Source organism: Argiope bruennichi, chromosome 2, assembly GCF_947563725.1.
Source record: "Argiope bruennichi chromosome 2, qqArgBrue1.1, whole genome shotgun sequence".
NCBI lineage: Eukaryota > Metazoa > Arthropoda > Arachnida > Araneae > Araneidae > Argiope > Argiope bruennichi.
In genome coordinates this window covers 101,844,255-101,987,800 of record NC_079152.1, presented here as the reverse complement: position 1 = coordinate 101,987,800, position 143,546 = coordinate 101,844,255, and the positions used below count along the sequence as shown (strand labels likewise).

Genomic DNA, 143,546 nt, shown 5'->3' with positions numbered 1-143,546 from the left:
TTGAATACGGTATATCCAGAACACGGGAAACAACTGGCAAACTCGCACTATTATGCGGCGATTGACTGCTGGCTTCAACGAGCGAGGTCGCAACATTTTCGATGCTGAAAGACGGGATTTTTTTTTTTTTTTTTTTTTTTTCCGTCTTCTACCTGGAGGAATGCCAAGTTGCCCAGTTTTTTCAAATTTCTGCATCATCTTGCGTAGGGCACCTGGAGACATTGGACACCTTCGTATCTGCTTCATACAACGAAATTCCTTTAGATCTGTAACGGAGTTTTGTTGGTTCTGGTGGAACAATTTCACCAGTATCTATTTTTCTTGCAGCCTAGGCATGACGAACGGAGAAGAAACTAATGTTCGTGCAGAATCCGGCTTCTTTTTATCCAAAGAAGAGTGGTAATAGACATGCGCTGTAACGCAAATTATGTTTCACATTTTAAATATATGCAAATAAATGCCATTTGTGTTGCAGCGCCATCTATTGGAGAATTTTTGTACAAAATATTTTTCATTTATAAATGTAAAGAGCATCATTTGAATAATCTGTAGTTCAAATTTTATTTTATTTAGACTAATAGAACGCATTTTAGAGCCCTCTGAATTGGGAAACTTATTTCTTGCTGACACAGTACATATTTAAGACTTTTCTTAATTTTCAAAACTGTTTTTTTATGATTTGCGGAACACCTTTTTATATGATTGAGTTAATAAATGATATTTATATGAAATATTAAATTTGAAGCAGTTACTCAAAACTATTTTTATGAAATCCTGAAAATGTGTTCTTGAAGTACTTTAAAAGTTAATCTACATTTTTCCAACTTTCTGAACTAGCGTTTGATGAACTAAATAATGTATTGAATTCTTTTATAAAAGAATTTTACAGCAGATGCAGTTATACATCATTGAAATCAGAACAATATTTTAAAGAAAATAAAATTGATTGATAGTTCCATACGGTGACATAACTTGGATGAGGCAGGTAGGAATGAGTACTGAGAAATCGGTTTGTTGCATTTAAGAGAAAAAAATGTGAAGATTTTTATAACTTCTAAATCGATGGATATTTTTAAACATGCGTTTAATAAGAAACTATCAATTCGTATTTTAATAGTATTTGTACTATAAATTTTTTATTTGGAAATGCGATATGACTTTATTAAATATGTAATTTTGAATCATTAAAGAAATTAATAATTGTAATAACCATTTGAATCATATGTCACTTCAATGGTTAGATTTTTTTACAAACTTAGGTATTTTTTTTATTATAATTTTAAAGATTTTAGATGTTTTTCATCTTATAGATGTAAGTTTTTTTTCCTATGTTTGTTATTAAGAATATATGACCCTTAACATTTCTGCATCGTATTTGAATGGGATACATTTTTTTTTTTGTTATTTCTTTATTTTCTAGATATATGCATTTGGGTAGTTGAAAAGATAGTTAATTTTTAGTTCAGGACTGCGGCAATTTATTTGTTATTCAATTGCAATGTAGATTAAACATGTATTTTTTTAAATTAGCTATCCAATATGAAATTATTGTAATTCCATGCTTTGTCCAAATAAGAAGTAATCAAAACTCCTATTTAAAAAAAAAAATCTTTTTTTTTAATTTTTTGTAATTGCTAAATGGATCTGAATTATTAATTTAATTTAGCTGTAAATTATGAAGGACGTTTTTATTTTGTTCATGCATCGGAAATTAATTCAAATAGAATAAATCTTTTGTACACTACTCTTTCTTTTCTTTCTTTTTTTTTTGTATTTTTTACAATATTAATTGTTTGCCGAAATTAATTGTTTCAGAATACCAAAAATTATATAAATTCAGTAAGTAAATTAATTGCGTTTGTATAATATTGGGTTGGTGCATAATTATCGAGCGTGTCTTTGACGTGCTATATTTTAATAAAAAATTACAATATTTTATAAATTTATGAATGAAAATATTCTTCTACTTTTAGGTTATAAAAACGCGTGTCGATAATCATACTCAGATTCGTCATATTATGCTCTTCCACTTTGAAAAAGGATGGAAAGCAACGCAGTCATTTCGAGATCCCAAAGAACTTTTCGGTGACGGCACAATCAACGGGAGTCTATGCAGGGAATGGTTTGCCCGTTTAAAATCTGGCGACACTAGCTTGGAAGAAAAGCCTAAAAGATATTTACCATCGGTTTTCGACGACCAGGCACTTTTGGCAGCCATAGAAGGGGACGAAAGCTTGGAAACTCGAATTCTGGCCGACAACTCCAATGTTGATCATTCAACCAACGTTTGTCATCTCAAAAAGCTTGGAAAGATCTGGAAATTGGTTGGATGGGTCCTTCACAAAATTAGCGACAACAATAAAGCCGAACGTGTCCGAATTTTTACAGATTTGCTTCAACGAAACGAGCGGGGTTCGTTTCTGAAGGATCTTGTCACTGAAGATAAATCATGGCTTATCTACAAAAACCTCAAAAGAAAAAAGGTCTGGGTTTCGTCAGGAGTTTCACCAAAAGGAACAAAGGACGTGCACTGTAAGAAGGCATTGCAGTGTGTTTGGTGGGCCAGAAGCGGAATCGACCATTGGGAAATCATCTTTAACAGGATTAGTTGCTGGTGGAACGGCAACGATGAGCATCAACAGTGGCGGATTCCAGACAAAAACGGCAAGAGGCAATTCAACAATAAAAGCGATGTCTATCTGCCTCAACTCGACCGCTTTCACGCTGCAATCGAGACAAAAAGACCGAAGAAAAATAACCACTTCACGATAATTTTTATGTTTCTTTTTTTTTATAATAAATAGTTTCGCTTGATAGTATCGTTTAAAAACGCCTGATAATTATGCACCAACCCAATATTAAAAAAAATTAAAAAAAATAACGCTATTTGAAGAATGTAAATTACATAAATCCAAAAATATTTATTTTATGAAAGAGGGCTGGGGATTATGGGAATTATATAGATTTTTAACGGGCGAGCCCTAATTTGATATTTGTCCTAGGTGCTATTTGCAGTTACGCCTCAATTTCCATGGCTCAGAGGCGGCGGTAGCAGGAGGGCAATTGCCCCCCTGTCGGCAGCGTTTTGCCCCCCTCCTTTCGGAGTTTCAGAGTTTCGTCGGTAAAAGTGTTTACCACTTCAGGATGGTTGTAGAGAGATGCGCATTATCGAATATGATTATTTAGAAACTGCCATGAAGTTAATATATTGTAAACAGTCGAAATATTCAAGTAACGATTAAAGTGTTTCGACTATATTTGTCAAAATAATCGATAGAGTGGTAGGTAAATAATATGACTTATTTTGTGAACAATCTTTGATATACCAACTAAGAACTGAAAACTCAACGGATGTCGAAGATGTTAAGTTCGCAGATTTTGAGACATCTGATTCAAATGTCATTCATTCAGCTTAAAATTTGTACTATTTTGATATATAACCGACAAGCTAACAATTGAATAAGATATCGACAGTGAGAGGCTCATTTTGTTGGAAATTTTTGATCGGCCGAATATGAACTCAATGCGGTGATTGTCGAAGACGTTAAGTCTGCTGATTTTTCAGACATTTGATTGAAATATCGTTCATTTAAATTATAATTTGCACAAGTTTTGGCAGTGTATCCGACTGAATAAGATATCGACAATTTTAAGATGGCCGACTGCGAGCTGAATGTGATGAATGTCAAAGACTATATTTGCAGATTTTCAGACATTTGATTTAAATGTCATTCATCAAGTTTTTAATTTTCACTACTTTTGACAATATATAACCGACAAGGTGACATGTGAATAAGACATAAAATATGTCGCATTTAGCCAAAAAATTTTGATCGGTCGACTAAGACTTCAATGCGCTGGATGTCGGTAACGTTAAATCCAAATTCTCAGTCATTTGATTTAAATGTTATAATGTTCATTCAGTATATACTTTATATTATATTTAGCAGAATAATCAATAAGCTGATAAGTGAATAAGACGGCACATTTTCCTAGACTAATATTTTACCCTTCGGCTAAGATTTTATCATAGATTATGGGAAACAAATTATTTTCATCGAGCACTTCGATTACCTACCTGCCAGTGGAATTATTAGAGAAATTGAAGCTTTTATATTATTCATGACTAGGACAATAGAGTTGTTTTCCATAATTCATCATTCAAATTCAAGTTCTAAAGTTAATCATCGTCTTATTCATCTAATTTTTACTTCCTCGGTAACGAATTGGTAAATTTATTTTATTCATTTCACTATGAGAATTGCTTGACTAAAATCTAGTTCAAAGTTAAACTAAATTTCATCAAACCCTCTTTTTTTTTTTTTTTTTTTTTTTTTTTGACACGGTTGTGCATATACATGCTAAAAAAAAGTTACTTTGCTGTAGCGAAATTATTTGGCTTCATTATAAATTACTGAAGTAAGTAAATTGTACAATTGCAAATTAAGTTTATTTACAGTAAAATATGTGTTTTCTTTCGCAATCTAATTTATCAAGCTACAATTATTATACTAAAGAGATATTACCGACTACAACTGACAACAAAAAAATTTTTTGTAGTATGGTAGCTGTTTTTTAGCTACACTAAAAGAGTTTAACCAAGTATGCACTAAATTTGTTAAATAAATTACTTTCTAAATTATTCAAACTCTGCATTCAATATTATGACTTTGTAATAGGGGAACGTATCGTTATTATTTTTTTTTCTTTCTAAAAGGATGATTAAAATTGTTATTCATAGACTATTCAATATTCATATATAACACATTAACACCTTCACATACGAATTTACTGAACTTCCTAATTAGATGGCAGATCTTATTTGGGATAATTATTGTTATTTTAATCCCTAGAATAATATAAGGGCATTTGAAGTAATGATGCGTTTTCAAGTGATTTTTGCATTTTAAATTACTTAATACTTTCCTTTAATTGCAGATTTAAAGTTAAAATTTAGTAATTCCATAGCGTATCAGACTTGTCACTGTATACGAAGGGGTTAAGAAAAACCAATACATGCAGTTAAGCGGATAAAACTCACTTTTGGGGAGGAATATTAGCTTGCAATAACTTTGAATTAAAAAAATACTTAACCATAAGAACGCATGCTGAAAATGAAGATAGGGAATTCATATTCAAGATCTAATTGTTTCTTAATAAAATTAACTGGTTTTTAAGCCTAAATATATATTGAAAAATAAATACATGGGGTATCTAATGTTTAAGCAATCCATTTTTCATAAGAATATTTTTCATATCTTACATAAAATAGTAAGTTTGTACATATATTTACAAAATATTTTCTCCAACATTCTTAAGAAACGACATCATTGTATCTTTTCCGCATTCTATATTGATCGTGTCAGAACTATAGTAAATTTTTTGTTGTATTAAATGTAATTTGTTGTATTTTTGTTACGCACTTATTATCCTCGGATTCGAAATACATCTGAATTCCTGCTCGCTGCTGCAATCCTGATTTAACAAATATTTTAGGTAAGGAGAACTACGCTGAAAAATCGATTTTTGGTGAAAACATCGAATATTTTTTATTTATCATTTTAGATTTCTGAAAAAGTTTCTTTTATAAAACTTTTTTTGAACTTTTTATTATATAGCTTCTGATATAAAATAAGAGCATGCATTTGTTCATTTAGCAGGACACGTCATTCTGTGCAATCTGTGTTTCTATCTATATTCAGCAATCTAGAAAGGAATGTAACATATTTTTTCTAATTTTAGATCTCAGAGAAATTAAATCTCAACACTCTCATAAAGAAATAGACTCAAATATTGACAATTTTTTCATGGTCATTAAAAGAAACTGTGAACATTTTTTTACAAATTCCTTTGTAAAGTTTTAACAATGAAAGAAAGGATCGGCATCTGAAAGAAAAAAAAAAAGCTAAATAATACTTGATTTCCTTTAACTAAATGTAAAATTAATTATTATGAGTTATTTTGAAGCCAAATGAGAGATATTGTGCTTGCCCCCCTGTCAGCTTTGACTTGCCTTCCCGTCGGCAAATCTCTACCGCCGCCTCTGCAATGGCTACAAATTATTCCGATTCATTGAACTCTTAACTGCGGACGTGTGGATTGTGAGACCATTAGAGATGGATTTTCAGTCACCCCTATTCTATTTTTAGCTCAATTGAATGGATTGACCCTGTAGCTTCCTGTTTTGTGACCTTCAATACACGTGCACTTTTTCAACCGATTTCAGCGGATGCTTTTTTAAATAATTCAGTTATTTCTTTGAGCGCGGTCTCTAAGACCGCACTCCCTGTTTAGTGTCCCAGTGATAAACAAGGCTTAGCAGATGGCGCTAACACTTGGGCCCCGAAATATCATCCAATTTACCAAATGAGTTTAGATTCTGTTTTACAAACTCTCTTTCTTAAATTGTGGCGAGAATTTCATTTTAAATTTAGTTTAGTCGTAGATTTCTAACAGTGAAAATAGATCATAAGCACCGGCGTCCTGGCATAGGGGTAGCGTGTCTTCCACGTGATCTGGGCGTCCTGGGTTCGAGTCCCGAATTGGGCATGGTTGTTCTTCCATTGTTCTGTCTGAGAGATGTGTGAATGTCCCCTCCTTTAAAAGGGGTTGTTCAAGCGAATGAGTGATGCGTGAGTAGCAAAGTCGTATTTGCCCTAGTTGGCACTACTAAAAATAAATAAAGAAGAGACGCTTCCCTACCGGCTTAAATAGCTGTCTTCGTAACAGCGGGCTTGTCCATGGCAAGTGCCATAAGAAACAACAACAACAGATCATAAGCAGAGATGTTCAAGCATTAAATTGAAATTTAACTTTATAAATAAAGTATAGAAAGAAAGAAAGCGAAAAAATACGGACTCGGTAAATAATTATAAAATTTTTACAAGAATGTTGTTAACAAATTGAAAAAAAAAATCTTAATTCGATTTTTAAAACTTTTGAAAGTGGTGGGGAAAAAAATCGAAGAACCTTACAATTCGATATGGCCAATGACGCACAATTAAAATAAATGAAAATGATACATCACAACATGCCTGCGATCCATCAAGGATAAAGCGATCTAGGATGATGAAAATAAGGGAATTTCAAATCTTGGGTTTGATAAATTCAAAACGTTATATGGCATCCAAGATTATATAACAGTACTTAAGTTTCGGATGAGCAACATTTCTGGAAACATTTGCGAATCCTAAATAGCAAAACATTTCTGAAAACCATTTTAAAAGACTGAAAGCAACCAATGTTCTTTAACAAGGATGAAATTGGAGCTTTTTAAGTATTTGCCTTGTAAAACTATATATATATATATATATATATATATATATATATATATATATATATATATATATATATATATATATATATATATATATATATATATATATACTAGCAGACCTGGCCACTCGTTGCTGTGGCTAAGGTTTTTGTTATATTACATAGTAGTAAATTATTCAAGAGAAACGGTAGGAGAACATCAGTCATGGGGACCACCATGCTTTTTTACACAGATGCCATTTCTAAAAAAACATGGGGACCTCAAATGATTGATTTTCTACTACCGTTGATATTAAGCAAAAATCAATACAAAAAATAATTTAAATTTCTTTATTTTTTTGTATTCAAGTTTGTGACAAATGAGTACATTACAAAGTTGTTAGTAAAAAACACGTAACACTTAAACTTATAAATGAGGTAGGTAGGGCAGATAGTTTTAAATCTTTGACAATAATGTTTATTATTTTGAATTATAAATACTTTTAATTTCAATTTAATTTAGCACTAATCGGTGCACAATATTTTTGGTTAACCTGTCTTTAGCTAACACAAATAGATTTGACGGTTTTCCTACACGTGAACATGCAACATATAGTTGCCCATGAGAAAACCTGGATTTTCCAAATCTAAACCACAAATGGACATAGTTTGGCCTTGAGACTTATTTATAGACATGGCAAAAGCTAAACGAATTGGAAACTGTAACCTTTTGAAGGGTATCGTAGATTCTGATGGTATCATCGGAATACGTGGCAACAGGACCACTTCTCCTTTAAACTTTGTAACTTCTCCTTTACGCAGGAGAATAATAGGTGAACCAATCTTTAATCGAAGGTTATGTGGTGGCATTCCAGGTATATCTAGTGAATTTAAAAATTGAATTGGAAAATTTACACTATCATTTTCATCAACAAGAGTATCTATTGATTTAAAAGACATCAGATCGCCTGGTAACAACTGTTGTATTTGGAAGTTAATTTCGTCAACATCAACATTTTTGGCTGCCAAAATAGCCCGATCACTGAGCCAGTTATGATTCAAGTAATTACTCTGCATATCCGGAAAAATACTCTGAATCAATTCATTTTTTCCCTGAAGAACAGTGCAGAAATTGTCTGGCAGTTTAATGCATTGCGTATTTGGTTGCAGTTCTATTTTACCGTTCCCAATATCTAGTAATTGTTCAGAAAATATTTGTGCTGTTGGATCATTTTGCAATTGTACGCGCATGTTTATGGCCAATCGAAGTGTTTCAACACTTCGCCATAAGAATGATTGTTTTAAACATGCATTTTAATTAAAGATTGTTGAACAATGAAGCACTAATAATTAAAAAACAAGAAGAATTCCACTGTATTACTTTTACTATAATATGAATTCAATTTATACTTCAGTCTAAATAACACGTGGTCGGCTATGCTAATACCAAAAATTGAAAAAGTAAGTACAATTGAATTTCACTATATTGCGTTTATTACGAAATAAATTTAACTTATACTTTAGCCTCAGCAACACGTGGTGGTTATGCCATTAATTTGTAGCTTATGTGAAACGTTGGTACTTTTAACACAGCGCCATCTGTTAGAATACTTACTCAATCCAGTCAACAGATACCGCCATCTGTTAGAATCGCTTGGAGGTAACAGATAATTGTGACTGTCAAATAATGAACAAATAATTTGTTCCTTCTTAATACCTTCCGTCTTAGTATAAACCCTTTATGATATATAATAAATCCTCTAACTTCAGTGATACAGATTCTGGCTTCCTCAGCTTAAAGGAAAGATTTTTTTTAAAAAAGTTCTATATTCCACACATGAAGTTGCCATGAGATTTATTCCGTCATTGATACATTTGTCTGTTGCAATAATTCAAAATTCATTTACAAAATGAAATCAGTTACAGAAACATTTATTAAATAATGATAAGCATTATAGCTGAAGTGAATGATAGCTGAGTTGACGATAGCTGACATAACTTGATAAGTACTGGCAGTTTATTAGTAAAGAAATGAAAAACTGAAACGATTATTGTAACCATTTTTTATTATCATATCTTCAATAATTTATATAAAAAAAGATTAAATTTCATTTAGCATACAAATGAGTTAATATTTTTTTATTATCCGATTAGAGGAACTTATTATTGGCTCGTTCACTTACCTTTTTTACGATATCCTTAACAAAAGAAATAAAATCATTTAATTGAAAATTCAATGAAGGTAACAAATGTTATTGCCGTACAACATTTTTCTTAGTAAACAGTCAGATAAAGAATCGGAATTCATTCAAAACGAAAAGTAATAATTATCCGTGTGCACCTCCAAGTATTTTTCCAAACTTCTTTATAATTAAAAAAAAAGCAGAATTTTAGTATGTTATATTAATCAGTGATCCGTTAAAACGTTTGTAATTAATCATTTTCAAATAAAATATCTTATTTCTGAGAATTGCCACCGCGCACAGTAATACAAAATTCAAACATAAGATCGTGATACTTTATCCGTTGCAACGTATCAAATTTATTGTATGCATTAAAAAATAATTGTGGAAAATGATATCTTATTCCTGAGAAACGTTTTCGGATAGGATCATGAATAATTCGAACATTCGGATGCGAAACGTAACGCAAATGCGTGAGTTTTTCTACGCTAGTTGGGGTAACGCTATGCAGATTATACATTTTTAATTTCCTTTATTCTGTTTTATTTTAATTCAAAAGTACTTAAGAATGAGTCTGAAAGATCCATTAATTAATAATGTTTAATTTTAAATGCATCAAACATTAAGAAAATAAATAGAATCGTTTCAAATAATCAGCCGAAAAATCATAAGCCTAGCCTCATGACTGTTGGGGGGAAAAGATGAAGCCGTACTCATTTGGCGGTGGGGAAAATGAAAAGATTTTTATGGCGGGAAAGTTAGTTTTTAATTAATAATTAAAATTCTAATTAAAAATTCAAAAAAAGGGCTATCCTATCTTTTAAGTTAGATCAAACTGCACACGGTGTGCAAATTTGATTAAAATCGGTTAAGTAGTTTAGGAGTCCATCGCGGAAAAACAACGTGACATGTAATTTATATATATTAAGATATATATATAGAACTCCGGATTTCGACGAATCTTTACGTTTCAGACGTTCCCAATTCCAAAAAACATAATTTTGGAAATGCGTTTGTCTGTTCCTGAACATGATAGTTCAAAAATGCTATGTACTAAATGGATGAATTTTAGTATGTGATCTTTACAAAAACGAATTGAAATCCATTCACATGAAGTCCGTCAGAATACAAATTAATATGATAACTATAAAACATAAAGAGCCAGAAAGATAAAAATTAGTGTACACATTTAGCATCTAAGATGTAGATCTGTAATGAATTTGGAACCAAATCCATGAAGGAGTTGATTGTCAGTCAATGTATACTTTCGCTTGCATGTAAGCGTAATAAAACAAAAAATAAAATGTCTTAACCCTTAAATGCATATTGTTTCCAATTGTCTACATCCAGCTCCACTTAATTTTATTCAAAAACCCGTTGATAACCATAGACAATAAATCATGTATGAAAGAAAAAAATTTGATATTACTTTTGATGGTAAGTTATCTTTAAAAAAAAAAAAAAACATTTGAATGTGGTGGCTGATGAAGTTCAGTGTGTTACTTAAAGAGATAGTTTCTATTGTCGAGTTCCGTATTAAGGAAAAACTTATCTAATCTAATTGTTAAAAAAATGACTTCTCATTTCTTGTCAAGTAAGCTTAAAGTTTAATGTCGTATTTGGAAATTATATTAGGTACAATGTAGATTTTTGGGAAATACTGTATGTTACCAAAAATCTACATACAACTTTTTTTAAAATAAATATGCCATATTATTACCTGAATTTTTTAATTTATTTTTTATGTAACCTATGAATATTTTCCTATAATAATTTTCTTCGATTTTTTTTTAAAAATTCAAAACAAATAATCATGCATTTAAGGGTTAAATATATGAAATCTGGTATGCGATTTTATGACTACAATTGCACTCTGCGCCAACTTTATGGTGTTAAGCGGTCAAAAAGAAAGAAAAAAAAAAAAAGGCACCCAAAGTACACGTTAGTTAATTTTTCAGGTACAGTCAGTCGTAAGGCCTCTATAACTTTGTCATTTATTATCGTATCTTCACAAAGTTGGAGTCGATGGAAATGACTTTGTAGAGATAGACAAATTGATTAATCGAATTAATTAACTATTACCTCGAAATATTTCCATTAGATCGAGATTTTTTACTTCATCGATTTGTTAAAAACTAACCTCTCAATAAAATTTAATGCAAATTCGACTATTCTCTCAGACTATATAAAATTAGATTACAGGACAGAGTGCCTGTTGGATTGTTTATTTAATTTTTACTTTTTACCGATAGTTATTGTTTGCAAGTAAATGAAATGCCATCAAAAACATAACTTGTAAAAAAAACCAAGTCTCGCAACTCAGTTCTTCTATCGTAAGAAGTTGTGAGATCCATGTAATACCAAGTCGGTCAATTTATTCAGTCCCTACTTAAGGGTCCTTCTCTCTTAAGTTATTACGTAATTAGCTAACCTAACAACATCTTATAGTGACAATATAAATATTAAAAATCTTTTATGGTTTAAATAAATAGATTGACTTGGCCATCGCATGAAAACACAATGTATCTTTACATTAAATTAGATTTCATATTACATTACATTAACATATTATATTAAATTAGATTGTTTAGTGCGATTGCCAAATCAATCTATTTATTTAAACCATAAAAGATTTTTAATATCGATATGGTCACTATAAGATATTAGGTTAGCTAATAACGTAATAACTTAAGACAAAAGGACGCTTAAGTAGGGACTGAATAAATTGACCGACTTGGTATTACATGGATCTCACAATTTTTTAAGATAGAAGAACTGAGTTGCGAGACTTGGTTTTTTTTACAAGTTATGTTTTTGATGGCATCTCATTTCTTTTTGTAGATAGTCATTTTCTTATTTTTATATGCAGACTTCTTCTTTTTCTTTTCCGGTACTACTTCTTGAGTTTCAGCTACAGTTTTTCTCAAAGCCCATTCCCTGTCTCTATGGGTTTTTCTCGTAAGCTTTGATGTTACAATTTTTGACAAGTCTGGACGGTAAATGCTTCTTAGTCTGTTGTATTCACAAATTGAGGATTCCTGCGCTTCAATACTTACAAAGTCGACATTAATTATATGTACGCCGTCCAGACTTGAAACTCTAGAAAGTGCCACGTAAGCTTGACCGGATGTGAATACTGCAGAACTGATATTCATCAGTGCATTACTTAGACTTAGGCCCTGACTTTTGTGTTTAGTTACCGCATAGGCTATGCATGTGGGAAACTGTTCGCGATGAACATAAGCTCTATTAATAATTTCAAATTTAGTTTTGACCAGACTAAGCTCATAAACATGCTCTTTATTAAATGTAATGTATATTTTCTTAATTATTTTTGTATTTTTTGGATCAACCTTCACTTTTTGCACTATACCGATAGAACCATTAAATAAACCAAAACTCACGTCAATATTTCGCCTTAACATGACTTTTGCTCCTATTTTTATAATTATGTCCTCTTCCAGGCCTGCAGTCATAGAAGCATCGTCTTCATATTTTTTTATGCATTCACGAGCTTTTTTTGTTAGGTATCTGGGGCAATCTATGCTATCTACAGCTGTAAGTTTTATTTCGGGATGTAGAAGAGATTTAAGCATTGTAGTATTTAATTGTTGACACATGTTTTTTGTAGGTAATAAGCAAACGGTATCATCAGGAAGTTTCGAGAGGTGTTCAATTATTTCAATTAATCTGTTTTCATTTGAATTGGATTTGAGTTATTAATCTAGTTGAGAGTAAGTCGCGGTCTTTTTGTGTAGTCACACCTAATCTTATTCTATTTAGCATTTCAACAAAGTCAGAATCATTGAGCTGTCGCATGTCAATATTAAGTTCATCGTATATAAACAGTTCAATCCACAGATTTGGTATACTGAGGGAACCTAACAACTTGTTAGTTTAGGCAGTTGATAGTTTTTCAAAAGGTGACTTTTCTCTTTCCGGCAGAAGCTGTAAGAGATCTCCGAAAACTACAAAATGTTTTTTTCCCAAACCACCCATTCTGATCGTCGCTTATGTTGAATATTTCAGATAACACTACTTCTTTTGAGTTATTAATCTAGTTGAGAGTAAGTCGCGGTCTTTTTGTGTAGTCACACCTAATCTTATTCTATTTAGCATTTCAACAAAGTCAGAATCATTGAGCTGTCGCATGTCAATTTTAAGTTCATCGTATATAAACAGTTCAATCCACAGATTTGGTATACTGAGGGAACCTAACAACTTGTTAGTTTAGGCAGTTGATAGTTTTTCAAAAGGTGACTTTTCTCTTTCCGGCAGAAGCTGTAAGAGATCTCCGAAAACTACAAAATGTTTTTTTCCCAAACCACCCATTCTGATCGTCGCTTATGTTGAATATTTCAGATAACACTACTTATAAACAACCCTACTTCTTTCAAATCTGATTTCAGAACTTGGAGCACTTCATCAGAAAGTGACTTCTACTTCGGTGTTTGCTTGTGTTCTACAGGCAGCTGCAATAGTCTATGTATTGTCAATCCATTCACATTGAATGCAGCTATTCCTGTTGGAGCACTAACTGCCACTTTTTTGTTTAAATACGTCTTAACCCAAACGTTCAGAGTTTTTATTAAAAAGCTCTTTCCAGTGCCACCAGTTCCACTCACAAAACAGCGTAAAACGTCAGCGTTATTATCAGTTGTGTCCATTTTATTTGTGATCATATCGAATACTCTTTTTTGATCCGCATTAAATTTTGCGATCATACTTTGAAGATCAGTTTGCTCTTCTTCTACCAGATGGATTCTCTGAAAGTCACCTATTGCGTTTGCAGCTTCCACAACTTCAAATTGAATTATTTCAAATTAGATATTGTTACAAACCTGTAATTTTGCTTCCCAGCGTGAATAGTGTCATCATAAGAAAGACTGTTTTACAGTAATCTGTATTGGTTGCTGTCGGATGCCGAGCCAGTGACCCCAGAGCTTGGTGAAAAATTTGGCGAAGAATTTGCCAAAAAAAATGGATAATGCTCGAAACTTCGAGAATTTTTTCGATCCGTCCATTATTACACGCATATTTTAGTTTTTTTCTTGATTTATACACCAAACACTAATTGTATTTTAAATTTGAAGCTTCCATGTCTGCTAGAAGTGCCTTAGAGTTTTGATGATCGGTCAGTCATTCAGTGACAAAATTTACAAACTTTGACTAGTTATAATTCTTAAACTACTGGTTCAAATTTAATGAAATTTGAAATATACCGTGTTTATATAATGCCTGCTAGGTTACTGAAAATTCAGACTTCTAGTTTTATCCACAACGAAGTTATAGGAGGTCGAAAATGGTCTGAACTGCTTCGAGAAAAGGATGGTACGGCCGTGCCGCTTGTTTTTGCTCGACTTGGCGGGGGCACTGCCATGCCCCCAGATAGAGATCAAAGAAAATCCTTATCATTTCTTACCATTCAATAAATTTATTAATTCTAAAATAAGAAGATTGATAAGCACCTATTATATTTTTAATTGCTTAACGTTGAGCGCTTATTCATACATTTCTTTAATTACGAGGAAAATATTGTTACGGATTTTCTCCGCCACCGGGTTCGCTTTGCTATTGGGTATATGGTGTGAGAATATACAATCAGCAGGCCTCAGTAGAAAACGACTTTTATTTACACGAAGACACTAGTACACTAAGACGACGAAAACACAAACAAAAAAATTTTACAGCAGAGACGAATACAGGACAGCACACAGTAGCACACTACAGCAGACAGTAGCCCACAAGTAGTAATCGTCCACAGCACACGAAGCGGCCAGACAGAATCCAGCAGGAGAGGGGATCCTCGGAGCTTCGCTCTACGGTCTCTCCAACGGCTGAACTCCTCGCTGTCTCTTCTCGCTTTAGCTGTCGACTACACAAGATAAGACGCTGTCTCCATTGTAGACAACAGAATTCGGCACGCAGCAGTTCAGCACTCGCTGCACGCAACATTGGCACTCCGCTGTTGCTTTGCTATCCTGTCGAAGACTCGTTACTTGTTGGCGACTCCGACTACAATTCACAACGACGACACCACAGCTTGAGGTGCCGGCCTTTTATAGTTCCCGGGAGAGGGCCTAGAATCTTTTAGACCAATCAGGCGTATTTCGGTTGCTAATGGACGGATCGACAAAATTCTCGAAGTTTCAAGCATTATCCAATTTGTCGCCAAATTCATCACCAAGTTTGTCGCCAAGCTCCGGGATTACTAGCTCGGCATCCAGCAGCATCCAATACGGATGACAGTAAATCAGTCTTTCTTATGATGACACTATTCATGCTGGAAAGCAAAATCACACGTTTGTAACATTGCTCCCCTCTTCAACGGCTGACGTCCTGGTGGTCTCACTCCAAGCCAACAGCTGCCGTAGGCTCCCAATCGATTTAAGCAATTTTTGATCCGGCGTTGGGCAACTTCCGTACTCTCGAAGATAACATCATCCACTAATTTGGCGACAACTAAAGATCCATCTGAACCTTCTTTAAAGATCTCTGAAAACCTGTCCAAACAGAGTTCATCTTCTCCATCCCTAAGCGCCTGCACTTCCGATTTACTTCAAGGGACTTATTCGGAGAAGACTATCTCAGCCCTGCAATTATTTGACACTCTTCCCGTTCGTGCCTCTCCTTAATGAACTCCAGTTCATCCTCAGGATCACTACGCTCCTTTTCACTGCAACCGGTCTTAATTTGATCTTCTGTCTTTTCTTCTTCTACTTGGCTCCCGCCGTTTCCTTCAATTTCGCCTGTGACATCTTGCATGTCTTCTTCCACATTTTGGACATCTCACTTTTTCGACACAACAGTCATCAACATAATCTTTAAATACATCTCATTTTCTTTCGAACTCTTTCATATCTTCTCGCCAAGCTTGAATATCTTCCTGCATTTTCTTTAATTCGCCTAACAAAACGCTCACATCAACCTTTTCCGACATTTCTGCTGGGGATCTTGACAGCACCATACACTGTTAACCACTATCCCACCAAATTGTTACGTGTTTTCTTCGCCGCCGGGTTCGTTTTGCTACTGGGTGTATGGTGTGAGAACACACAATCAGCAGACCTCAGTAGAAAACAAAGGCGTTTATTTAGGCGTAGACACTAGTACACCAAGACGACGAAAACACAAACGAAAAATATTTACAGCAGAGACAAACACAGGACAGCACACAGTAGCACACGCTACAGCAGACAGTAGCCCACAAGTAGTAATCGTCCACAGCACACGAAGCGGCCAGACAGAATCCAGCAGGTGAGGGGATCCTCGGAGCTTCGCTCTACGGTCTCTCCAACGGCTGAACTTCTCGCTGTCTCTTCTCGCTTTAGCTGTCGACTACACAAGATAAGACGCTGTCTCCACTGTAGACAACAGAATTCGGCACACAGCAGTTCAGCACTCGCTCCACACAACGTTGGCACTCCGCTGTTGCTCGCTATCCTCTCGAAGACTCGTTACTTGTTGGCGCCTCCGACTACAAATCACGATGACTCACAACGACGACACCCCAGCTTGAGAGAACCGTCCTTTTATAGTTCCCGGGAGGCAGACCTAGAATCTTTTAGACCAATCAGGCGTATCTCGGTTCCTAATGGACGGATCGACAAAATTCTCGAAGTTTCGAGCATTATCAATTTTGTCGCCAAATTCATCGACAAGCTCTGGGATCACTAGCTAGGTACCCGGAAACATCCAATACGGATGACTGTGAATCAGTCTTATGATGACACTATTCACGCTGGAAAGCAAAATTACACGTTTGGAACAATATTTTAAAAATATCCTAAAAATGATTCTGCTCTTTACAATTGAGTTTATGAAAAAATTGTTTTTGAACCTATAGCAGGACAATGAGGTTGACTCAATTGGACTTGATTACATCATCTATTGAATTACAGAAAGAATGTCCATCACTCTGTCATTCTTAAAGTAGTAAACATAACAAATTTTCTATCAGATTAACAATTGTTTCCACCAAAAAATAAAAACCTGTCTATTTTATATTCACTGGTAATTTTACTGGGTTTTTTTTATGTTAATCACATTACATCTCACCAAACAGCGATTTAAAATGGGCATTTCCACCGTATAATGTATTTCATTCGCCATAAAGTCGTATGTTATTTATTAAGGTGGGATCAAGTAAAAAACACTAAATGATGAATTAATTTTTAAAGTGAATGATTCAATATTTAAATAAAAAGAAAAAATACTTATATTCTGAAAAATCATACACATATTAAGGATAAATCTGTTTGTTTCTCCAAAATTCCTGGAATAAAAACGCGAAAAATATCTTATTTTGCTATTAACAAGTTGAGATTTACTTGATATACAGTCCCCGGTAGGTTGGCTATTTTAGGACGGAGTTTTTAGCAAACAAAATTTATTTCAAGAATTATAGCGAATTTCGAAACGAAATTTGGTACACATATATAAAAAGACCTGCTAGACCGAATTATTAAAAAAATCTCAATTCCCTTAATGGAAAAATTTCCAAATAGGTGTCGATCAATTGTGTTAATCAGTTTATCGATCTCAACTAGGGATTGCAATACCGGACCAAAAGTTCAATACCGGTATGCGGTATTTTTTAGATCTTAATACCGGGATACCGGTATTAGAAATTTTAGAAAAAGAAAGAAAACACAGGAGTTTCTTTGTTTTATTTGCCAGTTTTATTAGAGAGTGTAAATATCAGTAAAAATAATTTGTAAATAAATTATAACAATATATAAAGAATCACAAAAAAGTAAAAAGACATTTTATTTATTTAAATCACAAAAAAGTGTAAATAAAACTAATCAGTCTGTGGTACTATTACAAATTTTTGAAATGTGATCTTAAAAAACATAATGCATCCATTGTACTGTCATTAAGCCTGGAACGTAATTTTGTGCAAAAATGACCAGCTGTAGAAAACGCAGCTGCATCTACGCTAGTTGGTGGTATTGTTAGCAATGCGCGATATGCTTTTTCCAAGTATTTACCTCTAAATCCCTCATCTTCAAATAAATCGATTTCTCATTCTTCTGAATGTGGATAGGTTTGTGGGTAAAACTTTTTAAGAAAATTTACTATAAACTTGATCAGATTTAAATTGGTTAGTCTCTCTCTCTTTTTTTTTTTCATTTTTAAAATGATTATAATTATGTAAATTCAGTAAGATATTTTCTATTTCGGTATGCCTTTCTTCTGTGCGAGTTTTCAATGTAATATATAATTCTTCATATAGTGATGTAAGCCGCTCTTTCAGTGACTGCAACATGAAATGTATTGTTGCATTAGCTGTTAATAAATTAGAATCTTTCCGACATAATGCCTCAACAGCCAGTTTTATTGGAAGTAGAGCTGATATAGTTCTGGATATTAAGTCGAATTCACTATATGAAAAATAAATTTGGAGGTTTAAGTCGATTATTGCTTTTTGGATTGGATTTCTTAGTTTCAAAAATCGTTCCATCATTAGGAGTAAACTGTTCCAACGTGTTTTAGAATCTAATATTAACATATATTCTGTTTTATTTTCAGTTAGTATATATTTTTGTAATATGGCATTTTTTGTAGGGGAACGTTTAAATATTTTAACAATTTTTCGAACTTTATAAATTATAGGAAGCAATTCTTGATGGGTTAATATTTCATCCTCATTAGCAATATCGTCTTCAACAGTTACATTGCCATTATCTTCATTGTCAATATCACTCACAGTCTCTTCAAAGTCGGAATCCGAAGTTTCTATATCCACAGTATTTGGATTCTTCTGTTCTTTATTTTTTTGGTATAATACATCTATTACTTCTAATTGAATTCCATGAGCATAGCACAATTTCTGATTTGCACCAATCAACTTTCCAATTTTATTCATAACTGTTGCTCCATCAGTCGTTATGGATACAATATCTTCTTTCAGGGATAATCCATGTTTCGGCAATTTAGCTTTAAGCACTTCCACACATTTTTCGGCTGGCATACTTCCCGAGACATTTGTAAGTCCTATATTCCAAATTTTTTTTGAATGAATATTTATATTTAAATAGCGTCTATTTCTTACACTTGTCCATTCATCAAATGTAAGACTAAATTTTTCACCATTTACTTTTAATGGGGTCAATTCACGATCACGTGTCAGGTACCAAACAAACCGCTTCTGTTCAATGTTCTACCGTTCTGCGCATGTCGTGATGTCTGCCGATAACGTTGACACTGTTTACATTGTTTAGTAAATATTAAGCTAGCCGTTCAATTATTAAAAACTTCTGATTTTTTTTAAAGACATTATTTTGAATTATTTTCTCCAAATTTTCTTAGTTATATAATTTTATTTCTTATATTAAAATTTTAATTAGTATTTTCAATGGAATTATTGTTTATGCAAAATTAATTAATATCGCTTTTTAATTCGTTTGGTGCCGCTTTATTCTTTCCTTTCCCATATCTCCCCACCCCCTTTTTTTATCCGAAGGATACATTTTGACAAATGACTATGGCAGTGTTTTTGAAAAATTACATATGTTCCTTTAAATAGTGTTGAATGTTGAATTTTATGAATATAGTTCCCCCAGTTAGTTCTTTTTAAAAATAATAATTACTCTTAGATAAGTTAATATTTTAAAGCTTACTAATGAAATTATTGTATTTTTTTTCTTATGTAATTACTTCTATAAATATTGAGACTTTGATGTTTTCAGTTTGCTTAGAAGAAAGAACATGAAACTCAAAGTAGTATATATTGAATAAATTATGTTTACAATTTCAAATTATGAAATATAAAAGGTATGGATACCTTTTTTTAAATCTATGCAACTTATGAATAAATAATTTCATTTTAATTTGTAGAAATCATTAAAGGAAAACAAACAAAATCAAACTTTCATAATTTTTATTTACAAATTACAAATATATATATATATATATATATATATATATATATATAGAGAGAGAGAGAGAGAGAAAGAGAGAGAGAGAGAAAGATAAAATATATGTGATAATTATTTGAAAAAAATATGATCAAATGTATGTTTCAATGTACTCACTAATACAAAAAACTAAAAATAAAACTATTTACTCTTTATCAACATTTATTTTTCTAGACACTTAGAAATAATATAAACACAGTATGACAAGAATTTCAATGTAAATGATGAAATCAATTTTATTCAACAGAAACATCCTAGATACTAAAGAACAGTTTTTTTTTTTATCACTAATAAAAACCTAATGTTGAACAGTATACTTTTAAAGCAGAACATTTATGAATTTTTTTTAAATGCTAAAGTTACATTGATAAAAATTATATTGAATGAATAAACAAGAATAAGGCCATGATTTAAATATATATACAGAGAGAGAGAGAAGTTAAATAGGATATAAAGAGGAGTTGAAAGAAACACTTATATGCTTTCACAGAATTTTATAATTCAAAATTGATATGTTAAAGAAATAGAAAAAAAAAAAAAAAGTGAAACATGCATGTAGCAATGAAGTTGGGAATAAAAATTATATAATAAATGCTGATATGGAAATTTATTTTCAATGAAAAGACCTTTATTTATTAAAACAGAAATCCCTGAGGTGCACAGTGTTATAACAGGATATTATGATAACAGTGAATTTCAGTTTAAATACAATAAACTATTGACATTTCATTTTTAACAATAGAAATAATGTTTGATATAAATTCACTTTGAATCCATCACAAATCTGCAAATGTAATTAGAAAACTAGTAATATTCACTTCCACCTAAGTTTAGCATTATAGCAGTTGTTATTTTTGCAATAGGAGTTTGTTTACTTACGTTAATTAAATTTAGATAAGATTTTGTAAAAAAATGCAATGTAATACTCATGTAAACATTTTAAAACCTTCTAAGCATATTCAAAATTATCAGAAATCTCATCAAAAGTGAATGAAGTATATTAGAAATGCACTCATGATTTTGTTTGATTGTTTTTGGTGGCAAATCGCTTACCGATTTCTTTTTCTTCGAAGAGTTTTTCTAACAAATTACTGGAACAGCTATATTTAATAAATGGACACACACTGCATGAATTTTTCAAAATGATCGAAGCATATCACCGACTTCGAAGGGTTGAAAAAATCTATACCAAAGCTATCAACCCAAGTCAGGATTGTTGAAAGGAAAATAAAAGAACATTTTATCATGACAAACACTCTTGTGTTTCGCATTAAAGCCTGCATCCATCAGCACACCAGTATTTCCTCTGTTAACACATAATAAGAGGAAAGAAAATGACTCAAAAATTATAACTTCAAATGTAAACAAAAAATCCGCTTCATACTTGGCGGTGAACGTTAATGGCAGACTGATCGATGAGAGCGGCGCGGATGAAACTTAAATGCCATGCGCAAGAGGTACATGACATGTGACTTTTACGTCACATGAATTGACCCCATTGTAATAGCTCGTGTTTCAAAGAATTGCGAACACCATTACTGTAGTTTATAACAGTTCTTATAGTGTTTATCGATGTTGGTAGATTTTTAAAACCTCTGGCGGATATTGATTTTCTTAATTCAGTAGAAGTGCAAAACACTCGAAATGGTAAACCATCTAATGCTGTCATTTTACTTATAGTTTCATCCAAATTATCTTTTCGTTTTTCAAAATAATCTAAAATTCCTGATGGCTTGGGCTTAGAAACTGTGCTTGAATTTGTATCTTCATCGCAATCAGATTCTTTCCTCTTTAACAAATTTGTATCATGTTTCGTTTTTAAATGTGTATGGAGTCCGCTTTACTTCCTCCGTTCACTTTAATAACTCTTGAACATTTTTTACATTGTGCCACCATATTCTTTTCATCATATAAATAATGAAACCAAACCGAAGTATTATCAATTGATTTTTTATGTTCTTTAAAGTTATTCTTATTCATTATTATGGGTTATTATTTATGAGCATATATATAATAAATCTGAAAAATATTTTTATCCCTAAAGTATGATATGCAAATACAATGTGAATAACAAACCCACCAATTTAAAAAATATCGAAATATTACGCACTTTCTTCACAACTGAATCCTTGTTTTCATAGACATGAATATCAGACTACGAAACGTGCGCGTGTACAGTATTGCTCGGAGCTGTAATAAGATAATTTTTACCCTTCTTTTTGGATGATTCACGTCGTGTTCATCTATATTTCGACGATTCCATCTCATTAAAAAGAGTGAGACGCGGAACGATAAGCGCTTTTCCGGTATTCTTTCGATAGGCGCATTTCCGGTATACCTTTAACCTTGGATTTCCCCTATTAGATACTTTTTAGCTCATTTTTTTTTTTCACATGTGTGTAAGTGTTATCACGTGAACATGTAGTGAAGACAATCTAAAAGATTTCTAGTAAATACCGAAAAACCGGGATTTAAACTTGTGAATACCGGTATTACAAAATTGTACAAATGGCTCTAAATACCGGTATTCGGTATTGCAATCCCTAATCTCAACAAACCAATTTTCTGTAATTACAATTCATGGCAAATTGTTATTAGAGAAAGCAGAGCACCGGGTAAACATTATGAATAAAAATTTTACCAAATCAATATATTTGATCTATTGCAGATTTCAGGAACACCATTCATACAGAGTAAGTTTCTGCTAGAGTCGAAGGTCAAACTCGCAATATTCGAAATCGGGTCTATCTCATCAATCAAGATTTTTTAAATTTTTTTTTAATTGAACGTTTATAAGTCTAAACAGAATAAAGTATATTTGGAATTGTAAATTTTCTAAAACTGGAATATACTATATAAAACTTAAATTTAAGTATATTTCAACATACTTAGACTTATAAATGTTAAAAGAAAATGATTTATACAACTAGAGTGACTACATAATTCATGTAATCTATCATATGAAATAAATAAATATGCAAAACGATTTAAAAAAAGCTTCATGTTGAAAGAAACTATGGCTTCAACTAAGAAGTATTTCCAATAAGTCGATTTAAATTAATGCTTCGAATTCAGACTGATGCTATTTTTAGTCATAACTATTCAAATATACTCTAAAAATATCTTTCTAAAGCTGGCAAGATTGCTTTTAAAAATTAATTAATGCAGGAAAATCATAGTTAAAAAATTAGCCAATTGGGAAAGCATTTAGAATTTATATATCTTTCATTGCAGCATAAGTAGTAGCAGGAAAGTGATTATCTGTACAACTCAGAAGCCTTTATTCAAATGATTAGAAAATAATTATATTTAAAATGCCAATAATTTGACATTACTACACACACACACACACACACATACATTACCAACATTTTGGTCATATTCTTCGATAAGTAGAATTTGCCCTGGCATTAATAATAAGAGATAATTTTTATACATTTTATGTTGTGAATTTTATTTATTACATATGCTATCCATTGTATTCATATATTTTGTATTTATAATAAAATTTTGAAAATAATTTAATAAACCACTAACTTTTTATTTTTTAAAAGCAAATGTACAATTCTTTATAATGACTGAAAGGAATACGAGAGAATAAAAATACTTTTTTTATCTTCAATTTTAAATAAAACTAATTCATAAATAATTATCTGATGAGCATTTTTTTATTAAAAAATTTTTTCACTGTTAAAAATATTTTAATAATAGTATGTTAAATTATTAAAAATTAAGTTTAAAGTACCAAAGCTGTAAGTAAAAACATTATTGCATTATGAAGAATTTATTTGAATTAACTGAAAATTAATTCAAATTACATTAGATGACTCTTGATTAAAAATATCTGTCTATTTATTAATTTTTCATTTCAATGAATTCCATCAGTTGTCTCTTTTTCAATGTTTATAAATGCAAGATTATTTTTGAAATTTTGTTGCAAATGTTGGGTTCACAAATGGCAAACTGAATTTTAGTTTGGTGAAAAAAAGACATTCTGATCAACCAAAAAAGTTTTAAATGTTCTCAAATGCTTTTTTTTAAAACTTCATATACAGATTTTTTTTTATAATGTTCATTAAAATTTTTTTCTACATCTTTTAAAAACAAAAATTTTAAATTAAATCAATAGGAGGAATGAAAGATCCTTTGATTTTCTGTTAAAGAAACAAGAGAATAAATCTTATAAAGCAACAAATATCTTTTGAAATATTGCACTTTAAATATCCACTGCAAAAAAAGACAAAAATTCATAAGTTCTCAGCATTTTTTTTTCCTTCATAATTTTCTTTGGTTTTAGATACCTACAAAATTTATTTCATTAATCAGATTTGTCTTTTGTCTTGAAATTGAGCTAAATTAGTTACAAATGTGATAGCTGACTTTACTCCAATAATAATAATAATAAAAAGAACTGAAATGAACTAAATTTTATTAGAATTAACAAATATCTGCTATCATTATAATGGTAAATATTTGTATATTATTTACTTACAATAGTTGAAAGAATACAGAGAGAAGTAAAATTTGAGATACACTAGAATCTTTTATGATACACTTTTGAAAGGAAATTAATTTTTTTGCACACTATTTAAAATTATTTCATTGGAATCTCAACTTTCCACACATACAATAAACTTCAGTCAAAGAAAAAAAATGCTTAAATTCGTTTTATATGTATTGTAAATGAAAAAAACAAAACAAAAAAACCCTATAAATCTGGAAGTGAGAAAAACTGTGTGTTTGATGTATGGATCAAGTCATTCTACATGAAATTAACAAGCCTGATCTTCATAAACAATACTAATATGCTTGATCTATATGCCCAATATTTCATTTCAAGCTTTCAGACTGCCATGTGATACTATAAAAGACTAACGAAAACCAAAAAGTAAATAAAAGTGAGAAAATCAAAACAAAAAATTAAAGACAAAATGTAGACAGAAAAGTATGGAATTTTAATTCAATTTCGTTTTTTATTTTTCTTTGCCTTTTTATGCACACGATTAAGTTTAGCTTTGTGTTTCCTTATTTGTCTTTGATTCATCCAAACAGGATAAGTTCCATGCTCATCTGTTAAACGTTTTGGATGATATTTAGAAGATTGTTGATCAACATCCATTGAACCTGAAAAATAGAAAAAAAAAAAAAAAAAAAAAAAAAAAAAAAACATTTAACACAGAAAGACTAGAAAGTATGCTTTTTTTTTTCTTTTTCTTTCAGGTAGGTAGAAATTTAAGAACATTTGAAAAAGTAAAGCTAACAATCAATATTTTACATCATTTCTCTTCTTGTGATTTTGCATATAAAAAAAAATTATTGTTGTTTAGAATATTTCTAATTATTAAAAGAGAAGAAAAGATAGGGGGGGGGGGAATTAAGAAAAATTATGCATAACTGGAAACAATTTTACACATTTTAAATCATGTTTGCAGATCAAAGAGAGGGGAAAAAGGAATTTTTGTAAGAAAACTAGTTCAAGGAAAAGTTAATAAAAAGATTGTAACACACACACACTATTGCACTTTTTTTATACTAAATTTCAATTAAAAATATATTTGCTTAAAAATAAAATACAAAGTAAAAACAAACTAACAAAAATTTAAAAAAACGAATTCAATATTTACAAATGAATAATTTTAATAAAATGTAAAATTAATTAAATTAAATCTTATCTATTGAATAAAACTTATTATAATTTTCTTTTATTTCTTTAATATAAATTTTTCAACAATTTACATATGAGAAATAATAATACACTTTCAGATCAAACTCCATGAAAAATTAAAAAACAACTGCTAAAATTACATTACAAATAAAGAAAATATGAAATACACAATATATGTTGAAATATTTGTGTCCAACTTTTTACTGAAATCATACAATAATGCAAAATACAATTAATTACTTACAAACAAACTAATGTGAAGATTTGTGTAGTGCTAATTTTCAATTTATTGGTATCATGGTCATGAATGAATAACTCTTAATTCATTATAATAAATTTTTTAAACATTTTTTACTGCCAAAATTCATATTTTTTTAATTGTCATTCTAAGCAGCCAAGGGGTTGGTGGCCCCAGCCTAATATATAAATATTCTTATTAAATAAACTTCAAATTAAAACATATCTTCCTATAGTGAGAAATACACATATTAAAACTTACCATAAGATAATACACTATTAAGAATGAAATATAATCGAGATTTGAAAAGTGATTATTGCATGAAAAAAAAAAAAAATTAAAATTAGTATTATCGATAACTTTCAAATTCTGTATTGAAGATGTAAACAAATATAAAAATAGTAACAGAAAACTGAAATAATCAATTATGCACTGGAGTTAAAAATTTAGTATATGTATAAAGCTATATGACCTCATACAATCTGGAGAAAAAATACAACAACCTTTGAAGTCTCTTATTTCTCCCCACAATAATGCACTTAAGGGAGATTGGTATCAGCATTTTTAATGCAAGACCGAATTTCAATATGAAAGCTTAATCATCAGCCATAAAATCCTTTCTACAAATATAATATAAGTCATGCACTTGTTCTAGCAGGGGATTTTACGTAAATATTAATGCCACATGTGAAACTGTATGCAAATGTCTTTTTTTTTTTTTTTGTGAATAGTAATCTATTTCCATCCACTTTAAAGGACAAGGGAATAGACAATGGAAAAGAAATCAATCCCTTCTATAGCACTTAATATTAGCGTCTCTTAGAACTCCCAACTTCTTTCAAAATAGTTTGAGTGCACTATTGGTCTTAATCAACTTTTCGATAATTATTGCACTTTGTTGGGACATGGGATTAAATGGTCACTCATTATTATTACAAAATAATTATCATTTCATCTGCCATAAATACAATTTATTTTGACGTGAAATAAATAAAACATAAGATAGTAGAGATAATATAATTCTCTAAAATTTATTCTTCTTCTGTACATAAAATGATAATCAACATTTGATTAAAGTGAAAACAACTCAATTCAATAATGAAAACAAACCGCTTATCTAATTAGATGAGTTGAACAAAAAGATTTTAAGTCATGACGACAAGACAACAAAAGTTCCCAATTTTCCATGACTTAAACATACAATTTTATTTATTTATGGCATAAAATAACCAACTGCAATAAAATTTCAACTAGTCATGTGATAAAACTTTTACCAAAGTATCTGCAACATCATTTTTCTTTTACAAAAAAAAAAAAAAAAAAAAAGAATATCAATATGTTTAATTTGTTAGTTTTCAATTAAATTCTTAGAATAAGATTTAGCATTTTGACTATAAAAAAATATTTTAGTCTTTATTACAGGTAATTCTAAATACAAGCAATTATTTAATATCCTCTTTAAACAAATAGTTTCTTTCACAACCTCTGATAAATCTATATATTCAGCTGCTCAGCTAGCATCAGCATATGCTGTAAAAACTAAACTTATAGATTTACTTATGTCTAGTGCATAGTTAGAAGTATTTAAAAACATATTCAAATACTTGACACAGAGTCAATGAGTATTTGATGGATTATTATTGAATTGAGATAAAAAGTACATAGCAAGCATATCTAGAAACATTGTTCCAGAAGCTAAAAAAGGAACTTTCTATTAAGTTTCTATAAAGTACATTTAGCACGTTTTTATTATCAGAAATTGCTTTACCTAGAAATAATGGGACCAAACTTTTATAATTTGGAATATTACCAAAAATTTCTCATTTTATTTATACAATTTTTCTGGTGCATTATAGGTTTTCCATCTTTCATTCCAAATAGTACACTTAGAAGTTTAGATTACCTAGAACTTTTAACAATAAATTTAATTAATTCTCCTCCTGTTTGTTTTAAACAGACAAGACGTTCTTAAGTTTAAAAATATAATTCTTTTTATTATGAATTACAAAACCAAAAGAATGTTCCATAAACCTCCTCTTTAGTGATGCATATAGATAAGCACTTTTATTATCCAACCTTTAATAATTATAACAATAAATAATTTAACCAAGGTAAAACTAATAACAGGAAAAAAGGTGTCAAAGTAATTTATGCCTTCAGTTTATTCGAAACCTTGAGCCGCTAATTGAGCCCTATATCTTTTATTTTTCCGTTAGTATTTTTAAATGCAAAAACACATCCATTTTCTAAGATCTTTTTATTTTTGGGTCTTAGAACTATCTCATAAACATCATGGGTTTTTCAAGTTTTAAGCTCTTCTTTCATTGCATTATATGAATTTTATTTTTCTAGTGTGTTAAAATTATTTGGCATTTTAATTTCTACTAAATGAACTTCACTATATGATACATTTTTAATAACCTGTTAGAATACATAATTGATTTTTCAAGACATTACACTTCTGATTTTGACTTTGAGTTTTACTGAAACTATTTAATTTTACCCGTTATAGGTATTAATATCTATTCTTCCATCTTAATGATGAATGAAAGAAACTGGTGTTTTCTAAATCAGTAATAAGCAAGATAAAATTTTAAAAATTATTATATTACAGAAGAAACTGAATATAACTTACTGCAAAATGCAAACATTGCTTTGACACTGACACACTTTATTGAAGGGATTTTAACACAATTATTCTTCAAAAATTGTTTTTAATGGAAAAACAACAACAATGTTTTTATTAAATATAATGAAAATTCCTTTTATTTGGAGTCATTCTTTTTTAGACAGTATGTTAGAAGATGCTATTAATGACTTATAATGGCAATAAATAAATAATGATATATTAAAAAACATTAATATATGTCAGACAATATATTATGATCATGAAATTCAGTCATCGCCAAGCCCTAGAGAATACTCAAAGGTATTTTAAGACTCTTTGAAATATATTTAGACTAAAAGTAAAAAAAGGTGCTCAAAATTTAAAAAATAAAATTTTAATATAATCAGACAAGTTTCATATTGGTCAATTTTAATATAATCTACATCAACTAATAGAATTTTATATAAAAAAAAATCAAAAGAATACAAATCATTGCAAATCAAATTTATAATATTTAAATAATTAAAAATAACTTACTAGATTCAACAGTTGCTTCCACATTCTCTTCATTATTTTCACTTGGGTCCTTTTTTCCTAAGTTCTGTATATCCTTTTTATCTAAAACTGTTAAAGAAAGATTATTAAAAATGAGAAATTTTGCTACAATCAATAATGATACAAAAAAAAAAAAAAGAAGAATGAATAAAAAAATTTATTTTCAAATTCAAAAGATTTTTTTTTCTCCTGAGAGATTATTATTATTTATTTTTTTATATAAATCTTGTCATAAATAGTTTAGCCAAGCAAGTTTTATATTGGTTGCTGGTTTCTGTTTCAAATGAAGAATGTACAGAAAGGATATTCTTGGTAATAACTCGCTTTACATTCTGCACCCCTTGTTTGATATACAAAGAAACCCATCATTAGAGAATTTTCATGGCAAGTTCAGTCAAGTTAATAGTGAGAGGGTTAAATCAAGAAGGAATCTATTAGTCTTAAAAATAACTTGGAACATTATGCTTATTTTAAATTAAAAACAAATTATCTCATTGAGTTTCTAAGCTGTTTATTTCCCTCAAATGTAAATATGTAGCAAATATTATAAAATGCTTATTTTAATAGATAAAATAATGTGAATAACTTTTATGAAAATTTTGGAACAATCAATTTAACTTCATATAAGAATGACAATCTACTTCTGATTCAAGCGGTAATAGCCCCAGTGAATACTCAAAGTTTTTTAAGACTATCTGAAATATATTTGGATATTTAGACAGAAAATAAAATACGATGCTCAGTTCCTTAAAATTTTAAAACACTAAAATAAAATTTTAATATAATCAGGCAAGTTTTATATTGGTCAATTTTAATATAATCTACATTAGGCTAGTAGAATTTCATATAAAAGAAATAAAAATCATTACAAATGCTTTTCATAATAATTGAATAATCAAATTATTCAATTATTAGAAAAGTACATTTTTTATATAAAAAATTTGTTGATGCTTGGAATACCAATGAACACAAAGAATTTTCAACAGCATATAAGCTATTGTTACGGATTTACTTCCACTTCTAAGTCCGTAAAGTCACTGGGTTCGCCTGTAGTGGGTGTATGGCGTAAAAACACAATCAGCAGGCCTCAGTTAAGTTAAAGTATTTTTAATATATATTATTATTTTAGCAAAACAGAAGAAATACATGTTATTTTTAAATTGCAATTTACACATAAAGTCCTCTAACTATAATTGACGAAGGTAATACTTTAGCAAAAAGATTAACAATATATGAATTTATTAGAAAAATTATAATCTAAAAAATGCACAAAAAATAAATGATCATAGATAATGTATGGATAACAAAAGTAAAAGCCTCTAGAATTAGTTATATTTTTCACATAAAATCTTGCAAATTCTTAAGTAAATTTTAATAATTTCTTTAATAAATTGGCAAATCAATGCTATGATTAATTTTTTCTTCAAGAATTAGATGGAAATATATACTTTTAAAAATTCTATATAAAAGAGTTTATATACCAAGGTGGTTTGATTTAATGGATTTAAAAGTGGAAATATTAGATTTGACTATGCTGCATCAAATGTGTTATACAAGAAATTTGAATATTAAAATGATAAAACCAATGAATAGATAAAAAAGAGTAATATCAGGTAGCAAAAACATTATGGCACATTAAATCAGAAATTCTAATCCCCTCCCATAGTTTTATGGGGCGAGGGAATAAAATCCATAAAAAGAATAGATTCAATTCAAAAGTAAAAGTTAGTGTTTTTTCAGTATCTATCATGGGGAACATTAGTACTTATGGTCATAGGATGAAAAGTTTTAAATTAACCTAACAAATCCTATTAAATTTTTGTTTCAAAGTAATTTTATTAGAAGAAACAAGCTTTTATAACAGCATGACAGTTATTGTTTGATAACAGGAAGGGCTTTTTCAATGGATTTGCTCGGGTAATCATTAATTTTGAATTAGCATTAAAATTTAAAGATTTGTTTAATAATTTTGGGCTTATTTGCATCTAGTAAATGGGGTGAATCATCTTCCTGCCCAGCAGTAGAAGATAAAGCTTCCATGAGTGGGTCTGTTCAAAATTTAGAGTCTCCCCCCCCCTAAATCAGAAGAGCAGTGGTTATCAGTTATAGATTAGCTTGTTTTTAATCAATCTGAAATTGAATCTTGTTATTTAGATCACATAACAAATGTATTAGGTGAGTTAGTATAGAAACTGAATTTACATTTTTAGAAGCAGTAATAGGTTTTTCTCTTTTTCATCCTTTCTTTTTTTCTTTTATATCTAATATATCTTAATAATCTAATATATATTAGATTAGATTATAGAATTAATAAATCTTATTTGTAGAATATGACTATTTTTCTGTTGCAAAAGAATATTTTTTTAGTTGCAGGTGCATAGTGAGCTCCTGCTTTAGGTATTTGAACTATTTGTCCAGCTTCAGAATAAGAAACATGTCTTACTTTGATAGTAATAATCTCATTTTCAAATTACCAGGATGGGGAAATGTGAGAAAAGAAGACCTGATTTCCTCTACAGTTCCTGAACTTGTCCTGTGCAGTATATGGCAGATTTTTATTACTTTTGATACGCACTGATATGATAAGCACAAGTGAAGTCCAAAATTCTGGCAATTAAAACAGTGGAAGTTTGGAATATAAAGTAAGTCTATATAAGAATTTATATTTATAAAAGATTTTATATTTAAAGGTTTTTATAATGTAAGGTTTATATAAGATTTTATATTTTAAAGAAGTTTATATAAACTTCTTTAAAAGATTGAGATAGTTTGGGAGAGTCAAATATTAGGAGAAGATGCTTTGAGTCGAGAAATTTTCCATTATTCTGTATTTCCAGACAGATTTAAGGTTTAAATAAAGTTTTATTTGCTATGTTAGGGTGTGACAATGTTTACTACAAGAAATGAATTTTTTAAAGATATTTAAGTGGAATGCAGTAATAATGATTGTTAAGATTATCAGGATTTTAAGTTTTAGAATTGGACTTGAGCACAAAAAGAAATCTTTATAAGCAAGTGCTTAGAATGGAACCTTTCAATGGTTGTTGCATAACCAATTCTATTAATAAAAAATACACTTCCTTTCAAAATGAAAACAAATATACATTTCATTATAAAAATATATCAAAAGTACATGAGCGTCTATGTGGATTCTACACTGAGAATACAGATATTAAAAAAATAAATTTGTACTCATGATATCCAAAAAAATAAAAAAGTTATCTTGATGAAAAATTATCACTTTGGTTATTACACATAAAAAGTAAATAATATTTAAATATCACAAGGGAAACTTAAAATGCCTTTGTTCATAATTTTCCCCCAAAAATTAAAAACTTACCTGTACAGATTTCAGACATATCTGCATCTTTATTTCCAGAATTTTCCAAAATGTTTTTAAGTTGCTTTAATTCTTTTACAGCATATCTTTCCCGTTTGATTGCACGCATTTTTCTGCGCCATTTGCTTCTTAAACTTTTCGCCATTTAATTTATATTGATAAGCTAGAAATAAAAAAATTTAAATGAATATAAAACTTATGAATATTAGCTAAATAATAAAATATTCATTTTTATCATATCAAGTGTATAAAATGCTACAGAAATTTGATTACGAATTCATAGAACCTAATAACAATGGTCATAATTAGACTGAAGCAACAGACTTAAATTTTAAGAGAATATTTTACAGTACTTCTCTATTACTCAGACTTCAATCATTAGCAAATTTGAATTTTGGTGCTATTCTATAAGATAAGCATTAATTATTAAGTTATTATTCAAGATATGGAGAGTTTCTTATTCCTCCTAGGACTCCATTCATTGAGAAGCATCCACAAGAGAAAGAGAGCTATCAGAGAGCTATTATATATGTACATTTATCAAATGCTTCTTTCATCTTTATATACTAATATATCTTCTTTCATTTTTATTACTTTTTGTAAAAAAAAAAAGAAGTTTTTTTTAGAAGTATTTCTGATGCACATTTAAATATGAAACTCGCACCCAATTCAATGAAGCATTGCCTTATGTTTATTTCAATATTCGATGGTTTAAATTACGCATTAAAATTTTTTTAAATATTGTACAAAGACAGAAAGTCATGTATTTTTATTAGAGAATTCAATCACTGAAATACGATCAGCTAATCACAATAAGATGAGCAACCAAAAGTTAAAAAAGTTTATGGATGCATTCTTTTACATGCAAATAATTTATACAGCGGAAGAAAACATATGACTGAAAAAATTTAACTTTATTAAACTCCTGAATACAAATGTTACATATTATTAAATTAATTTACATAAACTTAACAATCTTCAAATTCTTTTTAATAATTGGCCCAAAGAGAAAATAGATTTATTATAAATATACCTACACTGGGAATACTTGAACAATAATTTTTTTATAAGTTGGCAGTTAATTATTTCTATTAAAATTTAAAAGATATTAATTTATCTTGCATATAATAAAAAGCTTATAAATAAGAAAATAATACGCACTTCTGAAGATACGACTAATTACCGCAGCTCAATGCAGGAACACGCGTGTTTACAATCGAGAATCGTTAACCGGAGGACGCTTGAACCCCCAATTTGAAGTTGAAAGGGGGGAGCAGTGGCGGGAAGCAGCACTGGAGGACGGATTTCATTCCGGTAGTGATGGAAATGGGGGAATCGATGTATGGTTGCTTACGGAAAAGCTTTTTTCGCCAAACTTTGAAAATTTTTTTACCCGCCAAGAATGAAGCGCATTTTTGGAATGTATAGGGTGGAGTGTGGACGAATGTCGTTTGGATCTATGATGAAGGCAGACCTTATTTATGCACGATCTTTTTTAATAAAAGAATAATACCGTGTTATAATATATTTATTTTTGCTCATAATTACGTTTTATGAATCTAATTTTTGACTAGAAATTAATATTGACTGTGGCTGAGAACAATGGGAAAGCTGAATTTTCTACAGGCGTCTTCTATTTATAATTAATTAAATGGCAAGAAACTAATATGTTAACTCATAATTAAATTCTAACTTCTATTGGTTTGTTAAAGGAAATTTAAAGTTTTCACAAAGTAATGAAATGAATTTACAAGTTTCATTTAAATTCTTAATGGAAGCTAAAAATGATGCTTTATTCGGAATACAAATTCGATGTAGTTTTAATTTTATTTCTTGCAATTTGGTTGTGTTCATTGGAAAGTATTTTAGTTTTTTTATACTATTAATTTTAATGCTCACATTTTGTTTGTTTGTTGTTGTACAAAACTAAATGTTTTTTTAAAAATTAGCTAAAAATTTTTTTAAATGATGTTTTTAAAAAATTATATATATATTTTTACCTAATTAAGTAATAAATTAGTGTTATAGAACATTTAAAACATTTTTTATAACTGCAGGCATGCTTTGATTTTGTTATTTGTTAGTATTTATAGTAGCAACAAAGCATTTATATTTTGTGGTCTAAAAATTGCAATAATAAAAATCTGTAATCTCTTTCTTGCAGTTTTGTCCATTCTTTTTTTTTTTTTTTTAATGTTGATAATGTGCATGATGAACTCTTTAAAATTGGTTTTCAAATTGAATAATTCGTACTTGTAAAAATATGCATTGTAAAGATATATATAATTTTAGCTAAGTTTTTGATAAAATATGGCTTATTCTCTGTTAAGAAAGTATGATAACCAAAAATCCTTAAAGGAATCATCAAAATATTCAATATTTTCTATTTAATAAAAACTAATTTTTGTTTTGTTAAAATAAGATTTATATTGAATTAAAAATTATATGCATAAGCTGATTAATATTACATGATTTTAAAAAGTACTTTTTCAATACATATATTTCTTATTCTAATTTATTAATTTTTTTTCATAAATGCTTAATACATTTATTTATGCATACAGCAATTTAATTCTTCTTTTAATGCTAAAAATCAGAATTTTGATTGAAAGTAGCCAAACTAAATTTGAAAAGGTAATAGAATCAATTATTTCTAATTATACGATTGGTGTAATAATATTTTTAAAAGAAAATTTGTATTAAAAATTCTAATATTGTGGATAAATTTGTTCTAAATGTTGAATTTTCTACTTTTATAATAATGCACAGAAGTTAAAACTTTTAAAGAAAATTTGGAATGTAATTTTTAATTTCAAAATATAAAAATTGTTTTTTAATTTAATATAAAAATATTAGTGTATTCTAAATTAGTCAATAGAATTTTCAATTAAATTGTAAAATATCATTTGTTAATTTTTGTATAATATTTAAGTCATATTTTATTCAACACTTACATTTTCTCAAGAAATTTTTCTTTTTCTTAGTTTTTTGAAGCTTAATTTGTTCTCATTTTGATTTTCAATAATAATTCATGAAATAAAAATGATTTGCTTCACAAGCATTCATTATTGTAATATACAAATGTATATTAGTTAACCAAACCATTCACAAAATAAAGATTTACTCCACCTTAAAAAATGCTATACTAATATTGTTTTAACTGATTCAAATGAGTGGATAAATACCAAGTGATGAATAGTTCTGAGATATTGTGTAAAAAAAATTATAAAGGATGATGAAAATCCTTAAAACCTATAAAACTTATATAGTTTATATACCTACTTTATCTTTTAGAATTAAGGTTTTGACTAAATTATTAAAAAAGACAATTTCTATGAGGATATAGAAAAAAAATGTTTTAGGAAAATAAAATGGGAAAATAATTTTTTTTGTTTAAAAGTAATGAATAATTACAATGGAATAATGAATTTTAACACTGTTTATGTTAAATTGAAAAAAATTATTTACAATTTAGAATCAATAATAAAAATAATCATAATCTCTGCATCAAATTATCTGCAAATTCATTTGTTCAATAGGAATTTAATAACTTGGAGAATATGACTTTAGTCACTTGGAGACTTTAAATCAACTTCCATTGTCCCCATTACAAAAACGTAAAGAAAGGCTAATTTCCAAAAATAATTTAGTATTGATTCAATTCACCTTCAGTAAAAATTTTAAACTACTGACACAAGTAATTTAAAACTGTCTGAGTGGTTTAACTTACATATATCAATTGGATCAATAAAAGAAAAGAGATGGCAATCAACTGAAGACAGATTTTATTCATTACAGAAAAAAGGATGGACAGAGAATGAATAATATCAGAAGGATCACAAAATATGTTCTGATCATTGTTTTGATGAAGGAGTTTGTATTAAACCAGTATTTTAAAAATCAAAGTAGTTTTGTACATTTTAAATGCAACTGAAAGAACTTCCTGGGCCATTGTTTCACAAAAGAAGAAAAAAATCTTTTAGCATATGAAAGAGCAGTTGAACTTGGATATGTATCATATAATTGGGAACTTCTAAAGAGATAAAGAGAACTTGACAGGAAAAAAAAATAAACTTAATGAACAAAGAGAAAGCACAATCATTTACAACTGGAATATATGATATAATATATTCTCAAGATATTGTATCAAAGCTGAAAATCTATGCAACTCCTCTCAAAATTCAAATTCTACCTCTAAATCATGATTCTTATTAATGCTTAAACCACAGCCTGAAAATTGGAAGGAAAAAAACTGTAAACAGTATCTTTCACTTTTGTTTCCAATATCATTTTAAATAAATAAATAAAAAAAAATCTTTCTTTTTTATTTAGTTAAAATTACTTTTTAAAAAATCGTCTACCTCATTATTATTCATTGTAACTAAAAAGAATTTAAATTAAGTATGTTAAATGTATGATGTGTTATTCTTTGTTTTTTTATTAATTTTTTAAAAATTTTATGAAATAAAAAAATTATATGCTTCCCTCCATTTCTCTCTTTTATCTTTATACTTTTTCTGCCTCTTTATAACATTAGCATATAAGATCATACAGTTTTTTTTTTATATGAATACAATTAATTGAAAAATAGATATCCATTCTGGATATTTATCCTTAAAATTAGATACCTGAATGCCATCACTAATCAACTCACACTTAAATTTCTTTACAGCATTTTTTTAAAAGAAAATTTTACTTTTGAAGAAAAATAATTATTTTGCGAATAAAAGAAACCTTTGTTAATGTTTCAGAAGAAAATTTCATAATTTCCAAATGTATTTTTTGAAGTTTTAAATACTAAATCTGAATGATAAAATGGTATTTTAACAAAATTTCGAATATGGCTGTGTTAATTTACCTAAGCATTTTTATTGAACAAATAAAATATCTTGAAGGGTACGAGAAATTGTGTTGTTTCAAGATGTCATACTGAATTGTTTACCTCGTTTGTAGATTTTTCAGCTACTACTGCAAACATACTATTCCATTTTTTTTCAAAGATTATTGTTATCAAATAATATTATTGCTGTCATACTTTTTTTTTTTTTTTTGTAGTCACTATATTGCATACAAACAAACGCGTAATGTTGAGTGATAGAAAAAACAAGTTTAAATTAATGACAAAAGAATAAATTCATCTTTACTTGATTAGTTAAATTTTGACAGTCTTGGGAATGAAATGAATTTTATTACAATAATAAAAATTATTGTAGAAATACATTCTAAAATATTTTTTTAGTTTATTTATATTAAAAAGACAATTGTATGATAATGAAATTGATATCAATAAAAGGATTTTGATATTAAGTTTGGAAAATGGTGTTAGTATCATTTTTGTACAATAATATATTTGGGAATTATAAGAGGAAAACATCAACATTTTGTTTAGTTAAAATTATAACTGGAAATTTTGATGCATTGCATCAAAGCACACGCTTTCATCTTTTAAAGCATGTTTGATAGATTTTCAGTTTCTGGAGTCGGCAGTCTGTCTTATAACTCATGTTAAAGTATAGATAAATATATGAACAACTATATATTTCTTCAGTAAGATTAAAATTACAATTGCATATCTGTATATTGACCTAATGTTATTCTTTGATTTGATATCCACCGGAATGCAGCATCTTGTAAAATTTTTATTCATCTACTATTCTATTTAAAAATGAAGGGGTTTTTTTATCAATTAATTTTCATAAACATTATTTTGATATTTTTCTTTAGCATTTTAATCATCAAAATAAAATTGCTTAAATGTAGTTTCTCAAAGAAAGCTTATTAGAAGAAAAGTATTTCTTAGATAGCGCAGTAACCGATGCTTTTATGAGCATAAAGAAAGAAAAATAGATACTTATGACAGTTCTGTAATTGATTTTTCCACTTCCATCTACTTATCTATCTCTGCTGCTTTTGAAAAGCTACCCCAATTTGCTTACGGCAACAAAACCACCGGGTGGTGGTAAGCAGATGCGCTCTTGTCTAGTATCATATGTGCTACAGTTGTAGGATTAACGGAATTTAATTACCTTTTAGAGAAAACTTGGTAAACAGAAAAGCTGTAGGGAATGCATATTTCTCATTCTTATAATGTGAGTGATTGATGGATAATGATTCTTTTTTATGGGATAATCAACATTTTTCCGACGCGAAACTTGATAATTACACTTTAACCCATGCCTGGAAATGGGAAAATTCAGTGAACTCACGATCTAATTTCCTTCAAACAAATGCCTTCATTTTATAAAGGCAAACGAATAAATTTTTATTGAATTAAAAAAAAGACAAATTAAGGAATATTTAAACAGACAGTTATTTGTTTACACAAATGATATAACAAAGTATTTGACATTCGCATTGATCTGTGAATATCCATTTTGAACGGATGATTTTTAAGTAAAGTTGATTAAACTGAATCTATTTTTCCCTTGTAGCATATAAATATTACAAACACTTGATAAAGAATATTGGAATTATTATTACGATTTATTTCTTATTTAATACTTTTTTATCGATGTATTTTAGTCAGTTTTTGAGTTCGCTGTTTTGAGCTGCATTTTAATATAGTTAATGTTTGATAGCAATAATGGACAAAACCATTTTTTATGCAACCATGTCGAATGAGTTTTATTTCAATATATAGTATGTATAAATATATATATAGAGAGAGAGAGACAGAGAGAGATTAATTAAAATTATAGTTGTAAATTTTGATAAATTGCCTAAAAGTATCCATTTTTATCCTCTAAATCACGTTTGCTAAATGTTAAGCTTTGGGGCGGCAGTCTGTCTTGTAACTCATGTTAACATATAGATAAACACATTAATAATTATATTATTCTTCAGTAAGACTGAAATTAAGAACGGGTATCAGTATCTTACTCTAACGTTATTCTGTTGATTTAATATTCATTAAAAAGGACCGAGAAGAGCTATTTGGAAGGCAGCATATAGCAAAATTTTTATTATTTTTATTAATCTGCTTAATGATGAAGATTTTTAACCAAAAAATTTTAATAACATGAGTTTTATATTTTCCCCTTTCTTGTTTGGTATTGTATTCATCAAAGAAAGAAATCGCTTAAAAGTAGCTTCTCAAATAAAGGCAATCGTTTGCAAAAATAAATGCAAGTTAAAATATCGATTTTTATTTATTCTTTTATTAATTTTTTTTTATTGGGCTCAATTTTTCATTCGGTTGATATGTCTAATTTTTCTGAAAAGGATGTTGCATTATTTACAAAAATTTTAACATGATTAAATTTATAGATTGGATGTTGTCTCTGCATTAAGTTAGAACATTTATAAGGCAAAAACATATTCGAGATTTCTGAAGGCTAGACCGTTCGACCGAAAGTTGGTTCGTAATTTGAATAATAAATGTTCACTTAAGTTTTTAAAATTGCAAATAGGTTTTTTTTCTTTAAAAATTTATTGACGTTTTAACCCTTTGTCTCAATAACTTCGGAGCGTATTGTTGCATAGAAGTCATTCTTATGCCATTTTAAAATTCAAAATATTAATTATTCAGTGATATCAATTTTATTTCTGTGTAATTTCTTTTCATATTTTAATTAAATATTTGAAAATATTTTAAAGAATATTTTATAATAATACTTTCTAGTACCTTTGTTACAGGGTTGGTCTTAGAAAACACGAGGCCGACTCTGAAATTATTTTCTATAATACTTATTTCTAGACAATTTTTACCAGTTATATAAAATAACTTATGTAAAAAAAAAAAAAAAAAAAAAAAAAAAAAAAAAAAAACTTTTTAAAAGATATTCAAATTAGTGAATTAAAAGTAGATTTTAAAAAATTTTAATTGATTTTTTTAAAATTTTTAAATCATTGTTACTATTTCCCTTTGGCAACTAGCTGGTTTGCCTAGCATTAACATTTGCTTTTCAATTAAGTATTTTATGTAACTTGCTCTCCTAATAGATTCTCAAGCAAAATGTTTTTAAGCTTCAAATTTTTATAAACATATCACCGATACTATTATAGAAGCCTTTCCTTATTCTGATCGTTCTTCGATGCCTTTCTCTAATTTTCTATGAGCTCCCGTAAAATGTAAACTTGAAATTGAAGCCGGAATTGATAAAACTTCAATAAATACATTTTTTAAAAACCAAACACGTCTTTAAAAAATATATGAGTTCAGAATTAATATCTAATTTGTATTACAGAATATTTACATATTTTATGAATTAAATAAAAACATAATTCAATAATATTTTCTTTGGCCTCTTCATAAAATTTTATTTTTCATTTTGCTTTCTAAAAGATTTAAATGACGTAATATTTTATTTTATTTCAATTAAAAAAGTACTTCTGTAAACGATTATGAAGTAAATTTTATACGATCCTTCAGACCTACGAATCCTATTCAGTAAAATAATCTTGACCATCTAACGTTTCCATCTTTGCGGCAAATCTGACCGAGTTATAAAGCCTTGAATATCCTTATTTTAGGACAATCAAAAATGTAATGATTTTAGATTGATCAATCTTGGGGAAACTCGGGGCACTGATTTTGTATCTTCGAGGCAGTCAATGGAGTTCCGCGTTTTTATAAAACAGTGATATTCAAATTGTCATAATTCACTCAGTTTTGGTCACAAAAGGGCGAACTTTTTTTTATATAATATAACAAAATATATATAGAAAAATTATTAAAAGCATGCCTCATATTTAAGTCAACTCAACATGGGAAAATAAACCAAACCTTCATATCTTGGTCATATCAGTGGGAAAAGGCTAAGATGAGGTATTAGGAGAAACAATGTAAATAGTTTCAGTTTCTCTTCAGTAATAAAATACAATGTTGTAAAATAAACTTAAAAACTTTTAAAAAATTAAAAAAAAATTATTTGGCAAAAAATTTTTCATCATTAAAAAGATAATGTTTTGAATTTTAAGATGCTGTACAAATTGTTTTTCTGCTATAATATTTTCAGAAATTATTGCAAAAACACCAAAATTTCACAAATTTTAATTAACTGAAAATTCAAAAAATCCCACAGAAATTTTAAATTTCCGCACTGAATACACGTGCAAAATTTGGTTGTTATAGATTAAACGATTTTCCCTGAACAGTTCCAATACAAACACACACAATTTTATCTTTATAATTAGTGCAGATTATATGCATTATGTAATTTAAAAATAAATTGTTTTTTTCCTCATATTCAGTACCGGATGACACTACTCATGTGAAATTAAAAATTAAGTAAATTGACAAGTTAATTTCTAGCAAAATTATGTATAGTCATAGAGAGTACAAACGTGTAGTGCAATTTTGAACTGTGTCACTTAAGAGGGTGAATAAAAATTCCATAACAAAACTTCATCTTTACAAACATGAAATGCATTATCTACTAATAATAAAGCGCATTATTAGTAGAGCGATCTCTACTAATAATAAAGATGACTATGTGTTTGCGCGTTTGTATATCTGGGTGTTGACGCTATATTAATCAAACCGTAAGACATATAGCTACCAAACTTAGTACGCACTTACTATGTTGGACGGATAAAATGTGCACTTCGGAGCAATTTTTTAAAATTTCATTTAGAATTTTAATTAATTTAAGGACCTACGAGTCCAGGTGCTCCGTTCAAATACCCACCCCGTCGTCAATTAATTTAAAATTAAGCAAGTTCTTGATGTTTTTTCCCCTCGATAACTTTCAAAAATATTACAGTATAAATGTTATTTTTATATATTCAGAAATTTTTTTTTCAATGATTGTAATTTTTTGCAGTATAAATATTTTTTTCATATTTAATCAATTTTCTAAAAATATTTTAGGCACATTTTTCAGCAAAAATCTTAAGAATTCTGAGCAAATATTAAGCGTATCAAGAATAATTATACAAAAGCATAAGAATTCTTGATGAACACCAAAATTATTATTAAATTTGCAAAAAAATGTTCAGTTTCGTTTTACTGTGCGAATTATTATTCTGCCCTTTAAAAAAATTATGACTGGCAAAGCTGATCTCAGGAAAGTAAGCAATATAATTATCTAATTCTGCAAAAAAAAAAAAAAAAAAAAATCTGAAAAATTTATATTTAAAATATTTTTAATATGAAGAAAAATGCCAATTTTTGTTTTGCTCAAGGTTAGAAATTAGATTGTATTGTTAAAAGACTAAAAATATCAAAGTGCATCCACGATGGTTAGTGGCGTTGGCAAAAAATAAGGAAAATGCATTGTAAAATGAATAGAATCATAGAAGTCTTCTAATATAATACTTATTATAGACTATCTATCAAAATTTGAAGCTTATAAATAATTTGCTTAAGAAGCTATTAAGACACAGTTAAAGTATTTAATTGAAAATTTTAGCTGCCATTAACGTTGGCTAGGCAGTTATTCGGTGACTAGTATTAAATAAAATGTTGCTATAGATATAACTCAGCAATAGAATGGAAATCACAAATAAAAATTAACGCTAAATAGAAAATGATTAAAACGTGTTTTTCACACGGATTAATAAACCAAACATACTCGTAAATTTATATATACTTTAAAACATATGCTTTAATTTTTAATTCATGAATGCACATAAGCTAGCCAACAAATGGACAAAAATTTGTATACTATTTGTAATAAGTAAATAGGTCACTATACTATTTATTTCAGTGACTTAACAAAGATTTATGAAAATTCTTAATTTGGTACAAAAAGAAAATTGAAATGCAAGGACATTGTCAGAAATAAATAATTTTTAGGACTTACATAAAAAATAATTGAAAATTCATAGATCATTATTGTCGTTTATTATTAGGGAGCAATTTTTCTTGTTTTTATTTCCTTTTGCGAACTTTTTATATAAATCCGAATTCCAGCTGATTTCAGATCCAATCGATATAACAGCCCAACAATTTAAGCGTCCTTGCTGAATTAATGATAGTAAGTTTGTTTTATAATTAATGATTTAATGAGCGTAAGTATGTTTTATAATTAATGATTTAATGAGCGTAAGTATGTTTTATAATTAATGATTTAATGATCGTAATTAATTTCAAGTTGGAAAACTTTCTTTCTACAAATGCTAAAGAAACTGAAACTGTCAAGAGAATCCGTAGATGAATATATAAATTTGAAATGCGTCTTATCTGTTATCACAAGCCAGAAATTCAAAATTTTCATGGTTTTATTTTTATTTTTAATTTTATTTTATTTCCAAAGGCATTCTTCAATTTCCTCACAAAGCATTCAACTATCATATTTTCATTCAAAAAAGAAATCGGAATGGGATTTTTTCCCCCTTCTGCAAATTATTTCACGGAAAAAAACTATATTATTCCAAATGTTCCCATTAATGACATATGGATAAATGCGTCTTGTTAAAATGGTGATTAATAAATAAAAATGTCGATAGAATATCCATATCTACCATAATGAAAAAAAAAATTTTAATTTAAAAAAAAAATATTTTTGTGAGCTCGCAAAAGTTAAAATAAAATTCTTAAAAATAACCCTTCAGGATTACAGGAGAATTCGAATTAAGAACAAATATCTTGTTTTTGAATAAATTCAGTGCAGAATAATAATTTCATAAATTCACATTTCCTCATTAAAAGGCTTTTATTTAAAAAATTCTTTATTCAAATTCTATAGAAAACACCACTTTTATAATGAACCAGAATCTAATGCATAAAATTCTAATTATTTTTTAAAGAAGAAATGCCTTGAAATTTTTATTTTCTGCTCATGAAAAGTTTCGCCACAGATCCATTAGTAAATAGCATGTTAAGTGGACTAGAAGTTAATAATTTTCGTCGCTGAAGAGTTTTAACTTTCCGAATTCTTCTAAATTGTAAATTGTAAATTCTAAAAAAAGATAGAAACAATGATAGACAAAAAACTGGTAACAATAATGGAAATAGAAAAAAAGAGAGAGAGAGAGAAAAAAAAAAAAAGCTGATACAAATATAGTAGTAACATTGAAAACGGCTTTGAGCTTTTTTTTTCAACAGTGAAATATATATTGTTGCAAAATACTTTAAAATATATTTCAAAAAATTTATTAAATATTGTAAGAAAAATTGTATGATAAACAAATTTGGTATCATTAAAAGGATATATATATATATTTTAATTTTATAATGCTATAAAAACTATTTTTCTACTGTAAACTTTTAAAAAGTTATCCCGAATAAAGACTAATATTTCGCTTAATTTTTAATTAATTAAAAAAAATTTTAATTACTCTGAAAAGCACATTTTTACCCACCAAACTAAATATTTGCCAAATTTGATTGATACATGTCAAAAAGGTTGGTTTGTAAAGTCAGCACATGTACAAACAGACAGAAGCTTTTTCCTTATGTTTAAATATCAAAATTTAGTTAAAATACCAATACATTCTCTCACTAAACATTCTTGCCAGCAGGCTTATGCGTTTTTAGTAAAGACTAATCACTCCCTAGCTCCTTTTTTCAATGAGCTAAGAATGATTTATTGGACGTTTAACTCGTACGGAAATGTCTGGTCCCAATACCCTTCTCGTGCCCCTCCCCTTTTTCCCCCTACTAAATAGAAAAGTAGCTGTAAATTTTATGTTACGGACATACAATACCCTTCGTAAAAAGACTACTAGGATTCTTTTATGTTTGTTGAGGTCCATGGCAAGGAGGAAGAAAAATTAACCCTGTATGCAGGAAATATGAAAGAGACCTTATGAACGTCGCCCAATTGGAAGCAATCGACTAAAGACCGATCCTGCTTAATTCTTGGTCTTATACTCAAGAATGTATTTGATATTGGCGATATTAAACACCATTTTTATTTACTTTATTGCTGTTGTAATCAAGGAAAAAGAACAATATAAAGATAGATTAAAATAAAACCTAAAATATTATTATACTACGATATTTCAAATTAAAGGTTCGAATCACCTTAATATTTATTTTTTGTATAATTTCTGTGATAAATTTGAAAAGAGAATATAAGTAGTCTATAGAAAATATAAGGATCTTTTTGATCTACCGTCAAAGAGATTTTTTTCCTTAATCTGTTCTCTCCTAGCAGATAACAAATGGTCAAGATCAATTACATGATGTTATTGATACCGGATAAGATTAATGTATTAATCATTGGAAGGAGTAATAGGATTTAATTGAACAAAATTAAAACACAGTGCCTGAAAATTTGCCATTGTAGGATGTCCCCTTTCCGAAAACTAAGAGAACTGCTCCACTTCGGACTCCTTCATGTTTTTTTTCTATCATTTTTCCTGATAGGTTTTCCAATATCCTTCTATTGATAGCGTTTGAAAAAGTCATAACAATAGTTTTTGATGCAGATTTAATTGAATTTTTTATTTCTTAAGATTTGAAGTCTGATTGGAAGAATTTACTTGATAAAATCAAATATCATAAATCCCATTATGGGTTTGAAGGGGTTTATACATTCCAGCTTATTTTCATCAAATAATCTACAAACAAGTTCATTACATTTTCAGAGAATAAATGTAGATTATTCAAAGAATAGTAGTTGATTAGAAAAGATATATAGAAATTTATAGAACAATTAAAGGTCCATTCTACACATTCAACATTAATATAACAATATAAGCGCATACCCGGCAGCTGAACATAAATGCTAAATAGAGAATCAGTCAATATATATTAATTTTTGATTTTAAGAGGAGTCGGTGCATAAATAAGCAGGAATTCCATGTATGACATGGCTAGAGCCGAAGAAGAAACATGAGCTCTAATGTTAGCTAACTATTTAATAAATAAACACCGCGTTCCCCAATGATATAAGTAGACGGTTTTGTTTCACATTGAAAACACATTTACATTATAAGGATGATTATTGTTAGATGTATACTTTGGAAACGAAATCGAAATAATTAGGGATGTACCAGCTGCTTTCGGTGACCAGCTGGTCTGTCCATCATTCATTTAGTATTACTTTAATTATGTCAATTAAAGTATTTGCAATAAATTTAATTTTTGTTAAATTAATGCATGAATTGCAAAAAAATAACAAGTTAAATATAATTGTAAGTTATTATAAAAATACTGTTTATGAGAATTTTTTTTGAGAATTTTTTTTTAATACTTAATTTCAGTTTAATTCTTCTTTAATTCTTAGTTTTTTATGTGAATTACTGTTTAAGCAAACTATAATATATAAATAATTAACATAACCTTCGAAAAGAATTATCTTGCAGTTGATAGAGGACTTATTTAATGATTGGGCTAAGAAGTAAATATATTAAAACTAATAGAAAGTTAATTTTTAAAATTACTTTTTATTAAATGATAGAAAAACCCATAAAAAGCTGGTCAAATAAAAAAATCAACTGTATTTTATTAGGAAAAAAAAAAAAAAAAAAAAGAGAGAGAGAGAGAGAGAAAAAGATGATAATCTAGTTATACCTAATTTTTAATTTTATGTTAACCTAAAATAAATGAAATAAAATAAATAATAGAAATGACAATAATAAAGTAGATTTGAATCTTCATCCAAAATATTATAGAAAGCCAAGATTGTAGATTTGAATTGTTTAGTTTTATATTATCTTTAAAAAATTAAAATGACAATAATATGCGCATAAAATTGTATTGAATATCACTGCAATGTGCTCATATAGAAGTATAGTTTACTAAACCAATGAAAAATATGTTTAAAAGTATTTTGAAAAATACTAAGATCAAAGAAGAAAAATATTGAATGGAATTAAAAAAAAAAAAAAAAGATAACTGAAAAATTAATTTTTTTAAAATTTAAAATGTTTTTGGTCAGTGATATATTTCGAAGTTATAAAGAAAATGCTGGAATTTTGTTAATTTTTTATTAAAATTTTAATTTAATTTTTGAAACAAGATTTCTTAATATTGCTATCTAAGAAATAGCTAATTGCCAACCAAATTTGGAAGCTCTAAGTCCAACAACCTGCCTCGAAAGATGCAATTTATTGATAGCATGCCAGCCTATAAATTTTATTATATTAAAAGTATGAATAATTTTATCTCATATTTTTTAACAAAGAAAAATCGTTCAGCTTTGATTGAAAAATGAAAATGATTTGTCTTTCATTTATAATATTGCTGAAAATCAAAATTTAAATATTTGTTAAAATAAAGAATATTATAAGATTTTATAATTAAAAAGATATATGTCTAAATATACTTTTATTTTAAAGATGAATTAAAATATTTTTTTAATTTGGAAACATTTTCGAAAGTTATTGCAGAAAAACTTCAAACTTTTTCGCTGTTTTTAAATAATAAAAATTAAAAAATTGCTCTACCAAACATTACACTTTCCTACCCTCCTTTCCTACATATTTATTCTTCTCTGCATTCACACGCGCACGTTCTCCTTCATTAGAAAAAAAATTTGCATTTAGTAAAAATTTATTTATATATTATATGGAGAGTCCTTGCAGCCAAATGTTATTTCGAATCGCAATAACATAAAAGCATTTATTTATTCAAATTTCGCATGAAAATATTTCTATTATTATCGACTGTTGGAGACGTTTTCTTTCAAATGAAAAATAATTATACAATAATAAAATAAATAAAAAATAATAAATAAATACATTTATATTTTCAATAAGTTATTTAATAAATAATAATTTTTAACAAATGACCTAAAAAATTCTTAATAAATAAATACATTTTAATAATAATAAAGAATTTATTTACATCAAAATCAATTTAAAATAAAAAATTATGAGATGAATTTCTGAAAGAGTGTAAAAGAAACGAGTTAAGTTTTAGAAAGAGTAAAAGAAACGAATCAGTTTGACGATTCCAAGTGTTGGCGGAATAAAATAAAAAACAAAATCGCGTAATAGGAAATGAAAAAGATTGGCATAATTCGCCACAAATGTGCTTATTCGCCAAATCTTATAACCCTATTATAGCTAATCCTGCAATTGGAATAGTTCTTGTTAGCGCCTATAGATGGCTGTAGACTGCTGGCGCCGTCTACAGGCACTAATTGGAACCTAGCTTGATCCTCCAATACGTCCTCCGGTTAACTCTACCCTTTACAATCTTGTAAAATTTGAAGAGAGTTGAGATGAATTTTACTTCAATAAGAACATATATAACAGAGTGAATAAATTGTTCATACATAAAAAATTACTATTTAGATGTATAAAAGGACATTTTTTGTATCAATTTTATCCAAATTTTTGTTTATTTTTTAGAATTTTCAAAAGATAAGCAGAAAACAGATTAGCTAGATTTTTTAAAAAAAATTTAAACACTTGATTTCGCGCGACATCTCGTGTTGATGCATGAACTATAGATGGTATATTTGTCAACAAACGAGCAAGAGCGAAGGAATATAATATACATTATTTAAGAAAACAGAAAAGTTTTTATTTCAAATTAATGATTATCTGCCTGTTTCAAAATTCATTTCATTTGTGTTTTTATTTGTTTACTAACAGCGTCAAATGAAGGATTTTGAAATATTTCAATCTGTCTGAATATTTAGAACATCAGTATAAGGGTAGCTGATTTTCCCACAAAAGGAGAATGCAGTAATTGACCAGCAGAGTAATAAAATGTAAGTTAATATTTTATGTTTCCTTCAAAAATTAACTCTGTTTTTCCGCACAAAAATTTTATCACCTATGCATCAAACCGGTATTAATTGGGAGGCGTGGTTGCTGAATTTGTTTCCGTCATGCTTCATTTTTCGGCTATTTGGAAAATTTGAAGAATATATTTTTAAAAAGTAAGAATATATTCTTAAAGTAAATATTTTATTCCCCACAATTATAAAGAATTTTTTATATGAGAGCTGTGTATGGCATATTTTGATACAAGTATGTCATCTTGAAGGGGATAATTACATGACACTTTCTCCGAGATATTTTTATGTGAACGTTTCCTTAGTTTTACTTACTTGTTTTTGTTGGATAGTTAAGGTTTATGTGGTAAAATGAATGGATAAAACTTATTATTAGAATCTTAGTTTTGTTAAACTGATAGTTTTTAGCATAATGCTGTTTTCTGTATAACATTAAGTGGATGAATATTAAATTGAAAACTTATAATCTTTACTTAATTGTGACTAAGTATATGAAAAGTTGGATAGTATATTTTGATTATAGGATTAAAAGAATTTTTGTATAACATTTTTTAAAAATTATTTTCTATTGTCAACTATTAATATTTGAAAGGCAAAATATGTCTAATGATGGTGTTATAATTTTTAATGTGCAAAAATATTATAATTTTTTTATAACTGTTTACCGTTTTTTAATGTTGTATCAGGTATATATTTTAGCTGTGTAAGCTAAATATATATATCCAGTACAGCATTAAATATATGAGGAACAATTTTTAAATATGTTTTATTATTATTTACCGTATTTTAATTTTTCTTCCAGTCTTAAAAGTCATGGCAGCTGAAAATTTCAAAGTAAGTAAAACATTATGGTAAATGCACCATTATTGGTCTGTAAAATTTGTAATAGTGTTTAAATTTGCAATATTTAAAATAGGTATTTATGATCAAAATGTTTATTGTTGGCAAATTAACAGTAATAGTACTATGTAATTAATACAAACATTTAATTAGTATTTAGTTCTTTTATAGTAACAGAGCTAACTTAATGTTGTCAGTGACACGTTGAATGTTAACTCATTTAAAAGCGTGATCAAATAAAGTTATAAAAAACAAAATCAAGTAAAAAAAAAAAAAAAAAAAAAAAAAATTCAGTATCAATTTTGTACTTTTAATCATTTTTTTCTTCATAAAAAAAAAAAAGTCAAATAACTGAAAGTATTTAAAATGAGAATAGTAATAAAATGTTTGCCATATATGGTACATTTTGAATTTAAAATATGTAAAAATAATTTTCATGATTCTTGGTTTGACCAGTAGATTCAAATCTTATAATGGGTGTAATCCAATTTTAACGGCGAACAAAAAGAGCCAAGAAAAAATGTGACCAAATTATAAAAATATATTCAAAAAGCGAATCGCATGCTATATAATTTGATGATCGAAATCGGCAAATTGGTGAAATTTTCTCTTGGTCACTTTTTGGTTGCCATTACAACCGACAAGTACCTTAATTATTTCTATTATGATCATCTAATGGAGTGATTTCAAATTAAAGTTTTACTACTAAAGTATCATTAAAAAATATTAATAAGAAGGATTTTTATGAAGAAGAAAGCTGAATAAAATTTTAAATGGATCATTTGAATTAAAGCATAATTTCTGTAAAATTTATATATATCTAAGATCATCCTGAAAAAAAAATAGTTAATTTTCAGCTTGATCATTTTAAATTTCATTTGATTCATAATTTAGTTTTCTGTGCTAATTTTAGTGAAATTATGCATATTAATTTAAAAAGGGAAAAAAAGTTTCCCAAATAGTAATTTATGCAGTGTAATGAAATTTGAGTTATAGATTTTTAATTGTATACAAAGATAAATTTATAAGCAGTTTTTTTAATATGAACAATCATAAAATGGCTGCAATATTTGAATTTTAAGGGCAATTTACATTTGTTAATAATTTTTCAATTTTTAATAGCCAGTTATTTAAAATTTTGTTTTAAAGTTGAATTAAATCAGATTACAGATATGCTGAATGCAAAATTGTCTTATGTTTTCAAAATGCGTTTGTATTTTTTTTTTCATTGAAATTTTGAATAATTAAAAAAAAAAAAAATGTAAAACATGAGTGATGGAATATTTTTTGAGCAACATGTATTGGCTATATAAATTGTAGTTTGCTTTCAATTCATATTCTCTGAAGAAAATTGTTTTTTGGTGTAAATTTGGACTATCACATTATCAGTTTAAATTAAAAAGTTTTTGTTAAAATAAATTAAAAATTTTTTGCCAGCTATTATGTTGTTTAGAATTTTTATTTAAAAATGTATAATTAGTTAAAATTGTGATTAATATTTGTTCACTTTGGATAGGTTAAAAGTCTTGAAAATTCCAGTGGGAAACAACAAAATATTTCACTCAAAAAAGTTTTACCTCCAACACCTGCTATTGGAGATGTATCAAACTCAACACTTGGTCTTTTGGACAGAAATACCAATTCAAAGCAGACACAAGCATATAGTGCATTTTTCTTAGAATATTCTTTGATCTCAGAATAGTAAGTGTAAATATATTTGGAATCTAATTTGTTATATGATATTGCCAATTTTTTAAATGCTGAAATTTTACAATACAAAAAAAAAAAAAAAAAAAAATAGAAAACAGGAAACTTACACAGTTTGTATCTAATAAAAGAAATGTTCATCTATATTTTGAAGTATTTCTTATCAGCATTTTCCGTAGGGAATAAGTAAATAAATTAAAGTAGAACTGTAAATATTATCAAGCATTAAAAAAAAAAAAAATTGCTTGGTTTTAATACTAAGTTAATAATCTGTTACCTTTTAATTAATATTATGTTTGATTTTTTTTTTTTTCAGTTTACACTCAATTAATTGGTTTTTTTGTTTTTTTTTCCCTGTCACAAAATATCTGAAATTATTCTTTTAATGTTTTGCCCTTGTTTTGTTTAATCCAAATATGGTTGAAAACTTTCTATCAGTTTAAACAAGGGATACTGTAGTGCATGTTTTAATTGATGAAAATATCAAGTAAAATTTTTGTATGAAGTTTAGTTTTTAGCTTGAATTTCTAATGAATGCCAGCCACCTTTTATAATATTTTTTTAAAAATCATTTTCAATTTGTTTGTATTCAATGTTTAATGGAAGTGATTATCCTTATCATACATTTGTATATCCCTAATGGCTTTGATTTCCTGGAGTTTAGAAAGTTTTTATTTTTTATTATAAAATAATTAAATACCATTCTGTAGCTGATATTTCAAAATTGGACTACGGAAAAAAATTCTCTGAATTAAAAGCCTTTATTGTATTGCTTATATTTAGAGACCAGGAAGTTGCATATTTCCTATTAATAATCTCTTATTTTAGTGTGAGCTCAATATTGTATTTTTCCCCCCTTTAACATCATGCTAGTAATTTTTTTTATTTTATTAATATTTGATTAAACAAATTGTATCCTTTTGGATGTTTCATGAAGGCCCTTTTAGATTCTTATGAGTAAGAAAAGAAATTGGTGAAATCCTGGCTTTATTTTATTTCAAATTTTTATGTGCATTAATATAAAAAAAATTATTTTAAATTTTTTATGCAAATGATAATGATATTTATAACATCATGATGTTTTTTGCATGCTTATTATGTAGGAATATTCACATGTTTTAGGTTCAATTTTTTAAAAAGAACACTTTAAAATTTTTGATAATTTGTCTTCTTTATTAAAGTCATTCTTGCATCAAATTGAATAAATAGTTTTTAATGTAATAATATAATTTTTTGTATTAAGTTTAATTAAATATACAAAATTTAAAACTATCTGGCAAAATTGCTTTTAAAATAAATTTTTCTTCCAAACAATAAATAGTACTTGTTTATTTGAATTTTTAGTCTTCTGCTCCAAAAGCAGTTTCTTTCTGGTGTTTATGTTATTCCATCTGCAGGCTCACCTTTGAGTAAGTTTCAATTTAATTTTTATAACATATATGTATGTATATTAAATATAAAAAGCAGCAGGATTTTGACGCAATTTTATCAGTGCTTTTTCCTCTCTCTCTAGAATGGTTCGGTGTTATTTTTATCCGCCAAGGATTATATCAAGGAGGTGTTTTTAGATTTACACTTTATGTACCTGATAATTATCCAGATTGTGAATGCCCAGTAAGAAAATGTTACTTATTTTTAAAAGTATTATGTTGACAAATTGATTTAAATCCAAAATGTTTAATTTAAGTGATGTAATTTCTATTTTTGAATACATATGCAAGAATGGGAAAGAAACATTTGTTATTCATATATATTTAATTTACCAGTTTTATTGAGCTATATTTTGAAATTCTTTTATTTATATTCTGCTAAATAAGGCTTTTAAGTTATTTTAAAGAACTTATAAGACACATTTGTTAAGAATTTTGAAGTTCTCTTAAAATTTTACTATATTGCTCTTTGATGTTCATATATATGAAAACCTTCCTAGTGAGTATATTTAGTAGCTGTAATGTAAAATTATACTATAGTATTTTTTTTTATTTTTAGAATCTGATTGCCCATTTTTAAAAAATAATAAATGATTATAAATATACTAAAAAGAATTGCAATTTTTTCAGTAATTAATGCTTTTAGAAATATGATAATTCTACTCATAACAGATTGCATAGATGGAAACATTTTCTCTAGAACAATTGTTATATTTAAGTACATTAATTTTAGAAAGCATTTTTAATGTAAACAATTTTTTTTATCTTTTATTTTCAATCAGTTATGGTAATTTCAAAATTATTATGAGATTACTGCATAATATTTTATAAATTTATTTCCTAGATTTTAGTATTTGATCCTCCGGTGTTTAACCCTTTAATAAATATTGAAACTGGTGAATTAGATGTCAAAAGAGCATTTCCAAAATGGAGGTGAGAGGCATTTGTGTTAATTTTCATTCAATTTTTCTGCAAAGTAACTTCTTTTTTTGCTTTTTAATTTAATATCTGTTTAAAAATATTTATACATTTAGGAGAAATGTGAATCATTTGTGGCAAGTTATTCAGTATGCAAAACGAATATTTTTCAAGATTGAAACTGAATCTCCAGTAAATGTGGAAGCAGCTGAGTTGTAAGTTCCATTTTTAGAATAAACTGAACTTAATCCAAGATTTTTTTTTTTTTTGTATATAAAAAGTACTTTTTAAATCATCATAGTTTATATGAATTATTGATAAATTATCATTTTATTAACCTTTAACTTTACTCTATAAGTAAATGCAAAACTAATATTGTTTTGGAGAAGTTTATATAGAAACAGAAGAATGTGTCAATTCAGAAAGATGAGCAGTTCTGTAATATAGTAATTTGAAATTTATTGTATGTAAATATTATTTAACTTTCTAAACTGTTGTATAGATTTTAATGGTGTTACAGTTGGTCAAAAAATATCTTCATTAAAATTATTGCTTTTGATCATTATAGATAGAAAATATTAGTAGGGATTAGTTCTAATAATAAAGAATATCAAGCTTAAAGAAAAATGATTTAAGACACAATCAAATAAAATGCATTCTGTATGGATGTGAATATGGAAATTATAATCTTGTATTTTAAATTAAAAAAAAATTCTATATGGATACAAGAATGGGGATTATAACCTTACTTTCTAACTTTGTTTCATTTTCTTTGTAATCATATATAAACTAATGATAAGAGTAATTTTAACACCTTAATAGCGGTTATATGTTTTGAATATAAATTTTTAATCTTGCATGAGAACTCTAAAATAACATATTTGTATTTACAAATATGGGAGAATCTGAAACAAAACTATTAGGAGTTCTTATTATCATTATAATGTATAAGGTAATTTAAGAAATCTGATTTTATTATGAAGTAAACTGTGAAAAACACATTTTTTTTCTTTTAAATTTTGATTCTTACAAAATTGCAATATTTATATAATTATTTCATCCTTATAAATATATGTTTAATACCTTTATGTATTCTTATAGAAAGTAATAAATGAATTATTTTCTAGGTATGTAAAAGATTTGGAATTGTACAAAGTTAAGGCAGCTGAGAGTATAAGTGCATGTAATGAGAGGTTATATGAAAAGCCAAATACTGATGATCCTCATGCCCTCCATTTCACTCCTTGGGATCCTTCAGTCCATGAAGATTTTAGAAAAAAGTTATTCACATACAAGGTAATCTTTGTTTATTTGAATCTTTTTATTGAGAAAAAGGTACCTAAGTAAATTGTAATAAAATTAACATGCAATTTTATTATAATACATAAGGATTTTGATACTAATTCTCCTTTTAAGTATGAAATCATTATATCTCATTTATATATAAAATCTTATAACTGCTTTGTGTGCCTTTTATATTGAGAATTTTGTCTGGGACTCTGCTCTCAAAGAATCTAATAGTTAAAGTATGAAATTATTTTAAGTTTGATTTTATACTTTTATATATCTTTTAACTTTATATTCTAAATAGCTACAGATTTAATATCTACTAAATCATATATCAACAAGAAAATAATAAATTTTATTAATTATTTATTTAGAAACATGGCTATTCTTACAAAATACTTTTTAACAAACTAAAGATGCCATTTTTAATCCATTTGAAAATTTCATTGCCTGATTGTAGGTTGAGCATTTAGATATTATATTTAAATTTTTCAGATTATGCTTTGATATTCTGAATTTATAATGTGCATTCAACATGCTCATCGGTAGTTCTTAATTTGGATGTAACAAAGAAAAAATTTTGAGGAAATAAACATTTATCATTATTTTAAAAAAATATTTATTATGTGTTTATAATGCAGTACTTTGTATGAATTGAATTATTTAGATATTCTATTTGATTCCTATTATTTCTAAATAATGCTTAGTTTGCAAACTCTTAAGTATAATATTCAATTATCAATCATTGAAATAGATTTAATATGAAATATAAGATATTTTATCTTTTTTATTTTGAAAGTCATTTTAGTAATTGTAATACTGGATTATATGAGATGTAAAAGTATACCCCCTTTTTATTAAACAAATATTATATGTTTTGGTATGATAATACAGCTACTTCAAAAGCAATTTCATTTTGCACTGGCTTTAATTTTTTAAACATAGGCTATAAAAACTATTTCATTCATATTCCTTTTAGTATATCAGTGGATTTCCGTCAATTATAAGTACATCAAGTGATTATTTAGAACTCAATAAATATCTTTGTGCAAAAAATGTTTTACTGAATCGAACATTGACTCTTATTCTGTTTGTGATGCTACATGATGTATCATAATTATATATATTTCATTTAGAATTCTATCTAAAATTAAAGGGAAAAATATATTAAATATTAAATAATCTAGAAGATCATCTTGTTATAAATTTAGATTTATTTATTATTTATTTTAGAAAGAAGAGCAAGATGGTTCTAAGAATTCTCAGAATGGGCTTTCTTGGATGCAACCTGGAAGTCTGCAGATATTTTCAAAGACTCTTGCATGAATATAAAATAACATACTCAGAAACATGAAGGAAAAAAAAATAAAGGTTATGTAAAGTAGTAGTTTACATAGCCATTTTATACTAAAGCTATTAAAATAAACAGTGATGTTGATTCATCTTTTACAATTGCAGTAATACCACACAAGAGTTATTTATTTTATATTAAACTTGGTTTGTAGAAATGTTATATTTATTGACTGTGATATTCAGATATCTGTAATGCACAGAATAAAATATCTTATGTAAATTTTAGTGAATGAATTGTAATTCTACAAATTAATATTGTTAATGTTTATTTTTCAATGGCAGATGTTATTTAAAAAAATGGTACATTATTCCTATTTTATTGAAGTATGTCAATCCATCAATGGGGCATTTCTTTGTAGCTGTCAAGAAAAGACAAAATTCAAATGAATCTAATTTTGGAACAAAAATAAAGAAAAATACATTCATTATTATAAAAATAGAAAGTCACCCTTGAAGTATTTAATGTTTTCATGATCCAAAAATTTTCTTCAAGCGTAAAGCCCTTTCCCTAGTTTTTTTTAACTTTTATTTTTCATTTTAAAGATCTCTACTTGAGGCCTTGATTATGTCAAATATTAATTAATTCATACGAAATGAATTTAGATCATTAGAAAAGTTTACAGCACTATCTGAAGTCTTTTTAAAATCAACAACCATTATTTTTACAACAGAATTGGTAAAGTTGGATTTCAAGTAAGGTCCCAGAAAAAGCTAATGCAGAATTGCTGTATTTCTCAAAATTACAAAATTAAATAAAAATGAAACGACAACCATTCATGATTATGGTATACATACAAAATTCCATTTGGTTTATAGAAAATGTTTTAGAGAAATTTATATAAAGAATAGCTTGGAAAGGATTTTATTTTTCTTCAGTTCAGCAATATGGTTATTAATGTAATTTGACAAAGTAGTTAGAGCATCTTATGTTTTAAATTGGAAAATCAAATATCAGTGAAAAAGTTAGGCATATTTTGTATATCATACTGAAAATTGTGTAACTACAGGACATAAGGAGAAATAGGTCGATGGAATCACATGGTCACACCAACTGTAGATTAAACTATTTGTAGAAAACATGGACCCCCCCCCATCCAATGGTATAATTTTTCAAAAGGAATTGGTATTTCACACTGTTGGGTGTAATTTGCAAAGATAAATTTGAGATCTATAAGATGGTAGTTGGTTACTGAATTGCATTAACAGCATGTCTTTTGAAGTATAGACAAAAAGTACATCATTTAGTTATTCACATATTTATCTACCTTTTAAAGATAATGTTATAAAAAATTTGAAGACTTCAGTTTTTTTTGTCAAATAATATTACCAGTAATTAAATGATACAAAATATGTAGTATTCTTTCTCTGTCATAATATGGTAATATCATTTAATAAAATAAAAAAAAATATTACAAAATTTTTAACAAATCAAATTGATCTATTTTCATTGTATAAATATGCACTTTCTAAGGATTGAAAAAATTCAGTCTCTGCTTTAAAATTTTAAGTTTTTTAAGAGTTTCATCAGTCAGTGGATATTCAGTTCCATTCCACAAGAAAGATATGGGCATCTCATCTGTATTGTTTTTATCCTTATATATAAAGTTTTGACTCAGCTCTATTGTGAAAGATGATTTAATTAAACCAACTCCACCAGTAGATTCTGGGCCTGGATGATAAACACGACCACTCTCAGGTAACATACATAGTTTGTCAGGCTCAAATTTTATTTTCAAAGCATCTCCAGTATAACAATAAGAGAGATATTCTGTATCATTGGCATTCATAGTGTGCAATATGTTAGTAAAAACTATTGGTAAATCATCACATCTTACAAAGTTATTCTCTTTACCACAAGGAGATAAAAAAGGAAATTCTTTCTGATATTTACCAGTATCATTAAGTTTCAATCTTCTGAAAAAAAACTGCAAGAATCTCTTCTCTGAAATGAAAAAATTAAGTATAAATGTTTTTTTGCTTTTTATTCCTTATATCTTTTAATAATATTTACATGTAACTTAATAATAGTAATAATTTTTTTAGAATCGTCATAAATTTCTCAAATCTTTAAAAGTGATATATATATATATATATATATATATATATATATATATATATATATATATATATATATATATATATATATATATTTCTATTCTAAATATTTAGTACATCATAAAAATAGTTTTTGAATTGTAACAATCTTTTAAAACTAATGATTTGAATCCTCCAATATAACAAGTTATATTAAATATATTAGTAAATAATTTTTAATGTGAAGAATTATAAAATGGTTATTTTTATTATTATTAAAATAATGAATATAAATTGAAGGAAAAAATACAGTATTTATAAAATTATATATATATTACCTTTAAAGCATGATGTAAAATTTTTCAGTTTTGAATCGTCCAAAAATAGCTGAAAAATAAAATATAACATTTAGCTTAAATTTTTTCAAAATTGCATAACATTCAGAAAAACTAAATAAAATTGTCATTCTATTAGTCTATCAATATTGATATCCCTAACAACAATAAAATCAAAAATGTTTCAATCTTTGATAGGTGCTCTTAAACTTGCCAAATTTAAAAAATAATTCTGGTCACAAAAGAGTGCACATTCGTGACTTTTAAAAAATTTCAATTAAATTTTAAATAGTTAAAAAAATGATAATTGATGTTTTTATTCAAACTTTTTAGCAAATATTTTTTGATATCTTACAACAGATATTGTATTATTACAAAATACAGATATTGTTTTTAAATGGCAAGAGAAAGTGAAGGACATGTTACAGTGAATTCCATTTTAAATGGTGTAACATTAGCATAACAAAATGAAATGAGGTATACTTTTCCATACAGAACTTGTTTAATTAAAACTTTTCAAATAAGCATATATTTCATAATGTACATTTTATTATTCTTTATAGCTTTGCACTTTTCATTTAAAGATTTTTAATTAGATATGAATGATAAAATAAATAAACTGATTAATTTCTTCAAAAACCTTTACTCCATATTGATTTGCATATCTTTTTATGAGTAGTTTATAATATTTATTTACATTATTGGCAGCCTTTTAATATTTGCTTACATTTTGTTTTAGCTATTTAAACATAAGAAAAGAGAAAAATTTATTATCAGGTGAACATATGAAAGCTACAGAAATTACTGGAATTATATATTATTGGAATCCGTATATTTGGTTCTTCTTGTTTAAATCTATTCTATTAGATATAAATTTGTCAAATACAGTTTTTTTTTAATTTTAAAGCTATTTAATTAACAATTAGGTATCTGTATATTACAATTCAAATAAATTTTAATAAAAGCACTACTTATGACAATTCTATGCAAAACTGTTACATGGAAGTGGGCCACAGTGGCCTTCACAACTAATACCATTAAATGCTGGAAATAAATGTTATTATGTAAATAACAACATGAAATTACTTTAAGAGCATTATTACCTGATGCCACAGTATAATGTGATGAAATTATACAGATGAAAATAAAAAAAATGTGACACTGTGTCCTTTCTTACACTATTAGTTGAATAAGCAGAAATGTTCTATTCATAATATCTACGAATAGAACATTTAGTAATAATATTTATGAATTCCATTTATAATATTTATAAATAGAATATCACTATTAAGTGTTGTTTGCTAAATTTGAAGTTTTGATGATAAATTAATTATAAATAAAGAGAAGAGTAAAAAGAAATAAAGAATGTAATACAGCAGTCAAGTTGCAAGAGCTTATCTTAGGAAGTTAATTCCAAAACTTAAAAACGTTAAGTAGTTTTTTGTAATAAATTTCTTACATAATTATTGAAAATATAATTTTTTTTTTCATGTTTTCAAATTCAGGGAATAAATTTAGAAAGCTTTTTGTCAAATTTTAACAAACTTGCAATCCTATTTGTAATTATGTGCTAAATCTATCTTTCAATGAAACTGATTAGAATGTTAAAATAAAATAGAATAGACACTATGTAATTAAATAAATAAATTAAAAAATGTTTTAGCAAAATTACCTTTTATTTATAGCTATGCTATTATTATTATTATTTTTTTTTCCTTCTTGAGCATGATAAAACTTTTATATACAAGCAGCATTTTTGTTTAAATAGGACACAATGCAAAGACACTCTGTAGTATGCAAATTTTATTTAAGACATATTTGGAATTCTGTAATATGGCATTTTACACTAATAGATATTCAAGCTACGTCAATTCTTATTATTTCAATAATGGACTTAATTTAGCAAGTGAGAAACATAGAATTTGTACTTAATATAGTAGCAGATGAGAATTTCCTCACAGTAAAATGTTGCTGATGTAAATATATAAATGATACACAATATAATATAGAATAAGAAAATAAGTTTCAAGTAAGTTAATTAGAAATAATTTCAATTGTATGAAAGTAATAAAGATATTCAATCAAATAGTCAGTAAATGAACATACTAATGATTTGGAGGATTTACTGAAATCATTTTGGATTTCGTTCTTACCATTCCTTGATGATCAACAAAATAAAAATATTCACGAGAATTTGAATCTGGACTTTGACCTTGTACATACGATATATTACGGTTTGTTGTGCATATTCTCAGTGAAAATCTAGAGAAGGTTAATAGCAATTTTGTATTCATTATTAATTAATTTTTTCTAAAACCTATTTCATATCTTACTTTCACTCGGATCAAACACAAAAGGAAAACTGCTTATGATGTTTTGTTTACTTTTATGCCATTGCCAGTTCTTCTTATTAATTTCTCGAAAACCTTTTAATTATCATTTATTCATCTATTATTCACAAATATGCATTCTTAAGGAACAGTAAATATTATACTAAAATATTATTTATAATGACATGACCAATATTTGAAGAGAGATTTAATGTACCTACAATAAAATTAATTTTAAGTCAAAGTTAACTAATAAAGTTAACTTTGACCGCGATGAGACCTCTCCCCCCTCCGCAGAAAAAAAATTCTATCCGATTTCGAACTGCAACCGTCAATAGGTTTCCTTCTAGTTACCTTCAGTTCAGTTGTTAAAGGTTGTACCAACAATCCGACAGTAATCTTGTTGCTGCTATTTTCATGTAAATAAGCAGTATTATTTTTTGAACGTGCTGATTTCTTTTAACTATCGACTTGAAGTATATTCAATTTGCTTTTTTTTAACTAGAACAGCAGATTACAATTCGTCAAAATTCAGCTAAATTAACTTTGTGTTAAAACTTATTGTTTGTTGTAGACTGGTGTGGATATTTTTCTTGAAACTTGAAATTATTAAGATGATAGTTTTTGTATTTTTCAAGAATCAATACCAGCGATAAAAATGTCGATTGGTAGATTTCTCTATTTCTTTGAAGAAAATTCTATAAACCTTAGTTTGGTCGCCGGATTAATGCAGTGCTTAAAAAATTTGTAATACATTTATTGGATAAAACAATGTCTCTGTCTTCAAAAAAGCACTGGAAATTGCGTAAGTGTATAATTATTAATTCTCAATTTTTTTTATCTATCAAATATTTATAAGTAGTTGAAACCAGAGTATGATACTCCTTTTTAAATCTCAAGGTTTGCATTGAACATTTGCCTGTAGTATCTTAAAGTACCTTTGAGAAATTAAAGATTGTTGTAACTATCTTTAATTTCTATTGTATTAAACTAACAGGGATTGTTGGCTTAAAATATAATTCTGGATATTTTTTTTCTTTATGAGGTTTAATTATGTTTACTATCTCCATTTTAAACTACTCTGTGTAATATGTTGATAATATTATATAAATATTTCAAAGATATATAAAATTAGTATTTATTTTATTGTTATATATAATTTTTTAGTTTTTATTTCGTATGGTAGCTAATATATATAAAAAATTTATATTGTGGTAATTTGTAATGACATTTAACTCTTCATGATGCAAAGAATTATATAATTGATTCTGGATAACATTTTTTTTAAAGTTCAGTTATTTTTATTATTAAAAGTATCAAGTTAATGCTGTAGGTAAATTTTCCTTGCAATTCTCTTTCTGCAATTAAAAAATGAACATTTTTGTATATGGATAAAGTTTATTCATTTTCAACTTTAATTTGCATGCTACACATTAAAAATATCCTTTTTTTATTTGATTTTAAATATCAAAAATTTTATTATTCTAAATATTGTATAAAAAATGAAAAAAAAATCATCTAATTTTGAAATATTAATATATGATTACTGAATTTTAGAATTTGTTCTCATTCTATATTTATAACTAAAAGCCATGTCTATAAATATTGATTCCAATTCCAAGTAAGAAATTAATATTTTAAATAGTTTTGAGTATTTTTTTCTGTATAGATCTCTATGGTAGGAAAATGATATATTTACAAAATAATATCTGCTGAGAAATATTTCTGAAAATGTTTTAGTTAAATAGATATTTTATAATACACTAGGGAGCACATACACATACAAAGTAATTTATAGGAGAGAATGAAACTAAAATACTTTTTTTTTTTTTTTTTTTTTACTAATTACTGGTTATATACATATTTTAAGTATAAACATTTTTTTATATAAATAAATTAAAACTTCTTTAATAAATTTGTGATATTTAAATTAATGATGATAGATTATAAATCTCTTTGCTTTTTATAGTATTTTTTTATAGTATCTATAAGATTATAGTATCTTTTTGCTTGATCATTTTTTTATATATGTATATATTTTTTTTAAATCATTGATTAAAACAGATCTGATAAGAAACAAACTACTAAAGTTTGTCCCATTCATTCATTTATTTATTAAAACTTAACAGCTGTGATTCAAAACTATAGAGACCATGGAAAAACATGTTGACTTAACTGAAAGAAATTGCTGTTCTACATATAAATTGAAATTGCATCAGAGTTATTTGGTATTCTCTTTCTAGAAGAATTTGTTGCACATTCTGCAAATGTTAACTGTCTTGCATTTGGTCATAAATCTGGACGAGTGTTAGTGACAGGAGGAGATGACAAAAATGTTAATTTGTGGGCAGTTGGGAAGCCAAATTGTATTATGGTATGTAATCAAAATATTTTTTGTGTATTATTATTTCAATAGATTTTAATTAAATGCAGTTCATTCTTTAAAATTTAAATAACAAATAATCTACAACAATTTGCTCAAAATATACAAAGTAAAAAAATATTTCATTAGGAAAGTAAATGCTTATAAATATTTGAAATTAATATATTAGTATCGATAAAAAGAAAGTGCATTCTTCATAAACTGTAAGATTTAAAAGTTTAAAAACCCAATTCTGAACACTTACAAATGAATTTGACTCTACTTAAAATTTCAAGGTAGTCTGCATTGTAGTAATAAATTTGGTCTAGATTAGTAAGTTTTTAATATGTTAATGCAACAGTTTTCTACATCGTCAAAATAATTGATTTTTTTTATGTTAATAAGTTTGTTTTTTCTGTAATTCGTACTTTTTGTATTTTATTTATAGAAGTTTTTTATCGATGATTTAATTAAGAAATTGTGATATGAAGAATGCACATTAATAATGTTTTATAAACTTGAATTATTATTCTGGATATGTTAACAAAAGGAACTGAGGACTGTGGGAGTAAATAGTCCCCAATACTTTATTTTTCCTTTGTCAAGATATTTATATTCTTTAGATAAATCAGGAAAATTTTTTCCTCCCTCTATTCCTGAAGATTAAAAGTATTGGATTGCTGATAAATTGATTATTCTCACATGCTGAAAAAGTTGTGGATGTTGCAGTATATCTACATGAGTTGTCTTTGCTACATATATTAATATGATGTTCAACCCATTTTTTTCTTCTTAAAATTTCGATGATTGGGGAAATGCAAATACTTTAAAGACATTTTATCAATGAAATTACTGGTGTTTATTGAAAGGATGAACTTTTATCTTCAAGTGGAAGCAGTTGTAATTCTTATAAAAGATTTATTAAGTTTACTAATGTACACTACTGTAAGAATAAATGAACCACATTCTTTTTACCATGCAGCAGCTGATATAATCAATATAAATAATTGCAAATCCATCCATATTATGGAATTGAGCCATCCGTAATACATAAAATCCACAATATCTTGAACTGGAGGTCTGAAAACAGTGTTTTTTCATAAATGCAATTGTAATGAGGAGATAATTTTATATCTGAGGAAATAATTTAAAAAATATTTTAAAAATATATTCCCCTTAATTAAAGAAAATTATGAATGAGTGCTTTACATTAAGTCTATAAATAATAGGTGCTAATTAATTTCCTTATTTTAGCATTAATTAATTTCCTGACTGGTAAGAGAAATTCTGATCCAAGAATGTGGATTTTCTTAGATCTCTATTTCAATCACTTGCAAATGATAACTGCCATTAAAGAGTAAACATTAAACTTTCCAAAAGCTAATATGTCCTGCAATCTAATTTTATATCATTTGAATGGGGGAAAAAAACATTCATTTTTTTAAAGAAAGCAAAATTTATGTGAAATTAAAATTGTTTGATCTGAAAATAAATATAACATTTAACTAATTGCAATAATATTATGGTTGTTAAAGCTTATACTACATAAAAAGTAGATCTATAAATACAAATATATTTAATACATGATTCCTCAAAAAGTGGGTTTGCAAATTGACTGTAGGAATTTACAATTTTTGTGAATATTTTGAAAACTATTTGGGGTATACACACGGTTTTTGGGATTTCTGTATTTTAGCTTGTCAACTTTACTTCCATGCACAAATTTTACTATGTTACTGTTCACTTTTTCCCTACTTCACCTTTAAAAATTCTTAAAAACATTAAATTTGTGTTATTTATACATTTATTTCAGGACTTTATGAAATATGATAATTTATTTTAGGTGAGTGAGAAATTTAAAAAAAAAAAAAAAAAAAAAAAAAAAATTAATTTCCGAGATATTACTGCAAGTTCATAAGATTAATTCAATACTGAAAGCGTCATTTTTCAAAACTCTAACTCTTGAAATAATCATCAGAATTCTATAACATTTTAATTGAGAGGTTAATTTTATTCTGACAAATAAATTTGATTAAAAAAATGATAGCCGTGATTTGAAAAATTTCAAGATATTGGTTAATTAACTACTATCAGAGTTAACAAAGTTAATTAACCATGTTAATTAATTCTTTTAACCAGTTCGTCTATCTCAAGAAACCTGCTCCCTTTAGTCATTTATATTAACACCAAATTTGTGAAGATGCAATATTAAATAACAAAATTACAGAAGTGTCCCCCCACCCTTTTTTTATGACTATCCCATAACCTGGAAGGTTCAATGAACCTTCCAAATTATTTCTGTTCTTTGAAACCTAATTATAAAATTCAGTTGGAAGTTTGATGCTTTTTAATAGCTGTTATAGAATTTTGGAACAATTATTCTTTAATTCTGTTCTATTTTGATTAAAGATCAAATTGTTGAAGCATAAGCTTGTACATGTTCTTATTAATCCATCTCATTTTATTAATTTAAAAGAAAATTAGCTGATTGCTAATGTAAAACATTACATTTGTTCTTGATGAAGTAGTAATAAAAGACTTGAGTCACTTTATTTTTAAAATTTGAAATTATACTGTCATTGAATAAAAAGGAAACATATTTAAATATAAAGTATGTCGTTTTTATTCGAACGATATTCCAATATATATTTGACTTTTATATTAAGAATGTTGAAAAAATCATTTTTGCTGAGATTAAAATCTTATGGAAAAAGTTAAAAAAAAAAAAAAAAAAAAAAAAAAAAAAAACAGCTATGTTTTATGTTTATTAAGGTAGAATGAAGGAATCTTTTGTGATATATATCGCTAAATAAATTAATTTAAAAAATTCTCTATAGGTATAAAAAACAACAACATGCGTCTAACTTGAAGTGAGGGGGGACTGAGGTGGGATCGATCGTCTTAGAAGGTCTAGAAGCACAGATTCAATGGAGCTAAAAATCTAAATTTCTCAGATTTCTGTGAGAATTGTGACAAATAAGAATTGTATTTCAATAAAAATAAAATCAATATGTATTTAATTACACTAATAAAGGAAAAATATTCATTTTTTCCCCTCTGTATTTACCTAAATCAATATACCACCTGTTTTGAAAGTGTTTGAAAAAAATAGTTTATTGAAGTATTAAGTAGCTTTTATTCAACTCATTTAGTAGCAAAACTTCTTTTCATGAAAAACGTTCAAAATATGCATTATTTCTATTCATTTGCATGGGCAAATTCAACTTTTGTGCCATTAAACCAAAACTAAGCAACTGTCATTTTTATGTGCTAACTATTTAGTAGGTCGTATGCATGTTCACCTGATTTATATTTGGTTCTCCATTTTTGTAATTTATATCCCAAATGGGCGAAATGCCCATTTTTGAAATTGCCTATACTCTTGGTGTTTCATAAATGCTTCAGTATTTTTGTGAATGCTTTATTACTTTCGATGCAGAAGCCCTCTAAATAATAAAAAGTATCATTTTACTTCAGTTGTACTCTAGTGAAAAAAAAATTAGAGATTGCAAGATTTAAAATGACTAGGATAGTTGCTGAAACATCGTACGTTAGTTAAATAAATTTCTGTTTACAATTCCGAAGGCAAATATTAATTTTTTTTGTTTCAAAATACAAGGAAATGACATTCCTCTGCCATTTCCATATTTAATTTCATTTTATTTGAAACTTTAGAATTAACGAATGTAGAGCTGAAGGCAAATTAATAAAAGCTAAAAAAAAAAAAAAAAAAAAATGGAAAATCGCTTTTCAATTCTTAACTTCCAAGGAATATGGAAAAACTTTTGAGTGCAAAAGATGTTCTCTATGATGAAATGATAATTCGTTTGATATAAATTATCTTTCTATCGTAGCAGAAGGGGAGTTATGGCGAAATGAAAAGCTCATTTTTACCATTATTTCTCTTCTTAAGCAGCATGATCCATTTATGAATTCGATTCTCCCGCCTTTTTTAAAAAATCGTATCCTATTTATAACATGTGGAAGAAAACTATTTTTATCTTGGTGACGTTTAACTAAGGTTTTCAGTTGAATCTATTAAGATATAAAGGACACATTTGTCTTTTCCAAAAGCAATTTTTGAACTGTCTTTTTCTTTTGTGATTTTTTAGATTTTCTTCCATTAATGTCGGAAATTGTTGTCCATAAAATGTTCATTTTTGAATAGATAATATTTTAATTTTTTACTAGCTAATTTTGATATTTGATTTCCTCAGTTCTTTTAAAAACTAATTTTTAGTTTCTTATGAACGAAGTATATATAGAGAAAATATTGTAATAATCAAAAAATTGGAACTCGAGATTTTGATGAATCTCCGTGTTTTAGACTCTGAAAAATACATTTTGAACATGCATCTGTTGCTCTGCCCGTCTGTGAATGCGATAATTCAAAAACGATGTGAGCTAGATGGATGATATTTGTGTATGCTCTTAGCCTCACATTTGTAGATTTATGTCAGCTTTGAATGAAATCCATTTTGATGAAGCCTGCTTGTCTGACTGTTCGAGTGCTTGTGAACGCTGCAAAATTTAAAGAGCTAAATGAATGAAATTTAGTACACGAACTTAGCAATTTAAATTATAGATCCGTATCAAATTTATAACCAGATCTTTCAAAAGGTTGACCATCTGTTGGTTTGTATGTTCTCGTATATGTAAATAAACAATGGTTCAAAATACAATTATTAAGATAATGTAATTTGAAACATAATTTTATCATGTAAAGGGTACATTCTTAATAAATTCTTGAATGAAATGTATCAAAGAGTTGACTGTCTATCGGTCTGTATGTTCTCAAGCATGTAAATTTGATGAAATGCAGCGATTTATATAAATGAAAATTGTTTTACTATTCTGCTACCAAAATTGTGACAATATGTCGAATTTTAATTTCAGTGGCGAACAACAAAGAATCCAAAGTGCGTACTCGGTCTGCTTCTTTATACTACGGAACATGTTTATACTACGCTCATGTTTGGAACTCTGAATATAAAAATCTGAACATTCGTGGCATTGCCGCTTTGTCCAAGGTCCAAAATCTTATGCTGGGGTGGGATAATATCTTTCTTTATTAGGGAGTATGCGAGACAAATTTGGGTAGTGCACCCCGACTATATTAATAGGACCATTCGACAGAGTACAACGCGCATATAAAAAGGCAATAGCTAAAAAAATGTATAAAAATTCTGTTCCTTGGAAGTGGGTATTTGTCACGCTTTGCAACAAAATATCTGCGTGTATATGACGCTTTTTAGTTCAGCTTCATAAAATATTAAAGAAAAAAAAATCAAGCATATATTTTGAAAAATTACCTTTTCCAGTGTTCAAATTTTGTAAAGATGTACAATTTTGGGCGAAAGTAGACGTTAATTTCTTCTAGTTGCTCTTTTTTTTTTGGTGAAACGTACGGAAAAATAGATGCCCCCCCCCCCAAAAAAAAAAAAAAAAATCGGAGAATTCTAAAACTTAGAAATTCATCAAAATAATTTTGTCGAATTGTTTGATGATTACAATATTTTCTGTATGGATACTTCATACATGCCAAAGATTTGTAAAAAAAAAATAATAATCACATTTTATGTTAGTTTCTTACACAGTAATAATTGTATTTTTTCTATGAGGGGAGGGTAAGATTTGTTTCTGCTGCCACCTGCATCTTTTGTCATCTCTTTCGTTTACACTTAGCCTTTCATGTCTGCATTAATGAAGTTGAAAATTTCTTATCCAGCTTTGAGCAGGCGGATGTAGGTAGAAATTTTATAGGCTACACATATATGAAGGACGAAATACAATTACGAAATTGGACACATATGGAATAATACATACGTCTTCTACTACAGAAAAAAAAAAAAATATTACCTATCTATTAGGATAAAAATACCCATTTAAAAATTTGTTCATTTAATGTTGAGTCCAGATCAGAGCATTGAATTCGACGCCATTTCGACTTTTATAAGAGAATAATTTTTTCTTTCTTTTTTGTCAGAGTCTACACAAAAAAAATTTTGTACATATTTATTCAACTGTTTGTTTTGTTAAATTTAAAATTATATCTGAGCTTATTAAAACTGAATGAAAAACGATAAAAATTCTATGTCCTTGTACTGTTTCATGATGGATGAAAATTGTATTAAATCTCGACAGTTGAACTAAAACGATTTCTTGTTTCCAATATTTTAAACAATTTTAACTTGTTTTATTTTTACTTTTCTGTTTTATTCACTAGCTATACTTTATAACTTCTGACTGTCGGTCATAGAATAAAATTAGTGTGAATAGTATTACTATGTTGCTTATCTCAGATGTACCAGGTTTAAGCTGCGATTTCTTTAAAAAAAATTAAATTCCTTGCATAACCTGTTTTGAAAAGTATATATTTTTTCTCTTAATGTACGAATTAAATAGATAAAAACTCGTCATACTTCAGAGCTTTCAGGAGTTACCGATATTATCATTTCCGTATCTTAATAGCTACAGAATTTAATTTAGTCAAAAATTCCTTTATATATTTTTAAAAAATTTAAAACTAGGTTGCATAACAACTATGCAGTCAGTTTTTTTTAATATTAAACTGTTTGCAATGCTTTTATTTTTATTAGAATGTGAGAAAGAAAATTTAAATTCTTTTATTTTTCTTAGATTATACCATTGCCTGAATCTCGTAATTGCTGCATTATTAAGATAAATCGAATTGATTATTGAACAACTTTGGGGGAGGGGAAATATGCGGTGACTTTTTTGTATGAACTGACTGATTAGTGTTGTTAATACAGCTCGCAGGTTTTCTTTTCTTTTCTTTATATTTTATGGATATTATTGTATTTTCCTGTAAATTCACTCTTGCTTTTATTTAAACTATTTTTCCTTTTTGACAAATCACCATTATTTCCCCTAGCAATTTTTTTGTCGCAGTTTTAGATTGTATTCTTTTATTTTAAAGTGATTTTTTTTTTTTTTACTCTTAAACGAATTCCTCCCCCCCCCCCCCAAAAAAAAAATAGGGCCTGCTTTCTAAATTTGAAAAGTATGATTTCTTTATTACATTTGTTTTGATTCTTACTTAATACTTTAAATTTTTTGGATTTTTCTTCGGTATTCACTGAATGAATTTGATGTTGCCCTTCATCATTACTAATCCACTAGGTCCAACACATCCAGTTAAGTACAAGCTAGTCCAGTTTATTTAAGTTCGCTTCATAGTCGTTTATTGTGTAACATTCATTGCTTATTCAATTCCAGTTCGCCTACGGATTGACTAATGCCAAAACGATGAAGTGTTTTAACATTTCCTGTTTATACTGAATAATTAAAAGAAAATTATTCAGTGATGTGCCTTAAGGCTAAATTTTTTTATTTCATTCTTGAAGGAAATTGATGAGTTAAAACTCTTTTTTTTTTTTTTCTTTTCTTCTGAAGAATTTTTTTTCGGTACAGTCAGTAAGCGTAAATATGGAGAGTAAATACCTTTAATTTTCAATAATTTTAAAATTCTCTTAAATAGACTTACATTTTATTATTTTTTTTAATTGACGTCGCTTACTTTTTTCAGATTTCATTCTTTCATTTTATTTCATGAAATAAAATGAAATTAGGGAAATGAATGTCAGGGAAAATGAATTCTTTTCCAAGTCATTTATTGAATGAATATTGCATGGAATGACATACATTGGAAACGATAGCATTTTAATTGGACTATATCAAAGAAATTGTTACAAATGCGTATTTTAATTCTTTTGCATGAAGAAGGGTGAGATGTTCAAGCTCTTGATTTTACGATTACGTAAATAGCGGCGAGTTCAATTTTATAAAGGTCATTTTCTTTGCGATTATTTAATTCATGAATATTCGAGAAATACGCGTTAGGAATCCTGTTACTCATTATTCTGTTTTTAAAATAGCTAAACAGTAATGAAATATTTTTAGCTTGAAATTTATTTGTCGAAAAGCATGCATTTAACTATTATGTAAATGGAAATTTCGGTTATATGATATTATATTTCGAGTGAAACAATCTATTCACCCTAACATTTTCATATTGATGAAAAAAGTAATTTTTTGCCCTTGTGCAATAGTATTACCGGATTATAATTGTAAAAATTCCTTTCCCTTTGTTACTACTTTTGTGAATTTTTTATTGGTCATAGCTATTTATAATATTGCCTGTTATTCTAAATATCTTCCCTCCCCAGTTCTGTAAATATATTATTGTTTCCGTTTATCAAATTTACATATTGAATTTTTGTCACCAATTTTGTATACTTTTTTTAAAGCAGTGCTGTTTAAAATACTGACTAAGATCTATGTTTGCTCTCTGAAACAACTTTATGGAGCGAACTAATTTTGTTACTCATTAAAAAGTGAACTTTCAGTTCAAGAACTCTAAACTTTCTTGTCCCTCTTATGCTGCTATTTCGTGCAAAGCCTTGTAAAGTCTGGTTCCAGTTTTTAAGACGCTTTTTATGGAAAAAAAGTATGTTTGCAGTTTAACAAATTCTCTAATCAAATCAACGGATATGATGTTTTTTTTTTTTTATAATATTGTGTGATATTATTTAGTTCTATTAAAATAATTACATTTCGGAACACTTAAAAGAAGTGAGCACTTAGATTATGAAGTAAATATTAGAAAAATTGTAGCCTCTAAGGTTTTAGGTACATGTACCTAGCTCGTTTCTGGCAGATATTAGTCATTCCGTGGTGCTGTTCTTACTGATAGTGCTCATGATTCTTGGTGTCGTGCATTCATTTTTATCATAACAAGAACTGAAAATGCATTTGTGATCCAGGAAATTCACGTGTTCCAACCATTGTTAGAGCTTTGAAAAAAGTTATGAATTTAACAGAAGTTTGGGAGTATTGTTCCTAACAACATATTACTTTTTATATGAGCAGATCCACACTTTTGTGTTTGTTGGACTGAAAATGGATACATTTTGAAACGCTGCATCTTAGAACGTAGGTAGAGTGAAAGTAATCTAGTTCTTAAATACTTTATTCACTGTAAATATTTAAATGTTGTTGTGCAAACTTAAAATTTTCTTTCTAAAATCCTTCAGTTTATATATATATATATACTATCTGCTGAAGAATACCTAAAAAGTATGAAAATATTTTGTATCCCATTTTGAATAGGAATTATAGAAGGAAATACTGTTTGCCCATTTAAGTTTAGATTTTGGATGTTTGAACGCAAAATACGATATGTTATTTAATCAGTCATGATTCGATTTCGATCGTAGATGCATTGAAAAATTTGCATTTCTAAGATTTTATTTCGTAAACGCAAAATTTGTTTATACCACCTTGTCTATAATATTGATTTAAATTGTTGATAATTTTTTGAAGTTTCAGAAAATGTGATAATTTTACGTATTTTGTTCCCTTTAGTATTAATTTGTACTTAAAGTTCTCTTAATCGTTAATGTATTTGATTAATAAATTATACTAAATTATTTATTAATACATAAATATTTCAAGTTTTATATTTATTACATTATTTTTTTGATTCTACTTGATGGGTGCATTAAAAAGCGTTAATTTAACAAATTTTTAGAATTACAAGACAGAAGTTACTTGAATGTTATTTCCCGTTTCTTAGAAACATTACTTTGAATTAATCATATACTTGCAACAGTCCTCTGTTTCCAGTTAAGTTGAATAGTGCTCTCCATAATTTATGTTTCCAGCGCTCTGTAAACGATTTTAAAAACAATGCCGGTATAATTTTTATAGAAACTAAATAACTCTTGGTGTGCTATTTTGGCTTCTTCTGTAAGAGAAAAATTTTATCGCTCAATTTAAAGGTCTGGAAACAAAGGCTTTGTTGATATATGTGTTTATGATGCTACAATAACGAGAGGCCTTTCAGTAATTTATTATACTACGCGTGGATTAGTTCACGTCTGTGATTTGCCACTGTTATCTTGTGGGAAGATAACCAAAAATCACCTTTGTTGGATTAGTCATGTGTGTATTGTTTCTGTTAACCTTTTTTTGCCTGTATTTATATAGCATAATATAACAGTTTTTTTTTTTTTTTTTTAAATCGGTGTGGATGTTCAAATTGGTATTTCTAACTTCTTGTAACTCGTTTATTATACAAATTGGTAACATTCTTTAGAAATTTTTCGAACTTGAGTGAATGACACAATTTCCAAAAGTTAAGATAAATACAATTTATTTATTATGGTGTATAAAAATTTTATAAAACATTGACTAGTAATATCATGATAAAATATTGGTTCCCTTAGCTAAAATTATGGATTTTTAAATTTTTTTCTTATTTATAAGATTCTTTGCTTTCTTATTTATAAGATTCTTTGCTTTCTTATTTATAAGATTGCAATGCATAGTTTTTAGTACATTTTAATGTCTGCAAATAATTTAAAAGAAAATTTAATTTTGATTTCAAAGAAAAAAAATGGAAATAATTTTTACAAATATTTTGATTACAAAAACTAAGTATCATTAAAAATATAATGAATTTATATTTCAAACAACATTTTATAGAAGTATTTAGAAAAATCAGTGCAGTGAGATTTATTATACTTTAAGGTATATTAAATGTCAACGTTCCGATTTTTTTGAAGTAATTCTTAGTCTATATATCAGTGTCAAATGTTAAGCATGTTTTTCACTTTTATGCAAATTTGCTGATTATATATTTCCTCATTTTTATAAAGTTGTAATTTTTTTTAAATATTATCAATCTTAGATATTTTAATTCGTTTATAATTTACATTAAAGTTTATCTGTAAACATTTAATATTTTTCCGACTCTCGGAAGAAAGTGACTTTCGACTTCATGCAGTGCATCTTCTTAGAGGGAGAAAAGTACGAATCGGGGAACAAGGCACGGAAAAATGCATATTTAGTATGTTTTTAAATATCAAAAAATAAACGTAATATTCTTATAGGAGGAGAATATTACCCTTATTATTCTCTTAGAATTCGAATTGAATTAATTTTCAATCCTATATATCAAAATATCGGTTATTTTCTTTTAAGAACAATTTTCATATTCAAGGCATATCTAAAATTTTCCATTTAGGGTTTGAGTGCTTTATTTTTATTTAAAATAAATTTTGATCTTCAAGAGTTTCTTGCGTTTCTTTACTTGTGTGTAGTATTTCATAGCTTCGCTTTTTATTATTATTTTCTGATTTAAAGACATTTTGAAAGAGACATTTGCCTTTAGCTTTATAAATATGTAGATGCAAAAACCGATAGAAAAACCATCAATGTTATATGATTGATTTGGTTCCGATATGAGTTTTAGTCAGAAGCTTTCAACTATCAAATGAAAGTTAGTTTTATAACTTGAGAAGTCCGGTCTTCGATTTTCTCTAAAAAGTTCGTTAAGCTACTTGTAATTCCGATTTTAAATCATTAATTCTGAGTTTGAGACCATATATAAATGAAAAAGAAGATGTCTGTGGTCGTTATCAAGAAATTTCCCCTTTTGCTCCTTCTTTGGAAGAGTGCGGTGTCTGTGTGTTTGCAAAATAACTTCTAGAAGACCTTGGATGAGAACCTCCTGTGGGTTTAGTGTTGCATCATACTTTCTCTTTAACAGCCTCTTTTTTCTAATCTCGTTAATCAATTGGTTGCTCATATTCATAGATATGCCATTTATTATTTAAGACTCAGTGGCAAAATGCCACATTGATTTGAGAGGAAAAATTTAATGAGTGAATGCATCTTCTAGTCGAAGAGCCTGCATTGATTATGAAATATCCTTGTCCTTTCAGTTAAACAGGTGCGGGAAAACTATGCGACGCCTCTTCTATAGCATTGTTGCAAAGCACCTGGTTGATGTTCAGTGACGTAGCCTTGTTTTCTCTAAAAGGAAAGGGCATAACCTTGAATTTCGTAAATGCTCGCATTTTCTTTTGGATTTTTCACTTTAGACGTCAATGTTATCTTGCCCGCAGAAATAAAGGTGAAAACTCGAGGTATTTTTCTTATAGAGGAATTTGTGTGGGGTTTCTTTATTTATATAACTGCTTGGAAAGTCTGATTCTTCTGTTGATTTTAGGGTGTATGTTCTTTGTCTGTAAAATAATTTTCTTTCCTTTTTTTTAAGGTTAAAGAAGGGAATTAAATTCACTTTTTACGGTAATGTGAGATTATACATTTCTAGATTCCGCTTTAATCGAAATAAGTAATATGAACCTTTACATGAGAATCTGATTTAGATTATATTCAGATTTTTTTTTCTTCTGTTTTCTAATAATTGTTTTTGGAATTTTTATATTATGAATGCGACAAACAAAATTGCAATTATATTCATATCCTTAACGGAACTACGAAAATTTTTGAAGTCCAGTGAGATCGCTTTAAATGTCACAGCTGTAAAATAAACTTCTGAGTTATAATTGTAAAATTTGTTAATACCGTAATTGATATTTTAATGATTTATGAAGCTTTACATGAAACTATTTCATTCGGTTCAACTTTTTCTTAAGGTAAATAAAAAAAAAAAAAAAAAAAAAAAAAAAATGATTAGAAAATTTTTTTTTCGCTTCCTGAGTAGATCGTAAGGCAGAATAAAATAGAGTATAAATTTAAATAATAATAATATAATAAAATAGAGCATAATATAAATAATAAAGTAGAATATAATGCAAACTCCATCCTGCAAATTAATTTGCAAGATGGAGTTAATATTGTCTAACCAACAAATTGTTTCATAGAATTATACCCTGTTTAAACATGTTGTCAAAAGATTTGGTGGTTATTTAAAAAATGGTACAAATTTTGTTCAGGAATATTAACTTATTTCAAAAAAGTGCTGCATATGTATTACCATTTTCACTGTTCAAATCGAATACTCGTTTTATGCGAGGAAAAGAATGTTTCTCTAATGAAATGATGTTTGGTCTGTATTTTGTAAATTTAAATGCATATTTTCTTGTTTTTCTCTATTACTTACCATTTCATGCTCGTGTGGCTTACTTGGTATGCATCTTTTCTTTTTTTGAAGCTTGTGCCATCCTACTGAAGAAAACATGAAATTAATCCTTTATCCGGTTCCGTTAAATGAAAACAAAAGATTTCTTTAACCGTTTCGTCACGTTCCAGTAACTTATCATCGTGCCTGATGAAGGTTTTTGTTGTTAAATTTTCACCTTCGTTTTATCGATTACGTAGTTCATTGATCTCAGTTTTTTTTTTTTTTAGAATAACATTAATCAGAGCTTGTAGATTCATTTCATTGTACATCCTTAATTGTAATTAACTACACCAGACGTATGAAAAACTGTGGTCAGATGAGTTGATGTTCATTTTCGCGTCATTTGGCATGTATCGATTTGCCGCTTTGTGTGATAATCTCAATGAATTTTTCAGTGATGGAATTTTAATTGTGCCAAGGAATTGCTAAAGTTATATATGAAATTTGGTATCAGATTTTCAGATTTGTTTAATGAAATTTGTTTTATTCTTAAATTTATTTAGAAAAAATGTTAGAAACGATCTTCTGTTCTTCTAATTAAAGATAAAACTATGCATATTTACGATAGGCTTTAGGACTAAACCGATTTCAGAAAACAAAACGTCTTAAAAGATGTCATGTCAAAATTATTTTTGGCAATTAGATTTTAGAAATAAAAAATTTAATTATATGGTATGGGAAATGATTTTGCAAATACAGTAGACTCCCGATTATCCGTGGACGGGTTATCCGCGCCTGCCGCACAAAGTTTTTTTTTTTTTTTTGACTGATTTTTTCAAAAAGGTGCAGTTTTACAGTTATGCTTTTGTAATTACATAATACATTACAGTATTAAAACAGTACATATGTATTAATTTTTCTGTGTATCCTTGACGCCTCTCGTAAATACTAAGCACTTTTCTGTTTTCATTAACAAAATGCATTTTAGGTTAGTTTTGAGTGATATACTAAAATATGAAGCGTTAGTTAAATATTTTCTGCTGTTTATTTTACGTTTTATTGTACATAAAACGATTTTTCAAAGTTGGAATGACTGTTTTCTTTTTTGCTATACCCGTTTTTAGCTTTTTTCGGATTATCCGCGATTTTTGTTATCCGCGGCGGCCGCGCCACCCAATTCCGCGGATAATCGGGAGTGTACTGTATGTTTGACATCATGTCGATACTGGTCTGGAGCAGTGCTAGACTTACGTATAAGCTGCTCAAACTCCCGCCTGGACCCTCAATTTCTCTGGGTTCATCATCATCATGAAAAAAAATTGTGTGTACACAATTTTATGTAACACTAACGTCCGTTGCACAGAAATCGCTGTTATTATTTAAAATTATTGCCGAATGGCAGTAAATAAATCTCTATATAAACACAAACATTTCAGTCTGCTTCATTGAATGTTTTTACAATTGCAACAATAATTTCGCTAATTAATGGAGTTGCAAAATATTAGAAATGCTCTGTAAATAGTTCGCCATGTTTTCAAAAATTGCATTCATCCAGATGGAAAAAGATGTAAAGGAAATCAAGAAGTAAGTATTAAATGCAAAGTTTGATCGAGCGAGAAAATAACCATTGTAAGATAGGATATTGCTACTTGCTATGGAAATCGATGACGATATCTTTCATAACTTTTATCGTATATAAATGATTTTTGCATTATCTGAAAAATTAAAATAAAAAAAAACTTTCTCTATTTAAAAAATTGTACAGAAATGAAATTGATATCCCTATTTTTAATAATTAAAAAAATTAATTCAATTTACAATCAGCAAAAATATTTCTAATATGAGAAAATTCAGCTCATCCATCAAAGCATTGAATCGCATGTTTACCACTATTAAAATTAGGATTTTAAAAAATAAAAACTGCTTTCCTTGAATATTAACTCAGAAATATTTTTAAATAAATAGCAAAGTGGAATTTCAAAATTGCATTTCATATTGACAATTTAGCAGCAAGAAAAAAAAAAAAAAAAAAAAAAAAAAAAAGGTATTTTTGAGGAACAAGTTGGTTGCTAAAGGCGGCTAATATTATTTAAACGGATTTATAAATGATTCCATATTTCAAATAACTTGGAGCATCCAGTCTAAACCGGTCCTGCTCAGCAGTAATTTACACATCATCTTTCTACAATTCGATTCAATCATTCAATTTAAGAGGAATGAAGTAGGTGTGCCCTTTTGCTTTGAATTTATTTCAAATTTTAAATTATTGTAACGCACATTCATTTAAAAAATTTAATATACATTTTCTAAAATTGAAAACAATAAAAATAAAGAAAATGTCTTATTTTTCTTTGCTGCTTCTAAAGATTCATCATCTAATCTGGAAGACAGTTATTGAAATAAGACGGCAAGAAATCTGGAACATGCTGTTAAGATATTGAATTGATATCGTAATGTCGCAGGTGCGTGTTGCCCGTATTTGTTTTAGAGAGGACTAAAATGTCATTGTTTTCAAGGTCGCTCGATTTTTCCCCCCTCCGTATTACCTAACAGATTGAATTAACTATTGTTTCTTTGGAATTTCCCGTAGCACCAATCCTGTCAAAAATAAAAATACTAGTAACTGAAGTATGTGCCAAATCTTCCTTTTATTGATAACTCTTTTTAGAATTGGGAAAAAATTATTATGAACTGCATTGATAGGATATTAACTTATATACTCTTATTCAGAAAAATTATTATTTTTTTAAGTCCTTGTGACAAACAGGTTATAAAAGGAAACTCTTACCAATTCCAGATTTCCTTCTTGAAATTGTGCAAGGGAATTCAAAACAGTGAATTGTGAATTCTTTCTCTTGCTGATTATTTGCATTATAACAAAATCTCAAAATTATATATTTTGGTTATATTAAAAAATATTGATATTAATAAATCAATATATATTATATATTATCAATATATTATATGCTATATAAAATATCTATATTTAGTAATATATTCAAAATTATATATTTTGATTATATTAATGTCAAAAATTATTGAATGTGTTTTCTCAATTACCCATGCAATCGTGAATGTGTCCCAAAATTTTTCTTATTGATGTAAAATTCTAAAATGATTTATATTGCATTGTCTAGTATCTTATTTATATAATATTTAAAACGTTACAAATTTGTCAAATATTTTTATCTTGCGTTTATTTAGAAATCAAAAGGTAAAATCAATACTAAATTAATGTATTGAAAAATTTGTTTAGTAATGACATAAAGGATCTATTTAAGATAAATATGCAGTATTCATTATATAATTTTATTAGCATTATAAAATACTCAATTATTAATATAGAAATTAAAAAAATACCAGAGGATAGATTATGTTAAATTAGCCATATATATAATGCTTTCACGATTTGTGTTGAAGTATTCGAATTTACAATAGAAGTTTTTGCTTGAAAATGAAAGAGTTGTATGATTTGAAATTGCTATAATTCAATGAAGTTAACTCTAGTAGAATTTTTTTAGAGACAATTTTTTTTCATTGTTTGCTCCAGATTTCAGACATTATATAATGAAAGAGAAAGCGCACTCTTAAAAAAAGTTATGAAATCCGTATTCGTATTAAATCTTTACTTCTCACGACATTTTGCGTGCGCGGACTCAAATGCTGTAAAAACTATGGGCAGGGTTTATTCCCCCCCCCCCCGCTAGCTAGTATGTATATAGGAGGTTTCTTACGTAAAATGGAACCATTTGGAACGAGAACAAATACCAGAAACGCATTTGGGTTGTAAAATTTTATGGTTTTAAAAATTAACTTAAAATTGCGTTAGTCATTTATAATCCAATTAAAAAATTTATAACAGCATTTTGAATCATATGAGAAATTTGTAATCTCATTCTATAACTATAAACAAAATGAAACTTCTTTTTTTTCTTGAAATTTAGCAAATCACTCTACATTTAATTCATTTTCCTGATAAAGACTGTTCATGATATTGTAGGATATTCAACTTCTATAAGTTTTCAGGTTCTGCAAAATTCTTTGAGCTTTTATCGTTCCTTGTTGTATTGAAATTGTGCAATCAAAAGCTGGAATAAATCAGGTCTGGAAACGTGTGACATTGAATTCGCCATTGAAATATATTGAATTGTAAGAAAGAACTGGTGCGGGAACATTTAAAACAATGTGGAAAACAAATTTAAGTATTTTATTACACTTATATGAGGGATGTCTGCAAACCGACTGTACCGAGATGATCAATAAAATAAATTTTTTTAGTTCAAAAAATGATAAATTACATAATTTCTATGATTATACTTTCCTAACTTCTTTTAGTCTCATTAAAAAAAAGTATGTATAGGATTGATGGACTATCATAAAAAATAAGGTTAACAAATTTTCCTGAAATATCCATCTATCGATCGAAAGGCACCGATTTAATAAAAAGAATGCAGCAAGCCAGACGAGAAGATAAAGGGGGAAAGAAGAAGTGCATTTTTTGCTGAGAGAAGCCTTAAAATATAGTTTAACATATAAAGCTTCTAAAAATAATAAAATACCAGATGTTAAACAAGAGTGGAATATGAATTTTGAGCAATTTTTTCAACTGTAAAATTTGTCAAGACTTACCTGCATACCATCAAGATATACATTTATTTGAATTAGAATATCTAGTCACAAGACGTGAAACGTGATCTGAAATGGAAAATTTGTGGCCTTGCTTTTACTTTGAAATAATTTTTCCTTCTTTTGAATTATAAAAATAGTGTACGCCCTAAAATTCGAAGAAATTTAGATTACTAAAGATAGCTTAAAACATTTATGGTTCATAATTTTTTTTTAAACCTTAATTCTAAATTTGGATTATGTGCAGTTAAATGAAAATTTTTGCTTCTTTGGAAAACCTGTGGCTATTTTTTTTTTTCTTCCTTTTTCGGTTATAGTAATAATGATTTGATTGAATCACACCTGTGATTTTATAAAAATCATTAGTTCTTTCTATTCTGCCGAAAATAACTTCTTCAGGATTGAAATGTTTTATGCTTATGGTACCATAATGCTTTTCGTAAATCACATCTAATAAATACGATACACGCATTCTACATCTATTAACTATTAAATACAGTGCCATTTGTAATTTTCTTACATAATCTCATTTACATTCTCATTAGAACTAATTATAGTTTTGAAGTTATCAAAGTTGAATGAACATATATTATAGATTTTATATCCATGATATACATTGGTGCCATTTAAAGAAGAAAATAATTGCAAATGACGAAGAGTTAAATCAGATGTCTTTTTTTTTATCTACTCTTTTTAAATCTCGATTTAAATCTAACCTTGATTCCTATGGCTATTGTTTTCAAATGATATATATTAACCTCCCTGTTTTATTATTGTTGGAAATTTGTTCCAGTACTATCATAAATTTATTCGTTTTATACTGAAATTTCTGACTCTATGATGTCACTTTCAGAGTTTGCTGATGGTGATACAATTGTAATAAAACCTTAATCTACTTTTAGTCATCAAAATATTGCAAAATTATATATAGATATCATAACTCTTAACTCATTGATTTGAGAATAAAAGCTAATACAAATGAATGTTGGCTTTAATTTTTTTTTTTTATCAAGAAATGATATATTCTACCCTGAGATCCTTTCCAAATATTTGGCCAACCCATCCTAAATACACGCATCTAAACTTGTTGCTAGACTCTTAGATATCCCTTTAATGCTTATCTCAGAGCTGCACCGAACAAAGCTAAATTGAACAGTATTCAGCTAAATTAACCCGTCTTATCGAACAAAAGATTTTGATTTTTGATTGAGTTATGAGATCGACTTTAATTAACCTTCATTTTCGATTAACAATTTTAAATAAATTAATTAATTTATGAGTATTCTAAACTTAACAATTTAAGAGAATTTCAATTGTTCCATATTATGTCAATTATATATATATGTCTTAAGCAATGATTTCAAAAATAATTAATTTTTGATTACATGAAAAATTAATTATTTCATGTGTTAACAAATATTAACAAATTTGTTTCAAATGTTATTAACAAATTTTCGGAACTAATTTCTTCACAACTAATTTCTTCTAAATTTTCCTTCCAGCTTAGCTATACTTCAGAAAAAGTAAAATGTTTTGCATGATCTGGGATAACATCTTTGAAAATTGCTTCAGTTGGGGTGGGGTGGGGGGGGGGGGAAGAAAAAAACATACCGACGAATTTTGATGCATATCTGACTTGAGTGCTTTTCAAATTATTTTTACTTCTACTAACATAATACATTGTATAATACTCAGTTTCAAGAACTCATAAATTAACATCATTTTTTTTCCAATCATTACCTACAATTACTCTTTATTAAAATGTTTGCCATTGTAGCATCGACCTTTTTTCTCAGTAGTAAAAAGCATCCTTTTCAGTTGTTCATTTCTCTTTAACAAAATAGTTTTAGTTTTTACGATAAGCTCCATCTCTGTTTCATCTTTATATTTCCTTTTAAATCTATAACAACGAGGAATGCCTCCTCATAATAATATACAGTTTTTTTTAAGTCTTAAATATATGATCTTAAAAATAATCTAAATTCAAATTATTTGTGATGACGAAGTTACAGCATTTCAGAAATCAAACGAAATACCGTCATCTTTATATCTATTAAATAGAAATGAACATGCTTAAACTTGTTTGTAGATTAGTAACTATTTTGTATTACTTCAAACTAAAATTTAAATCTATGAATTCATCGTATGTTTGAAATAAAAAATTTTACTTGATTATTTCAGTAGCTGTTGTTACTTTCAACTTAAATAGAAGCATCCTGTTTGAGTTGTATAGTTTTAATAAAGGGCGTGAGCTGTTGAAGACCGTTGGTGAACGGAAAAGTTCTTTGCCACATGCAGAAGCTTTACTTTTTCAAAGCGTTGGACGTTGATACTTAAGACCTTTAAAGTTCGCGTGTGGGAGATAACTACCTGAAGACTTGTTCGCCTACACTCTCACACATCATTGAGCAACATTTCTATGAAATGTTGCCTCGGGCCATTTGAAGAGGGGGAAAAAATCTGTCGCAGTTCTGAGTTGTTTGCGTCGTAGACATGTCTGGTACTTGGAAAATAACAAGTGTATTTCTGTTCAGTCACGAGAACATACTTTCTTTGGTATACTGCATATTTCTGAATTTGACATTGAAATTTCATTAATTGGATTAGCGAGTATTCCTTTGTCGACTTATTTCCGATTATAAAGAGAAATCCCGTTGCATTTTGTCATCATGATTTCTTTATGTTATCGATGGTTTAGCAAAAGCGAACTTTCATTATTTGACCTCGAAATTAAGGGTCCTTATAAAGATCATTGCATGTTACGTGGAAAAGAGCAGCTTGATCATTAAGCACCTATGGGGCTGCAGCGATGAAAGAATTGCGGAGGGACGATTTTGAGGTGGCATATAGTCAAATTTTTGTAACTTTTTTTAAAGCCATAAATGACGTGTCGGTTTAAAAAAAAATGTCGCAGGTACCATTTACCCTTTTTTAAGTCACAGATGATGGCTGTGAAAAAATCGTATGCCCATTTCGTTTTTAGCCTCTCGACGCCCCTGCTAAGGTCACTAATCTCAATTGCATCTTTAAGGCATAGTTATAGTTCAGAAATCCGTATTAAATGCAACCATAAACACTTCATCTGTATTCGCTTAACGTATTTCATACTTTGGAAAATTTGAAAAAGGGAAAGGATTTGCAAATGTTAACTCTGCTACGATGTGTCGTCTGTCAACCAACTCGAAGCAGCTGCATGGGACGTGTTTGGGCGTTGCGGTTATGTGCTAGTTCGAGGTGAGCAATTCGCTTTTAAAGGTCAAAGAAATCACCTGAAAGAATAGATCTAGATCCAGATTAAAGAATTTTAAAAAACTAGACCCCCCCCCTTTTAAAAAAACTAGACTCCTCGCGTAAATCGAAGAATATTGAGTATTTTAGGATTCATCACTTTTTAATTATTATTTTTGCATGGCTTTCTTTCATTCAAGAATCACGTAAAACTAAATTAGGAAGGAAGGTGACTTTGGGTTGTACTGTCAAGTCTCCACAAATGCAACCACAGAATTAGTCATGACTTGTTTAAATATAAATGGCAACCATTTTTATATATAATTGCCAGTTAATTTTTCATGGCTTGTTATTTGTGAGCTGTTATGAAGCATTGAATGTGACATGGTCATTGCTGGTTAAGGCTTTGTTTACTGTTGGACTGTCCAGGGGTGTTTGTGCTCCGGGGAAACCCCGGAATTCCGGGGATTTTGAACTTCGATCTCCGGAATTTCCGGGGATCGTCGTTCAAAAGGAAGTAGGAATAATAATGAATTATTTATTTTGATCTGGGTAATTTTGTTTGCTTTTAAAGCAGAAAACGCAAGGTCAGTGTGTGTGGTGAAAACTTTTCCTTTCTTTCTCCAAAGGCAGTGATAATGCGTGAAAAGGGGGGGAAAACTTCTTTTTTGTTCTTTCCTTATTGCGAGTTATGACTCATTCCCCCAGTTCTCGGACATTCTCTTCTGGATTCTTTTCGGCAAGTAGGCGCGGCAGAAAAAAAAGGGGGAGACTTCGTTCGACCAGATGTGCGATAACGTGACTCTGGGTTCAAAGGTCTTATCTCTACTGGCGTGGCGCCAATAAGTAGAGAAGGGGGATTTTTCGCCGTATTAGCTATTTGTCATTGATCGCTTCGGAACTTTTTTTTCTTCGCTGTGTAAAATTTTCGTTTCATTTATTGATGCACGTGTAAATTTTTCGTTTCGCTTATTGAAATATTTTTTTATTTATGTACGCAAGAGAATTTCATTTAGAAATTTCAGCATATGAAACAGAAATTACCCCTTAAAAATTCATATCTAATTAGTTTTACAGCATTAGATCCAGAGCTAAGAGGTAAAACCAGTACAATATTAGCTTTTGAAAAATTATCATCTTTTATGTCCCATATTTTTAGTGATAATGAAAAGTCAAAAGTAGAAGCTGAAATAAGGTTATACCAGAGTGATATTGATATCACCAAAGAAATGCTCTACACATCTGATGAAAGTGGAAATCAAGTCAAGTGTACAATTGATAAATATTGGTCTAAAGTTTTTAATTTAAAAGATGATTTCACAAATGATTATAAGTATCCTACATTGGCTAAATTGGTCAAAGCCTGCCTTAGCTGCTTCCATGGCCCATTAGTGGAAAGTGCATTCAACTTAATGGATACACTTGTCACTGACTATAGAACCTCTCTTAAGATTGATTCCCTAGATGCAGTGCAGACTATTAAATATGATTTAATGGCTTCTAAAGAAACCTCATGTGAAAAATATGGCTCAAAAAAACCAATGACTGATCCAATTCACAAAGATCTCTTACTGAATATGAACAGAAGTTGGAAAACATATCAAGAGGACTTAAAAACATTTATTTCAGATGAGTCACCTATAAAAGTCTCTGAAAAACCTTCTACATTAGCAGAAAAGCAAACTGCTTCTACCTCTGCATGTGCAGTTCTCGAGGAAATTTCTTCAACTGTAAATGAGGAAAATAAAAGTCAACCTTCCTGCAATTATGAAGTTCACCACAAAAGAAAGACAAGCCCACAAACATCAGAAAATAAAAAAAAAGCAGCAGAAATTAGATAATTTTTTTAAAAGAATTAATTCAGGTAATTTAAAAGATTTGCATAAAATGTAGTAGTTTATATGTTTGAAAATTTATGGTTATTAATTTTGCAAAAAAAGTAATTCATTGAACTTTTATAATTAGGTCATTCAATACTTCATAATTGTAATTTTTCATTCCCCCCCCCCTTCTCGAAACTCCAAAATGCCGGTAGTAAGTCCGTAAAAGTTTCAGGGGATTTTTTGGGGTCCCACAAACACCCCTGGACTGTAAAAATGTTTTATTTTCATTAAATGCGAACAATGTAATCTTATGTAACTTGAGTGATTCTCATTAACGGCTGCTATTCATATTTACCTCTGAGACTTAAAGCTTTATTTTGAGAATATGAAATTATGATACTGACAAGGGGAAGTGGGAAATTGAGTTTGGGATGAGATTTAGTATAATGGTAGTATACACTTATAGTGTTCATTCGTGTAAATATTAAAGCGCAATAGCCAGCCAATTTTGAGAAAATGGTCCTCAAATTTTTGTCATAACGTATATACTAATAAAGTGTCACCGTTGCCGAGACCCGAATATTATAGTGGATAAAGCGAGTGAAGATAGCAAAAACGAGACCCAAGTTCTGTCCTGGGTTAATATTATTTTTTTCTTCTTTTTAATTATTTCAGATTAATTTGACAATTTTAATTGATATGGTTTTCATTTTTATTCCAAAATAAGTATTAATTCTTAGATTATATTGTGAGATACAGATAGAGGACCCAACTAACAAAGGTTCTTAAAACATTGTGTGATATTTGACCATAACATCAGCCGTTACAAAAAGAAAAATCTCATGCAATAACTAGAGTGCCATAAATATAATAAACCGTTGGCATATAGAAAACTCGGTTTAATGCGAAGAACGCTGTCATTTTGCAACATTATTACACGATTGATTACAAAATGTCGATGTTTGCAAAACCATGGAAATTTAATATCAAAATCATTTATATTTACATCTACTTTGCGTTATTAAATGTGAAAGGTATGTTATAAATTTGATTGTACATATATTCAAATATGCAAAAATTCATTTATTGTCATTGATAATGACATTTCCAGATGAATTATGTAATATTGGATGCAGATTAACGACTCAACAGAAATAAAAGCTTCAAACTATTAGTGCTTTTAGAAACTGTTGAAAATCTTGCAGCGTGGACATGGCACAGCATGCCATTGTTAGTGGCATTAATTTTGTTTTAAATTCAATTTTACTTTGAAGGAGGAATTTCAATCTATCTTATTCCCGAGTTGTTTTCAGAATTCTTCAGTTCTTTGTGAAGCCTCACTTTTGCTGTCAATCGAAGCTACGCAACTATACTCTGAAACGAGATCTTGACGATACATACATTTCCGCGTTCGTGCATGACATCTGCTTCCGTTTCGTAGCTTATTCTTGTCTTGCATTGTTTAAAAAAAATAATATACAAAAACTTATCTCTTCCGTGGAGTGGTAGCAGAGCGCGATTTATATAGCTCGTATTTTCCTCATTGCCGCTGATATTGGTTCGGAAATCCTTCCGTGACATTTTCACTTTTGGACCCGTTGTTTTCGCAAATCAAAAGGCCCTTTGATTAGAAGAAAGTTTCTGTATTCTCTGACTGATTTCATAATCTTATAGTAGTCCTCATCCAAGAATTCGCTTAAGGTATCTGCCTGGGTTCGGAAGAGAGTTTAAAAAGACAAAAAAACAAGCAAATATATTTTAATGTTTATACGACGTTTTTTATTAATATAAGGATAAAGTGATGCATAAAAGTGAAATAATTTAAACATGTATATAACTTTTGAAGAAAAAGCATATTTTGATGTAAATTTTAGCATTTATTTACAAAAACTAGAGTTGTTGTAGAGAAAAAAAATCTTGTTATACCTTCATTTTTCTTTCTAACATATCTTAGATTGTAACTAACTATTATCTATGAAATTTTTTCAACTATATATAGTTTAAACAATAATAAATCCATTTCTGAAGCATTAAGCATCAAATCTATAGTTCATTATATTCTGCATAATGTAACGAACACTAATTATAAACTTTATGAAGATATATTGATTTTTTTTTCTTTTTTTGAGATATGACCGTATTCGTACAGTAGAATTTGAAAAAACTCGTTTTTCAGAAAATACATTTAAAGTTTTTAAATGCTTATCAATAAGCATCACTTACATGTCAATAGTTTGCAATAACTTGTTTTCTAATTGACATAGATACAAATAAAGATATCATTGGAAACAAAAACGTACCTATTTTTTAAAACTGGGAGGGAAAAAAAAAAAAAAGAACCAAATACGAATTTTTATCCAAATTCAAGTCTTTAACCTATTCGGATACCTTAAAGTCTTTCAGTGTGAATTACGCACAGTTGGTCTGTTTATTCACTTTTCATTAACCTGAGTAATGTTTTAACCATTAGTCATGAAATCGATGCTTTTTAATACATCGCTTTTTTGCGGTTCTTCTGCGTGTGTGACTAATGGGGAGAAAAAATAACAATGCATTGAAGTTTTCTTAATCTGTGGTCGTATAAAAGGATAATTTTTTAGTTAGATCAAAATATTTTTTTTTCCCTTTGACGATCCCATTTTTACTGGAAAACAAATTTAACAAAAAATAAATTCAACATATCATTAATTAATGATGGATTTAAGAAAAGCATCTAACTAAAGATATTGAATATTTTGATTCTTTTGAATCGACATAATTTTCACAACTTTTCTTTTCTTTTATATTTTAAAGAACCAGAAGGAGGAAGCGGTGAATTACTCAAAATTTTTTCTTCCATTAGGTGCTGTTCGATTTTTTCAGTGTCATTGCCCGTAATTAAAGGGGTCTAATCTCAATTCCGGAATTATACTTTCGTTACACTTAAAAATATTTCTGAAATATGAAAGGAAATACAAATTATAATTGAATATTTAAAGTGTTTTGTTTTCGCAATGTGTTTTTGAGGGATTTATATGATCGTGTGGCATTTCAGATATTAATCAAGATTTTTTTAATAAATATTTTATGTCGCATTCCAAGATTTTTTAAAAAGTCAAAATTTAAAATAGAACGTAAAAGTAAATTGTTTCCCTGAAAGTGAACTACAGATAAGCGGTGATAAAATAGGATTAAATAAAGTATTAAAGTCATATATATATTTTTTTTTCTCTGACGAAAGAATTCAGTATTGGACGATTTGAAAAGGAAACTTTTTAAAATTAAAAATATAAAATAAGTAATAAAAGTTTTTTTCCCCATTTCTGATTTTAAAAAATAACTAAAATATTGATTTTTTCATGAAATGTTTCGGAAATTTTTTTGTTTATTCTAATCATAAGCTAATACAACTTTGATAAACTTTTAATAAAATTAATAAAAATTAGCTAATTTCGCTTTGCAATGAATTTTCTTCTGGTTTTTGTTAAATTTTAAAATTATTCTTTCTTGATGTATAGTTTTTTTTTAAAATTCATTTCTTAGATTCCTAGTGAACATTAACTTAAATCATTTTATACCTAAAACCATTTTTTAAAAACATTTGATTTCATTATATTATTTTCTTTTCATGATCAAATATTTATAAAACATTGTTGTAAATTGTAATACGAGGTAATGAATTTTATGTCTTTTTACTTATGAGAAGAATTTAGGCAATCAAAACCTTTACACAGGTTATATATGTACTAATAATATAGATAAATGCGTGTATTGATGCTCTCTCTGCAGGCCAGGCTATTTAATTTAGAACTACCTAACTTGGCACATGTGACGATAGAACAAGCCAAAGATATATCTTTTGTAATTTTCAATCACCAATGTCACTTTAATATGTTAGTACCAGTGTTATTTACTATACAACAAAACACACAATTTTCATGTATGAAAATAAAAGTCTGAGCGCTCGTAGCGTTCACAGTCGAAAGTCCACAATTTTATGCAGGATGGAAGGGAGGGCGGGTGGGGAGGGTAAACGTTTTATTAGAGAATATGCGAAATCATTTCAGAGAGGCCACTTTCGAATGTTTTAGAGGATTCTCAAATATAATTCAATATATTTCAGTTACTGAAAGCATACTATTCATTTTACATTTCTATATTATTTCACTTCTTATACTTTTGTATTTCTAGCATTTTCATTAACTGTTGAATTTGTTTTCATTATGTCCTCATTACATTAAAAAAAACACTTTTAAAGCCTACATTAATTAAAATTAAATTCTGTCTTAATCAAGAAGCAGACATCAAAAGGAAAGGATTTAGGATTTTTGTTAATCCATAAAATTCTCTTTTATGATAATTGTGATAAAAGTCACGCTGCAAGTACTTTTATAAAATCTGAATTTGTTTTTATTATCTTATCATGAGAGTTTGTAAACGCTTATTTTCTTTGTTAGCTTCATTTGATTTCTAATCTTTATTTTCTAATTGCTTGTAAAATCAATTAAAAGATCGTTTTCAAGGCGATTGAATTTTATTTTGTGCTAATTTAAGTTAAAGCATCAGAAGCAAATCTGTTAAGCTCAACCACGATTGTTTGTGCTAAAGTGCATTGTAGCGAGTGAAGCGTGCTTGATTTGAGCATCAAACCTGAGAGGATTGCCAATTAATCCTACTGAGGATTGACGAGTACTAGCGAATAAGAGGCAACCTCCAAACCACCCTATTTTGAATTCAATTTAAAAATGCTCTTTTAGTTTAATTTTGCAACAATGTATTCCTTTTGTTATAATGAAATTCAAATCGTTTTCCTTGTTTTTCCTGATTTTTCTTTCATTATTGATGTTCAAGATATGGACATTCGTTTTATTTTTGTTGTTTAGTAGGTTTCTATCTAAAATATGTTTTAAGTAAATTTTTGACATAAGTAAGCAATGATAATTTTTTTAAAAATGCTTACCTTTTTAAACACTGTTGCTCCTATCTGTTAAAAAAATCGGGTAGATAAAATTGCTATCCGCCTTTGATGACCAGTTGGTACACCGTTATTAATGATTAACAATAATTTAATTAAATATTTTGTATAAACTAATCGCTTTTGATGACCAACGTATTCGTCCAAATTATTGACGTTTTAAGCTGTTGAAATTTTTTTTTGTTTTTAATATGGAATGTATATTTTAAAACTTCATCGCATGATGTGATGATACGACTGAAAAACTTGAATTCAATTAAGTCATTTTATTGTAAATTAAAAAATGCATATATTATGAAATAAACGCGCAATGAAAACCTTACTATGAAGTAAACAATGCGGCTGAATGTTTTGATGAATGAATGTGAATTCCATCATTTAAATTCATTGTTTAGTTTGAGTAACAAATTGAAAATATTATCAAAATAAAGGGGGGAAATTATACGGTGTTAGAATTAATATCATTAAAAAAGTAATTTTTTTGTGTTTTAAAATATTTGGGGATATGGTAAGGTTAGATATATGAACGGCAATTTTCACCTCTCTTTCTCTTTGGATCAGAGCTGTCTATTTGTTTATTAGTTGTCGGCCTGCTTATTCGAGTGCATGCAAACACGATAACTCAACAATACAAAATGCCATATCGTTGAATTTTAGTTAGAAATTTTTTCTACAAAGGTCTGGGTGTGTATTAAATTTTGGACAAAATCTGTCAAAGAATGGACTTATCTGTTTGTCTGTTTAATAATTCCAATCAATATCAATATGGCGAATGAAATCTAGTATGGGATCTTTACTCCATAATATAAATCTATGTCAAATTTTGGATCCAGTCAAGTAAAGAGAAGAGGTCCAAAATTCATATTCGGTTCTGTTCATTATACAATGCGAAACTAATCACAAAACACGCCATTTTGTGCAAATGTGCTAGAAAAAAACTCCCAGTTAAAAATATTGTAGTCTTAATTCCGAATACGTAATCAAATAATGAAAAGTCTTGTTTTGCCTTTTGCTACCAGTTTCTTGTTTAAATTTTTTTTTCTTTAGAAGTAGTATTTTCATTTGGAACTTTAAAAGGAAAATGAAAATCATTTAATTTTATGCGTAGTTAAACAGAGGAAAAGTTGTGTTATTGATTATTCTGCTAATGATATGATACATCATTTGCATCTTTAACCATCTGCAACCAGTAATTAACATTTTCAAATAGATCAAACAAAACTTATTCGGTACGAAAATCTCTTTCACCGGCCGTTACCTTTAACAATTTAGGTCACATTGTGTGTGTACTAGCTTCGATAATATGTTGCCCTTTTGTTTCCTCAGGTCAGCATGCTGTCAGAGAAAGAGAAAATAACATTACTGCAAACTTATTCCTGAATTTAATATGTTGCGTATAAAGTACTTCCCTATTTTCGTGCATTTTCTTCCCTGTTTCTCATTCTTTTTTCTCTTTCAGTATTAAATTGATGTGATGTGCATCGCATCATCGTATCCGTACAGTTTATTTCTAAGAAAATATACATTTGAATAACATTATTTCCTTTAAGGTATCGAATGCTCAATTTTTGCTCCCTTTTTTTATATATATACAGACCATAAGATAAACATCGGTTATTGTTATATATTTTTTTACAATTGTATTTTAGTCATATCTATTTCTATGAAATCTAATCAGTGTCAAAAGCTTTCTTTTAAAATAGATAAAAGTTAAGGTCAAATAGATGAATAAGATGAAAGTAATAGTCTAGTAGAATAAATTTTAAAATCTCACAATAAAGGAAGTTTTACTCAGCTGCTAAAAATTGACGTAGAATTGAAAATATGGAACAGATATGAGCGATGTAGCATTATTGACTCTCCTTTCTCATTTTATTTCCAAGTATCAATATTATATACGCTGATGTTTTTCAACAATTGATTTTTTTTATTGTGCTTTTCCCAACGGAACTTTTTGTTCAACTTTTTATACAAATTCATTTATTTTCCCCTGGAAAATTGATAAAGAATTTGTTAACTATAAATTCAAAGTAAAGCATACTAAAATATTTTAACTTTTACTTATTAATTGCTTAAATTTGATTTGGAAAAGGCTTGGATAATGGGGTGCAAATATTAGTGATGAAAAATTTTGGCGTATAATTAAGAGCTATCTTTTCCTCCCTTTTTTTAAAATTTTTATTTTGTTGAAGCATTTTAATATAAATGCTATGTGCTATGCGTTTCACAGACTCATTGAAAATGTTTTTCATTCATTGTTTGCAGTCTTCAAAATGTTTCTAACCTTATTTTATATTTTAAAGAGGCTGAATAAGTGAAAAGGAATTGAACAAATGTAGGAGAGAGTACTGCGTTTGGCCGATTTTCAATATTAATTTTTTATTGGCTTCATATATAAGTTCACGATTCTGTTTTTTTCAATTTTGGGACCATTATTTTATTTTTTAGTGCCTGTAAGGCTAGTTTTTAGTATTATCAGTGATAATCTTTAATTTTTGTTTTTCTTTACTTTTTTCTTTTCTTTCTTGAGTCTCAGTGAACGGTTTCACTTTTTCAGGGGATATCCTGAAGAGGTCAGTGTTATATTTAGATTGATATTTAGAATTTGTATTGATGAACCTGCAGTGGTTGAACACATGCATAGAATATGGGCATGTTAGTTACAGGTGAAGGTAGAAACTCGTCATTAGTATAAATATTCTTTTAAAGAGAACAAAGCCAATTACATTGAATTCATCCATGATATTATTTGGAGTCAGATTTAGTAATGCAATTTAGCCATATCATATATAGTATGGCTTTTATCATTGCCTGTTTGTAATAAATTTTGAATAGACCTTTTGAACATTCCTGTCTATTGAATGCATTCAATGATTGTTAAGATAAAATATGATATTCATGACATTTGTTTTTTGTTATCTCAATAACAAGAATAATTACATGAGTTTTTTAGTTGTGAGGAGTAACATAGCAGATTTTCAGGTTTTGATCAGTTATGATCGATAAAATACTTAAATAACTGGAATGTGAAATAAATTAAAGATCGAAAAGTAATCTAAAATTAGAAAAATAATGCCATAAGAAAAGAATCATAGCCGAAAAATAATCTAAAGATTAAAAAGATTGTTCAAATATTCAGATTAAAATACTACTTAGGATTACGAGATTGTTCAGCATCCTATATCAAATTTTAGATTAAATTATGTTTAATGCTCAGAAATATTTTAATTAATCTCCGTTCAAGGGTAAAATTTCCAATCAACAAAGGAGTGAATAGAGAAAGTTTATATTGGGCTCCTAAAACATATTTACCTATCTAGCATTAAAATGGTGTTTCAAGGTTGGAATAAAAATAGACAATATACCAAGACAACAAACCACAGGATCAGGGATCAAATATAGAATTCCGTACACAAATTACCATCTTCACAGATTGAGGAAATGAATGAAAATGATTTCTAGTTTCCTCTAAAGTTTTGTATCTCTGACGTGGTCAAAAGAACAAGACTTTATGATGATCAAAGGTTAACATGCCTTACTTTTATATTTAAACCTCAATAACTAGTTTTGGTTTGAAAATTCAGAATTTGCGCAAAATAAGAGTATTAATCTGTCTATAGTGCTATGAGACAAAAGGCTATGTTTATAATAAATACTTTCATGGTAATGAAATCTGGTAAATATTTTTTCCATCAAAGTATGCATTTCTTTAAATTAGCAAAATTAGTAATTAATGTTTGTACTAAACACAAAAACCTAATTTTATTGCCTATTATCATTATGGGCATTAGTAGTCAAAGGTATAACATTCTCCCTTATATTTGCCTCTGACATGTTGGTAGTTTTCCCTAATGTAATTTGACAAAACTAATAATTAGAATACTTTCCTAAAGTAATTTTAATTATTCATTTAATTCATTTGTACGCTACATTTTAAAACTAAATTTTATAGCTAATAGTTGTATCTTAAGAATATACCAAGAAGTCGAGGTAAAAGTATTTTGGAGTTCGTAAATCTTTTTTTTCCCCCTGAGGAGTTTAATTCATATTGTTTGCTGTATGCAGTTAATATATGTAAAAATTCAACTTCCAGTTTTACTATATTAAAATTGTCATATCTTTTTATGATTTTTCCTGGGCGTTTTTGTAAATACTTATTTTATGAATTAAAAATGTATTCATCCGATTTCTTATATTCTTTAAAAATAAAATATCATTCTCGTTATATTATGTTAATATAATGTTTAATATCACGTTTTCTTTTCGAAAAATGCCACCTGTTCCCTTAGAGTTTGATGCAAAAATGCAAAGTATAAATCTGAAAATATTTTACTTAAATCTTAAGTACTCTTTTTTTTTTTTTTTTTTTTCCTTCCTCTTCTTCTTCTTTTTTTTTGTACAGTGTGTCATTGTAACATTACTTGTATATCATCAGCTTTAACGCACGCGATGCAAATAATATGCGTAAAATCATAATCTCTTTCATCATTTGTAAAATGTGATAATTTTCTCCTTCTTTAAAGGTGAAATTGAATTTCCGCTGTGATACCGATCATGTTAATAGGATCTTGATCTTTTCCTGAAACGAACAAATTTAATATTTATTTTATTTTTTTGTCCTTGCTAATGTACTACAAAAATTGCAATAACGTTGATTTTCATAGAGAGAGATTACAATCTTCCAATTTTCGTTTTATTGGAACGTGTGATTAAATTTTTTGTTTTACTTTTATCAATTTTTCTTTTAAATGGGTATGAATTAAAATTTGTATTTAATTTTGTCTTACTGCGTAAGCAAGCTAGAGATGAAGGTATTTGATTAAAAAATATGGGCACGGCAATTAAATGTTCTAGTACTGACATATCTATTCGCTTCAAAACATACGATAACTGAAACGTAAACATCATTTATTAGTTGAAATTACCATAAATATTCATTTAAAATTTGTCGATTGCATCCTGATTTGCATTATCTTAACACAAAATAATTTTTTGTTTGGAATCTGACTTTATTTCTAATTTATCTCTGAATATTTATTTGTACTAGCGGAAGAATTACGCGAGCAGATTTGTAAGTGCATGGATTTTTGGTCGGCCCAACTATTATAATCACTTATAGGGCAATCTCGTATTACCTTTATTCTTTTATATGTTTCAGACGATGCTCAACGGTTGGGAAACATGATCAGTGATCCAGAAATAAGTTTTCATAGCAGCCATTGTTGGTACCCGTGTACTTCTAACAATGGTCATCTATAACCTAGTGTTCGGGTTTGGCACAGTTTTTATAAAGGAAATGTTTCCCATCTGACTCTGAAATAAGGGTACATATATTTGTACTAATGCACTCATTTCCTTATGTTTTTGAAAAATCGATCAATGACAGTTTCTGTCTTTATTAGTGTTGCTAAATTTCCGCAAATCGGGATGAGTCCGTTGCTATATCTGTTATTAAAGTCTTTTTAAGTAAATTTTGATTGGTAACCTATTTACATGATTCTTTTTTATTTTGTTTTATTTTATTGTAGTTCCCTCTCTTCCATCATTTCTGAATTGTTTAATAGAAGAAGTGTCAAAATTTTTCTTAAAAAAATTTCAGTTTAAAGTAAATAAGAGTTTGAAAAGTTAATTACATTCGAAAGCTACCGCAGATATTTCAATCCATATTATCTAGAGTTTTAATCTACCCGAAAGTATTATTGTTTAGTCATTATAATGAATTTATTTATCGATTAAAATATAGAAAAGTTCAATGAAATACTCGAATTATTTGCCATTCTTCTTTAGAAATAATGAAAATATCCTCGGAGACACTTTGAATTAATAAAATCGTAGTATACTAGATAAGCATAATAAATTGCGATATAAATTTAATAAAATTGCAATATCGCATTTGTAAGAGCTTTTTCTTAAAAAAAAAAAAAAACGAACCCTTTTTTAAAATTTTAGAATTGTGTGCACGCGTATTACAATTTTTTATATAGCTTCGGTTGTTGCTTTGATTGCATTATAACTAATTTTGATAGCATTTGAATAGTCCTTCCCATTCTTGACCTCATATCTGACCTTGAAGAAAAAAATTTCAAACAATAATTTGAGAAATGATCCTAAGAATATGTCAGTAAGAGGACTTTGACCAAAATAGAATGCAAGATCAGTTTCTGCTGTACTTCTAAATAATTGCCCGCCTACATTTTTAACCCTTATGTTCATTTTGTATAGTATACCATACATACAACTTTATAAAAATATACTACCACTATAAAATAATTTTTATAAAGTTGTATGTATGAGTACTATACAAAATGAGGTATACTATACAAAATGTATAGCTACCTATATACTTTTTTTTTTTTTTTTTTTTTTGCTTTCCTTCAAAAAAGCAATCTTGCCACGATAAGGGTTAAGGAATACATCGTTTATGATATCAGTTTGTTACAAAGTCTAAGAATAAGCCAGCAAGATTTGAGGTTTGAGAAATGGTTAAATACTTTCAGAGTGTGCCAAACTCTACATCCTTTCCTTCTACTAGCTGGCATCGGGGGAATGGAAATTTTGAAGTTGGTCCTTGAGGAATATTGTTTTCAAAATGATAAATAACCTCCTCCCTATAATACTCTTAATTGTTAACTTTTGTAAATATTCCCGAGAAAAAATTCAGTTTCATTGACGAACAAGTACGTCAATGTTAATTATACAGCAATTAGATGTCATTTACCTGACTGTGTGATTGTATAAATAAATATATGACTTAAAACGCGATTGTCAGACCAATTTTTTTTTCTTTTGACAAGAGGACTATACGTTGATACACTATCTGCTAATTTTAACATAGGTGATTTAGAGTCTTAACATGGCTGATTAAGAGTCATACAAAACATTGTAATCAGATGATTGATCTTGAACTCCGAATTCGGCAGTAATTGCTTCTGGTTTATAGGAAAAAGATAGGTAAAAAGGAGTTTTCTGAAATTTTAATTTAGATTTTTTAAATTAAAAGATAATTTTAATGCTTTTCCTTAATAACTTCAAAGCTTGTTATTGTTTAAAAACCCTTTTTACACCAATTTTATTTACATCTAATTAATTTTGAATTTTTTTCAATAGTTTACATTTTACTAATTGTGTTATGTATATATATCATTTTAGTAATTAGTTTATTATGTATATGCACGTTGCAACTATATTAACCCTTATCGGACGCTAGATTTTTTATACATAACACAGCTGGAAAAGATTTGTGTCACCTAAGAGATGACTTGCGACTTTTAAGGCTTAAATGCATTCTTTGTGTACGCGTTATTGTTGCTACACTGTTTAAATTTTTAAAAACTTAATATAAACAAAACAAACTTAAAACATCATCATGCTACGAAGTTTCGGACTAGATCTAAATTTTCTTTAATGTATTAAAAAATTTGAGAAATTAGCCCTTGCAAGTGTTATTCAATTAAATTATGTAAATATCATTTTCTCGCACGCTTTTTTTAAATTGTACATTTATCATTACATATAAATTTTGTGTCCTTAATATAAAATTTTCTTAATGTAATAGTTTTTATTTTATTATTATGTGCTTTTCTGAAAGGTCATGCATTGGGAGCGGGATACAAAACTGAATGAACTTAATGAAGAGACCAAAGCAGTATTATGTCAAAGTGAGGAAGTGAAACAAAAGATGCAATTGCTCACGTATTGAAAATAAAATATAGAAACAAAAGAACCTCGCCTCCACGCAATGACCGAAGACATGCGACGCATTCATTTGTTTCCCTGAATTCCTCGAGAGAAAGTAGAATGTCCTTTAAATGAGAGTTGACTGTTAAAATGGAATTAATTCTGAGCGTATTCCCCTGAACCTTGCCAACGCAACTAAGTTAATTGATCGTAGAGATTGTCTTGGAGATTTTGGTCTTTCTCACATCCGCTTCGGAAGGTTAATGTTTTATAATGAGACAGCAATTTTCATGCCAGCTTTCACAACTTTTGCTTTGTTCCTTTACTTAGGGTGGAATATTTTAACGTTGTTTTTAAATTTTTTCTCCAAAAAAAAAAAAAAAAAAAAAAAATTACTGGCAGTGTAATGTTAAAAATATAAAACATAATTGGGGAAGGGCACCAATTTTATTACAATGTTATTTTAAATTTATTTCTTAATTTACCTCTAAATTCTGATAAACCATGAAAATACTGTGAAAATTTTTAATTTTCGGAAGGCGGCCATTTAGTTTAGTATTGTTTGTAACTTCCATACACGATGCACGTGTTAGCTAAAATTTAAGATAATATTTTATCTTAGTATTTTCATTTTTGAAAAATATGTATAATTGTTTAAGATCTGCTGAAAATTTTCAAAAGTTAATATCCCTGAAATTTTGTTCAGTTTAATATACCATTGAATATTCATTGGCTGCAGCTAATAAATAGAAACGTTAATGTAGTTTCTTTTAAGAAAGCCTATTCATACTGGTCTTCCATCATTTCTTTCTGACTGCAATTTGAAAGTGTCAAGACATTATTATGTCTCATTTACGGTTTCATCCTATGTTTTGGTTATGTTTCTACCCCCATTTTTAAAACTAAATATGTCTACAGTGATGAATAAGATATCAATAGATACGATTTTTTTAAAAAAAACTGACTCTTGATATAGCCTTAATTTACGTCAAAACACTATTTAAAATTTAAGTTAAAAGAAAAACTATATTGATAATTGGTAGCCAGATAATTTCATACAAGCTAATAAAATTAATTCTGTTGTCCACGTCCTTTTTTATTTATTTATTATTATTATTTTTTGGGTACAAAATACAAAAATTACTGCGCAAAGCTTATTGCAGGAATAAGATATCAATAGATATAGTTTTTTTGCTCTGTGCTCACATAGCATACTCAATTTATTTTCATACATATTGTTAGAGTAAATTTTGTATTGAAAAAAAATTCAGGTATGGTATATAATGTGACAATTTTGATGAGCCAAGGGAAGGTAATCACAAGCACTGACTACTCCGACCCGCCGGAAGGCACACGGAAAAACTGGAATGATCGGACCGTCACGACAGCAGCACTGGCAGGTACTGTGGTTGAGTCCCAACGGCCATCACCGGCTACGGTACAACCCTTTCCTTGGGAAGTACGAAAACTTCTCATCCTCAGTTACGAGGTGCCTCTCGTGAGACACAAGGAAAGATAAATGTGCAGCAGTATAAGAATAAAAAAGTGTGTGGAAGGTTTTTGAATGTATACAATAAAAACAAATAAAGATTCCAGGCCGTAATCGTAAAGAGAGGGGGCATTCAGTTATATGTTTTTTTATTATTATTATTTATGCATAGTCATATTAGTTTGTGACTGAATTTTAGCTATTAGTCGGACAAATGATATTTGAATGCGAATTATGCTGAATATCTACTTTGTTTGCAGGTCTGCTACAGCCTAGCTCTAACCAATATTCGCTTGGTCTCTTTTGATAAGTTACGAAACAAACTTGAATCGTAGTTTGCTAGACCTGATTGCGCTTCTTTCCTGAATGGAATGGAATTGAAGATATATCAACGATGAAAATGAATAGGGCAATTTGCGCCGAATTCAGCTCAATCATATGTATTGCAACCCTACTACTCCACCGCGATTCTTTTTCCGTTTTCTTCCCCCAAGTAAATGCAGTCGTCTGTCGAGAGGTTGATGGTAGGCCGCCCACTTTTTAGAGTTACACTTTATGTCCTTTAAATCTGACTTGTTCGACCCTTTTGAAGTTGCTGTGGTTCCCAAATTTGTTAAGCGATTATTATCATTTAACCTTGGTCATCAGACAATGACTTAAAATTAAGGCCTATATTGTATTGTTTTGAAGCAGGATGTTTCGCTAAGTCCGATTTAGTAAATGAAAAACACATCAGAGTAACTATGAAAACAGTTAACTTTTTCGGCATTTCTTTGTAGTAAAGGCATACAACCTCTTAATTGAAGTATAAAAGAAAAATCGGGTGAAAGAGTTTTTGAAGATGTTGAGAAATTTTTCGTAATTTCTCAAAGAGATAATAAATCTGATATCTGAGATATGATTTTATTTATTCTTTTAAATAGCAAAAATATCTTTTCCTAATGAGTTCTATAAGTTTGACATACCTTGTCTTTAATTATAAGTGATGATTATGAATTTATTAGTTAACAGTAAATATGTGAAATAATAAGTTTTTAAAAAAGTTCAGCCATTTAATATATTAATTGGAAACATTTATATAGATTAATATAATACGACATAATAACGTTCAAGTTTTATTTATTATCTATTTCTTCTTGTTTATTTTTTTATATTAATTTCTTTTTAATCAAGTTATTACTTGATAAATGTATCAAAGAATAGATTATTTTAATTTACCAATGATTCATAGTTGACCAGCTGGCAGAAAATACGAATGTAATAATAGAATTGCAAAAGCTGTGGTATAATTATTGTTACTGAAACAGTGCGGAGGAGAAAAAGGGCTTTAATTGAGTTTTTCATTTTACTGTAGAAACAGTAGCTGTTGTACACAGTAGAAACAATGCGGCAATTTGTTTAATGAGACACTTTCGGTTATTAAAGTAAATGTTGAAATAACATGAAGTAATATTTTTTTATTTTCTCTTTATGTTTGTTTGCAATTTTATAATTCAATATAATTTTGTAATGAAACGATATGTCACATAGTATTTAATTGCGAAAAAGGGTTATCTTTTTCCTTTGAATTTTTTTAGATATCTATCAAACTTATCAATCTTTATATACTAACGCAAATATATTTTGAACAACTTATTTTATGATACATTTTTTTTTTAAAAAAGCATCGAAATATTATCGATTCTATTTTTCTGTAATTTTTCAAGTCTGTTACAGTTATTTCGTTTCCATGTACAATTTGCAATAACTGCGCATGTTTGGATTATGACTGCGGTCAATTCACCCAACGTGATTGTGCCTTGATAAAAGTAAATTATGTATACTATTTTACTTTTAATAGGCCATTTTGTAGCTTCTATTAAGCTGAAACAAATGATTTAACATTATACATTTCCTTTCTAAATGTTGAGACACAAAAACTACATAATCCTAATTTCACATGTGTTTTTTAACTTTTGTGGTTGGAATTACTCAGTTGACGAATCAGTAACCACTCACACTTTCACAGACCAAAGTAATTAATTTTAACATACCCATTGCTTTGTAAATGCTTTTTTTTTTTTTAAAATTTTTATTTCTGTTTTATGTCATTTTCAGAAGTATTATTATTATTTTTTTTTTTTTTTTTTCAAATCGTGATGTAGATTTAGAGTACTATTCGCATTCCTCTATGTGATGATTTAAGATATTTACACATATTTTTCATTTTATATAATTTTATTTAAGATTTTCGAACTTACTTGAGTTATACTGCAAAGTTGTCTCATTTCTACGTGTGTATGAAATAATGAGATGTTATTCTGGTTGCGGTTGCCACTCACTATCCATCCCTTTTGCAGATTTTTATCGTGTAAGAACATGATGTTGTTTTGATTTTTAGTTTTTGAAACCATAAAATGCATGGGCAGTAAATTGGCGATTTATCGCTTTTGAGGCATAAATTTTTTGCTTTTAGGATTATTAAAAAATAATAAAGAAGGGTTTCACATTTGGCGACTCATCGCCAACAAAGAGTTACAACTTGGCTCGAATGTCCAGCGTGTTCCCAATTCTCCTGTTTGGCCAATAAGGGAAGGGTCATAAGAAGTTATCGCCCGAAGTACAGAGAAGAAAATATGAATGAACTCGAAACAGCGAGGAAAAGTATCGAAAGTTATATATAATTTTCAATTTTCCTTGCTGGCGAAAACCTTTTGGAGTTCGATTGATTTTGAGATGATCAAAAACCGTCGCTTTTCTAAATGTTGGTGATTGCGAAGTATGAGTCATGTGAGAGCAATGAGGTTTTTCTGTCGGACTGATACTACGTGACTTAACAAAATAATGTTCACCTTTGATGAAATTTGCGATAGCAATTTTCAATTTTTTTTTAAATTTGTATTTTTGTTTTAAATGGCTATCAATATTCTACAAATTCTTAATAATATGAACTTCATTAAACTGTTGTTTTTCATCGATTTTTTTTTTGTTTTATTTATTTTTTGTGTGTGATATGATGTAACTTTTACACCATGCGCAAAGATACAAAGATTGAGTAGCCAATGGAAAGTAATATTTTCCTTTCAGTAATCTACTTCTATAAAAAAAAAAATTCTGATCAACATTTTGGGAATAGATTTAAAAACATGGAACATTTGGTTGGGTCTTGGACTCTAACAGCAAATGGAGAAAGACAAGCACAATAAAAAGGAATTTTTATTACGTGGAGTAATAAAATTCAAAGTATTCTCTTTATGAATCAGGTAGCTAATATTTGACTCACACAAACATCCTAATTTTAACAGGGAATAGAACCGGAGCCCTCTGTAATAACAAAAACAAACTAATAGCATAATGTTCAGTGCGTGTGCATTTTTATATGGGATATTTCAAAATTTATAACCATTTCTTTTCAAAATGGGATTTTTTCGCTTTTAATTTAGTTCGCTTTATTGTTGTCACAGAAGTTGATTAATAACCTACATTTTTATGTTTCAAACAGAAGGCATTAAATCACTTGGAAATAGTTTAGAAATAAATAATTTAAAAAAAAAACTAATCAACTTGTCCGTGATCATTAAGTTCTAAGCTCAAATGTACATATTCCTTTAAATATTAAGGACCTTCTATATTAAGCCTTAGTAATTGAAAATCATTTTTTTGCTCTTCATTTTCCTTCTTTCAGTTCTTCACACTTGAATTTCCTGTATTGTGCTAACTTGCTGCAGATATTCCGGGTGTGAGAGTTTGCCATCAATTTGGCTGGGTTTAACTTCTTTTCGCGCGTGACCAATGGATTTTAGATTGCAGCGAAAAGACTTGCCACCTTATAAAGGAAACCCAAGTCAGGCGTGGGCGAAGGTCGTTTCTTCATCTTTTCCCACCATTTCTAGGGCTTTCCGTCCTTTGAAGCAAAAAATAAGGAATCACGGCTGTTGCTCTAGCCCCTATGATTCTTTGTGCTTCAACAACCTTCAATCCGATACGTCTTGCTCTCTCCCCCTCCCCTTCCGTGTTTAATAATCTTCACAGCTTAGAGAATATGTTGCTTTTAAAGGGTATTCATGTGTGCAATTTCGTATCTCATTATTTATCACTATTGTCATACTTATGATAGTTTGACAGCTAAAGTTATTTATATAAAAATTTAGCTATAAATAAATCTATTAATAAATTTTTAATACTGATTTCATAGGAAAAAAAATAGGAGTGATATAGCTGCAAATTATTTTTGCTGATGAACTGAAATTATAAATAGGAAAACTGAATTACTTCATATTTTTAATGAGTTTAATCAATTTTGTAGCATGCTTTTATTATGATTTTTAAGAATTATTTTTGTTTAATATGTTTTAAAATATTTTAATTGTATTTTCTCTCCTGTGTTTTTAGAATAAGTTTTGGGAAAAGTATTACAGATAAGGTATATGTTGTGATAAAGAAAGACCAATAACTCTTTTTCCGTGAGAAAAATTTATCAGGAGAAGGACATTTAAAGCTGCAGTTATTATTTATTTTATCGTTACAGTCTTTTTCTGTTAATGCAAGTTAATAACTGATAAATAATCCAGCACGTGCAAAAGAAAGCTGTCAAAATTGTGCGTTGACATTTTATCTTATCAACAGAGTATGCTTTCTTGTCATGTTCATGATAGAAAGTGCAACCGGAATATGTTTAGTATTAAAGCGTTTCCAAGATTTACATAAATATGACATGTTCGAAAGAATGTTTTAATTTAGATCAGTACCTGTTTCAAGCCAGAAACGAAATATTTTTAATCAAAAAGGGATGGCGAAATTTTAAAGAAAACTTCACATACTTGTAAGCCTAAGAATAATATTTCAAATCTGTCCAGAGTTCAGTGTACATTTAATATTTAACTGTTAAAGGTTCTTTTATTTGATTATTCTGACTTTAATTTAAAAGTTATAATAAAGACGCTAGGAAGTCGCATTGTTTTTGTTACTCAGTTCATTTAGTATTAGCTGAATGCTTTATTATTGAAAATACGATCTGAAATAACTACTTAGAAAATGAAGATTATCTGTCAGTAATTCAATCACATCACTAATTTTTAATCCAATGCGCACGTATATGTCGAATCTGACTCACCATTCTGAATGATTATGTATTACTTGCTTATATTTTTGTTAGATTATGCTTATAATAAAAATCATATAATAGAAAAAAAAATCTCAAATAAATTTTTAGGAGTTAATAAAAATTAATTACCATATTTTTTAACTACATAAATCCTAAAAGTGAATCCTGAATTTCTCACATGTGTATCCATCCCAAAACTTATCCGGGTACAAAAATTCAACCCCAAATGGATTTAATTCCGTATTGAATTGGTATATACATTTTAAATGTTATATCTGCGTACCAAATTTGATCCATCTAACTTTCTTCGCTTTGTAAATACCATGATAACTTAACCATAGTGGCCGGACAAACAGACTTCCTTCGAACGGATTTTGCTTTAAAATTTGACAGAAATCTACAAATTTGGCATAAAGATCTTATACCAAATTTCATCCGTCTAGCTCATTCGTTTTGAATTACCTTTGTCATAGACAGACAGATAGATGGACATTTCCAAAAACGTGTTTTTCGAACTCAGGGAGATCTAAAACATAGAGATTCGTCATTTTTTAACAATTACTATACTTTCTCTCTACTACGTATAGGAAAACATAAAAATTGTAATTTAACCCCTTAACCATTTTATTTTCTCTTCTGTCTAATTAGATAAAACCTTCTGTTTTTAGAATCTCCTATTCTACTGATTCAATTACGTATCCGCAAATTATTGAAAAGTTTGTAATTTTTGTATTAAATTGTAGCGTTTTTTAATAATTTAACTAGCAAATTTAAAATGCGGTAATTTGATATCCTCATGACACACGGACACGGAGGTGTTATTCAGTTATTAAGGAGTTATTCCTAGATAAACATATAAATAATAAAAAATATATAATCTATTCCTTGTCGTTATTCTTATTTCAAGATACAAAATCCTCTCTCTCTCTTTTTATTAGCGGAAGAGCTTCCGGCACTAAAATGTGGTCTGTCTTCCAATACAATACAAAACAAAACAAAATAACAACAACAAAAAATCTTGAATATAAAAAAAAGTTTAAAAAGTTGGTAAAGGAGATTGCCCTTAAGAAGGCAAGAGCCAGATAAAATCAAAGTATTAATACTAGTAAAACCTGTATAATTAGGTAAAGCAAGGACAGAAAAGCTTTTGAGGTTTAAGTTTTGGTTTATTTTCGAGCTGAAACCTTACGAGTTTTAATCTTCTTCCAAATGGATTTGAAATATATGACAAATCAATGACCACGATTAATGATTTGTATTAAGTTCTTACGCAAAAAAACCTGCGATGTCGCAGATGATTTCAAGGTTATAAATGGTTTCTCTTTTTTTTCCAGTGCAGTTTTTACATTGTCTCCAAATTTGTTTGTGGGTTTTCATATTTCTGACCAAAAATAAATAAATGAATTAGTGCTTTTTTTGAATAAAAGAGGTTGAAAATAATTCTTTTGTAATTTAATTTTTTTTTCTTTTTTTGATAAAAAATAATTTTTTTTAATGAAATTTAATAATTTTCTTGAATTGAGTTAGAAATATAGAAATTAGGATTTTTTTAAAAATTATTATATGGAGCTTTTATTGGTGTAACAATAACTTAAATAATCGTGATGCATGATTTTGAGAATTTTTCGTTTGGAATAATATTCATTCAATGATTTTATTGTTTCTGATTTTCATTTCAAACGAAAATCCTTCAAATGAATGAATTAAAAAAATCAATTAAAGTTTTAAATATTTTATGCTTGTTGAAAAAATTAAATGCCCGTAGAGTAGGATTTTTTTTTATTGCAAATGATTTTAATGATGTTTCATATCGTTTTAATATTTATTTTAGAAGTCAAATTTATGTTAAATGATTGCAAAATTTTTATGTGTATAATTTTATTCATTCTATACATTCGCCGTAGGCAGCTAAGGTATCTAAATATCCAATTTTCTAGAATTTTTTTGTACGAATATATAATCGCGGTATTCGATCTGAACTTGAAAAATGTGGAACCGCTACAATTATCAAACTTCTCCTTTTTTTAAATATGTGTAAAATATTTAATGACATAATATTATGTTTATATCATTATTATCGTATGCTTGCATAATTTAGAGATCGGTATAAATTAATTCCATTTTATAACTATTTTAAATTTGATTGTATTTTTGTCTTGGGAAGAATGTTCTTTCGTTTAATGAGGAATCAATGATCTGAATTTTAAATTGTAATCAGTTTGAAATATACATTGCTTTTATTGATAAGTAGCCGAATTTAGAGATTTGCTGGTTCGCCGGGAATATTGATCGTGTTTGCTTTTAAGTATATCTGTTATATATAAATTCCTGTTCACGATTCCGTCAGCAAGGTTTTTTTTAAGCAACAAATTATCTTTGACATTTAAATTATGTTTTTTTGGTAGTCTCGTACCTTCTCTGTTTATTGTGTACATGACCTATTCTAACAGACTAAAGTAACATCATAGTGCTATTCCAAACATTACTGTCTGGTTCATCTATCTTCTAATTTTTGCATTACTGTATATTCTACAAAGATATTAAACAGAATTCTTCTATCTCTGGTTTCAACAATGGAAGAAAACTATATATAGCCTGAATGCATGATAAATTTGCATGACTGTTATATTAGTATCATTAAAAAGACAATTTTTTTAAAGTTTGAAATAATTTAAAATTAATTTTTGTACAATATTTTTTGGGAAAACACCAAGTCTTGCTTAAATTAAAATTCTAATTAAAAATTCAGAAAAAAAATCTCACCAAGTTGCACACTCCCATCTGTCAAAGTATATCTGTATCAAATGTGATAGCTGTAGATTAAACAGTTTAGTAAAATAAAGATTAAGTAAAGTAAGAACAAACTAAGATTATAAATATATATTTTGGCGCATTTTAATATTAATATCTTGAATTAAAATAATTTTTGTTTTGTCTAATGATTTATTGATAATGATAAAATTGTATAAATAAATTAATTTTTTTCTTGTGTTTAATTTTTTTTTTTTTTTTTTTTGATAAAAATTATGTGAATTTAAGAAGGGTCCATTGCTTCGAAAGATATTTTCTATCGAATTCAGATGCATAATGAAAATTTTATTTTATTCTGATATAATTATTTTATATTTTGACTTCATGTTTGATATTTATTCCAAAGTAAAAAAAAAAAAAAAAAAAAAAAAAAAAAATGAATAATCAACTTTAAGGAGGAATGGAGTGAAAAGGAAAAATCTAAAGTTTTTGGTATTTTATCTTACTGAGAATACTCAGCGTGAAAAGAAAGTGGCAGTATTTTAAAAGTAAATAAAAGCCTCCTTTTATGGTTCCAAGAAGCAGATGAAATGTGGAGAGAGAGTACGAGTTTCAAGGAGATAGTAGTTTATTAAGTGGCTTTTCGCTCTTGCCTGTGGCTGTTAATATTCAGTCCCAATCGAGTCTATTCAGGTTATTGGTGGAGGGCGGGTACCTTGACACCTTTTTTCTCCCCAACAGTCCTCACGTATAAAAAAAAAAAAAAAAAAAAAAATTGGGACTACTTTCTGTGATTTTTTCATATTTGGCACATTGACCATGAAAAAAATAATTAGTATAGCTTCCTGAGCATCCTTTTACTATCCAACCAGCAGTTTTTAAACGCGGTGTTATTTTTATTGTTTCGTTTTGTGTCACGGTTATTTTGATTCTCACCAGGCAATCAAATTGTATTCGTGATGTTGCCGTTCCACATCGTGTGTTAGAATCTCATTACTTCAAGGTCACTCCGTTCTTTAACCCCTTTATGTAGACAACGAATGGACACTTTTCTGTTTACTCTCCAATGAGGACATTCGAAAAGTGCCGAAAAGAAATTTAGAATTTTTTTGCATAAAGAGGAAGTATTGATTCATATGTGAAATTTTAAATTAATTTTCTGTAAGAAAAAAAGATATAGCAATATTCATAGTTCTACATAATATGAGATTTGAGTTTTGCGTTTTTAATTTTTTTTAAACTTGTGGTGATTGGGAGGGGGGGGGGATATTTTCTTTATATCTCTACGCGATCATTTTATATATTTATTTTAAAAATTAATATTACTGTAGAATTTTATTCAAATGCATTAAAGGATATAATTTTTTTTATGAATTAAACAGTTCATATGTGAATTTTAAATTTATTTTTTAATATATATCCTATAATGATGAATATATATGAATTCTATACAGTTAAAATTTTCACAGAATCTCAAATACATAAGTAGTACAACAAAATGTAGTATAGTTTATTAAAATATTATTAAACTATAAATGTTATAGTTTATTATTATGGTATGATTTATTAAAAAAATTGTTATCGATCTATTTAAACTGGCCATTGTTAATGATTTTATCAGAAAATTTATCATTTTGTATTTTTACCATTAATTAATGTATTAATATTAATTAATACATTAATGGATATATATTATATGTTATTTTTTTAAATCTACATAAATGTGATTACTGTTCTACAAAAATGTTGGATGTTAATGGAGTTTTACGCTTTCTGTTGCTTCCCCTCATCTTTATTTTTGGAGTCGATTAATTTTAGTACGCCAATTATAATACTGTAAGAACTGTATTCAGAAAAGTTTTGGTAGATTTCCATAATTACTAGTAATATAGAGAAGGTGCAGATTTTAAATAGAAAGGAAAAATTTCACTACCTTTTATGCATTATTTTTTTCAAAGATTATTACAAAAATTTTATTATCTATTTTTTCTCTCTCTAGCATTATTATTATTATTTGTTCATCACTTTTGATAATTTCTGCAATTTACGTTTTATTCATTAAATAAAATTATTTATTATTTCAAAATCATTTTTTATCATTTATTTGCTACTTTCATGGAAACCATATAGAAATAATCGTAATATAGTATTTAAAAAATTTACTTTCACATTTGCTGAAAACTGTTCGGTAATATACTTAGATTTCTATTCTTATCTTTACAGAAATTAATTCCAGTTCGCCCTTTCTCTAATGGAAAATTGTTGCTATAAATTCTCATGGTGATTGTATTTTTGAAATGCTGTTAAATGTTTATGATTAATTTTTTACTATCTGTTACATTATTTCTTGAATCATAAGCAAAAGGACAATATTATTTTAGAAAACTTTAATTCTTCCTTTACTAATTTTGTAATTCTCTTGCTTCATATATTGTTTTGATTACATATATATTCTCTCTTATTTTCAGAGTATAGCAGGGCACACAACATCTATAGAATGTGTTTGCTTTGATCCAAGAGAAATTATGGTGTGTGCTGGCTCTTTATCTGGTGCTCTAAAAGTCTTCGATTTGGAAGCTTCAAAAAGTAAGCTCTTTAAAACAAATAACATATCAAAATGTATTTTAAAACTCATGTTAGAATATATCTTTTTTAGTTTTTCATTAGCCATGATTCATAAATTTATTATGGTTACAAAATTTTCTTTAAATTATTCATAAAATTTTTAAATGAAAAATGGATGTAGACTGGTTTTTAATCCTTATTTTTCCACTAATTTTTAAACTTAGGTTTTTGAAATTGTTATTATAGATTTGACAACATTTTAATCTTTTTAAGATTTATATTATCACAAAATATTGTAAAGTACTGATTATTCTTATTATAAAAATATGTTCTCTGAGAATCCATAAATTATATAATTAACCATTATTTTTGCCTGGATGTGCTAGTTATGCCACAAAAGACTTCTAGGAAAATTGAAATGTTTCCTATCCTGATATTCCATCAGATATTTGACCAATACCATATTTTGAATTACAGGTTCACTTACGCTAATATTCTTATATTTTATCAATATCATAAACTCAAATATTTACCATATTTCAAAAACTCAAAGCTCAAATTTCATTCTCAAAAGTGGTATATACCCTTTTTTTTTTTAAATTTTTTATTTATTTTAATGGATGAAGATACTAAGTTAGATCAGGAAAGCATGATATTTATGTTATTCAGTGTCCAAAAAAAAAAAAAAAAAAAAAGAATTAAGAAGCAAATTAATATTTCAAGACTTTATACTTGATTTTGAGAAGAGTATTTGACACATAATTCAATGACAGAATTGAAAATAAAATTGGTTCTTTCTTAAAAGACATTTGAAGTATTAACTTATAGGTTCCATGAAACGAATTTATTTGAATCTTAGATAAAAATTTCTTTTTCTGTAAAAAGAATTAAGTTTTCTGGTATTAATTTCAAGTTTTCACCAAAAGAATTTATTTAAATCCTGTATAGAAATATTCTTTTAAGCAGTTCTGCAGAATTTTTTTGTTTACAAAAAGACAAATAACTATTAAAGTTTAATTGCAAAAATGCGTTTAGCATTTTGTAAGCTGATAGTAGTGTGGATATAAATATCAGTTTTCTTTTTAATCATTTTTAATTTACCATGAGTTATGAAGCTGTAATTAATAAACAGAGAAAGTGCACTTTAATCAATGTTTCAAGATGATGGAAGAATGTTACCGAAGCCCCTGGCATATGAAACGGGACAGCATGATAAAATCTACATGTGCAAAGTCTTGCTGGCACAGTGACAATTATTCTTCAATAAATTTTTGCATGTTTCAAGAATGTATATTGTTTATAACTTTTGAATTCAGAAAAAGACCAAGCCAAGTAAAATGATACTTTATATAAAAACGTGTACAGTTTGTAAAGAATACGATATTCAAATTTGAAATCAGCATATTTGAATGACATCATGACAAGTACCTGTATAATTGTATAAAAACTCTTCTTTCCTTCAAGTAAAGAATAAAAATTCAGTTGAAAAATATATTTTTATTGGATGCATAGAAAAATAAACATGGCTAAAAGATACACTGTGGATAGTGATATACGCTTATAATTAAATTGTCTTCATAACATTGACATGAATGACTTTTGAAAATTAAAACTTTACTTGTAGTTGAGCAAAACAATATTAAATTAATTCTATCAGATAGATCAATGAAAGATTTTTGCATATGAGCTTATCATTTTTTAGGCTTTTTTATAGATACTTAAGTTCTGTATTTATTAGAGATTTATAGAATTTATTGTAGACAGATTCATTCTAATAGATTGATTTTATATTAAAATTTATTTCACAGTAGATATGTATTTGTACTCAATTAAATAGTGCCTTGTTTGAAGAACTTTCAACATATATATATATATATCATAGTTTTGATAAATATTTTAGTGATTTGCAGTTTTTTTTTTTTTTTCTTTTCTTTTCTTTTCTTGTCTGTCTAATATCAAAAGCATTGGTTCTTATGTATTATCTAAGAATTGATAGATTTGTGAATTTTAATAGTTTTGATAAGTTTATTTCATATTTTTTTATTTTTAAGTTATTAGAACACTTACTGGCCATAAAGCAGGAATTAGGTGTTTAGATTTCCACCCATATGGAGATTATATTGTATCTGGGTCCCTTGATACAAATATAAAGGTGTGTTATATTTAAGTTACTAATGTTTAGTTTAGCCATTCATTTCAATCATTGAATTGATCCATAAACCTTTTTTTAAAAATATTTTTCTTAACGTTTCCAGTTATGGGATGCCAGAAAAAAGGGATGTATCTATACATATAAAGTAAGTAATGATTTCAAAATCAAATTATATTTTTGTATTGGATTTAATTTACAATCATGTTATATACAGTGTACATAATGATTATTTTTATTATTTATAACGATTATTTTTATTCAAAGTCAATATATGTAGGGAATTTTTTTAAAAAATAATTTGTGATTTTGTGAATTGTGATGAATTACAAATTTATCTGCAGGCTGAAAATAAACATTTAATTAATAATTTTGAATGCCATAATTATGGAATCATCACAACTAAATTCTGGTTGTGTCATTTTTCTGTTTTGTTTCGATATTCTGTCAGAATTTTCAATCTTATCACAAACTCAGTAAATGAATTTTTTTAGTTGCTATTTTTTCTCGTTAATGAATTTTGTAGTCTTTTAAAAAAATCCTTTCCTCAAATTTTGTATGCTGTCTGTGATTATTTTAAAATGGTGAAGAAAAAAAAAACACTGCTATATGTTTGATTACAAATTTTGCATTTTTTATATAGATCTGTTTTGGTTAATTAAAACTTAAACTCAATTTAAAATTGGTTGCTTTCAGTTTTTTTTTTTCCCCTTTTCTTTTACATATTAGTGTTTCTTAAAAAAAGTTTGTTTTATTATTATTGTTATAAAAATACTAAAGAATATTGTTATTTAAAAACTAACAAATAAAGTCTGTATTATAAATTGGAGAATTCACAAGAACAATTAGAATGATATGCAATTTTTATTTGTTTTTTAATTTTTGCAACTAATCTGAAGTTATGCCTTCCTTTTTGATAACCTTGAAGCAGTATGTGATGTGCTAGGATAGAACCTGGGACCTTTTGGTTAGCAGTCCAGTAACTAAACCCTTTTACCAAAACGATCGTTTGGGTAGAAGAGTTGTTAACTGGCTTATATGCTATTTACCACAACCTTTTTAACTACTGCATTTTTAATGTAATAAAAATAGATACTTATATAAAATGTCATGGTCTCTTGAATTCATTTAAACTTACTTTATTGAGTACAGTCTAAGTTGAATAACTAGAATTGTTTGCTTTATGCTGGCAACTGTTTTATTTATTTATTTATTTTTATAGAGATCACAAATTCTTATTTATAATGCTTTTTGAAATTTAGGGTCATAGTAAAGCAGTCAATACTTTAAAATTTAGTCCTGATGGCAAATGGGTAGCATCTGGTGCAGAAGATGGCTCAGTGAAAGTAAGTGGTCATTAAAACTTTCTTTATTAAATTTATTTTTTATTTGAAAATTTGAAATAAAAAAAATTCTTGCATTTGATTTGACGTAATTTTATAAGTATTTATCTGTTAAAATAATTTGTTGCATCATAAATTTGAGTTTTCTGAAATTGTTTGAATAAGAATATAACATTCTAATATATTTAGAATACACATAATTCTTTTAATAAAATACTCTTTAAACACACTTTAATAAAATAAATTAGAATATAAAAAATTATAATTTTTGTGAATGAAGCATTGTTTTGAGTAGGAAATATATAAATAAGAATCTGTTATAAATAATTTCGTTTGTGGATTTTTTTTTTTTTTTTCAGTTGTGGGATCTTAGTGCTGGTAAACTTTTAACAGAATTTCATGGTCATTCAGCACCAGTATCACGGGTTGAATTTCATCCAAATGAGTTCCTTTTAGCTAGTGGTAGTGCAGATAGGTAAGTAAATAATAAATCTAATATAGATTTAAACGAATTGCATTATTTTTATATTGGAAATTGATGATGAATTTTTCAGTTTGTCTATGTCGGTTGACTACTTACCGTTATGACTTTTTTTGGTTTCTCCCATTATAATGTTTATGTAGATTAGGATGTTAATTTGAAAAACAAATCTTTAAATCAACATATAATACCTCAGTTTTCATTTAAACATACCATTTAGCTACACTAATGTTTCTGAAACTAATTATTTCATTCTTTATTTTTGACCATTACTTCACACACACACACAAAAGTTACCTTGGCAATTTTTATAACTATCTTCTTGTCATTTCAGAACAGTAAAATTTTGGGATTTAGAATCCTTTCAGTTAGTGTCTACTGCTGGTGGAGATGGACCTCCTGTAAGGTAATTCTTATATTTATATATATTAAGGAATCACTGTATAATTGTAAAAATTTGGGGGGGGGAAATGTGTATATGTATGAATACTTTAATGGCAATTCTTTTATATTGATTATTAAATTAATTTTTTGTGATAATTAGAGTAATCATGATTCTTTAATGGTTGATATATCAAAAATAATGTAACAATAGAAATATTTGATTTCATTGTATCATTCATGCTGCATTGTATTTTCTTTGAATTCTAGTAAGTTTGTTCATTTCTTTGATTATTTATATTATTAATTTTTGTGTTTTTCTCTGTTCCTTTTTGTAGGTGTGTGTATTTTCATTCAAGTGGTTTGTGTATGTTCAGTGGATCTCAGGATGTTTTAAGAGTTTATGGCTGGGAGCCTGGTTGTACATATGACTCACTTGTTACTGGCTGGGGAAAAGTTTGTGACATGACTATGACACCAACTCAACTTGTAAGTTTCTACTATTCATTTAATTTTTTTTAAAAATACTATCATCAGATCATGCACCAAGTAATTGTTTTTAGTAAGTGCATTTGCAAATACTTCATCTATCATTGAATTTTTTGATATCAACTGTTATTTCTCGCATTAGAGAATTTTTTTTGCTAAAAATCACAACAATTATGACATTTCAAAAAAAAAAAAAAAAAATATGTGAGTTTAAAGAAAATTTAAGATGTCACTTGATATTGCTTATCCTTTAAATTAAAATAATAATAAAAAAAACTATGAATTTCTGGGGGCATAATTCTCTTATGGTATATTATACATAGCCAAATTATATAGTAGGAACTTTTTATATTAGATAGTTCCCACTTCTTTCTTTTTCTTTAGAAATTTAAAGTAGAGATCTTTATACATCAGATGCTAACAGTAAACATGTTTTTCTCTCACTTTAAAATTTTTTTTTTATATAACTACTTTAGAGTATTAATTAGTGTTATGGTTAAAACTTTTTATGGATTCAATATGTGTGACTTAAAAGAGTATCCGCTTTGCTTTTTCTTATACCTGTATAGAGCAAATAGGTCAGGCAAAGCTATGAGTTTAGTGAGTTGTGTAAATCACTCCCCTTCCCCATGCACAATCTCAATTGTAGAATTTTTTTTATGCCATTATGTTTTATAAATTAAGAACTTTTGGAGGGCTGATTGGTATAAACATAATTTCCACTTTAAATTTTTTGATAGTTTTCCTGGTGAAATGAGATAATTTAAAACTGATTTTTAGAATTCTTCAATTAAAAATATCACCAAAAAAATTGAATCAAACAGTTAAGATATATTCATTGCCATCAAAATCCAGATGCTAAAATGAAAATAAGCCTTTAAGTTGCTATGGCGTCATGATCAGAATCTCAGTTGTGTGCATCTCCATACAGGGGGATCAGGTTTTGTTCTAGATATTTGATCTTTTGTTCAAAATTATCATGTCCATCACAAAATAGTTTGTTTTATTATAAAATGGGGTGATCAAAGCAAAAGACTTTTGATTTCAACTCAGTTGAATTCATCGTTAGCTACTACTTAGACCATTCTTAAAATGCAATTTAAAATCAGATTAATTAGTTTCTCAGCCTTGAGTCTTTGTTTGGACTTAAAATGAAGGTTACATAATTGAGGAGCTTTTATTTAAATAAGGAAATTAATATTTAAAATTATTGTAGTATGACTCTGTCAACTGTAATATATTGTAGTTGTGTTATTTGGTAACCACAACAAGAAAAATTTTTAAAAATTCTCTGATATTCAGAAGCGCATAAAATTTAAGATAAATTTTGATGGAGTAAAAAAGCTCCTAGAATTATATAGATGGAATTTCAGAAACTATACTCTCTTTTCAATCTTTTTGTATTTATTTAGCAATTTTTTAAAAATTTCTTTTAATGATTTTATTAGGATCTGTATATAATTTGCTTTTTCTTTCAATTGCAGATTGCTGGCAGTTTTTCCATGAACAGTGTGTCTGTACATGTTGTTCAGTTAGATTCTTTGAAACCACTCTCCAAGATTGATAGTAGTAATAATGTGTCATATATTCCAAATCAGTGCATAAATTCAGTGCCTGGGTGAGTATTTTTAACCTTATTTGCTGTGTTGTTACAGTGCCTTATCATAAAAATGATAAAAAGGGGGGAGGGATGGAGAAGTATAGATATGTAACTTTTATTTATTATTATATATTAAGGTAGAATTACTGATTTTTTTTAACTGTAAATTAATACATGTAGATGTTTAAGATTTTCTTTTTGTGATAACTTTCTTTTTATTGAAGTAAGAGTTTGGAACTTGTTTGTGTACTTATTACATTTTTTTTAAAGATGTGTATGATTGTAAGAGTACAGTTATTTACATTATGCATTTAAGCACTTATAAAAATCAAAGCAATTTTATTTGCTAAATATCACTGTATATTATTTACTCTAAATATTTCTGTTTTTTTAAGTGATTTTATATCTTTTATATTGTTCAGTTTTAATAACTTTTATTTTAATGGGAACATAAATAATAACTGTTATATATTTTCTGCATTTGTAGAGCACATTTGCGAAAGAATTTTGAAAAAGAATCTCCAAATCAAAAACTTAAGTAAGAATGTTTATCTATTTTATTATCTGATACCTTTAAAAAATCATTTTTAAAAGAAACTTTCCTGCAACTTTAAGAATAAAAATAACTTTAATGTTCATATTTTTAAAGTGAAACTTATATATAATCTGTGTATATATATTTTATAAAAGTGCTAAGATTTAACTACAATCTTCATAAATCAAACTGCTCTAGAAAGATTTATTACAATACTCAAATAGGAGCAGTTATTTTACAGTTCAAATATGTAACAAAATTTTGCAGATTCATAACTGAAAAGAAGACAAATTTGAATTTTAACTTCAGTTTATTTTTTGATGAGAAGCATGGTTTGTACATATAGACTGAAAAGAGAACACAAGAGCAAAGTGTTTGAAATTTTTCTCTTAGGGCTTTTTCTTCGAGATTATGATAGGGTTTCCTTTGACATGTTTTGATTTAGAAAAAGGAATAATCTGAATCTTTGTAAAGAATGCATGAGTGTTAGGGATTTTTAATCCATTTGCTCAGAGCATCATAAGTGCACTAGTCATCTTTTTTTTTTTTTTTTTTTTTTTTTAGTGCATGTGTTAGAAATAATTAAATGAAAAAGTATGATTAGGATCAGGAAATAGGAGAAACTTTTGAAATAAAGTAATTTAAGTTAAAAATACTAAATTAATTTAGTATATATATATTTAAAAGGATTAAAAAAAAAGGCAATAAGCCTCTACGTTCAAAATTACATGCATGATCTGACATTTTTATTACTAGTTCTTAAATTAGTGAAAGGGAATTAAGCATTTTATAAATTTTTTTGTGTAAGAAATGGCGTTAAGTAGAATATTTTCAGGCATAAAAATACAAATTGTCTTAAAAGTCAATGATAAATTTTAGAATTAAATATAAAATCAACTAAGCGGTGCAGAAAAGTGCAGTTTTGAAAATCAAAACTATTTTATTTATAGATTTGTTTTTTTAATCAAATAAAGATAAATTAGTTTCAGATTCTTCATATTAAGCTCAACTGTAAAAAAAGATCAGAGTAAGCAGATACGAATAATTTGTTTGGCCTCAAGGAGTTGCATAATTTATCTTGTACAATCTATCAATAAATGCTAATATTGAACCTTTCATAACACGAAACTCATTTAAAACAATGCTCCATTTCAATCTATATATGCACTAGCATTGATAATGGAAGAGATTCGGCAGTATGTAAAATCTGCGTAATTGGTGTTTAATCTGATAATCTCAGTAATTTCATTTTTATGTAAATTAAAAAAAAACAAAAAACCATGACATTCATAATATCCCAACCCCTTTGAGTACAATATTGTTTGTGGGCAGATTAGGAACCAAACTATTTTATCTGCTGAGAGAAAGCTTTAAGTCATGAGGATAATTTTAATAAATCACGCTGTTTAATGTCAATGAATTGATTTTATATATAATTTTTTTTTAATTTGTCAAAAATGTAAGTACATCTATGTGCATTGTATAACACATAATATGTTTACGAAATAAGTATGTTATTTATTTCTCTATGATTTATCTTTATTACTACGTTAAATCATACTTTACTATGCTTTTAAAGGAAAAGATTACAGAGAACTTTCATTTTAAATGTTTATATTTAATAAGAAAAGTTTAATAGTGTTTTAATTGCCTTGATGAAATAAAAATCAGATGTCATTTTTTTAATGCTCTTTGAAATTTCACATTAATTGATAGTTTGATTGATCTCTAACATAATATATGACTAAATATTAAAAATATATTTTTTTTTATTTTTAATATTGCAGCTCTTTGGACATGAAGGTTGTAGAAAGTGCCAACCAAGATTTTGACTTGGAAAATGATAACTTAAGTTTTGAGGAAGAAATTGAAAGTGATAAAGCATTCATTCCCAAAAGTGAATGTGAGTTTTTTTAACAATTCAGTAAAAGTTGATTGAATAAACAGAAATTTGTCTAAAAAAGAAACAGGACTTTATATGAAATCAATTAGAGAAATTATTATTTGATATTTTAAGTTTCTTTCTCAACATCTCTTAAAATATAAACACTTTAAAAAAATTAAATTTACTCTTAAACCCGTTCCAATTTTTGAAATTAAAAATTGTCAGTTGAGTATATCAGGGGTGTTTGTGCTCCGGGGAAACCCCGGAATTCCGGGGATTTTGAACTTCGATACCCGGAAATTCCGGGGGTCGTCATTCAAAAGGAAGTACGAATAATATTGAATTATTTATTTTGATCTGGGTAATTTTGTTTGCTTTGAAAGCAGAAAACGCAAGGTCAGTGTGTGTGGTGAAAACTTTTCCTTTCTTTCTCCAAAGGCTGTGATAATGCGTGAAAAGGGGGAAAAAACTTCTTTTTTGTTCTTTCCTTATTGCGAGTTCTGACTCATTCCCCCGGTTCTCGGACATTCTCTTCTGGATTCTTTTCGGCAAGTAGGCGCGGCAGAAAAAAAAAGGGAGAGACTTCGTTCGACCAGGTGTGCGATCACGTGACCTGGGTTCAAAGGTCTTAATTTTGCAAAATTAATGGTTATTAATTTTGCAAAAAAAGTAATTCACTGAACTTTTATAATTAGGTCATTCAATACTTCATAATCGTAATTTTTCATTTCTCCCCCCCCCCCCTTCTTGAAACTCCAAAATGTCGGTAGTAAGTCCGTAAAAGGTTCAGGGGATTTTTTGGGGTCCCACAAACACCCCTGGTATATAAAAGAGTTTATTATATAACTTTTATATCTTTCTCTAAAGATATAAAACAAATTTGAAACATTGAGGGGAAGTAAGAGAAATATTGTTGTAAAATATTCAGTTTTTTAAAAAAAATTTTTAGATACAATTTGTGATGGGAGTTTCTTACCTATGGAATGACAAAATAGCCCTAGTATTGCTTTTAAAAAAATGGAACATTAATATAACTAAACCAAACTATCTATGTAATGACAATTTAGACTTTATTTTTTGCAATCATATGCTTGTTATTTAATGGCAAGGAAGTTATTTTTTCATTAAGAAATTAATCTTTATATCTTTTTAGTTTGGTGAAAGGAATTCTTCTTTCTTTTTTTTCTTTTTAAAGTTAATATCTTAATTTTTCTGTTTGTATTCTGCTTTACATGGTGATTGCATTTGTGTATATGTTGTGCAAATATTATTTTGCATGTTTTAAAAATTTCCTTTCATTTATACTAATAAATGTTTTTAAAAGATGAAAGAAAAGATATAGCAAGTGGAGTGAGATGTTTTTGTTCATTGATGAACAGAAAGGTTGTATAGAAATTAATATGTTAAAGAACTTAATTTTAATTTGAAAGTTTTACTTAAAATCGCTGTACTGTTAAACACATTATTATGATACATAAATTCCTTTCCCTAGCAAAAATTATTTTGTGTGTTGCTTTCTAAAATTTTTTTCAAAATCTAAGCCTGGTGTTGATGAGGATCTTCCATGTGTAATAGTATATTTGCTCCCTATCTTGCATAATGATCTTACAATTTTTGATTGGAATCGTTATTAAGAAATTATGCTATGATTAACAGTATTCAAAACTCTTGTTGAGATTCATAGATACCATTTGCAATTTTTTGCAACCACTTTAAATTTCTTTGAAATCTTTTAACCTTATGTTGGAATAGATGATTGCCATTATTTACATCTTTATTCTGAAAAGAAGTTATATTTTAATTAGTTTTGTAGCTGTAGGAGCATTTGGTGCATTTAGATTGTCTTCCAACTTATCTAGAATTTTATTCATATTCTCACTAGCCACCCAATTATTATTTAAAAATCTTCAATGTTAGATCAGTTATTAATTTTCCCATTTTCTTTTTTGTTAAATACTTCATTTGAAACATTCCAAAAAATAGTAAATAAGAAATAAGTTAAATAAGAATTGTAGAAATACAAGAGAAAAATATATCAGATAAAAGCTCACACACATATCAACTTGGTAAATTGAGTCTGGGTCTTTCTTTGAAAGTAAATCCTGGCTACCAAATATAAAATATAAGTAATTTAATTCAAATTTGAGTTAAATATATTCAATACATTTTTATTATTTTTAAAATCCAAAATCAAAACTGCTCATTGTTCTTTAGATTTAGCAAAACTTTATACCTACTATTACCAATTGACAACACCATAAGAATCTGCCTACAACTAATATTTTAAATCAAAGATCCAAAAATAGTGATAAGTAGATTCAAATACTTCAAGTAGTTACTTTGAATTTATTAAAAAAATTGGGCATAATTATTTTAGACAATTTAGTTTCTTTTTTCCCTGATTTTACAATCTTATATATAACTGCAGTTTCATAAAATTGCTTGAAAATTATATCATGTAATGAACATAAATTAGTTGAAAAATTTATCTTTGATGTAATACTTGTAAATGTGCTAAATTTCTTTTAAAATTTTCTAATACAATATCTATTTTTTCCCCCTAAATACTAGCACCTACTATAATTATTAATATATTACATTTAATCTACATTCTGAATTTACTTAATATTTGTTAACATTTCTGTATATATTTCTAAATTATTATTCATGTACTTTAGCTCTTAAATATATACTTTCTCTGTGGTGCATTGGTTGCTTTCTCTGCCTGAGTTTTGGATATAATTGCTTTTCTTTCTATATGTTGGTCGTTCTGTCTTTGTAAATTTCATTTAAAATTACTGGCTGCAGTTTATATATATATATATAAAATATTGTTTAATGATTTTTTGCTAGCTTTACTTTTGCTTTTCTGAGCACTTTTGAAGATTTTTCTAATTTTTTCTTCTCTATTTTATTAGTGTGTCGTACCCCACCTAAAAGTGACCCTTTTCCTATACCTTTGGATGGTATGTTTTTTCTCCTTCAAAATTCTTTTAGAATTCATGTTATAGGTTTAGATTTAGTTTTTATTATAGATAAATAGTCTTTAATCACTAAGATTACATTTTTCTTGTTAGATAATTATTTTTATAATTCTTATAAGTGTTTGTTTTTTAATTAGATAAATCTATTCTCTGTATTAATCTCTCTCTCTGTAATCTATGCTCTGAAGGTGCACTGGTGAAAATTTTATTTTGAGATTGCATTTACATAGATATTTGCTTTATGCTAAAATGTACTCTCTTATCTTAAACTTTTTTTTTTTAATAATGAATTATGCTGAATTAGAATACTGACTAATTTTTCATTAATTTTTCTGATGAATTTCTTGCTATAAAATTTGTCATGCAAATTTTTGATTTTTTTCTCTCCCCAAAATGAAATTAAATGATTGAAGAATTTCGGTCAGATATTTTCACAAGTATAAAGGTCAAACTACTTAATTAAGCTTGTGAAATTTTGAATTTAAAATATGAATTTCATGTTAGGCAATATTAATAGTGATATATACTATCTTTTCAATATACATGTTTTGCTATTCCCCAAAAAATAAATGTTCTATGAAATATATTCTTATTTTTGTATGTATTTAATCCTTTAGCATATTGTGTTAATGATATTTATAATATAACTCTGAATGAAATTTTTTATATTTGTTTTGCATTATGCTTGAAAAAGTCATTTTTGTGTTTTAATATTTTAAAGAAAACAGGCAAAAGCTACATACTTGAACTGTTCATTTTCATAATTTTAGAGTGTTTCTATTTATTCTACTTGTTATTTATATAAAATTCAAAAGTTTCTTTAATGTAAAAACATTTGACTTTATGATTTATTATAATAAATTTTGATAACTTTAAAAGATCATTAATTCTGTACCACTGTTTAAAAATTATTCCTTTTTCATGCTTAAATATATTGTTATAAATTTTTCTATACATAATTTTTGATGCTTGATAACTAAATTTTAATTGCTTCACTTGTGCTACTATTTTATTCAGTTGGATTTATTATTTGCTTTGTTATAAATACAGTGGATGCTGTTAATAGTGACCAATTTAGGTCCTAACCTAAATAATGCGTACATCATGCTTGGATTTTGGATGACTAGTTCATCCAAAATGCTTCAAAAATAATACAATTCTATAAAGCATACAAGGCTAGTTTTAAAAAGGTCCACATATCATCATTTGTATTTTTCATTTGTTTAAATTTTAAGCAGAAAAATCAGCATATGTACAATAGTGGAAAATATTCATATGAATTCATTTTTTAAAATAATTTTCTAAAAAGTTATCAAATCTATTGAGTTGGATAAATGAATAATATTCAATGAAAGAATCGTCATGCTATTAGAAGATTTTCTTAAAGGTCAAAGAGTTTGCAGAGTTTCGTGAGCTAGTGAGGGTTTCTCATCCGATACCACTTGATCAACATTGCCCTCATTTGTATGCTTTTGTCACTTTGATTCATTTATGTATATCTGATTATTTCTTCTGTAGTTTTTTTAATTGCCTCACAATTACCAGATCTCATGATCTTCAGAAAGGTCTTCTGACCTTTCAATGAATTGGGGTCATCTTCTTGATTGTGCCTAGTAAAATTTCTATGCTGAATCATCTCAATCATCTCAATTGATCACTACAAGGCACTAAAACAGATAGCATTGAATTACACTAAATAAATGGCACAATAACTAAAATGAATGGATTTTCTGTATATTTTGATTCAAAAGATCTCTTCCTTGCTACTTTTAATCTGTACAAATGATATATTGTTAATATATGATCATAATAAGCAGTGACTGATGTATTGATAAATGTGAAAATTTTTTGAACACAATACATAAAATCATAAGCCATATGATCATTTTCTTATCTTTATGTATGCTTGTGTTATTGCAGAAGAATTTAATAATTCATATTTATTCTATCACTAAAATATGTTGTAGCATTTTTCATAAATATTTATATATATCTGTAGAGGTAGTATGAATAATCATTTGAAAGTAGAATATATATATATATATATATACCTTATTTTAATATATCAGAAAAATCTTTCAAATAATGAAGAAAAATTTTTTTTTGAGATATTTAAATCCCTAAGAGAAATTTTATTAAGTTTTTTTGTGTGGCTTATGATGATTTTATTTTTCAGCATCAGAACCCATGAAAGGGGATTTTTTCATTACAAAGAGAGAAACGAGGTCAATTTCTCTACAGTCCAGTTACTCTGTGACTGAAATTCCAGAAAAGTTATCAAGATCTCCTGCTTCATCGCCAATAAGAATTGGATCTCCGGTAAAAAATTATTGTCCACCACCTCCACAACCAGTTTCTTCCTCAATTAGTGTACGTCCTCTACCCTACTCCTCTTCATATAGTAATGTTCCTGAGACTATAAATTCCAATTCAGTGTTCCTTAATGATAAGAACATTCATACAGTTAAAAAGCCTTGTGAGAAAGCCACTGCAATTAGATGGCCAGGTTACCCACCAGAAGCTGTGTCCATAGTTCGACCAACAACTATCATACCAGATAAAGATTCTTTCATGCAAAGAGTTAATGTATATACTGATCCCATGAAAGCTAAATCAGTTTCTGTTGCTCCAGATTATGTACCTGAACAGAGAGATAAACCTGTTGGTTTAGATGTGGATGATTTCTTACCTGTAAGTTTCTATCAGTAGTGATTTGTTTCAAATGAAGTTTAACTATCATAAATATTTATATTTACTATTGATTTGTTTATTTATGATGAGCTTATATATTTTATGTTAGAGATTTATAGACATTTTTTTTTCTTTCTTTGCATATCTTCAATTTGTTTCATATTGCAATTATTGTATTGTCTTATGTTCAAATTTGTTCATATTCACTATTCCTATCAATCTGTGATTTAAAATATTACATGTCTCTCCCCCCCCCCTTCTTTTTTCCAATTTTTTATTTTAAGACGTATCTTGGATTTAAGGTTTCTGATTGTATTAGGAGTTCTGTTTGCTCATTTTAATTGTCTATTTCAGTTCAAAATAAACACAAAATACTAATTTCAAAATTTTGAAGAATGTATGTGAATTATCGTTTGCATTTATAGTAAAGTAAATTTCAGTAAGTACTGTATTTATTTCTTCAAAAATAATAATAAAAAAAAAATCATGAAATTATTATGTGACTATTTTAAATAATATCGCCCCACCTCACGATTTCTCCTTATTTTTTACTTTTAAAATGCTTTTCTAGATTTATTACTATTATTGTTACAATGAATTATGATTTATATATCAATTACAATGAATGAATGATGATGAATATCTGAGATTTTAATCTTGTAAGTTTTTGACATATCAAGCTTTTCAAATTATGTAATAAATATTTCTGAATATAATTTGACAAATATAACTTTTTTTAGTACTTCCATCTGAATATCTAGGAAAAATTATCCTGTTTAGTGGAAAACACTATTAAAAAATTTATAAAATATAATTAAGAAACTGCATTCATTTTTATGTTTAAAATGGTTTAAAATATTTATCGAAGATATTTTAAATTATATTCACTGACCTTTTCCTCTGATTTTTCTTATAAAACTTTAGAGTGATTATGTTGTTTTATCTACTTGTTAAGATTGATCATTATTATTTGTTCATATGGTTCATATCTAAATAACTCTAAAAGTATTAAAAAATTATTATTTTTTAAAAATTTTATTGATATTTTTCCTGCTAATTATTATATTATAGAAATCTATGCAACAGTGTCTTGGAATCAGTCATTCTGTTCAACCAGAAGTTTCTGAAGCTGAAGCCATGAATGTGATATGCCGTGAGCATCAGCCTTTGTTAATGGTTTTTGACAGCAGGCTCAAGAAACTGCAAATTGTTCTTGCAGTGATGAAATCTAAAGGCCATAAGGCAAGGATATATTAATATATATCTAATTGCATAATATTTATAATATGAATTTCTAATTAAATATAAGATGCTCATAATTAATTATAAATAAAGGATTTTAATAATCTATGTTCTTTATTCTTAAATGTACATGAAATCTTTTTGTGTTTTTACAATAAAATATCTTATATCTTTAAAGCTTTAAAAAAAAAAAATCACTATCTTTTTTTCTTGGATTATAATTAAGGGGAATCCATAACAGTTCTAGCTTTAATTCTTTAATTTTTTAAAGCCTATATTTTGCAGAGTAAAAAGTGATAATATAAAAGATTTATTTTTTTGCTTGAATAAATTTTTAAGCCAAACAATTTATTATTATTATTATTAATTCCTGAGTACTACTATACTCTGTATTTTATCCTGTTGAAATTCTATTTTGTTATTGTCATTTTAAATTTGAAAACACTTTCTCTTATGGAAATTTTGCATTTTTTTCTGTTTAAATTTCATTTTTTTTTTTTTTTTTGTGTGTGTGTGTGTGTGTGTGTGTGTGTGTGTGTGTGTGTGTGTGTGTGTGTGTGTGTGTGTGTGTGTTATTACCTTAAATTTGAAAGATGCTTTACATAGCTTGACATTTTGTTGTTAAATTGTTTTTCTGTTATTTGATTAATTTAAAATGGATAATTGTTTATATATACATTCAAGAATTTGAAGTTCAAAAATAAATTCATATGCCAATGCCAATATGTCAAAAATAAATTCACAATTCATTCACTTAAAGACATTGGCTATATTTAATTTTAACTGAATTGTTAGGTCCATGATTCCTTTAAATTGTTAGACATTAAAACTAACAAAATTTATTTGTTCTAAAATTTATTTGTTCTAAATTTGTTTTGTTCATTGAGTACATGAAACTTAATGTTGGAGACCAGTCCTGTGGCATTAAAGTTGTATTAAAAATATAAATGTTCATTTCATGCATCATATAACTTTCATAATATTGTAACTTCATTTTTATTTGTCTTGTAAACTATATAGATAATTAACAGAATCCTTTTTATTTAGCTCTCAACAATGAAATAAAATCGTATGATTCAATATTTGATGAAACAAAGGAAGTTTGAATTTCCAAACAACAATATAATCTGTTGGAAATTCAGAAAAAGAATATTTTTTTAAAAAAATTACCAAATATTCAACAAAACTTTTCACATTAAAAAGATTAAAAGTAAAAATCATTTGTTTTGCTGTAATATTTTCGAAATTTATTGCATAGAAACACCAAAACTTCACTTAATTTTCAATTAAAATTTTTGCTGAACAATCACTCTGAGGTGCATGTTTCCTCTTTCCAAAATATGTATGTGCTAACTTGAAAGCTCTGTGGCTAACAATTTGTCTGGTATAGTGCCTCCCCCACACATTCATCTTTATTGATAGTAAAGACGGTTATTTGTTGTATTAATAAAGCTATGACTTTGTTTTCTTGTAGGTATTCATTTGTTCTTTTAAAATATTAGTCTTATTGTGTATTGAATTAATTATCTTTTCCCCTTGTAGATTGCTAGTGAGACTGCTGTTAGTATGAATGATCCTGCTGTGCTTGTTGACTTTTTATCGGTTCTGAATAGAAGGCAGTAAGCGTTCATTTTTGTTTATAATACTTTTTATGAAATTATCAGTTACATGATATTTTCATCATCCATACTTTTAATTTGGAAAATGTATTCAATTATATATATATATATATATTTTTTTTCATTTCTGTATCAGAAAGTTTACTAATAATTATTTTAATAGTTGTATTCTAGAAAAATAATTTTGATTTTTTAATTTTTATAGTATTAAGTACAATTAGTTGGGTTAAAGTAATTTCTGAAAAATGCTTCTTGAATTTAAAGTTATCAAATAAAAGTTACAGTAAATATCTGTAAGTTATTGTACAAAATTTGTGAATGTTTTGTTTTCAATCTTGCTTTCAATTTCTAATAAAACTTGTAAAAAAAAACTATACCTTTATTATCAATTTTGTACTTGTTATTCCTAAAAAGATAACCAGTGCAAAATGAATTTTCTGAAATTTTATGGAATAAATTTTTTTTTCTGGAGAATGTTTTTAAATTCAAGCTTCTTAAATTTTGGAACTAATGCCCATTTAAAATCATAAAAACTTCCACAATGATTTAATCTAGATTAAACATTTATGAGCAAAGATAATAAGGAAAGTGGAGTTAATTTAAAAAATAATTATGAGAATTTTGCTTAAATTGTTCTTATAAATTTTTGTAATTATGTATTTTATAAATTTCAGCTTATGAAAGGAAAAAGTGGAAATACATAGTTGATTTTTTTTTTTTTTTTTTAACTTTTGTTAGATTTTTTTCTTTTTAAAGTTTAAAAGTCATGATGAATTTCCCATTTTATTTATCATTTGCATTAACCAGAAATGAAATGTCCATAAAATTAAATTTATTTGAAACTTGACAATTGTTTTCCCCTCCTTAGAGATTTGTGGACGTTAGATCTGTGCCAAATTCTTCTACCTTCTATTCAAGATCTTGTACAAAGCAAATATGAAACGTAAGTTTTAGTAGTAAATTATTTTAATTGCTTAATATTTCATGTAGTTGACTTTTAAAAATTCATAGTTAATTGCCAATTTTCAATATTCTTTACAACATTTATTGGTCTTTTATAGAATTGTTTACCTTAACTGATTTTTCTCTTTTGAAAGATATATGACTGTTGGATGTTCGTCTGTGAAACTTATATTGCAAAAATTTGGCAGTGTTATAAAATCAAACATAGATGCTCCACCTCGTATAGGAGTTGATCTTTGTGGAGAAGAAAGGTTAGTTATGAAAATTTCCAATTTATTAAAATGCATTTATTGTGTAAGCTAATTTTTCAGTTTTCCCACGCCTATTTTTATCATAAATTAAATTAATAATTGGTGTAGTATTTAATTGAAAATTTAATTAATTTAATTTTCTCATCTGTTTCTCAAATTTATTTTCATATTTTTCTTTTTCTATGAAACTGTCTTAATTATAAATTAAAATTCTTTCAGCAATATTAAAGATTGAAAATCCATATTTAAAAAAAAAAAAAACAGCAATGGGAACCATTAATACAACAATATATGTTTTTCTGTGAACAGTAGGGCTTGATTTCCCTCTTCTCTTAAACTCTACAGCTGTTCTTGTCCTTCTGATTGACCAAAATCTGCATCTGGCTTATATATGTGTGATCATTTATCTTTTTATCCTATTATAATTTTACCATTATTGACTTTAGTAAAAAACAATTCTCCATGTTATATATAAATTTATGTGATTAAAAAAAAATATTTTTTTTTAGGGTGACAAAATGTAGGTACTGTCATGAACAGCTTTTAGCTATTCAATCATTTATTTTAAAAAGACAGACTATGCAAGGCAAATTGGGCCAATCCTTCCGTGAACTTCTTTCAATGTTGTGTACAGAATTCAACAGAGTGTAGTACTACCATCACTGGACTCTACTTGAAGACTGTGAAGCAATAAAACATGTTTGTGATACTGATGTGGCCTTTCATTTTTCAGATAAATACTGTATTTCAATAAAATATTTAAAGTGCCATTTCTATTCTTGCCTATAGCTGTATGTATGGAAACTTAAATTTTGGGAGTACATTCATGTTGTATATATTTAATTCACAAGATATTTGTGTATTAATATTGTTGATTAAATAATGAAACTAAACTCGTTAAACAACTTTTAGCAAAGGTTTCATTATCTGTCTCCTAATTGTGGCTTTATGTATGATTTTAGAGGTCTGAATTACAAATGCCTCTTATTCATAGATGAGACATTTTGTAAATAAAAGTATTTGTTTCCAGCAGTCTGCTGTTATAGTAGCAATAATAAATATAATTTATAAATATTACTAAGCTGTGATTATCTTGCTACTAATGTACTCATTCATTTTAGTCGACAACATGTATGCCAAGAAATATTAGCTTTTTGAAAGAAAAAAGTTTTAAAATGTAAATTTGACTTAATTTTAAAGATTGTCATTTATTTAAAAAGAAAGAAAGAAAATATATGTTTGTTAGATGAAGGCTGTTGTGAGGTAGACTTAGAATAAGTTGAATTTCAAATTCTCCAAAGCTTGCTCATGTTTTGTCCGAAAAAGGAAGTAAAAAGACTTCCATGTAATGTTAAATTAAAACTTTTGATCTCATTATGGTTAAGAATAATACTTTTCTATTTACACTGTCAAGCATACTATGAATCATTAAGATTAGTATAATAACTTACAGAATAAATTGTGATATAACATTCTTTTCTCTACTTTGAGTTTAAATTAAATATTGTCTGATCATGAACATGCTAAATTGAGGGTTGTTGATGTGATTTCTTTTAAATTGGAATTGGTATTTTTAAGGACAAAGAATGCAAGAAATAACATTTTCTAAATTTCTACTTGTGTGTTGTATTATTATGTTTCCTAAATTTAAATAGTTATGTTTTTTAGGGGAAAGCAAAATGTCCTGAATGGATTCTGTTTATGAATTATTTTTACTATTTTTCTTCTAAGCAATATTTCTGAGTTTTTAAGACTTTTTTTTATGGTGATTTAAATTTTATCATCGTAAGCAAATAAGAAAATTACAGGCATGTTTGCATTTTTTTTAATTGTAAAAATTACTTCCTGTAGAATTTTAAATTATCCTCTTTTTTATTTGACATTTATTAGAAATAAAAAATAACTCATTCCACCCCCACCCCCCCTTTTTTTAGGGTGTGAATCAATAAATTTTAGGGAAAAGGATGCAATCTTTTTTTAATACATATATAAAGAAAATTAAATATTTATTTCCTGTCTTTCATCCTCTCTACATATTTGCATTTTTTAAATGTGAATTTAGTGTTGATTATATCTTGTCTCTGAAATAGAAGATTTGCTTAAATCTTATAAATTGGTATTTAAAATTATATCTAATTATTATCTGAAAAGGAAAAATCAGTGTAATGAGTTGAGCTTTGGAAGCAAATTAGTATATGTGTTGTTTAAAAAACAAATTTGGGAGACACACTTCATACTGGTATTGGTTTAATACTGTGTCTATCTGTAGTTGTATGAAGCCGTTGGTCCTTCTCAAAATATCAATAAGGTATTAATAAGTTTATTATCATTGTATTGCATTGTTAATTTAACCATTCTAAAATAGTTTTTAGATTTTTGGTTGTAAATAGAATTCTGTTCTCCTTGGAAATGGATGCCTAGCAATTTTGAATATTTGCTTGATCTTGAATTGCCCAGAATCCCCCCCCCCCATTTAAATATGAGCTTCTCAAAATTTTTCTATTTATGATCTTTCTGTTGAAGAGAAGTGTTTCTCAAACCCATTAATTGCTTATAAACTGATAATCGCCTTTCATTTTAAAATTTTCTTCTTCAGTGATAAAGCTTCTTTAGTTATTACAAACACTGCAAATTAATCATTATTAAATCAGTTATGTGTTCAGCCAGTGCATTAATTATTTTTACCAACATAAAAAGGAATTAAAAATACACCTAATTTTACATTATTTGTTTCGAAAAATTATCTATAATTGTGAGTTCATGAAATAGTTTAAAAATGAGCATAATGAATTTCATAAAAGTTGAATTTTTAAGTAAATGCATTTTAGTGCTTTTATAACATTTGGTGAAAAATGCATTTTATATTGTAAGTAGAAAACATAGTCAATATGTAATACAGCATCGTGTACTTGTATATTTTATTTTCAGAGCATCCTCAAAATACCTGTGCCTCAGATTGTGAATGTAAAACATTAAATAATCATGTCAAGTGTACTTGTTTTTTTTTAATTGCACTTTTTTTTCCCCTTAGCCATATTTCTGTTACTGGAGCAATTGAATTAATTCAGTTTTTATATAATTGAATGAATTTAAGTGTTTATTTATTTTTAGAAAGTCAAAATGTAGATGTGTGTGTGTTTTTATCTGTTATGTTAACACTGTAATTTTTAATCTTCATTTTTATAATTTTTACTGTAGATTTACTGAATTGCTGTATAAATGTATTTCCGTGGTGCTCAATTTGCTGTGATAGCAATCATAAAATGCCATCCATCACAAGCATTGTGACATAAATCTTACCATTATACTTTATTAATGGCTTGTAGCATCACAGGTGATTTTTTTAAACAAACATCAAATTGAATTTAAATAAAATAATTTTTCTTACAAAATAGTCTTTTGGTATCTCTTTTCAGTTTTAAGCATAATTTTCCTGCAAATTTGAATTTTAAAATATAAAATTCCTTTGAAAAAATTGAATTTATTTATATTACATTAGAAATGTGTATTCTGTTGATTTCATAGTCTAAGATAAATATTGCTGATTATATCATTAATTCATTATATTTATTTAATAGCTATCTTTTTCAGAGGGGTTATTGCTTGTCAAAAATATGCTTGGTGGTTTCCCAATACAATGTTTTTAAATTTTTATATATATAAATAACCCTTGCTGTATTAGAAGTCTGTTCAAATATGCTGTTGATTGTGCTATGCAGCATAGAACAGCATTTCTCCTAAATTAAGCTTTAAACTAGAACAGAAAATGATTAAACTGTAGTGGGTTCAATAAATTGCTTGCAGAATCAAAACATACTCATAAAATATATGGAATTAATAAAATCATTTTGCAATTGATTTTTTTTTTTTTACATATTACTGCATATTATTTAATAATGTTTGTAATTAAAGAAGTTTATTTATTCCATGAAAAATTAATGTGCAAATCAAATCATCAATAATCAAAATTTCAAGCTTTAAAGTATTATGATAGATTTGTTTTATGCATTAAGTCATATTACAGAAAAGAGCAACAGTGCTTAGAAATGTATTAATTTTTTTTTTTTTAATCCTCATTATTTACTTTTGAATTTAAGTTTTATCTGTAACCATCGCAAAAGCTTAAAAAAATCAAAAAATTTTATTTAAGCCATTCTTTAAAAACTAAATATGTAAAAAATAATAGTAATTGTATTTTGAATATTTGAAATGTCAAACAGTCAGGGATGAAATATTTGTGCTGATAATGAAAATTATTTGAGTTTATTGCAATGTTGAAAAGTATTGTACAAAATGTTTTCAAAATATATTGAAAATTAGAAAATGAATGGTATAACAACTAAATTGGTATCTTAGAAAGGATACTTTTTCAATTTTCTGATGGTGTAAAAATTGGTTTTGACCTACAATTTTTCTACTTATTATCAAACAGAACACTAAAATTTCACTTAATTTTTAATTATTTAAAATTAAAAAAATTTTATGCTTTATATTCCGACCCTCCAAAGTATACTTGTGGCAGATATCGTAACTCCAGGTTCAATGATCTATCCTGCAGAGTGCCATTTCACATACATTCATTCTCCTCTGATATTGGTAGCCAGAAAGTTTGAAAGCAATTGAGAAAAAAGAAAGGCGAAATAATGTGCTTATCAAATTATCCTCAAACTCTTTTGTATTAATTTTGTTTCATAAATTTGAGTTTCTGGTCTGTAAGTTTCATTTAAGTATCTGACTAATCTTAGTTTTACTTTATTTCTTGTTATAAATTGTGAAGTATTTGCTTAAACCCAGCTGTAGATTTAAACTTGCTGTGATAAGCAATTTAAAATTTAGTTCTAAAAAAACATATGCACTAAATTCTTGTAGCTTTATTGAAAATTAATTGTCAACTAACTTGCATTTTTAAAAAACATATTTGAGATATATCTGTAGTCTTTGTATTTACGAGAAATACGCTAAACATAACTGATTGAAAAAGCTAATGAGATGAAATGTAAAACTTATTTCAAATTTAGAACTGCTAAATAATTTTCCCTCCATCCATTTGTTTAATTTAAATAATACTCTGGTCTATTCAGATTACAGAATTGCCAATTTAAATATTTTTAAAATCCAACATTTTAGTGTTTGTAAACAGTTTTCTTTGCAGGGTATAAACATATGTTTAAATCATTGCAAATATTTACTTATATTTTTTCTCAATGATTTTCATAAATTATATTTTTATAGGACTCTGCATTGGTCAAGTAGTAATCTTAGTTTCAAGATTGAGACCAAATTTCACTGAAATTCCACTTGTTTGCATTATTAATATAGAAAAAAAAAATTCGTTTAAATCACCTAACAAAATGTATTTGAGATTTTCTCTTCATCTATATATTTTAATAATTCTTAAATTTCTAAAGCAAAAGTAGGTTTAAATATAGAAATAGGTTATGTTCAATTATTAATTTAATTCTTTTTATTCTCTAGTAATAATAATACTTTACATCAAATTATTAATTAATTTTATATCAAATTTACTAATTTCTTTAATAATGCACTATGAAGTCTCAGGCTGAAAACATATTATCAAGCTGTTTGACACATGATACGATTTCATTGTTCAATGAGGACTTCAAGTTAATGGCAGAACTATTTGAATGATTATGAATATAATTGTAGTTTTTATTTTTTTAACAATAAAAGCAATACATTTACACAATAATACACAAACACTAAATCAATATATCCACACAAAAAAGTTGTTAATAATAATTTATTATGAAATTCCTTTTTTTTTTTTTTTTTTTTTTTTTTTTTTTTAGTTGAAGCAAACTTATGCTTTTGGGTTATCTAACAATCATAACTGCAATACAATGAGGGGAGCAATATTTATATATTTAAACACAATTAACAATATAAGTTTCTAAATAGTGAATTTTTAAATAAAAGCGTTTTCTTGTTGTGATGAATCTTGCATTAGATGAATTCAATCAGTTTAAATATTTGATAATCAGATATTTTTGGCTATTTGTATTTCTGTCATTTCTTTTTAATAAGTTGTTGCTCAAGCATAATTATCTATATCATTTTACTGAAAGAGACATCAGTTAATGTCTCACATCATCCGTATATAGGATTATTTATTAATTTACTCATTTTAATTCAAGTAAGTATAATTAGTTAAAGAAAAAAAAAGACACTAATATAATCAGACATAGCAAGTTAGTTGTTTTTCCCCTCTTTATGCTATTTCGAGGGTTATTTCTCGTATTTTAAACATATTAATAATTTTTTTTCTTAGTTAACTTGAATCTGCTAAAAAAAACAATCCAAAAGGTAAAAAGGGAGATTTATTTGTGAGACAAATAGGAAGTTTACAGAACGTCAATTTTCACAATTGCACCTAACTTTAACACAAATCATATAACCCTATGTAAAATTGCTCCTGTTCGTTATAAGAAAATGATTTCAAAATGACATTATTCGATACACTCCTCTCTTTGTTTATTTCAAAAATAAATGCAATTTCATCCGATATCAAAAAATTAAGATGCTTTTAATATTTTCTTGTAAAAGTTCATAACTACACAAAAACTTGAAACATTGAATAACCGTAGCTACTAGCTAATATTGCATTTTCTACGCATAGTGACGAGATACGAGTATCTAATTTTTGTTTATGCAGTTCCTAGTTTTTTTCTCTTACTTTCTGAATCGTTACTTATTATCTTTGCAGAAATAGTACAACACTTTGCATTTATTTTAGTGGAACTATTTTAAAGGTTTTGCAACATATAATGAGCTTTTTATTGAAAAAATAATTTTCAATCAGTTGTAGTGTGTAGTCAATTTAATTTTGGAATTCACGGCGCACCCTATAGGTAGCAAAAATTCCATCATAGCATAGCTTGAGACAACGTGCATTTCTTCTTAAGAGGTAATTATACAGTTAGACGAAAATCGCGTTAAATTCTTCATTTGCGGAAGAATTAAAAAAAGGGGGGGGGTGCGAAACTTTTTCATAGAAAGGCATCGACAACAAAAAATTGCTGAGTTTCAACTATAAGTAATAGTATTTATTGTAAAAAGCTATAGAAAATATTGTTCTAGAAAACTGTTAATACCAAAACATAGAAAGATACCACATTTAGCAATAAATAATTGAGAGAGTAAAACCTATAACCAATACCATCTAAAATATGATTACCTTTGATGAAGCAACAAACAAATCAATAATATGGGTCAGTTGCAATGCGCCAGTTTAACTTTGGAACAAAAAGGCGTGAATTCAAACCATAGAGCAGCAAGATGCAATTAGACGGATGAGTAATTATGTTTGTCATATGATAATGATATCATGTGATTTCATTTGAAGAGAAATTTTCATTAGCATAAATGAAAACTATGTCTAGTTTCTTTGTCAATGCCGACTATAATTTCATTAACTTCTGATCTTTTTCTACTAAATTACTAATTTAATTGGGCTTATTCTTATTGATTTTTAAAATTGCACTGCATTTCTCGTTTCCTTCGGGCAGAACTTAATTTTGGAATCCATTTTATATTTTGAAGATGCAAAAGCATTTGATATCACAGCACTCGATAGCAGAGCAAAAAATTAAATTAGATTCCCAGTTACATTTGTTCTCTGACTGACGCCCGATGGATTGACTCCATTTGAACACAAATTTTCGCAACTATGTGTTAGTAATTGTTGTTGATGCAAATTCCATAATTTCACTGCCATCCGATTTTCTCCTACTGAATTGTTGGCTTATTTGGGCTATTTTTCGATCTACGATGGTTGTTAAAACTGCACTGAAGTTCTCATTCCTCCAGGCGAAGATGACAGGTGTGAACATTGGATTAATGAAACTCAACTCATAAGTCACAGAACATAATAGCTTTGCATTAGAAGTCACCACTTTCGTCATCACCAGGATAACTGTTATCAGAAATGGCGTTAGCACAAAAACACTGCTGAAGATGATGATCCCTACGACAGCAGTTGCTTTGGTGTCGCTTCTAGAACAGAAAAATGATTGTCTTGATATTTCTGTTGATGGGTTTATTCGCTTCTGTTGCTGAAGCTTTAGAAGCCATATTCGTAAATATACATATAATATAGTGATATTTGTAAGAATGGCAGGAGGAATGACGAACGACCATATGTATACATTGGAGATAATACTTAGAAAGTTACATTCAGATTTGTCATTTTGTTCTGTCGCTTTTTTCCATGCCAGTGGAAGACAACCAGTGATAAAAGAAGTGCTCCAGATGAAAATCGATATCGTTTGTATTACTTTAGGTTTCATAATCTGAGGATATCTCAGTGGGTAAAACACTGCTATATATCGATCTATTGTCATTGCTGTTAGACTATAAAGGATCACCAGAACCGAAAATATTGTGAGTATTACTTGAGAAAGGCAACAATGTTTACATTGATTCAATAGTTTGGGTGAGTAAGAAAAAGTAATGGCGAAGGCAGTCGATATACCATAAAAAAGATTTCCTATAAAGAGACATATAAGTAAATTGTTGATAGTAGATCGAAGATTTTTGTGAGACAAAACTATCACGATGACGAATAAGTTATTTGTCACTATTAATATCACCCACAGTGTTTCTATGTATAAAAATGTGTCAGATAATATAGCCATAATCAAAAATATTTTGATAGATATAACACAATCTTGTCCAAGAACTTCTGAGAAAATGAACTGAAAAATATCGCTTTTTTAAAAATCAAATGCATATTATTTTCTAAAAACACTCACCCTCATTACTTTCTTAATTCATAGGCGCAAATTCTTGTTTATTCCTTTATATATAGTTTGTTCTTTTAATATAGTGCTTTAGTACTAAATAGCTGAAAGTTTTGTGTTCTTGCACTAAAACTGCGAAGATTTACCTGCAAACTCCGTTAAATTTAAGCTTAGGTGTCATTTATATCGTTTTATCTCTCAAACACTACCCACTCAAAAAGATAAGAATTATTTTTCTCTGCTTTAAACAAAATACTCTCTGATTTATTTTAAGCATCCACTTCCCTGCGCTCACACTTAACTTGTAGCAAAAAATATTGTATAATGATAAAGGTGCGCCAAGAAGAAGAGAGGGGTGTGTGTTTTGATTTCTTTTCATTTTAGTAATAGTGAAAAATTAAAGAGAGCAAAATTTTTTCATAAAAATCATTTCTAAACTTAACGTAAAATGTACTGTATATTGAATTGGTTCCCAAAATTTGCTTACTTACCTTGTAAAAAAAAGAATATATAATGATAAAGGTGCTCGAGAAGGGGTGGGGGGATTTGCTTTGATTTCTTTTAATTTTATAAACAGTGAATAATTCAATTAAAGAGAGCAAAATGTTTTCATAAAAATCATTTCTAAACTCTCAACGTAAAATGTGCTAAATACTGAATTATCTACCAAAATTTATCTTCCATTTTCAGTCTGGAGAATATAGATGAAAATATACTTTTGCATCCAGAGAACAGGATATTTGTGCCTCAATATTCTTATTTTATGATTCATGAAAATTGCTGTGGCAGCACTTTTTAACAACAACTATTTAATATGTACAAATTTATACTGGAAAATTTTCTTTGTTAATTTTTACTAGAGGCTATTGGAACGTAATTAAAAGGAAAGAAAAGTTCTCAATGACTCTCTAGTTTCCCATCAACCGTGTCCCGCATTGCAAACTTTAAAGAATCTTCTTTTGGCAAATTCTTTTCATTTTTTTACATGCTTAATGCGTGTTTCAAGAGTTCCCCACGGTAAGTTTGACCCCCCCCCCCTCTTTTAAAATCTAGTTTTTAGTAGATACTTAGTGGAATGCATGTATTTTTAAGTAAGAGCAGTTAAGTATTGCAGTAACTCGGACGAGGTAGAAACCCTTTCGAACCTTAATCTCTAAAAAGTGACAATTATGACAAAAATTTATTATACAAAAATTGTTTGTACCCTAATAAATCTTTTGGATCCACCCTTTACCTTCTTCAGTAGCAAGGGAGATATACGGAAGAGAGCATTTCAAGTTTTATCCCCGACTATTTTCTTTATAACTAAATGAAAGTTGAATTTAGTAAACTGAGACAAGTTGGAAAAAAATGCAATTGCTTAGAGTTTTCCATTAAGATGCTACATACTTTGGTAAAACAACAGTGGACAAATAAGGGTATACCTAAATTTTGAAGGGGAAATGATTAAAGAAATTTTCATTTCACAAGTTCTTTGTTGTGATAAACAAATCATTTCACCTAATTTGAATATTTTTTTTCTTTATCTCCAATAGTGTGAGAGATATGGAGAGATGAAAATTTATCTCCTTTTTGGCTGTATGGACCATAATCGGAGAAACTATACTGAAATTTTCTCATTGTCGAATCAGCAGAACTTTTGTAACAGATAATATTCCTAAAAAAGAATGAGATAAAAATGAGAATGAGATCTACCAAAAAGAATGAGATAAAATCTTAATTATTCTAATTTTAATGTTCTCCTCCAAATTTTCTTCTCTGCAGCTATAATAGAGTAATTTAGATGTATCAAAATATCGAATACAAAAGTCACATTTCATCGTCTAAAATGGCTTTGACATATAACTGACATCTTCAAATTGGCATATCCTTCCTAATATTAATGAGAAGTAAGAATTATAACTATCGTCCTTTCTTTCCTTTTTCTTTTTAAATTTTTCGTTATTTTGATTCAACTTTTTTTATGGGAACGAATAATGGATCATTTTTTATAATTTTAATTAACAAGAGAAAATCCCCTTCAATGATTCATCTGACTATTTCGTGTTTTTTGGTATCGGAGTAGATTAGTGTAAGATTTGAAGCGATTTGGAGTAAAGGGAAATTACCTTTGATAAAATTAATTTCTTCCCAATAGACTTTTTTCTGAGAAAGAAATTACGCTTTATTTGCAAAATTCATGTTTGTTTATCTGAAGGTATCCATAAATCAATCATAGGATTAAAAAGTTCCATGCCGGCGTCCTGGCATAGGGGTAGCGCGTCTTTCCGTGATCTGGGCGTCTTGGGTTCGAGTCCCGGTTCGAGAAAGAAATTACGCTTTATTTGCAAAATTCATGTTTGTTTATCTGAAGGTATCCATAAATCAATCATAGGATTAAAAAGTTCCATGCCGGCGTCCTGGCATAGGGGTAGCGCGTCTTTCCGTGATCTGGGCGTCTTGGGTTCGAGTCCCGGTTCGAGAAAGAAATTACGCTTTATTTGCAAAATTCATGTTTGTTTATCTGAAGGTATCCATAAATCAATCATAGGATTAAAAAGTTCCATGCCGGCGTCCTGGCATAGTGGTAGCGCGTCTTTCCGTGATCTGGGCGTCTTGGGTTCGAGTCCCGGTTCGAGAAAGAAATTACGCTTTATTTGCAAAATTCATGTTTGTTTATCTGAAGGTATCCATAAATCAATCATAGGATTAAAAAGTTCCATGCCGGCGTCCTGGCATAGGGGTAGCGCGTCTTTCCGTGATCTGGGCGTCTTGGGTTCGAGTCCCGGTTCGAGAAAGAAATTACGCTTTATTTGCAAAATTCATGTTTGTTTATCTGAAGGTATCCATAAATCAATCATAGGATTAAAAAGTTCCATGCCGGCGTCCTGGCATAGGGGTAGCGCGTCTTTCCGTGATCTGGGCGTCTTGGGTTCGAGTCCCGGTTCGAGAAAGAAATTACGCTTTATTTGCAAAATTCATGTTTGTTTATCTGAAGGTATCCATAAATCAATCATAGGATTAAAAAGTTCCATGCCGGCGTCCTGGCATAGGGGTAGCGCGTCTTTCCGTGATCTGGGCGTCTTGGGTTCGAGTCCCGGTTCGAGAAAGAAATTACGCTTTATTTGCAAAATTCATGTTTGTTTATCTGAAGATATCCATAAATCAATCATAGGATTAAAAAGTTCCATGCCGGCGTCCTGGCATATGGGTAGCGCGTCTTCCCGTGATCTGGGCGTCTTGGGTTCGAGTCACGGTTCGAGCATGGTCGTTCTTCATCTGTTCTATCTGTGAGATGTGTGAATGTGCCCCCTTGTAAAAAGGGGTTGTGCAAGCGAATGTGATGCGTGAGTAGCTAAGACGTACTCTTGGCCCTAGTTGGCGCTACTAAAACAAGAGACGCTCCCTTGGCATAAAATCGCTGACTTCGTCAGCGAGCTTGTCCATGGTAAGTGCCAGTAGAAACAACAACAAAAGTTCCGTTATACATTGTTTAGTGACGGCAGTGCATATTTGTGTTACATGGTGTTTGCTTTTTTATTTATAGTAGCATGGGGAATTTTGTAATTGTATTTTGCATTTGCATTTCGTATGGATATTGCATTTTGAGCCTTTTCCGATGAACCTTTTGGGTTTAAAATTTGATATAGACCTACAATTTTAGTATGAACACCTTATACTACATTTCATCCATTTTAAGTCATTGTGTTCATCACGCCAAAGATCTATATTTCGTGACTAATATTTGCCAATGCCTTGTAAGGCATTTGTGACCTTCCTCCACAAATCTATGTGGGGGGGGGGGAGAAATAACGATTTTATTGATGTGTGTGCTAGAAAATTTCAGAGAGACCACTCCGAGGTTAAAACTCGTATTCATTAATTAAATTATGAAGGTTTCACATATGTGTTTTTGTCTTAAAAACTTTAATGATATCAAAATTCACAATCACTTTATACCTAGAATTGTCCATATATCTAATCGCTCAGTAGTTTCCAACTTTTGATTTGTAGATTTGTTGACTCTACAGTTTCACTTTATTTTATTTACAGTGAAAATTTTGATGTCGATTAAGTTCAGTGTTTTTATGAAGCGAAGAAAAAACACGCATGCATAAATGAGATATATATATATAGAAAGAAAAAATAATAATAACACTGTAACCTTTAAATTTAAAAAAAAAAAAAAAAAAAAAACCTAATTAGGCGCTACATTTTATTTCGGACGTTTTTTTATTATTTGATTCCATCAAAAAGCACAGAGACCAAGTGGGATATTTAACTAAGTTCAAATAAACAATTGTTTTCTAAATAAAATAATTGCGATTTTAAATTAAATTCGAATTTAGGTGCTGAAAAATTCAATAATCCGAAACACGAGTCAGCCTCATCATTTCAGTGCAAGTAGTAAAAAAAAATTAATTCACCTATAGTAAAGAAACTGACCGAACAAGTATTTAAAACGTTCCATTTCCAATGATAATCGTAATGGATTTTCAATTAAATGCAGCATCCTCCTGGGAGAATTGTAAATACTTTCCGTAAATAGATCATTCATTTTTTAACAAAGCATAAAATGATAGATGAATTATATTTTTTATACTATTTTTTTCGTATTTGTTAAAATTATCATTGGAAAATATAATATGTTCCTCCTCTTTAAAAGCACTAATTGATTTATCCTCAATTCTTTGTTTTTTTTCTATTTTTTATATCAAACTTCACAAGTGTCACCTTCAAATAACTAAATCTAACCGGGTTGCAACTTTTGATATTTCTAGACGGAATCAGAATTCCAATATATGTAAGTATATTTGATATAATTTTAGTAAAATCATATTTTATAAACAATATAATTTTATAAACTTTTCATATTTATAAAAAATATAATTTTATAAATTTTTACTAATGTATTAAAAGTAAAATATTTTTATTTTAATTATTCTCTCTTTCTTATTTTTTGTGCATAATTCATTGTCATAAAAATTATATAGTCTTGGGATTATATATATATATATATATATATATATAGTTACGAAATTTCCGGAGTTCGTTTGGATAGTGGAAGTTATATGGTGTGAAGAACGCTCAATCACCAGACGGCAGTAGAAACCAAAACAACGACGTTTATTTACACGAAGACACACAGGACAGCACAAAGAC

General features: G+C 27.8%; 4 protein-coding genes across 11 annotated transcripts; 2 read left to right on the top strand and 2 right to left on the bottom strand.

The window, feature by feature from the left end:
- Nucleotides 1-25,293: 25,293 nt before the first annotated feature.
- LOC129962400 (protein LLP homolog) lies at nt 25,294-34,085 on the bottom strand. 2 transcript variants are annotated; one of them, XM_056076156.1, is made up of 4 exons: nt 33,927-34,085; nt 32,766-32,928; nt 29,408-29,494; nt 25,294-25,483 (listed from the first exon to the last, which is right to left on the bottom strand). In XM_056076156.1, exons 2-4 carry the CDS (start codon nt 32,908-32,910, stop codon nt 25,320-25,322), a joined length of 396 nt encoding a protein of 131 aa, XP_055932131.1. In that variant the 5' UTR covers nt 32,911-32,928; nt 33,927-34,085; the 3' UTR covers nt 25,294-25,319. The 2 variants fall into 2 exon arrangements, with proteins under 2 accessions (XP_055932131.1, XP_055932132.1); XM_056076157.1 differs by having other exon boundaries at nt 33,803-33,941.
- Nucleotides 34,086-49,033: 14,948 nt separating this feature from the next.
- On the top strand, nt 49,034-57,105 carry LOC129961755 (AKT-interacting protein homolog A-like). 3 transcript variants are annotated; one of them, XM_056075303.1, is made up of 9 exons: nt 49,034-49,318; nt 50,148-50,179; nt 51,702-51,886; nt 53,237-53,301; nt 53,385-53,506; nt 54,167-54,255; nt 54,357-54,455; nt 55,368-55,536; nt 56,761-57,105. In XM_056075303.1, the coding sequence occupies exons 2-9, from the start codon at nt 50,159-50,161 to the stop codon at nt 56,851-56,853; spliced, it is 843 nt and encodes a 280-aa protein (XP_055931278.1). In that variant the 5' UTR covers nt 49,034-49,318; nt 50,148-50,158; the 3' UTR covers nt 56,854-57,105. The 3 variants fall into 3 exon arrangements, with proteins under 3 accessions (XP_055931278.1, XP_055931282.1, XP_055931281.1); XM_056075307.1 differs by having other exon boundaries at nt 49,036-49,318; nt 53,406-53,506; XM_056075306.1 differs by lacking the exon at nt 49,034-49,318 and adding an exon at nt 49,400-49,489.
- Nucleotides 57,106-57,129: 24 nt separating this feature from the next.
- LOC129961756 (UPF0598 protein CG30010-like) lies at nt 57,130-61,633 on the bottom strand. 2 transcript variants are annotated; one of them, XM_056075309.1, is made up of 4 exons: nt 61,403-61,633; nt 59,253-59,301; nt 58,772-58,822; nt 57,130-57,239 (listed from the first exon to the last, which is right to left on the bottom strand). In XM_056075309.1, the coding sequence occupies exons 1-4, from the start codon at nt 61,541-61,543 to the stop codon at nt 57,166-57,168; spliced, it is 315 nt and encodes a 104-aa protein (XP_055931284.1). In that variant the 5' UTR covers nt 61,544-61,633; the 3' UTR covers nt 57,130-57,165. The 2 variants fall into 2 exon arrangements, with proteins under 2 accessions (XP_055931284.1, XP_055931283.1); XM_056075308.1 differs by lacking the exon at nt 57,130-57,239 and having other exon boundaries at nt 57,269-58,822.
- Nucleotides 61,634-61,930: 297 nt separating this feature from the next.
- Nucleotides 61,931-133,037, top strand: LOC129957705 (katanin p80 WD40 repeat-containing subunit B1-like). 4 transcript variants are annotated; one of them, XM_056070166.1, is made up of 19 exons: nt 61,931-62,384; nt 63,826-63,953; nt 110,936-111,053; nt 113,084-113,184; nt 113,288-113,329; nt 114,444-114,527; nt 114,884-114,999; nt 115,340-115,411; nt 115,725-115,875; nt 117,360-117,493; nt 117,963-118,013; nt 119,798-119,913; nt 122,814-122,861; nt 125,056-125,570; nt 126,642-126,812; nt 128,355-128,431; nt 129,300-129,374; nt 129,529-129,645; nt 130,155-133,037. In XM_056070166.1, the coding sequence occupies exons 1-19, from the start codon at nt 62,351-62,353 to the stop codon at nt 130,294-130,296; spliced, it is 2,292 nt and encodes a 763-aa protein (XP_055926141.1). In that variant the 5' UTR covers nt 61,931-62,350; the 3' UTR covers nt 130,297-133,037. The 4 variants fall into 4 exon arrangements, with proteins under 4 accessions (XP_055926141.1, XP_055926139.1, XP_055926143.1 ...); XM_056070164.1 differs by having other exon boundaries at nt 63,823-63,953; XM_056070168.1 differs by lacking the exon at nt 63,826-63,953.
- The last annotated feature ends 10,509 nt before the right edge of the window (nt 133,038-143,546 follow it).

What these genes read in the sequence shown, in the direction of transcription:
- LOC129962400 (XM_056076156.1), bottom strand. Translation starts at nt 32,910, where the DNA reads ATGGCGAAAAGTTTAAGAAGCAAATGGCGCAGAAAAATGCGTGCAATC. An exon ending in TATGTCTGAAATCTGTACAG is followed by an intron (nt 29,495 to 32,765) that starts GTAAGTTTTTAA and finishes TTTCTTTAACAG; the next exon opens with TTTTAGATAAAAAGGATATA. An exon ending in GGAAGCAACTGTTGAATCTA is followed by an intron (nt 25,484 to 29,407) that starts GTAAGTTATTTT and finishes TCTATTTTTCAG; the next exon opens with GTTCAATGGATGTTGATCAA.
- LOC129957705 (XM_056070164.1), top strand. Translation starts at nt 62,351, where the DNA reads ATGTCTCTGTCTTCAAAAAAGCACTGGAAATTGC. An exon ending in TTTTCCTATACCTTTGGATG is followed by an intron (nt 122,862 to 125,055) that starts GTATGTTTTTTC and finishes TTTATTTTTCAG; the next exon opens with CATCAGAACCCATGAAAGGG. An exon ending in ATGTGGATGATTTCTTACCT is followed by an intron (nt 125,571 to 126,641) that starts GTAAGTTTCTAT and finishes ATTATATTATAG; the next exon opens with AAATCTATGCAACAGTGTCT.
- LOC129961756 (XM_056075308.1), bottom strand. Translation starts at nt 61,543, where the DNA reads ATGAATACAAAATTGCTATTAACCTTCTCTAGATTTTCACTGAGAATA. An exon ending in TTGTTGATCATCAAGGAATG is followed by an intron (nt 59,302 to 61,402) that starts GTAAGAACGAAA and finishes TTTATTTTTCAG; the next exon opens with CTATTTTTGGACGATTCAAA. An exon ending in TTTTACATCATGCTTTAAAG is followed by an intron (nt 58,823 to 59,252) that starts GTAATATATATA and finishes TTTTCATTTCAG; the next exon opens with AGAAGAGATTCTTGCAGTTT.
- LOC129961755 (XM_056075303.1), top strand. Translation starts at nt 50,159, where the DNA reads ATGGCAGCTGAAAATTTCAAA. An exon ending in TATTCTTTGATCTCAGAATA is followed by an intron (nt 51,887 to 53,236) that starts GTAAGTGTAAAT and finishes TTGAATTTTTAG; the next exon opens with TCTTCTGCTCCAAAAGCAGT. An exon ending in AATGTGGAAGCAGCTGAGTT is followed by an intron (nt 54,456 to 55,367) that starts GTAAGTTCCATT and finishes ATTATTTTCTAG; the next exon opens with GTATGTAAAAGATTTGGAAT.